The following is a 142,720-nucleotide window of genomic DNA, read 5'->3' as shown; positions in this document are numbered from 1 at the left end:
CCCGAGCCGGTCTCCATGAAGAACGTGCCAAAGGACTCCTTCTCGCTGGTTGCACCGGATTCATCCGTCCGCATACCGCTTGCGTCAAAGCCTGTGTAGCAACCATACCACAATTCCATGCAAATTAATAAATCTGCAAAGAGACTCTGCATGCAATATACATGTACGCGTATGCCCACACCGACTTGCACTTGGCTGGTAGCGCAGTGTCACTGAGTACTACATGTATCTTTGGTGAAGAGAATGAGATGGCAACTGTTGTGGCTACAACGTTCAATCAGGAACAATGTTGTCTGCTCGCATTCTACCACATTCTAATGAGTATGGGACTATCCCTATGTCCATGGCCAGCATAGGTGAAAAGCACAGGTAATACGTGTGAGTATGTGACTATCCCCATGTCCATGGCCGGCATAGGTGAAAAGCACAGGTAATACGTGTGAGTATGTGACTATCCCCATGTCCATGGCCGGCATAGGTGAAAAGCACAGGTAATACGTGTGAGTATGTGACTATCCCCATGTCCATGGCCGGCATAGGTGAAAAGCACAGGTAATACGTGTGAGTATGTGACTATCCCCATGTCCATGGCCGGCATAGGTGAAAGCACAGGTAATACGTGTGAGTATGTGACTATCCCCATGTCCATGGCCGGCATAGGTGAAAAGCACAGGTAATACGTGTGAGTATGTGACTATCCCCATGTCCATGGCCGGCATAGGTGAAAAGCACAGGTAATACGTGTGAGTATGTGACTATCCCCATGTCCATGGCCGGCATAGGTGAAAGCACAGGTAATACGTGTGAGTATGTAGTAGCCTGTGTCCAGCTACCGACACCGCTAAGCAACACTGCTACGTGCTGCACAAGAAGAATCCATGGGCGGGGTTCGAACACTGCATCCGGCCTGTCTTTCTGGGACAGTGCCCTACTGATATGACTGTAGTCTGGGTATCACACAAACACATGATCGTGGCCCGTTCTTGCTGTGTATACGCTATCTCTCACCATGCTCAAGGCAGTACAACTCCCAGCAGGCATTGCCGATTTGAACACCGGCTTGGCCAATGTGCAGTGATACTACTTCACGCTGCAAACACACGCACACAGTCACATATTTATATATACACACACGCGCACGCACACACGCACACACACACACACACAGCACCAGCACCAACATGCTAATCAAACCGTGGCAGTATCAACATCTCAACAGAGCCAATAAAGAGCCAATAAGCCGCCAGAAAACACCAGAAGCACATCATACTAGTCTTCTACTATTCGTCTGTCGTGAGTCGTCGGGTATTCGTGCACCATACCCAAGTAACAGTTAGTAGTTGCTAGTCTGAACGCACAAATTGCATGTCCCTATTCCATGCCAAACAAAACGAAATGTCGTAACCCCCCCCCCCACACACACACACGAGCGCGCACACACTCGCTGGCTGGATGCTGGGCCGATAATCCTCCAAGAACACATCCACATCGACATGTTCTAACCCCCCCCCCCCCCTCCATAAAGCTGGATGGAAGCCTGGCATAGTGTGTTCTGCCAAAACAGGAAAAGGAGACAATAATTGTGGCATTGTGCTGCCACAGTGACAGTGTTATACCCCTGGCTTGTCAGGGGAAGCTCCACTAGCTCCACTAGCACCACTAGCACCACTGGCTGCTACAGTTCAGATTCTGAAAAGACTCTGTACTGCTATGTTTTCACGAGGAATGACGAATGTGGGAGTGAATCAGAAAGGTGACTATAGAAATCATAACGGTAGCAGCTAGCCAGTTACTCATGCGCCTGTTGAGTGTTGTGTAGCAGTTTGGCAAGGTCGTGTCATGGCATGACTCACGCGAAACGTGGCAACCACCTAAGAAGTACAATCATTACTGAATTCATGATTGCAACGTAGATCTACTCTGCCATAGCACGCATAGGCCATACATCATGTATGTAGCGCGTCTAACTACCCTGTGCCGTCCGAATGGCAAGATCATCAACTAGAACGGGCGAAGAAGTTTCCTTGGCCCCAGCCTCCAAGGCACCTCATCCCTCCAGCTCTGACAACAGGCGCACAGCTATGTGTAAAGCGGACCTGATAACCGTTAGCGCGATTTCTTCGTCGACCCCTAGCACTGCGATTCACATATAGCAAGAACAAGATTCCTACTATTTGGTCTATTGGCAGTGTTGGCCCCGCTTGCTGCTGTGGGTCATATGCCGGGACAGGCATGCCTCCCCCAATCGCCACCACGCAACACTTGTAGAGCAACACACATGGATAAAACGTTGTTCGCCGGACTGCATGCAGGCGTGAGAAGCTTCTCTGGCCACAGCTGTGCACTCAGTGCATGCAGGCTCAGAGTTATGCAAGCATTTGTTGTCGTGCAGCGATCGATCACCAAGCAAATGACAACGAAAGCATGGAATGCATGCAGCGTCTGAAAAATACAGTTACTCGATAGAACGATGTTCCCTTCTTCGCCCACCACCCACGCTCCTTCCAACTCTGCCATTTCTGTCAGGGGGTTTTCACCACAAATACCGCCACTGCCAAACCGCGTGCTGGCGAGCGTAGCTTCTGTTACGCTACTGCATAGCAAGTCAGTGAAAGCCAGGGAAACATTACTTGGCAGACTTACCATGCTGGATGATTGGCTGAGTGTTGATGGCGAGAACACGAATACGATGATACTATAATTATCTGCACAACAGCAACAATGAGCGATGTTGACGAATCGGCAAAGATCGATCCAGAGCAGCACACGCACGCGTAGTGATGAGGGCTACGCAGATGTGCAACTGAAACACGTCTTGCCGCGCGATTTCGGTTTTGTCTGATGTGTTCGTTCCATGTAGCCATACTAGGTGATCGTCATTCTGATCATACAGCCTACACTACACTGTCTACAGCCTGCAGGTCTACGGTCGGATAAACCATGAAAACGCCGACGCTCCGACGGCGCGCGGTAGATCTACATCAGCAGCTACGTGCATGGTAGATCTACTGTCATAGTGTCACTGCCTCTGTAGCAGGACAGCTGCACTGCCCACACTTGTAAGTAATTAGTTGTAGGCATGGTACGTGCGGGTTATGAACTACTGTAATTTCACAAATTTTCGGTGTACTGTTATTTATTTTCAGTACTTTCGGTGCGTCTGTTTCATACCTAAAATTTCAATACACCGAACAAATACTAACACACATAATCAATAGGGAACTGCTTCTCTGTACCGAAAATTTCTGTTCACCTAACCTGGCCTGTTGCCCTCATACCGAAAATATTGAGCACCGAAAATTTCTGAAATTAGAGTAATCACTTACTTATGACGATATGTGCTGGACTGCTGCCGGTCCATGCATTACATGGGCGGTACATCTGGTATGATGGTAGATCTGGAGAGTGGTAGATAGTAGATCTACCATGCATGGTGCCTTGGTGGAGTGGTGGTCGGTCGAGTCCCAGCCAGGCCCAGGCTTTTTTTTTTACTCTTTCAGCTTTTGCTAGTTCAGCTGTTTTTGAGTGAATCAGGACTACAAAAGACAGGATCTGCTGTAGACGTCTACCTGTCCTTGTATCTTGGGCCTTGGGACTTCAAGTCACTTGGGGAGGGGGGAGTTAGGGTCTGGACTCTGGAGCCGCAGGTAAGAATGTCCGGTAGGCCTTTGCGGATAATGCCGGCAGAAAAATTGGCAGAATTCGGTACATTTTTGTACTTTTTCTGGTAAGTTTCATGCATGTTTGGTATGTGGATAAAGAAATGGAGCAGAATTCGAGGAATTGCCCGCCATAAGGTTTGTATGGTTGAAATAATGGTTCTGCCAATTTCATAGCTTTTCGAGCAGAATCTGCCACCTTTTCGAGCATTATCCGCCAATGCCTAGAATCTGCCACCTTTTCGAGCATTATCCGCCATGCGCCAATGCCTAAAATTGTCCGGGCATCCGTAAGTAAAAGTAAAACGAAAGCCAAGCCCGGCAAGCCAAGCCCGGCAAGCCAAGCCCGGCAAGCCAAGGTTGAGAATACATGCATGGTAGGTCTACAGACTCTACACACTGAAAACAGATTATGATTTTACCGACTCTCTGTCTCACTACACTGCCCTCACTGGCCTCATACATATATTTTCATGATATAATCCAAAACTGGTAAACCGGTATTAGATAAACCTAAGTTACCTTGTTGTAGTTCACGCAATTGTTAGATTGACAGCATGAAACAAGGTGGAGGACACTGTGTTCGAAAACAGTGACCTTACTACAACCTTCCGCGGTTGGCAGAGCCCTGGTCGGGTGCGATACCCATAATTATGGTTCAAATGGTCCACAGGGACCGGGGCTCTGCCAACCGCGGAAGGTTGTAGTAAGGTCACTGTTTTCGAACACAGTGTCCTCCACCTTGTTTCATGCTGTCAATCTAACAATAATTATGTATCTACATCATGTACATGTATAATATTAATATCGTGTTCCTGACTGCATGCAACCAGGCTCCATTACCAGTCCCGAGACTGGTTGGTAATAATGACTCAGGTAGAGTCCAGATCTTGCGACCCGATGGGGTCAAGCCCTGGTTCTGATACTCTGTAGTCTAGGGAATTAGAAGGGGGACGGGGGAGGAATTCTCGAAACCCGTTCGGTGTAATATCAATTTCGGTAGAGAAACCAGGCACCTAAATTTAGATTTTAAGATTGCACCTAAAATTAATTAAAACTAAACGTCGCTTGAGTACACGCTGTATGTGAATGGTAGCCTGGTCAGTGGTCACCTAATTCTATAATTCACCCGAAACCTGGCAAGTTCCCGACACCGAAAATTTACTACACCTAATGTTACAGTGTATACAGTAAGCATGCTCTTGAAGCCTGAACAACATGTGTTAGTACAGGAAAGAGTTCATAACCCCTGGGGGCTATGAACTCTTGGTACAGGTGTACATGTAGAGCTTAGAAAAGTTAGAGAGGCACACTGCCTTGAGTTTGCAGTGCAGCAGTTTGTGTCGTGGGATACATGTACTGAAGTATAATTATATTATAGGACTGACGACACACTTTCTCTCGCTAAACTCGACGCAAAACTGTTTTCCGATTGTTACACCAGACGGCTCATTCAACAACTCTGGGATACGAAGACTCCTGGGACAGAACACTATCAGAGCAACAAATGAGAAGATGGAGTGAACTTACAGCTAACCTACATGTATTACTGCTATCATTAAGTTCAACATACCGTAAAGTCTTGTATAAAAGCCGCGGCTTCTATGACATTCTTGGTGAAATTTTGCAGGCTTCTATACAAGACAGGTATTTCTATGTATGTCAACATTAAAACCAGGCTTATGTGTGATTTGATGGGCCCCAAATTGCGGCTTCTACTAGTATTCAAGTGCGGCTTTTATACAAGACTTTACGGTAATCTGTTTCTGTGATGCATCAACCACTACATAAGCGGTGATTAGAGAGATTCCGGAGTGCGATTTTTCGTGTCAAAATCCGTAGAGGCGCTACAGATTTTTTATACGTCGTTTTCAAGCAGTGAAATGTTCCGGAGTTGTGTTTGCCGTCATTGCCAAGGTTACGATCGCAAACATGTCATATTTCGGCGCGATGCCTTTTTATTTTGAAAATTTGCGCCTATCTAAACTAATTCGAGTAAAAACGATGGTGACAACAGACGACACAGTTTTGGAGAGACCACATGCAAGATGTGATGCCCTCAAATACAGTAGAGTCGTGCGCCCAAGAACGTTGTTTCCAAGGCAAGGGGTCAGCCTGCGTTCTTAGCAACAATCTGCACTGAATCATATGTACAGTAGTCGCGCGTCCAAGAACGTTGTTTGCAAGGGGTTAGCCTGGGATGTTCTTATTTTTTCAGCAATCGGGCTGCGTTCTTATAACACGTTCATAGAAACAATCCGTACTGGATCATATGTATCCCACAAGCTGCCAGAAAACCAACACCGCCGTTCTTAGCTTTAGGCTGTGGCGTTCCTAGTACTTCAGCGATCGACTCTACTGTAGATCACAAACAACCAGCTTCTCTCCTGTTTCCCGTGTAGTGAAATAATTCAAATTACTGGAAGAATCACAGATTCAGCAGATCTGATCAGATATGCAAATTACAGGAGTACTGTGGATCTTCCGCTCTTTGATTCCCGAGGTTTGAGCAGCCGCAAAGCCATTTTCCATGGGAATAGCCTAACTGACCCCACTACATGCACGTACAGACCATGGCCACACGAGTCTATTGCACTAATCTTCCACATAATGTCGATTCATACTTCATTTCGTGTGCGGGAAACGCATAGCGAAAAATTTGATCTGAGCTCAAATATTTCACGTGCGAGAAAGCCATCGCGTGACGGCTTCCCTGTACCCGAAATTAAGTATGAATCGGCCTTTAGGGTCTAGAATCATGGACTTCACCCAAAGTGGGGCTCTGCAACCCCGATTCCTCACTTCATGAAACAAGATTCCTACTATTTGGTCTATTGGCAGTGTTGGCCCCGCTTGCTGCTGTGGGTCATATGCCGGGTCTTCCAAATATTCCTAACCGATGAAGAAACGGTTATAGAGAACAGGAAACAAACAGCCAAGAAGAAATAATAGTTAATGCAAGAAAAACAATTTCCTGAACTGCTAAGGGAAGAGAAATTTTAAAGTGCTATCATGCGTTAATAAGTAAGGGTCTGATGTTCATGATGCGTGTAAGGCTGACATGATTTCCACTGTAGCTCTTGGAAGCACATTCCGAAAAGAAGATGACCACCAAGTTGTCAATTCAGCCACCCTGGACCAAAATACAAGAGGAAGAAATAGACGAAATAGTGAGCACAGGATCAGACTAGCAAAAAGCCAACATGCTGCATGCATATATAAGTTACATGCATCATTTAATGATAGTGATGTTGGGAAGTCGACTGACAACTAATCACTTGGCACATGGAACATGTGTTGACTAGCTGCTAATAAAAACCACCCATTTGCTCTTGCACACCGTGGACACCCGGTCATGTACGGAAAGAGAACATGGCAGGCAACACGAAAGGTGTGCAGGGTTGAGAATACAACACTTTACTTGCGGCCACTGAAATCCAGACAAGACGTACAATTGTCGTATCATAAAACACTTGCAAAGGCCATGTAGTATTGTTTCGGCACTGTCAATGAAAATCAATTCAGATTTTGCCAGCCACAATTGCAGTTCTGTGCGCATACACACAAGCCTGGCGCACCTAGCTCTCTTACCAGCATAAGACCAGAAACTCGCAGCGACTGATGACAAAAGGTAGCATGTCTGCGGACGCAATGTCACTGTGTGATGGCAGTGATTTCAACCCTGGACAAGAAGCATAACAGGTTCACAGTTAGTCCTACCAACACCAGCAAGAGGAACACACTACTTACTACAGACACGTGGCTCAGTAGGAACAATTGGAATAACTAAACTCTCATCAGAATATGATCAGAGAGGGCAAGTTAGGGTCATCAAGGCCAACTAGAAAGAAAAGCAGATGGCACACCGACAAAACCGTACCATGTGTCGTGCCAAGTTCATGTTGCAGCGCTGTACAATCTGCAGGGGTTCAGGACACCAACTGCCAGGCACAAGATGCTCCTTGCCAACCTTCATACTCCTTTGCCTGTCCATAGAAAAGACAAAGATCAAGAAAAGCTATCAGCATTGAGGATCATAAGTACAGGCCACAAAAATGCATATGCTGCAATCAGTACAAGGCTCAGTAGGAACAATTGGAATAACTAAACTCTCATCAGAAATCAGTGAGGGCAAGTATAGGTCATCAAAGCCATAGAGTAGGTTCAGTCAGACATACACAAAAAAATTACCTTCAATCTCCATAACTCGAAGGGCTGAACTCAGGTCTATTCTGGCGTAGCCATGCCGTGTTCATCGTCATCTAGGAAAGAGAAGACGGGATCAATCAGACAAATACATCGAGAAAGTCACACAATGACAATCCCCAGATCTACCAGAATACAGAGCAGAAACCTGGAATGGCAACATTTTCGTTGCAATTATAAAAGATGAAAGTTTCACGAGTTGGTTGAAGCACATTTCCTTTGCAACCAAGCACCAAATTTGATTGTAGGGAAGTCGACTGACAACTAATCATGCAGCACATGGAACATGTGTTGACTAGTTGCTAATAAAAACCACCCATTTGCTCTAGCACACCGTGGACACCCGGTCATGTACGGAAAGAGAACATGGCAGGCAACACGAAAGGTGTGCGAAAAGAGTTGGAAGTTTATGAGCTACACAAGCCATTCCCGACAAATACAACAAATACCGGTCTTTTACAGTACTATGTAGTAACATACTAGCGTTGCGCACAAAGGAAGGGAAACTTACCTTTTGATTCAGCTTGGACAGAAGTAATTTTCGAGAGACGCACGTGCCCGTCCCAAGTAATGATATTGATCTTCCGAAACGGGGAAGATGAACCTTGAAGTCGCCATAGTTGATTACCACGTACTATGAGTGGGGTTTCCCAAACGGAGAGATGATTCTTGGGAGATCCATGCGAAAGAGACAGCAGAAGAGAGAGCTACAGGAACTCCCAACTCGACCCAAGTAATCACAAGGAAATGGCTGAAGAAGAACTCACTCGCGCATGCTTTTGTTCCCGATTTTCTGTACAAAAAAATGAGAGTCACGTGTGGAAAACCACGTGATTGACCAACCCCCAAATCAAAATCAAAAAAACACAAGGAGACAGGTAGAGGCAAAACATTTTTGAAAAGGTTGAGGGCCTAGCTTGTTCAGTTGTTGTTTGTGCCTCGGCTCAAGCTGCAAGGGACGAACCAGTCATCAACTGTAGCTATGAACAAGCTCACTATATTGGTGTGTGTCTTTGCCTGCCAGGCTGTCTTTCTCTGCTTTGCGGATGCGAATGATCGCTCGTTCGTTGTGGATTATGAAAATAATAGGTTTCTAAAGGATGGACAGCCCTTTCGCTACATTTCAGGAAGCTTCCACTATGCTCGTGTACCGAGTGTGCTCTGGAAGGACAGAATGATGAAAATGAAAGCCATGGGTCTCAATGCACTGCAGACGTGAGTGACCAAGCTGAAATATATGACTGTGTCCAGTGTTCAATTAGAAAGGTAAAGGAGTCCTAGTATGATATCACTGGGGTTGTTGACAGGAGAACTACTTGTAGGCGCTGTATTCTCTGCTATAACACTTAGAAGGAGGACACACGTCGGGTTCTTCAACAGCAACATTCTGAAAGTTTTCCACGAGTGTGCTTTCACGCCTTCTCTTCACTTCAGTTTGAATACAGGCAAGAGCAAAGGAACAAGGACAAGACTCATGGAAAACTTTCAAAAAGTTGCTGTTGATTCCTGAAGTGTGCCCTCCTTCCAACTGTTATAGCATTTTTGTCTCTGAGGAAACCTTTTTAGCCGCCACCGCCACGAACCCCGACAGCACAATCACCACCAGCACCACCACCAGCACCAGTTTGCGTGCGACACCTGGTCGCTTGTATTTACCACCATTCCACCAGGTGTGTCTTTACCACCATACTGTTCAACCGTAAATACAGCTACAATCAGTGGAGTTTTCAAATCCAATCGACGGTGATCCATGACCATTACTTACTTGGCTGTCGACTTGCTCAGATTTTGAGTGGCCGAAGTAACTGTTATGAGTGTCTGATCGCAGTGACTAACGTTTTCTCAAGCGTTGAAACAATGCGTGTCACATGGTAGGGTGAGTTAGTACAAGTGTCATGCCAGACATACACAATACCGATCTCAAGGCTACAACACATACATTCGCATTGCCGTAGTAACCCCACCAGGTCATCAACCAATATAGTTGATCCAAGTATCCATTCAGCCGCACACGCTCACCTTGGTCATTCGACGAAGGTTGAGAGTAACTGTGATTTCAAGCTCGATTCAAGATTGAAGGTCGAAGGAAGGTTGGCACTTTTGATCAGAAGCAGCAGGAGTTATATGATAACAAAAATGATTGAGTTAGACAAAGGCGTAGCAAAGGCGGGAAAACCAACCAATCAGACCATAGATAGCTTGTTGCTATGCAGAATTGACCAATGGGAGAAGACAACGAGAAATGCGTATTATTTATGAATTAACTAAACAGCTAGCGTTTACGATAAGACAGTTAGCAGATACAACATCCCGCGGCCCATGCATTGATAAAAATGACAAGTAAATACAAAGGACAGCTGCCGTACAAACGCGCGCTCATGAGGGGAACACGTTCACCCAACATGTAAACTAGTACCGGCAGAGTAGTTAGTTCGTCGTACAACCCGGGGAAGTTCGTCGTACAGCCCGGGAGAACCCGTCAGCTGCCGAGGCCGATATGACACAAGTACATTGTAATCGCAATAAAGAGAACAAATTCTGCAGTCATCGCCACACTACAACGAAGTCATGAAAGTTTACCAGAATTAATTTTCTTGTCACATTCATCAGTGGAAAGTCGTGACTGAAGAGTTGTTGTAGTGTGGCGATGACTGCAGAATTTGTTCTCTTTATTGCTATTATAAAATTGTTGTCTCCACGTCGATTATTTACATTGTAATCCCCGACAATATAGCACTGAGTTGGCGATGAATTTCTTTCCAGCTATAATTCTAGTTCATACTTCAATGTGTTGCAATTATAGCAAGTCAGTATTGCGCGGTTACTAGTACTCTGCTGACATTGGTCTAGATCATGACTTTAATTATGACATAACTGTTCTCAGTTGGCAAGACTTTGTGAAAATGTAATGCTACTGCTTTGTGCGTGTGTGTGTGCCTGTGTATATGTGTCGGCGTGTCTGTGTATCTGTTCTTGTCGTTCACCATTGTAGTGTTATTCCCTGGAATTTCCACCAGCCGTACTGGTCGCATCAATCATCCCGTTTCACCGGTGATCAAGACCTGGGAAAGTTCATTGACACTGCTAACGAAGTTGGTCTTCTGGTTTTGCTCAGACCCGGTAAGTAATAGACAATACCTGCGTCAATATCTCCATCAGTATTTGTATCAGTATTTGTATCAGTATTTGCACCAGTATTTGCATCAATATCTACATCAATATCTGCATCGGTACCCGCATCAATACCTGCACCAGTATCCGTATCAATATCTGCATCAATACCTGCCTCAATACCTGCACCAATGTCTCCATAAATATCTGCATCAGTATCTGGCATCTGCATCAACGCACATTCCCATATTCATGTGTCCATTTCCATGCAATTTTCACATCACAGCTTTTCGCAAGGCTTGTGCAGGAGTATGAGAGGGGCAGGGCATTCCATACCCCTTCCCTTGAAAAATTGAAGTGCACCACTGAGGAAATTTAAAACTGTGTGTGTGCGTGTGTGTGCGCGTGTGTGTGTGTGTGTGTGTGAAAAAATGAAAAAGACCAAAAAGTAGGGATTCACTGGCCAGAAAAAGCCACTTCATAGCTGTGTGGTGTAGACCAGGCTGAATAGTGGCGGTCAATTCTTCAGCCTTGCAAGCTGTTGAATGGTGCAATCCCAGCACAAGCTGGTATGGCTTCTGCTGTAGCATCGCTGATGGGCGTCCAATGGTGTGTGTGTATGTGTGTGTGTCCTTTCATCTTCTATCTTGTGTTCTGTGTTTTGGCAGGTCCATACATTTGTGCTGAGTGGGAAAATGTAAGAATACCCTGCTCCCCTGTATTGCTGTATTTCTGCTATTCTGTATGATGGAGTGCAGAGAGTAACTGGACTAGGCAGTATACTGTATGATGGAGTGTAGCGTGTTTTTGGACTAGCCAGGAGGCTGTATGATGGAGTGTAGAGTGTAGATGAACTGGCCAGTACATGTAGCTAGATATGACTTTCTAATTCCTGGTAGTGGTATGTGTATGCGTATTGGTTGTACACGATGGTGCTTGCCACCCGTTGCACATCTCCTGACAATGTTGTACTCTACTACTATATAACTAGTAAGACTTATCAATACCTAAGAGATACTACAGCTATTTCAAATAGGTGGAATGGAGATGAGAGATGGGCAGCAGTTTGTTACATGTTGTGCATTTCCTGTAGCATAGAATGTTCTTCTTTTGTTTTGTTGCGTCTCCAGGGTGGTTTTCCTGCTTGGCTTACAGCCAATACATCCGTCAAAGTCCGCACTTCAGAACCAGGTGAGGGCACATGTACCTGCAGTGGGCTTTGCCACTTGTGTGTGTGCATGCATACCAGTGCAGTGTGTGTGCATGCATACCAGTGCAGTGTGTGTGCATGCATACCAGTGCAGTGTGTGTGCATGCATACCAGTGCAGTGTGTGTGCATGCATACCAGTGCAGTGTGTGTGCATGCATACCAGTGCAGTGTGTGTGCATGCATAGCAGTGCAGTGTGTGTGCATGCATAGCAGTGCAGTGTGTGTGCATGCATAGCAGTGCAGTGTGTGTGCATGCATAGCAGTGCAGTGTGTGTGCATGCATAGCAGTGCAGTGTGTGTGCATGCATAGCAGTGCAGTGTGTGTGCATGCATAGCAGTGCAGTGTGTGTGCATGCATAGCAGTGCAGTGTGTGTGCATGCATAGCAGTGCAGTGACTACAGTGACTACAGACTAGTACAGTGACAGGCAGTCCTGTACTGAAGTGAGGCACGTTGTCACCGGCATGCTACTCTAGTAAGCTACTCTTGTAACAGCCTGTGTGCTACTCTACTGGAGCTAATCAGAGAACAGCAAATGCCCCAGCACCGGCACCAGAAAACACTGAGATCCTATGCTCTTCCTGCATTTAATTATTGGTTTGTGCTTTCGATAAAGCACGGTTTCAGTAGCAGCAGTACCAGCACCGGCGGCAGCAGCATCAGAGACTGAGTGATGCCACGGGCCTCAACTCAATGCATGTATGTGTGTGTGTGTGTGTGTGTGTGTGTGTGTGTGTGTGTGAATGTGTGTACGTGTGTGTGCGTGCGTGTGTGTTTGATTGCTGCTGTTTTCTTGTTCTATGCACAGGCTATTTGTTTGAGGTGACCAGGTGGATGAATGTGTTGCTGCCTGTAATCAAGCCACGTCTCTATGCCAATGGTGGGCCAGTAATCATGGTTCAGGTGGGTAGTACTTGTACTATCGTATGAGTTTTGCGGTCCGATGATAGATTATTGTATTGAGTGTAAGAGTGCTTTGTGATGTACCGTTTCACTTGATCCCCTCCCCCCCCCCCCTTCCTCTCTCTTCTCTCTCTCTCTCTCTCTCTCTCTCTCTCTCTCTCTCTCTCTCTCTCTCTCTCTCTCTCTCTCTCTCTCTCTACCTCTGTTCATCTTGCTGCCCCTTGTTCGTGCCCCCCTCTTCAAAAGTGTTGTGCTGCCTCGCCTATCAGAACATGTGTATTGAGTTTAGAATATACACTGTACAGCCTATTATTAAATTTATTAGCAGGTTTTCAAGGTTTTCTCAAAATTTATATCTAGAAATTGCCTGCAAAATAGAACCACTCTTTCGTAGGACAGAATCTTTGTCAAAAACAGCCATATTGTCGCATTACATCCACATGTTGCATCCTCGCTCTCCTTTGATTTCACCCCAGGCGTATCGCTGATGGGTGTACCGGCATTGCGGGTGAAGTGTTGGTCAGAATTCAGTTGATTTATCGATGAAGCAACACTCTCTCCTCCTCTTCTCCTCCTCCATGCGCTCTCAGTCAACACATGGCTGCCCTCGGTAGCCATTACACACACACACCAATAATTCGAAACAACAAAGGAGTTACGGGTACAGTCAACTTCGCCAATAACGACTGCGGATATAACGACAATTCGCGAATAACGACAGAATTTCCATGCCCAGAGCAAAGTCCCATCTAACTGTAATGCACATAATGAGACTTAGGGTATAAGGACACTTCGTGAATAAGGACACCTTTCTGATGCCCCGCCGAGTGTCGTTATACGCAAAGTTGACTGTACTTCAAGTATCGATGATGTCCCTCTTATTCCTCTTGTGTCTGCAGGTTGAGAATGAGTATGGATCGTATGGTGCCTGTGATCATGACTATATTGACTACCTGTACAATCTCTATCGCAAACAACTCGGCGACGATGTGGTCATCTACTCCACGGATGGTCCGACTACTCGCATGATCACTTGCGGTAGTTCCAAAGACATATTCACCACGATTGACTTCGGCGCCGGTGGAAGTGAGTTGGACATGAGCTGCATGCTTGTAAATACTAGCAAGAGTAAATGCCTTTGCTGTTTGCGTTATGCATAGCTCACTGACTGGTCAGTTTGAGCACTCTGGCAAGGTATGTTTGGGCCTGGTTGAAATCTGGCTTTGGAAATTTTATTTTCATTGCTACCAGGTTCGGCCTCATTTCCTCTGTGCTGCGCTGATGAGTCCACAAAGGACAAAACAGTTCTGTCCGCAGATTGAGTAGCAAGAGTAAATAAAAATAAGCTCCTGAGAGTGTCCAACTCTAGATACCCTTCCATGGAGTCCGCCCGACTCTGCCGGTGGCGAACACTCACATGACGTGGTGCAGTGTTCACGTTGTACGTTCCCAGCCTGTTTTTAGCGAGCAGTGGAGTAATACAAATAGCTTGACATTAATTTTGTCGATAATGAAGTACATGTAGTACTGTATGGACAATGTCACCAAGAGTACATAACCCCCCCAGAGTGTGCAACTCGACTATGGGTGCTGTCCCGACAAAATTTCAAGTTGACGTCATTTTTATGATGCAATGCGCACTGTACACGGATTATCAGACGAATCCGGAACCTGTGGTTGACCAAAGACGATCTCATCCTGTACAAATTATTGCAAAGAAAAACGTGTGATGCGTTGACACCCGTACACCTGCTGTAAATCACTGGTGCAAGGAGCATTGCGTCATGAATAATGACGTCAACTTGAAATTCTGTCGGGATAGCAGGGTATGTGGGAGTTGCACACTCTGGGGGTGGGGTTATGTACTCTTGGGGGTATGTACTCTTGGGGGTTATGTACTCTTGGGGGTTATGTACTCTGGGGGGTTATGTACTCTTGATGTTACCAATCACAGTACAGTAAAACCTGTCAAGGTGACCACTCGGATAAGGCGACCACCTGTCCTAGAGGACCACTGCAACTAGGACCAAAAGGTGTCATTTCCAGTCAAGTGACCCTGGATAAGGAGACCACCTGTACACGGGGACCACATTTTGAAGGTCCCTGGAGCGGTCGGCTGAGACGAGTTTCACAGTTAACTGTTTGTTGTTTCCAGCTTCCTTTCTTTTGCTGATGCGGCATGGTTTCAAAATCTTCATGCTGCTGTTGCTGCTGCAGGTGATCCGATGAACACGTTCAAAGTGCTGCGTGCCTACCAGCCCACTGGTCCTCTTGTCAACTCTGAGTTCTACACCGGCTGGCTGGACCACTGGGGCTCAGGACATGCGCATGTCGGCACCGCTGCTATCGTCACAACGCTGAAAGCCTTGCTAGCTATCCCGGAGGTGTCTGTCAGCATGTACGTATGATTGCGGCTTGCACATGTACAGTACAGTACTATGTGTGCCAGTGAATTCTTTGCATCTCTTGTGGATATGTAGCGTATTTTCCGGAGTATAAGCCGCACCCCGGTTTTTTTTGTCAAGAAATAAATACAGTAAAACCTGTAACTAAGGACCACCCCTTGGTGCCCGGAAAAGTGGTCGTTAGTGGTAGGTGGTCTTTAGTTAGAGGTTTGCACTGCGCGACCATATATGGATCCCATTATAATGATATGTATGTCAAAATGCAGATAATACAATCCCCCACCACTTGCGCACTGACATTCTTCTTTCAGATCATACAACACTTGGAGAGAGAGAAAATCAAGTTTTTTATACACCGGAAGCGATACGAGCTTTTGACACGTATGTTGACTCACTGGGTTTCCAGAGCAGCGCTGGCGCCTGGCCAGGCAGTGGACTAGTCACTATCGACTCCATCCTCATCTGTGTGCGACTACACCATGTACACTGGCAACTGGTATCAGTGTGTAGATCTACAGTACAGTGGAAATTCAGTCGCTCCGACTTGGATGTAGTGTAGCGTAAACTCACTAAACTGTATTGGTGTGTACCAGTACGACCGTGATGCGGTGATGTTGCGAGTTTTCGCACCTTCACTGTAGACTAATCCGCCATCGTATCCTGGCCTGTGTTCCGTACAGGTGAGTACCGTAGCATGCTAGCTAGCCAGCACAGACTGTCAGTGTGACCTGGTCACGTGGTGACTGAGCTGTGTGATTGCACTTCGACAGAGAGCCGCTCGGTCTTTACTTTAGTTTCTCCTTCGAGTAGTAACATCGATCAAAGAGCGCTTTGGATGCGCTCTCCAAGACGTTTCCTATCATGTTTGTTCTTGACAGCACTTGAAATTATGACAGGTGTAGTGCAGTCCACACTGATTCCACAGTAAAAATGAGACTGCGCTCATTTGTCCAGCTGTAGTATCGAAACGACCATGGAAAATCATCAAATTTTCGAGAAGGAGCTTCAAGCAATGTTTGATTTGCTACATCGCGGTCGCTAGTTACGGGTCAAAATTCGACATTGGGACAAGAAAAGGCGGTCGCTGGTCGCGTTCAGCAGGTAGTCGCTAGTCACAGTGCATTTTGAATGTGAGACCGTCCGTGCCTGACAAAGTGGTCGGTAGTACCAGGCCGGTCGCTAGTCACGGTGGTCGTTAGTTACAGGTTTTACTGTACAGACATTTACCCTGTTGATCAGCGTTAATTTGACCGTCGTAGTGCACCGACTTTTTTTGGCTGAAGTCCTAGTATCTCTGTGTGTCTGCAGGTACATGGCTATTGGAGGGACAAACTTTGGCTTTTGGAATGGTAAGAACTTACAACATACAGCTACAGTGTTTGTAAGCTTAAGATGGGATGATACACACAGGGCCGGGATGCACTGTATGTTCCTAAGTTTGTGGGTGAGTTCTATCTGAACCACAATCACAGGGTTTGATTGTGCTCGCCGATGTGTGTGTGTATGTGTGTGTGTGTGTGTGTTTGTGTGTATGTGTGTGTGTGTGTGTGTGTGTGTGTGTGTGTGCGCGTGTGTGTTTGTACGTGTGTGCTTGTGCCACGTTGTATCTGAAAACAGGTGCCAACTCGCCGCCCTATGCCCCACAGCCGACCAGCTATGACTACGACGCACCCCTGACCGAGTCTGGTCGCTATCACCCTGACAAGTACATGGCCATTCGAAACACTATTGCTACGGTGAGATCACCATGCTGATTACTCCCTGATCACTGTATGCACGATTACTTAAACTAGAGCCATTTTTCGTGCATTTTTTCGCGTGTAGTTATCTGGTACCGTTTAAGTATGGATGGGTATAATTATGAATATGAATGGGGCATGTGTGTAGGAGGGCATGTCGGAGCACATCCCTGAGCAATCGAACCCCAGGCCGGAAGTAGATCTGTATGAGCTCAGCTGAATGTAATAGAACTTCTCTAATCCAGACTCCCCAGATCCAGGCACTCGTGTCTACTGGGCACCTTTCTGGCCCCTCTACAGTCACAAAAATAATTTAATTGGCCTTTTAACGAAAACGGCCGCAGCTACTATCGATTGACATACAAGTAGAAAGTGTGTACTTGTGAGCAATAAGTATGTATGTTCCTAGTTACCGGCAATGCTCGATTCCAACCTGCCCGGATAAGGAGAGCTCTACTGTACTATCCGTTCCAACTTCCTGTGCTGGTGCTAGTCTCTGTGCTGCTGCTGCTGCTGTTGCTGCCACTATACTGTCCTACTGTATGATGAACAAGCTGTTCAGGTCCACTGCATCCATTCTGCTGGGAGTTGGTAGTGGTTGTCCTAACAACTTTAAATCACGTAACATTTTGTGCTGACATACTAGTCTGATTGCTATGTTGTGTGTGTACACCACTGCTGCAGGCTATGAATGTGACACTGCCACCGGTTCCCGACTTGCAAGCGGCCATGGCATACGGCAGTGTTAAGTTCACCCAGGTAAGCTGCGTAATAGCCTGCATTGTACTCGCGCTTTACTCCGTACCAGTACACCATAGCATGCCATGCTGTGCTGAACTATGGGTGAGGACAGTACTCACACCATATCATGCCATGCTGGGCTGAACTATGCCATGCTGGGCTGAACTATGCCATGCTGGGCTGAACTATGGGTGAGGACAGTACTCACCCATAGCATGTCAGGTTGTGCTGAACTATGGGTGAGGACGACACTAGCAATACAGTCAACTTCGCTTATAACGACACTCGGCGGGGCATCAGAAAAGTGTCCTTATTCGCGAAGTGTCGTTATACCCGAAGTCTCATTACATGTATACAGGTAGAATGGACTTTGCTCTGGGCATGGAAATTCTGTCGTTATTCGCGAATTGTCGTTATATCCGCAGTCGTTATAAGCGAAGTTGACTGTAGTCTGCTGAAGATAGATCTTCTGTGTGTGTGATATGCGTCTGTGATGTGTTGTCCGTCTGATTGTGGTCCTGGGTCTTCTCCTGTGTTTTTGTTCCTCTGTTTCCAGCCGCACAGTTAGCCTAGGCCTTGTCAAGTGTCTGGCGTATCCTGAATCGGTTTTCCTTTGTGCTGTATGTGTGTGCAGCAATGTTCACTGGTCGATGCCTTGGCTAAGTCCGTGCAGGCGTACGAGTTTCATCAGCCGCAGCCATTCGGAGCTGCCCACCAGGTAATTGTGTGAGTGGTGTACGTGTTCTGATGCTTAACCCCGTCGCCTGGTTTAGCCGTACAGCTGACCAGTAGCAGCTCTGCTCTCCTACTAATCAGTCAGTCAGGGGCGGATCCGGGGGGGGGGGGGGGGGGTGGTCCTCGTAACCCCCTAATTTGTTATGCATGTACATGTATCAGCTATTCAGTTTTGGCTAAACCGGAAACCCCCTGTAGAGATCTCTGGATCCGCCCCTGGTCAGTGGTGGGTTTGCAACAGCACTGGATATCCCATCTTCCACCAAAGCTTGTTATGATTGATTGTTCTTGAACTCGGGTGTCTGTTTCTGTGCTTTCTATGCGGGCAGAGTTTTGGCTTTATGTTGTATGATAATACAATGAAGGTTACAAACACTTCAGCTTCGGCTCTAGAGATGACAGTGACGGGTATGATTCATGACCGCACCGTGCTGCTCATCAACAATGTAAGTGGTCAAGCACATTGTACGCTGTGGGCAGTGTGGGGTGCATTGCCTTGTGCTGCACTCCATTGCCTATGATTCTAGTCTCTGTGCTGCTACTGCTGCTGCTTATGCTGCTGCTGCTCGTGCTGCTGCTGCCGCCACCGCCACAGTACTGTCCTACTGTGTGATTGATCAACAGCTGTTCAGGTCCACTGCATTTGTTGTTGGAATGTTTGGTTTGGTTCTATTTCCTGGCATGTCCTTCCTTTTGGATACAGTCAACCTTGCATGTGAATACCGACCTCTGGTATAACACCAGACTACGAATAACGACACAATCCTCAGACCTAGTGATCATTTGACTGCATACTTACAACCTCACAGATAACGACACATTCTTATGCACGATCAAGATCAAGGGTTGTTATTCACAAGGCTGACTATGTTAGATCTTTATTCTCATGTGACATGTAACAGAGTGGTCACACCAACCTTCTCTCTTCTTGAACTTACCACACTACATGTACACTAATTCGGATACATGGTAAAATCCAGCGATCATAATGAAGGGAATCCCCTGCTGTATTTGACATATTTTTCAACTGGTATTCTTTGCAGATGGCCCAGTATGTGTTGAAACGACAGGATTCCGGCTCTCAGTCTCTTAAGATCGCTATGCCCAGCGGCTCAAGCTTCAAGCTGGGTTTGCTTGTCGAGAACCAGGGCCGCATCAACTATGGTGGTGGTATTGGTGACCAGAAGGTATGTTTGTCAATGTGTACATGGTGTGTGTGTGGGGGGGGGGGGGGTGTGCATGTTTTCTTGAATTTCTGCATGATCCTCCATTGCCTTGTCTATAGGTGCTTGTCTATTGTAGTGGAGGAATGTAACAATAACAGCTGCCAGTCCAGTGTACATTGTCCTCTGGGGAGGCTACTAATCTGCTCACATGTGTGGGTGGGTGTTCCTGTTGATCCACTCACTCTCAGGGATTCATTGGTACAGTGAGCTCACCGGTGGCAAGCGTTGGTGACGTTTGGACCCAGTACCCACTGAGCCTAGACGATACGATGACTTCAATCTATGATTTCCCCCGATCACCCATTGACAAAGGGTGAGTGTCTTCAGCTGTGTACACTGTCTTACTGTAGTGATGTCAGCGAATGCATCATGGTGATGTTGGTGACGGTGGTAGTGGTCGTAATGGAGGTGGTGGTGGTGATGATGGTGCTGGTGTTGGTGCTGGTGGTGTCAGTGGTGGTGGTGGTGGCGGTGTTCGTGGCGATGGCAATGGCGGTGTTCGCTGCTTGCTTGTAGCACTGGTGGTGGCAAGTTGCCAATAATTTTCTGTTCCTGCCGGTGGCTGTGGGGATTTCATCTTCTAAATTTCTCTGGCAGAGTAACAACCTGAAGTCCGCCCAGTGTAGAACTCTGGCCGGTACACTCCGCTGTTTCATGTGTGTCATCACTCCTGGTGTTCTGTGGCTGTGTGGCTATGATTCCTTGTTCTGTGTTGATGTTGAAGATCTGCCGTCCCCACACCTGCTTTCTACTACGGTACATTCAACGTGACCAAGATTGCTGACACTTTCCTGTACACGGACGTCTTAGGAAAGGTATGGTGAACTTCACACTCACAACAGGTACTACAGTACTGTGTCTCTTACAGGTACTCAGGCATGCGTCTTGCTGACTTCTAGTATTTGTTAGCACTTCAGGCCGCTTACCGGTTGTCTTCGTGTATTTTCTTTGACATTCGAGAGGTTCTGCTTCACGTCAACCGTAGAGAACACGTGTCTGGGTGTGAGTCTATGGCTTTGCTCATTTTGAGTCCAGTCTTCAACGCAGAGTCTTTTCTCTACGTTGTTGCAGACGCAAAGAAAATGCATACAGATCTGCTGTGTATCATTCTGATTAGGCATAAACTGCCAAATTTGGAATGGGAAAGTCCCACATTCCACGTGGTTTCTTTGCGTGAACGTAGAGTAGAACAGGTTTCCCATACGTTACGGGAACGCAAAGAGTGATCGAGGGATTCTTCGCATCGCGTTCCCCCAACGTCGAGCAAAACACCTGTATTGTGACTAATTAATCTCTGTAACTGTAGTGTTGAGAGGGACTTGAGGGAAGGACTATAAGGACTGTGGGTACCCCTGTGTTGCCACACCTGCCGACATGTCAGTAGCCTGCCGATTTTTGAGGCCTGTCACAACCTGCCGACAATTGACCGTCTCCTGCCGACAACAGCCGTGAAAGTGTCCAAATTTGACCTTTGTGCTTGGTTTAGAAGTCATGGTCCAGAATTTTGGCTTTTACTGCTCATTACGAGTGATTCCATAGCTCTCTCCTACAATGCAAACATCAGCTGTCTGGAGGAAATCGGCAAACTCAGCCTGAGTCGTGTGCACTGTAGAATCCCGCTGGTGGGTTTGTACAACGAAGCTTTGGCGATGTTCGAACTTGGCCTAGGCTTATGCGCGGGTGGATTTATCCGCTGGATTCTAGGGCATATTGGGGTTACTACAAGGGGGGGGCGGTCCGGGGGCGAAGCCCCCGGATGATGCATTTTATTTTTGTTCAGTCTACTGATATTTGGCTATAATGATGTGGCAACACTGGTACCCAGACTCAGATATGGAACAGGTTTTGTTCGTTATCGACAATCTGTTTTTACTTTGAAATTTATCCTTTGCGGCAAAGGTGTAACAGCATTAGAGGCTTGTACCGTAGAGTACCGCCAGAGCGCCCCACCATCTCGTCCTTTCGTGGCCGTCTTGTGTGGGTGGTTTCCTGTTTGTAAGTCATATGACACGAACCTTGTACACACATTGCACGTTGTGCAGGCAATCCGTACCCAGTTTACCTTCTATCGGATGCGAGCTCTACATAAAAACATGCCAAGCATGACCTTAGTACACGAAGGTTCTCACACCGTAAAAACTTAGTAGCATTCTGCCGTATGATTTTCTTCCCTTGCATGGCTGTAAAATCAAGGTGGGGCGCTCTGGCGGTACGTTACGGTACATGTAATTCGAATACGGTCTGATTCAAGGGTTCCCTTTATTCAAACGTTAAAATGATATTTCCTCTCTGCCCTATATGAGCATGTGTCTTCTGTGGTTGGCAAAACTAGAACATTTGTATACTCAGATGGCTGGGGGTTAGGGGACTGGAGTTATGGGGGATTTTCTGTAACGTTATCACCCTTGTCTGCCATGCTCGCTTGGTGATGCCTTATTGTGCTCTAACCTTGTACATTGTACCTCGTGTAGGGTCAGGTGTTCATCAACGATTTCAACCTGGGTCGCTACTGGCCATTAGTGGGCCCTCAGAAAGCTCTCTACGTGCCCGCCAACTTGCTGCTTGAAGGTCAGAATAAGATTGCTATCTTTGAATTGGTCCAAGGGGTGGACAGCTTGACCGAGGTCATGTTCAAAGATGTACCCGATGTCGGTGTGGCTAACACTGTCGAAGTCACAAGCTTTTCGAAGGCTTAGAAGTGTTGCGCTTGGAAATATTATGGGATTGAAGATTTTTATTCTATTTAATCCAATGCGCCTGCCTATGATGTCCAGTTTGTGAACGCCATCTTGTAATTGTGCCTGTTGAGCGATCACTGGAAATCAGCACATTATTGTCAGCTTGAACATTTCCACACTCCACACTTTACTGGTGTTCGCTTGCTTCTAGAACTAGTATCTGCGCTTCAGATCGGTGTGTCTACTTCAAGTAGACAAGAGATGTTCATAATGCGACAACATTTTTTTCTCATGCAAGCTGCCAAAGCCAGGGAATGAAAACAATGACCAATGGAGCTTCGACGCGTTTTTGATTCTGCTTGAACAATGATAATTTCTATAATTACTCTTTCTCTGATGCTTTCTATGCTACCCTGCTGGGTCTATGCTACCCTGCTGGCTGGGACAGTGGTACACTGGTTCTGATGTGTATTCTTTTGCACAGACGGCGCTTTGCTGATCTACACAATGGCATACAGAGGCATGTCGAGCTTTGGGTTTTGAGACCTTTTAGATTTTGAAAAGAAAATTTAGAAAATTATCTTCAATAGTAATTGTTTCTTTGTAGTTGAGGGCATGTGTATGTGAGGATCCCGATCCTGACTCGCTGTATCCGGGGCAGTACAATGCGGTTTCCACCACAGGTAGTCCATCATCATTCACTAAAAAATAAAAATGCATGCTCAGCCGCTAACGGCTTTCAGAGAATATCAGTCGACATGTCCAGACCAGAAACACACACAAAGTCGCATCCGGCTGAAACTCTCCCAGCACTTTCACGTGGCAGGTGCAGCATTTACTAGTATTCATGTGCTTTGTGTTGTGGGTCGTACTCCTGTGTGAGACGATTCACTGTGTGTGTGTGATAGTGACTGCCTCCCATTTGAACATCCGGGCTGTCATTTCCGGGCATTGACTTGTTTTGAAGTACAGTAGTTGGAATGCGGAATGCACTTTGCTCTCTTTGCAGTTCTTCACCCCCCACTTCAGGTGTGACAAATGTACAAATGTGTGAGGCTTGCAAGCAAATGAATACCGTGTATTGCACATGGATCTATCATACCGTGTATTGCACACGGATCCAAGTCATGCATGGCTGAATAGTGAATTCACCAATACACTGTACATGTACAGCCACTTATCTGCTGTCAGTTGGATGCAGATACGAATGTAGTCCGGTATCACTGCATGCAGTCAATGCTGCAGAGTTTCCTGTTCACTACTCAGTGACAGCCTGGTCAGAGATAAAACTGACAACTAACTAGTTACTAATAGTCTTAGCCATGAGTAAACTGGTAGTGTGTCTAGTGTGTACATCCATCATGATCTGTGTGCAAGTGGACACACTTACTATCACACTGCCAGTACTGCTGCTGGTTACTAGATCAATTCAACATGGTAACAGCAGCCACCCTTTGCATTTGTGTCAATTAATATTAACCGTGAATTAATTTTAAGTTTAGGCATTGCGTTACATACATGTACGAGGTCACATCCATGATAGCCATGGTAAGTTGTAACTAGCAGAGGCCTATGGTAGAAGTAACAGTTGAATTTTTTTTAATAATATTCCCTGCTACTTACCAAGGTACTCCGTATGCCGGTACATGTACTTTTGTTCAGTATGATATGGGGCGAGGGGCCGGAGGGGGTCTTTTAGTGAGTGAGTTTAGTAAGTGTGAACCTGTCAATATGTCACACGGATTGTCAGGCAACTGAAGACAGGTCTCATTACATATCCTGGCATCAACTGTGCACTGTGCAGTACTGACAGTAGACATGTTATTTGTAGACTAACTGTTAGTGCAGTACTACTGGTGATGAGCCACTCAGCCACTGGCACCCGTACCCCACGATGCGGCCTACTCCCGTCTTGTCTTGTACTTTGTAGGGTGCCTGTGATAGTAGTGTACCATCATTTCACTACACTCATTACACTACTCCCCGTATCCACAAACACGAAAATGGCAAGCAAACGGCCAAACAACAGGTTTACCCACAGAGCTTGGGGCTGAGAGAGCCGATTGAATGCTTGGGCAGTAGGGGGGAGGGGAGAGTCGGAAGGGGACCGGGGAAACATAATCACAGCCATTAAAAGGCATTAGCAATAGCTGTTGTCCGAGAGTGACTGGTACCTGTAACCTCTCAGGCAAGTAAGTTACTAAGTTACTTACAGTGTACTACTACTACTACTATTATTGACAGCTGCCAGAAATGGCCACGCCGCTCCCCAAAGGGAGTGTACTAGTACAGTCATGTACTTCAGGAATCACAGGAAACACAAATACGTATTATTATGCATTCGTGATTCCTCAGGCTCGGCAAAGCTCAGTTACTGGCCAAACCATATGCACGGTAGGACCATCATTATGGCATGTTGCTTGTTAGGGTGCCATGGTGCAGCACGTACATGATTGTAGTTCTGCTCTGCTTCTTGTTAATTCGTACGCTTTACCCATTCCTGTGTGGGACTGATGATTGTTATCGACAGTGATGACTCCAGAAGGAACTGGTACTGTAGAATGTAGCACTCAGGCAAGAGTGCCATCACGGCATCAGTCCTCCTGGGCACAACTCCCACCAATCACACATATGTACATGGAGAAGTTTTTGGTCTCTGCCTCTGGTTGTGTTGCACAACGCACTGACAAAGTGATGCCAAGATTGGCAAGACAGATGTAGAGATCAGTATCCAATGCTATGACCATGATGACTGTGGAGTCTATCATTACTACTAGACGATTAGTATCAACCGTGATAACTCCCTGGCCTGGCTGGGGCTTACGCTGGTGCAGCAGCTAGTGTTTGAGCAGTCCGAGTGTCCGGCATCCGGAGTCTCAGCACAGTATTGACGCAACCTTTCTAGTGATCATAATATGGCCCAGAATCTGCGAAAACCAGGCTTAGGGTGAAATTTCACAAAATGACTTTTTCCCATTTTCAGCTTCTACTGGGCATGGGAGGTCAGGAGACAAAATATTACAGGTGTGGGTCGACTCATAGTGGTATTAAAAGTATCTCAAACACACCAGGGTATTGTGTTAAAAAATCCAAAAAAAAACACAAAATTGTTATCATAGGAAAGAAATGAAGAGAGATCCACCAGAGTGAAGGAAGAGACATGGATGATTTTTGTTTAGGTGACATGACAAGGTAGGCATGTGGGGGGCAGGCTTGTTGTGGCCCCTTGGTGCTGCAGGCTGTAGTGGCCACGCACAGTTCTGCATGAATTTTGTTTGCTCCTCACTCAGCACATTCTGGGGCTGCATACATGTACTTGCATGCTCTGGCGCTACACACCACAAGGAAACCCGACTCCGGTTGAGATGGCACCTTTTGAAGGGTGAATCTAGTACAACTATTCAAAAACAAGCAAGAACACAGCCTTTCAAACTGTTCCACTGTTCGTAGTATGCGCATAGTGATAGTGTGCTGGCGTGCTGCAGTGTCTGCTTGGTGCTGACCAGCAAGTGAAATCTCGGCACGCCGTACAATCCCTTGCAGCTAGCTGTCCAGCGAGGAAAGTCTCGAGTGGAGGCCTCTCAATCTGCTCGCTCATTCGCCTGGCATTCAGTAGCACTTCATCGCCAAGGCCTTCAATTCAAAACAGTTTTCACACTGCGCTTCTAGCCTTTTTCCTCGTGAACTTGCTGCAAACGTATGAGCTCTGCTGCGCGTGTTCCCTTTGCGTGAGGCCCAGAAACAGCTAGTATCTCCATACTTCGATTGGCTGGGTCGATGCCGTCCAGGTTCTCCTCGCTATCGCCATCACGACTCTAACTGGAGACGATTTCTTCACCATTTTCCGCAAGCAGCAGCTAGCGCAGAAATTTCGCCATCCCTGAGTGAAGGAGATGGAATCCGTTCGATCAGCTCAAAAACTCTTCGTTGTGACTAGAGGAGTAGCAGGGAATATTCTACCGGAAGCCCTTTGACTTCCCTGACTGCTGAAACCCTTCCTGCCATGACTGCTACTTCTTCAAACAAGCGAGATTCTCTTTGGTTCCACTTCACTGCACTCGAGCGCCCACGCGACACAACCGTTTTACAAAACATCATTTTTCTCAAAAAAATGATTTTCACCCTAAGCCTGGTTTTCGCAGAAGTTGGGCCATATGGCTACCACTACCAGTGTAATATCATCAAGAGTACACTTGATATCATCAACACCACTCTGTCTCAGCCATGGTCCTCATTTCGCAACCAGGAGCCATAACTGGCATAAGTAATACTAATAGTTGCATAACCTGATAACACCTCTCCGCATTCTTACCGTGCCAGAATAATGGTCTAGAACAACATTACATACTACAAAATGCAGTGATCATGCATGGTGATTCACTGATTGTTGCCACCTCCAGTACAGGCACAATCACTTGCTGCAGCGTGACCAGGTGACTAGTATGCGCTATGGAAAGCTTTACTTGGCGTGACTTCTGCTGCACCTGAGTCACCCCGCCAGTAGCTTGACTGGATCCCCACTCACTGGAACTAACTACTTACTTGGGAGTGGAACCTGTACGAGGGGAGGGATAGCGTCATCCTCCAAACTAACCAAAGCTCCAATAATTATAATTATACCAAATAATTAATTGCAAAGTAGCGCTTCCCGGCCACCGTCCACCACGTAGCAATGCGCTATGTTAGACACATGAACGGGTCATGACACGCTGATTGTTACAAACTCGTTACAACACCGAGTAACCTTCTCTTCGAAGTGAGTTGCGCATACAAAAGTCGCTTCTTCTTCTCTCTGCCATGTCGTCCATCATTCTTGAAGCTCACGTACTACACACAAGTGCTGTCTCACTCAGCCGGCTTCCTCCGCTCAAAACAAAGGGCCAAGGCTGCTGCCCCTACGGACCCTAGCCTAGGGCCCCTGACTCTCCATAGTTTGTGAAATGCACGTGGGTACACATGTCACTGTGACTCAGTAAAACAGTCACCTCAACACCGGTCACCGCACCCCGCGCGCAGTGCCCGCACAGGGAAAGAAAAGAAGTGTGACTGTCTGTGAGCTGCGAGTACGACTCGAGCACTGCGAGATCGTCCTACATCGTGACGGTGCGCCGGTTCCTAGATCCTTTGACGTGACCTGGCACGCGGACTTCGCACAGAAGATTCACGCATCTTCGTGACGTGATCTGCTGAAACTGCATGATCCTCAGAGTCATACAGATCAGATCATCAGAGTACTAGTAACGACGTTACGTAACAGTCAGTAGTTGTGTGCTGTCACGCATATGTGTGTGTTTGTGTGTACGTGTGTGTGTGTGTGTGTGTGTGTGGTGTGTGTGCTGACTCTGCACTGCATGCATGCATGGCACTGCTGTCAGTTAGAGAGTTACGAAAATACGACCGGCTCGTGGAGTTAGAAATACGGCGGTTTTGCCCATGCACGACGAAAGGATCTTGAATCGCGATGTGAAAATGGCGCGGAATCCCGTGTTTGACGACGTCATCGATCATGGTCATGCATATCGCGCGCATATCGCGGCTCTGATCATCCAAATCATTTTGGCAATCAAAAGCGCATTGAACCGACCCACGTCCACGACGACACTTGAAAAGTGCAGGCCGAACTGTTCTTGAGCCAGACATAGATCTACGCTACATATGCTTTTGAAGATCTACACTGTTTGACTAGCCCTAGCGTAAGCACAGCCTGCCCCGCAGCCCAGGTAAAGACACTCTTTGAAATAAAAGATCCTTCCTTTCGCTTGACGGTTTACTTGGCTGAGGTCTTTCATTCCATGGTGAAGAGCTCATCGCAACTTTCTGTTAATGTTTCTTCAAGCTTCTTGCCGCCGCTTTCTATCCACGAGTGCATACGCCATGGCCGGACGATGCCCAGCTGCCAACCAGCTCCTCAACTACAGGGAGGAGCAGAAGGTAAGATCCCAGCAGGTTTTTTTGACTTGGTGCATTTCGCATTGCGATCATTTGAAAGGCGCCGTTCCTGGCATTTGTCTTTGACCCTGTGACCCGTGCCTGTGTACTATACTACTAGTATAGCGTGGGGCCTATTTGTTAGGGGTCGTCGCAAAAGTTTTCTGTCGTCCCTGAAACGAACATCGTTCATTTCGTACTCGGACCCCCTCCCCTCCCTCTGAAACGAACACAGCTTGCTATGCTGGACGACGAAAATCGCATGCATGTACTACATGTCATATCAAGAGTCCATAACCCCATGGACTCTTGGTCATATGTACAGTGTCGGTCGACTTGCGATTTTGGCTCGCACCCCCTCCCCCCCAAACGAATCATGTTCGTTTCAGGGACGACAAAAAACTTTTGCGACGACCCCTTAGTTCTGCTTTAGCAACATTTGAAGTGCTCGTGCCGGTTTCATCGTTCTTTTGCTTGCGGGGCAACATTTTTGTAGATGTGAAGGTGTGATTATGGACACGTGCTGAATAGTTTCCATTTTCTTTGTGCACTGTGTTATGATCGAGGCGATTGTAATTCGCGTGATGGCCTTCTTCCTGGGCCCGCTGTGGAACTGGTTTGATGTTCCGTTTCTCGTTCTCGATGTAGCGAAGTAGTGGCTCGTGAAGCTGGACAGTCATCGTTCAACTTCGTGTTGATGGCAGCTACGCCTGCCAGTGCAGTCAGTGCACATGCAGTGTACGATGAAAGAATCACATGCACCACGAGGGACAACGGCTAACGGGGACAACCTGACTTATCATTTCGTTCGACGGGCTGAAGAAATAACTGAACACTAATGTTTCGAGGATCCTGCCAAATGTAGCATAGTTAGCGACCGAACAATATTTTTCCAGCGGTCCTCGGTTATTGAGGGGTGGCTGTCTAACTTTCGATTGGTTTCCGCCGTGGTGAATAGGAGCGCTGTGAGTGTGAGCGATTGTCCTACAAATATTACAATGTAGCAGCCCGGAGTGTGGCTATGTAGTTCTTCCTTTCACAGGCGCTAGGCAAGCATAGGCCGGGGTTGCTCTGGGGATGGATTCTTGTCTCAAGTGGAGCGCCGCCATCTTGGCCCATCACCAAACTGTGCATGCTCACTATGCATGCACGGTACTGTACTGTGCTAGCGGGGCTGCGGTGCCATACCCCCATACTCACTCTAGAGTCTAGATCTACTTGCATAGTGGCAGTACTCCAAAGAGTAGGTCTGAGCGATTTCAAGTGGCAGCTCCTGTCGCATGGTGTGCAAAAAATCACCCTGGTCTGGCTCCCTGTGCTGATCCTCATTGTGTTCAGCGTACATAGGCTAGCATAGAGTCCCCACTATAGATGCTACAATAGTCTCAACTCTTTTCCTGGCAACCACTAGTCATGTGTCCAAGCCAGCTGAGTCATGATTAGTGACCGTGATTGGAAATGGTTTGAAAAACTCGTACCATAAAGGCACAACGCAATGCATTCCCTGAGAATCTCCACATCCCAGCACTATGCTACGAATGCCATGGCCATACTGCTAGCAGCCATGTTGTTAGCAAACCGATCACTGCCAGTGCTGGTGGCTTCTAACTGAGCCTCAGGCGAAATTGTATGACAGCAGACCTGTCAATTATGTCAATGCATCCTCCATCATACCATGGACCCATGATCCTAAGCTGAACACAACTGGCTACCAGAAAGAAATAAGCACGTACATGATGATGTAGTGATCATCACCTGTGCCACATCACCCACAGAAAATCATAATGGTTATGTACATCCATCCTGTACAAAAGTTGAAACTAGTCATTGGCATGTTTCTACTGGAATACCTGTTGCCAAGGTTGGTTGCAATGTTCTGTCACAGACTATGGTGTTGTATACTAGTTGGTAGTACATGTATCTCAGCCTGATTCTGGATAGGCCAGTGGCTGGGGCAACATCGTGTGTGTGTGTGTGCGTGCGTGCGTGTGTGTGTGTGTGTGTGTGTGTGTGTGTGTGTGTGACTCATGACACTGCCTGAGAGGTACATGATCTGCCATTACATGTGACTAGCGATCCATGCGACATATTCGGCAGTCTAGAACAGTTCCAATGATACTGTAGAGAATGGCCATAGCTCTGTCCTGGTTACTGTGTTCACTGTTATACATGTATGTACTAATGCGTATCATCTACGTATTGTCATGTGCTGCGCTATGTTTCCAGTTGTGCTAGCTGCAGCTGTGCATATTATGTATTGAGTTTGTGGCCACGTGCGAATACACAACCCTGTTGCCATTCTTACCCACACATGTACGGCACACTGGACTGCAGCCGGTATTCCAACACGTCTGCAGAGCAGTAAAGCTAATCGATGTGTGCACTCTGTGCGTGTTCTGTGTGCGTGTGTATACATGGTGTGTGTGCATGTGTGTGTGTTTGTGTGTGTATGTGTGCATGTGTGTGTGTTTGTGTGTGCATGGCGCATGTGTGTATCTTAGGAGAGCACAACGACCTCGACTAGCTGGGGCGCACCCGTTGACATTGCCACTGCCTCGCAGACCGTCGGCCCCCGTGGTCCCATGCTTCTGCAGGATGCCAACTTCATTGACAACCTTGCACACTTTGACCGCGAGCGTATCCCGGAGCGTGTGGTCCATGCCAAGGGCGCAGGTAAGTAGTTGCACAACACCACTCGACTGGTGTACCTTATAGATCAGCTACTCTGGCTCCTTGTTCTTGCTGTGCGGTGATGGCACTGGTGATAGATTTGAGCGATTGCATGTTATAGAATGGACTGGAGATTACGTAATGGCAAAGAGATTTATAAGACTTTAGTAGTCAATCACCTGTTACTAGTGGTAGGTAGTGCAGCACTGAACTGCACAATGCTGTGGTGAAAGTGAGGCAGCGTCTGTACCGTAAAGTACCGCCAGAGCGCCCCGTCTCGCGAGAGCGCCCCACCTTGATTTTACAGCCAGAGAAAGGAAAATCGTATGGCAGAGTGAAACAAAGTTTGTACGATGTGAGAATCTTAGTGTACTAAGGTCACGCTTGGCAGGTTTTGGTGTGGAGCTTGTGTCCGCTCGAAGGTACGGATTGAATGCATAACGTGCAATATGTGTACAAGGTTCGTGTCGTATGACCTACAGACAGCAGACCACCTCCACAATACGGCCACGAAAGGACGAGATGGTGGGGCGCTCTGGCGGTACTTTACGGTAATAGTCAACTATTGTGCACTGATGTTGCACTTTTTGTTCTGATTTTGTCTGTTCTTCTCAGGTGCGTTCGGTGAGCTTGTGATCACCGAGGACATCTCCAAGTACACCAAGGCCTTGGCACTGCAGAAGGGCACCTCCACCCCGGTGGCAGTCCGCTTTTCCACAGTCGGTGGCGAAGCTGGTAGTGCCGATACGGTGCGTGATCCGCGTGGCTTTGCCGTCAAGCACTACACCGACGATGGCGTCTGGGATCTGGTCGGAAACAACACACCAATCTTCTTCATCCGCGACCCAATCCTCTTCCCCAACTTCATCCACACGCAGAAGCGCAACCCACGCACTCACTTGAAGGACCCAGACATGTTCTGGGACTTTATCTCTCTGCGACCGGAGACGACTCATCAGGTGTCCTTCCTCTTCAGTGACCGTGGTATTCCTGATGGCTACCGCCACATGAACGGCTATGGCAGTCACACGTTCAAGCTGGTCAACAGCGAGGGCGTTGCACACTATTGCAAATTCCACTACAAGGTACGGCCTGGTGGGCTTCTTGTCTTGTTACAGTATTATGACTCTGCTGCTGCTGCTGTTCAAGATTATTTGTATCGAACGTTCCTACTGCATGGTTGGCAAATACGAAAAGTACCCCGGAAGACTCTTCCTCATGAGTTGCTTCAACGTGTGCTCCTGTGTTTGTTGGTTTCAGACGTCCGAGAGCAAGAATCTCCTCCCCAACAAGGCCGGCCCGATCTCAGGCGATGACCCAGACTATGCCATCCGTGACTTGTACAACGCCATTGAGCGCAAGGAATTCGTAAGTGCCTGGCTTCTTTGATGTGTCCCGGACAGTACACTGGCCAAGAAAATAAAGTGTTCACCGATTGCTGGTGCCACTGCTATTGAATTTCCTGTGATTAACGTGTTGAGATGTTCTTGCCGTGCATCTGTTCTTTCTCTGTGCAGCCAACGTGGAAGTTCCAGATCCAGGTCATGACTTTCGAGCAGGCCGAGACCTACAAATACAATCCGTTTGATCTGACCAAGGTACGTTCTATGTCCTGCTGTTGCAATGCCTTATCGGGTGATTGTAGAAACCGCAGCGCGTTTCCTGATGTTCCGGTTCCCGAGCAACGTGAATGCAATGGCATTGTGCGCAAATGATGTTGGCATGTATGTGTGCTCTCTCTACCTCTCGGTTTTGCATTGCTCGAACCGTTTGTACTAGTATCACTTTCTAAGCCACTACTGGTCTGTGTCGCTATTCTTGTGCTTGCTTCACCTGTGTCACCTGTGCAGGTTTGGTCTCACAAGGACTTCCCACTGATTGACGTCGGTACAATGACACTGAACCGCAACCCAGAGGACTATTTCTCAGAGGTGGAGCAGATCGCGTTCAGCCCCAGCCACATGGTTCCCGGCATTGAGCCGTCACCAGACAAGATGTTGCAGGTCAGTGAAGCTGCTCCTGTGCTCTTGTACTCGGGTCTGATTTAGCCGTGCTTACAGGCTTGCATAGGCATTAGCAGCTATTTGTTTGTAGGACATCCTGCTCATATTTAGTTGTGTTGTGAAACACGATTACCAGTACTAGTTTGTTGCATTGTATATTGTTTGAAAGTTGAAACGTTATCTGTTCTCGGTCATCTTCCATCTGAGAATTAACTGTACGTGTGTGAAGTAACTAGTTACTGTGAACCCCAGACACTGTGTTTACATGTAGTCGTACTGGCACATCAAACTCATTTCTTCCGCCACATAAATTACTTTTGATTGATTGTTTCGTGTGGGGTTTGTTTGTTGCATGGCGTTGCGTTGCAGGGTCGTCTCTTCTCCTACACCGACACCCACCGCCACCGCCTTGGTGCCAACTACCAGCACCTGCCCGTCAACGCTTCCAAGAAGACGCCGCAGGCCAACAGCCACCGTGACGGCCCCATGTGCATGTTCAACCAGGGTAAGGGAGTGACTACAGCTCTGTCCATGTGCGTGGAGGTGTGTGGTTGTTTTGGGAGAGCGCATGTTGGTATATGCAGGCGCGTAGCGCCGTATCGCAAAATTCGCTAACAAAGCAGCTAGAGTTTGCCGTGCCATGTCCGCAAAACGCCCAAAACAGGAAAAAGAGTACATGACTGTATCGCGCACAGTGTCCGCGTTCAACGTTCCTTCAATGCATGTGTCGATGCGTGGACTGGACTTGAACACGTACCGGGCAGGTCCTTCATACATGTTTGTACATGGTGCTAGTCAGTCTTGAACGTGATTGTACATTCAGCCATTGTCGGGTACCTTTGCAAACCGTAAAAGAGCAGCATGACCGGAGCGAGGGTAGCTGAGTGTGAAGCAGGAAGAGTACATGCAGTCAATACTGGTGTTTTACTGCTCCCTGGTGTGAAGTGACTACAGGACTGTGCTGTTTTTGTTCCAACTACATGTAGCTATTTCCTGCCATTCGAGGAAAAGAATGGCATTGTTTGCTAGTCCCAATGTCAGAGCCTCCAGCAAAACATTTGTAAGAAGCAGCCGATAGTACATGTAGTTCAAGATCAAAGGAAAATGATGTATAGTCTGCTGAATCAGACTCATTTCCGAGTGCAGTTTACCGCAAAAATTCGAAATACTTGTAGAAGGGGCTGGCTGAGCCAGTATCCTTGGCTGCAAAAATGAAAGTAGGGTGTCGTTTGTACACTTTGTCGCGCCACTATGACCTTCCAAAGGAGACTGAAAAGGGCTACACTACGCCCTTGTATGGGTGTGCAGAGAATACAATGGCGGGCATCGGACATTCTCTAGCCATTTTTGATTTGAACTTGAGATCTCCTGTAGACAGGGTTTCCACTTCCAAGAACGTTTCCTCCAGCTTTGCTTCGATTTGTCTAAAGCCCTTCGTTTTAGTCTCTGATCTAATTACGATATCCTCAGTGCCCGGTGTGTGTGTGTGTGCGCGCGCGCACGTGTGTGCCTGTGTGTGTGTGTTTCGTTATTCTTGCGTAGCTGGTGCACCCAACTACTTCCCCAACAGCTTCAAGGGTCCAGTAGATAGACCCGATGCGCGTCACTCCAAGATCAGCGTAAGTTGCAGACTGCTTTCTCCCTCCTGCTCTCGCTTGTGCCGCTGATATTATTGTGTACCGTGTTAGTTTCATGAATACCTATGCCACGTGTGGCTCACAGTTGTGTAGGTGCGTAGCCCGCATGGGGCACGTACACCCCCCTAAAAATTTCGACCTAGGTTCAGCATGCACATAGTGACCTTAAAATTAATGACATTCACCTACACATATGCTGCCGTGCACACCCCCCCCCCCCCCCCCCCAAAAAAAAGATGGAGCAGGTACGCCCCTGGTTGTGGATTGGCGTTGTGTTTTGTTTTGTTTTTTGTTGATGTGTTCTCTGTGTCTTGCTTGTCACACTATAGTACTCTGGTGATGTGGAGAAATACAACTCGGCTGATGAGGACAACTTCTCACAGGTATGGTAGTGCTCTGTACTTGCTTGTAGTTTTGAGTAGGGCTCAAACGATTAGTCCGATTAACCGGTTGCAGACCGGTTACGAAGAATTAGCGGTTAACCGATAAAGATAACGGTTACGCAGTAACTTTTCAGTCAATTTTTCAAGTATCAGGTCGTTGCAAAGTATGCACTTTCGCGGGCTGTCGCACGCGTACGCAATTTCTGGGCTGTCAACTCGGTCAAATCTGGTCTCTTGGTGTGAGAGTATGTATGAATGAGCATGCAAGAGAATGTACAAGTGTGCGTTGTACTGAATAGGGTACATTTTTTGAATGAGTATAGTCAAATATACGGTTAAAAAAGAGTCCGCAGGATTGCCGTGGCTTATAGGTTATAACCGGTTAACCGACCGTTAGCTTAGCAGTTAACCGTCAGGGGTAAAACCGTGACCGTTTGAGCCCTAGTTTTGAGATCTACCCGGAGATACAGTACTGCTGGTGTGTGTGTGTGGTGTGGTGTGGTACACGTGTGTCGTCAATACCTTTCTGCATCTTGTCACCCGCCCGACAGCAAGTGGGGTCATGTTTCAAGAGTTTAGAGACCTGTGTTGTTCTCTGGTGGCCTGCACCAATCGAGTCAAATCCCAAGATTTCTTCTAGATCTGTGTCCCTGCCCCTCCGACTATAGGGTGCCATTTGGTCTTGGTATCGGGGTACTAGTATCCAAAAGACAAGCGCATGATATGTGTTGACAAAGTGTCTCAGATCCTTGCTGCAAATGATATTTGTTGATGCACTTTGGATCAATATGACGTGACAGAAAAACTGTGTGTGTGTGTAGTGTACTGGTGTTCATGAGCCTGTGCAAGCACCCCGTACAATGTCGTGCCTCTTCTGTGCGTTGTGTTCTTATACAGGTTGGTGTATTCTACAGGGAGGTGCTGAACGCGGAGGAGAGGCAGCGTCTCGTTGAGAACATTGCCGGTCACCTCAAGGATGCCCTGCCCGAGATCCAGAAGCGCACTGTGGCCAACTTTTCCCAGGCTGATGCCGACTATGGTGCTGGCATCCAAAAGCTGCTTGACGGCTACAACAAGTAAACAACACCGCTATTGGATACGAAATAATGCACACAACATCGTTGCTACTTGTTGCTTCACCGCACAACATCACTGCTACTTGTTGCTTTACTACACAACTTTCTCCCTCTGCTGCTCCTGCTACTGCTGTTGCTTGTCTTCATCTGTGTTGGCTTCTTTAGGTTTTTTTAAATATAAATTTGAAGTGATGCCATTGTGCCATGCCGGTGAGACGATTTACTAGCTCTGCTACTGCTGTTGCTGCTACGTGCCCTCCCCTGTCTTCTTGGTGCCCAATACCTCCTGATGCTCTGCTGGTCTGCTCAGTGGTTTAGAAGATAGTGTGCGAATTGATTCGGGTAATGCTTCATCTATTTTGCGCATGGCGTTATTTGCTGATCGCTACCCCTGCATGGGTAGACCAGAGCCTATATCTTTCCTCTAAAAAAAATGAAATAGTGTGCAACTAGCTTATCGCTGCACCGACACAACTTAAAGTGACAAGACAATCTTGGAATACACAACGGACGAGATTCCAGCTACTCTCTGCGATTGTTTGAGCTTGGGGATTGAGGGGACTGGAACGATGAGAGTCGTACTCTGCAATGTCATGTACTATCGACAGTATCACAACCGCATGGGTTATACCTATTGTTGGAACTGCACAGCAATGTACTTCCACTGTTCGAAAGAGTGTAGAGTTACTTGATGGACCATTGGTGAAGAGTATGCACACGGTCTGAACTTTTTCTGTCTCTCGCCAGTTACATGTAGGTGAAGCTATGATCTCCAGGTCAAGTCAGAGTTATGATTGTTGGTTGACAGCATGTTACAAGGCGGAGGACCACTGTGTTCGGAAACAGTGACCTTTCTACAACCATCCACGGTTGATAGAGCCCCGGTCTTGCGACCATCTGAACCATAATTATGGGTGCTAGCCCTGGTTCTGACCCTCATTATACTACGGGAGTTGTTTGAACCAGGGCTAACACCCATACGGTTCAGATGGTCGCAAGACCGGGGCTCTACCAACGGTGGATGGTTGTAGAAAGGTCACTGTTTCCGAACACGGTGGTCCTCCGTGCACCTTGTAACATGCCGTCAACCAACAACATACACATACTTGTATAAAATGCTTGATCAGGGGATGATCATAAAGATGATGGTTCTCTGGCCCCTACATGTAAGCATGCATGTGTATAGCGTAGGACTCTTTCTGCAAGTGTAAGGCTATAGCTTGACACGTGCTGATGGGATGTTTGCCTCTGTGCTTGTATCTACATGTACATGTATAGGTCTTACACCTTGCTTGCGTGTGCTGAATATGTTAGTGTGAAAGCCTGTGAAAGTAGAGAAGATTGACAGGAAAGAAACGCCTATAATGAAAGACTCCACCGTGGAATATACATGTACTGTGTGATGTGCGAGTAGGATGGTTGCTAGCTGAGGGGTATTTCCCATGCATGGGCTCCCAGTGCAAGTTAGTTTAAATATGACAACACAGTGACCGAGTCCCAGTGACCACTGCATGGCGGTGACGCAGCAGGTTGAAGCCAGACTAATAGTAATACACTACAACCACAGTTTCTGTACATGTACGTGGATGGCCAGCTAGCTAGGATATACAGTAAAGTCTTGACTTGATTGGCAATTGAATGGCATGACAAGCAAGGCATCTGCATGATAGTTATGGACCTACGTTGTATGCCATATTGTGTGTAGAAACGGGTAAAACTCGAATAAAACTGGAAAGACACGCCAGTCGGCAGTGCTAAAGACATGTAAGACAAATGACTGGCTTAAGATACAAGCGTGGCAAAAGGCAATGCCCGTACAATTAGACATTGGGTTTGGTCAACATGATCAAAGGCGATGGATGAGAAAGCACGACAAAAACGGCATGATGTGTCTCTAACATGGCTTAGTGCACGTGGCTACGCTACATGCATGAGGCAAGTGCAGGGCGGCGTTAGTCTAGAATGATGCTTGGCTGGCGAGACAGTGATTACATGCTAGTGTTTTCCTGCTGCTGCTGTAACTTCTGTCTGAGAAGGAAGACACCAGTTTCAGCAGCAGACAGAGTGCCAGAGATGGAGATAACTCGATACTTGGAGTTACCGTTGACAGTTACATGGAGTGACGCTTGGCTATATCCTTCAATTTGATGCAATGCCGATGGTTGTTGGTTGAGCAGACTGTCAAGCAACATTGATGGCACAGGCAGTTCAATGGCCGCTGTGGCTGGTGGCACACCGGGCCAACTGCAGATGGGTTGCGAGACTTGACCGGCAAGGGATGGCGGCGTAATGGATGGCCGACTGTCGAACGTGGATGACGGGTTCATGTTGGAGAGGTTGGGAGACTGGCGCGACGTATGATGATGGTGTGAGCGTGACTCCATGTTGTTGCCATGGTTACTAGGTGGATTCTGTGACAGCCCCGCACCCTGGTACGGTGCTGACCCGGAGGAAGAACCACCGGCCGAACTGTTATTGTATGTGACAGTAGGAACTGAGCCAGACATCGGATCAGTCTCTATCATGTTTAGAAGCAGTGTAACTACCTGCTTCAGCCGTTCTAGATCACCATTCAACAAGACACGACGCTCAGCTAACTTGTGAATATCTTGATCTCTTTTGTCAGAGACCTTGAGACGGACGCCCGTTTCCTGTTGCAAGCTTTTGATGGTCTCCCCTCCCTTCCCTATGATGAGACCGGCTGTGTTATTGGGAACTACAATGTCCAGTTCGTTCAGTGTCTCACGCCAGTTTGCTGCATCTGCAGACATCTTATCAAGCAGCATGATCATGGCATCTTCCACCTCCATTCTACTGCCGCTCAACAGAGCAACTCGTTTGTCAGTGCCGGGAAACATTTCCCTGGCGGTGGACAGTTTGATGACAGCACCGGACTTTTCATGCACTTCGCGGATTGTTCTACCAGAAGAACCTATGATCGAACCTGCCTCATGATTGCTGACTAAGAACTTCAGGATAACTGTGGAGGACCGCTTTCCTGGACAAAACAAAACCACACCACAAAAGGAGGTAATGAGCCACGAACAACGGCACTCACTTCGGACTAGGAGCGGGCGAGATGATAGCAGATACGATGCAAAACCTAACACTACACCAAGCCTCAAGACATACCGGGAAACGTTGTTCGGAGACGCTTGGCGTCTGGTTCGTCGCCTGTCTCATCTCGACCACCAGAGGGTGGGGAGCCGGCGTCTAGTACGAAGTGGTCCTCCATTCTCAAACCAAGCAACTGCAATTACGGCGAAGACTAAAGTGAGGAAGAGAAGTGCCTGTACTCTGTATGTCCTTGATCTCGGTCTGTAAAAGGAGAGAAACCCCCCAGACTGCCAGAGCGAGAAGTCGTGTTGGACGCTTTTGACCACAAAAGTTGCAACACCGCCAAGACTGCAAGAGGCAAGACACAACAAACCACATAAGTCGTTGAAAAGTGTTTGTTGTGTTGCAGTGTTTGTTGCTTCTCACACATGCGAATGATGCGATGTCCTGACTGCATGTTTTTGATGTGTGATCTTGATCTGATGATGCACGATGATGAGATGAGACTGTTGTGTGTTTGAACTTGAAGTGCGTGCGCCGTGCGGCATGCGGTCTGCACACTATACACTGGGCATCTCCTTGGAAACAATGGCGTGGGTTTTCCATTTTTTTGTGGAGGAAACGCAAAAGCCAAAAAAATATTGTGATTATGGCCAGCCAGCGTGGTGTTTTGGTTTGAACAAGATCGCGTCCAGTTGTTGTGTAGCTAGCACGAGAAGTAACACGTCGTCAGTTGTTGCCAATCACTCAGTGTAGTCAGTTCTGCTTTCTTTTGTCTGTGGAGAATTTACTGAACATGTAGTAGTCCGCTGTGCTTTTGCTACTGTCAGAATGCCTCGCGTGAAAGTTGACAATCGAATTCGTGTGCAGATCGAGAATGGAGTTGCACAGCGCCATCGCTCGTTCTTTGTTGTGCTCGGAGAAAAGGGCAGAGATGCTGTAAGTAGGACGAATATCCTATGACAAACCGGATGTTGTGACCTATTCTGTGCCTATTTTGCTCGTAGTATTTGTTGGTATACATGTTTTTATTTATTTATTTACATGTAGGGCTATACATGTACATGTTTTTTTTTACATGTAGGGCTGTACCTATGAAGGTTCATACCCCATTTTGTGTCGATTGTTTATTTACGAATTCTCCAGAGGTAAATGAATACCTATCCTGGGAGTCTCAACTGATAGGTGATGAAAATAAATTTATGAAGGGAGTGGATAAAATCCAAATCTGGAAAAATCTGAGAAATGCAATCAAAAAAGAATGGTATAAGAGAGAGAGAGACAGTGACAGAGAGACAGACAGACAGAGACAGACAGACAGACAGACAGAGAGAGAGAGAGAGAGAGAGAGAGAGAGAGAGAGAGAGAGAGAGAGAGAGAGAGAGAGAGAGAGAGAGAGAGAGAGAGAGCGCAGATATGCTAATAGAACAAAGAAGATGGTGATGGTAAGACGTCAAGATGGCAGTGGTTTGCCACACGAGTAATCCTTACGCTGTTCATGGAAACAGTTTCAGAAGTAGCTGGGGTTGGGGCGAAGGCCGTACGAGGACACTTACTTGGGTAAAACTCAGCTCCGTCCAGGAGAGACTGCAATCCAGATGTGATTGGAGGGCTGCAGTGTGGGCCGCTCTAAATACACTAGGCGCTGAAGAGCAGAGAAGATTAGAATGGTCAGCGAAGAGAGTCATCTCGCTGGTACAAGCTACATTGACGAGGGAATTTATGCTCATGTGGAAGAGAAGCGGACCAAGATGTGACCCGTGCCCCTGGGGAACCCCGGCAGGTAATAGAGAAGGTGTTGAAACCGACTCCCCGATACGAACATTCAGGATGAAGCCCCGGACCCAGTCACAGGCAGACCAGCTGCACCCGCCAGAAAGCGAATGTAAGATGACTGCATGACTAGCTCGATTGAATCTCTTCGAGAAGTCAAAGTGCTTTGTAGTAGATGCATGAGCCTGCGGGCGAGTCTGTACGAACATTTAGCATACTCGATCACTTTGCAAAACAATCAGAGCTTTGGCCAGTAGATTTGCGTTGACCTGTGAATCCCAGGTGGAGACCCGCAGAAAGTGTTAGTGTACTGCCACCAGTACGGGGTATACTCCGGCATGGCGCTGGTCTGGCAGTGGCGAAACTTCCTAAGCTGGCGGTGGTGTTTCCAATGCAGTTGTTTAGCCGCTTGTAAATGCAATGCAGATGTGTGAACTTTTCCACTTTGCCCACACATACACATCACCCCACACCATATTACTGCTACTGAAGAAGCCACTTTTACGGGCAGAAAACAATTCCGATATGAGCACCATACTACTACTGCTACTACTGGCTGCTTTGAGCGCCTCACCTTGATTGACAGCGAGAGAAAGAAAAAAATTAATGATACTTTTTAGAACTCAGATGGCGAGCCAAGGAAAAAAATGTAACGTGGAACAATGTGGGCACAAGTTATGTGATCGAGTCCACCAACCAAACCAGTGCCTCAGTTTTGTGCTAGATTGTGCATGTCTGACTGTTCAAAATCTGGTTTAGTTGATGGACTCGATCACATAACTTGTGCCCACATTTTTCCAAGTGACAATACTTTTTAGAAGCTGTTTATATTTCCACCGAGAAGTCCTGTGCAAACAAAAGCAGGTGAAATTCGCACTTGGCTCTAGTGTTAGGTAGGTCGTCAGCATCTCGTTAGTTATGTTCATTGTTTGTCTATTGTTGTGGCGCTACATTGCATGCGCTTGTTGGGCTTCTTTACACTTGCACCTTTTTATCATTCCTTCAGTGTGTGTATGAGTTCACGCGTTTTATCGTTGTTGTTTCTGGTTACTAGTACCCTTTCTTCACGCTGTTCTTTCACCTCTCTGCTGTATTTTAAAAGTCCATCGTTCTTGTTCAGTTCCTTTTTGCCTGTATTCCCCCTCATGAGGAAGCATTGAAAGTTCTTTTCGAGACTTTTCCGAAAGTGTTGTTTGCGAGGAGCCTGAAAAGTCTGTTCATTCCTATGTATGATTGATTGCACTAGGTCCGTGCACACACAATGTAGCCTTGATGTGTGCCCCAGCGTAAAGATCCTCATCTCCATGTACTTGTAGAAATCCGGACCCAAAGCACTCAGCGTTGCAGACTCTACTCCCCCAGCATGTATTGTCTACGTGATTTCTCTATGTTTCGCACGAAGCAGAACCTCTCTGTTCTGCTCTGTTCTGCACTGATGAGTGATGGCCTGGCTGGTTTCTTGCTGCAGGTTGTTATTCTACATCACATGCTGTCTAAAGCCGCTGTCGCAGCAAGGCCATCAGTACTCTGGTGTTACAAGAAGGAGCTAGGGTTTAGCAGGTAAGGATGAACAGAGCGGGAACAGACTCAGCATTGCACATTGTTGTTGCTGGTGCTGGTGCTGGTGGTGCTGGTGCAGGTGCTGGTGCAGGTGTTAATGTTGTTGGTGGTGTTGGTGGTGTTGGTGCTGCTGGTGCTGCTGGTGCTGCTGGTGTTGGTGGTGTTGGTGCTGCTGGTGCTGGTGGTGTTGGTGTTGGTGCTGCTGGTGGTGGTGTTGGTGGTGTTGGTGTTGGTGGTGCTGCTGGTGGTGCTGCTGGTGGTGCTGCTGGTGCTGGTGTTGTTGGTGTTGGTGTTGTTGTTGTTGTTGTTGTTGTTGTTGTTGTTGTTGTTGTTGTTGTTGTTGTTGTTGTTGTTGTTGTTGTTGTTGTTGTTGTTGTTGTTGTTGTTGTTGTTGTTGTTCTGGAGATTGATTCCAGGTGTAGTAGTAAAATGTATTATTTGACTAGGGGAGTCCCAACAGACGATGCCTTATTACAGGGAACCCTAGATGGAGTTTGGTCAGATGAGCACAAATAGCGGGAGATTGTGCCTGACGACAGTCCGAAGGAAGAGCATTCCACCGATCTCTGCTGCGACAAAGGAACTGATGTGTGACTGCAGTAAATGCCAATAATATTTTCAATGTTGTCATTACCTTGCGCGCACTCCATCCACCCTCCCACTAGCTAATTTACACACGATCTTTTTCTTCTTACAGCCATCGCAAGAAGAGGATGAAGCAGCTTCAGAAGAAGATTCGGTCTGGCAATGTTGACATGAACAAGGATGACCCGTTTGAGCTATTCATTTCTGCCACCAACATCCGCTACTGTTACTACAATGAAACGCAGAAGATTCTTGGCAACACGTATGGAATGTGTGTTCTGCAGGCAAGTTGGATACAACAGTACATTATGTACATTCACTGGCTTTCTAGGCTTTCTGATACAGCTGTGCATGTGCTTCAAAGTAGAATCTGCTGCATGATAGTATTCGTGTACCGTATAGTACCGCCAGAGTGCCCCACCATCTCGTCCTTTCGTGGTCGTATTGTGGAGGTGATCTCCTGCCTATAGGTCATACGACACGAACCTTGTACACATATTACACATTCTGCAGTCAATCCGTACTCAATCTACCTTCAAGCAGACACGAGCTCCACACAAAAACAGGCCAAGTGTGACCTTAGCGTACTAAGGTTCTGACGCCGTACAAACTTCGTTGCACTCTGCCATACGATTTTTCTTTCCTTGGCTGTAAAATCAAGGTGGGGCGCTCTGGCGGTAATTTACGGTACATGTAGAATACTCTGCATTGTAGTATACATGTACAATGAAACCTGTCTAAGGCGACCACTCAAGGGACGAGAAAAAGTGGTCACCTTGGCCAGGTGGTCTTCTTATCCAGGTTCAGTGGGTCACGTGACTATATTCACACTATACATGATGTGACATATCATTTTGATCAGTGTATCACACTGGACACAGATCACGAGTCACGTGCCTGGGAGCCTCAGAACTGCCAAGTGTCGTGCATGCACCATGTACATCTACACTTCCTGCGCTGATGCGTAGATCTACCATGCATGGTGCACTGTGCAATGCGTGCATGTACATTGTACATGTAGCAATGTGCAACACGGTCGCGGTCGGGTGATCGTCGGTCGTGTTGAGCGAGTGGTCGCCTTATCCGAGCTGTTTTGAATGTGAATGCGTCCGTGACAAGGAAAAGTGGTCGCCACATCCGAGTGGTCGCCATTACAGGTTTTACTGTAAAAGCCATTATTCTAACGAGGCACATATATAACGATTTCCTATTAAAAATTGACCAGTTTATGTGTATCAAAGGCAACGATTCTCACTCATTCTCAAAGCTCGATAGCAACAATATGTATAGATTTCTGTCTAACGTTTTCTATTTTAGCGACAGATTTCTCCTCGTTAATTCGTTAGAATAAGCACTTCGTTATATATACCGTATGTCAGCGCCTTTAAGCCATGGCCTTATATCCGAAACACCGCTGCTTTTCTAGATATTTTAGATGCAAAATGACTCACCCAGTACGCCATGCCATAACAGTCAAAGTCCACACAGAAATTCCAATCTAAATCCACCTATTCACCCTTCCTGCTGGGCTGTAAGTTTGTTAACATGGTACTTATTCCTTCATTTTTACAAAACAAACTTCAGATGTCATTTCATTTATGAAGCCCATGGCTTTATAACTGAGACTGGCTTTATAATCGAATATAACTCCATGGCTTTAAAGGTGCGGACATACGGTATGGCTTTTACAGCACTGTACATTATACTGCCATTCCTGGTGACTGCATCCAGGAGATGCACGTACACGTGGCATGTGCACTTTGTTGCATCCTTGTCATGCCTGTGCTGGCACATGCTCAGCGATGGCTCAATTGTTGTCAGCACTGAATTCTATTGTCGCTGTGTGTGGTATGCAAACAAATCAATGTCTCTGCTCCCCCTCCTCACCTCCACCACCCAGCCCCAATCCCTCCTGCTCTCTAATGTTGTTTATACCAAATGTTCTCGTTCTAATCCTCCCAGGACTTTGAGGCGCTCACACCGAATCTGCTAGCGCGAACAATGGAGACTGTGGAGGGAGGTGGCATTGTGGTGTTGCTGCTGAGAACGCTGACATCGCTCAGGCAGCTCAAGACGATGGTGATGGACGTGCATTCGCGCTACAGAACATCCGCACATCAAGATGTCGTGGCGCGTTTCAACGAGAGGTGAGTGAGAGCCAAGCATTGCTGCTTGTCTGCACTTTGTTGGTTGACAGCATGTAACAAGGCGGAGACCACCGTGTTTGGAAACAGTGACCTTACTACAACCATCCACAGTGCAGTCACTGTTTCCAAACACGGTGGTCTCCCCCTTGTTAGTAATGTTACATGCTCTCAACCAACAGCATGTTTCAACCAAACAAGGTTTATCTAATACCTTGTCTGCACTTGTACTGTTTCTATCCAACATGGCTGCTTATCCCGTTGTGATGATGATTTCTGATCAAAGTCACAAGAAGGCGACGTTTAAACTAGGGGTCAAAGGGGTGTACCGGGTACCCGGGTACCCGACCGTTAATCTCAGGTACCGTTAGTAAAAGGGTACCCGTTTGGATTTTGATGAACCACTCAGTGTGGAGCAACACTGCTGGGATCGTGTATTCCAGGCGGAAGTCGATTATTTACAACTACACGCTGGATGTCTGCATTGTTGTTGCATTTTCGCACCTAGTAGATCTACTCCTGCGACTATCAGACACCAATCGATTTGCGAATCACAACGTGATATCAAAATGCAACCCGAGAACAGATGAATTATAATCTTGATTGATGTAAAAATTGTGCAAAAACCTAAACATGGCTGCTAAAGGGTACCCGTTAACCCGCCTGTTAAGAAAATTACCCGTTCGTTAGTTAAAGGTACACCCGTTTGACTCCTAGTTTAAACCAATGAAGTATTGTTGTTGGTTTGTCACAGTATGATTACGTGCACACTCTTTCTAGCGTTACTCTAAGCGTTCCTCAGAGCGTTACTCTATGCATCACTCTATGCGTTACTAAGATGGTTCCATTAGCTTTTTGTTTTAATTACACCAAACACCAATGCTCCATTGAATTTGTAATTTTGCACCTACTGTATTATGTGGGGCGAGAGCTGCACTTTGTAAAAGGAAAAAATCCAGCCCATATGACCCCTTGGGCCTATGCCTATGCCCTAACCAGTCGTTAAGATACGAGCACAGTCATGCTCATATTGCGGCCTCCAGGACCGAGGTGTTGCTTGTAGTGGGTATGCCCTTGACCATCACTGTTTCTGTCTTGAGTTATGTGGGGTGTTAGTGGCCTATGGCCCCACTCTATACAAACAGTTCGAATGATGGCTAGTCGCCTAGTCGCCTAGTTTGCGTACCCAATGTGGCTCTTGCACTAAAAGCACAGTATTGGAGTCTTCATGGTTCATTGCAAGCGCTCGTGTACGCTTATCTCTCTCTTCTTGTTTCTCTTCATGCTCTCGGTCACACAATGCCGTCCCTATGAACCAATGCGTTTCTGTTATTACTGTTTACTGAACTGTTATCTGTGCAACCTTCTTCTTCTTCTTGTGATGTATGTAGGTTCTTGTTGTCGCTGGCTGATTGTACATCATGCATGCTAATCAGTGACGAGTTAAAAGTGCTGCCACTTAGTTCACACTCAGCCAATGTCAAGCTCAAGCCCCTACCACCAAAGGTAAGGTGCACACCACTATCCCTGCCGCCGTCTGTTCTTGCCGGCGGTGCTCTGTGCTACTTGTGTGTGTGTGTGTGTGTGTGTGTGTGTGTGTGTGTGTGTGTGTGTGTGTGTGTGCGTGTGTGTGTGTGTATATGTGTGTGTGTGTGTGTGTGTGTGTGTGTGCACAAGTTGCTATGGCTTCTGCCGTAGCATTGCTATCATCGCCTCCGGTGATGGGCGTCAAAGGTCAAAGGTATGTGTGCATGTGTGGCCATCGGCTGATCTCGGCCAAGCGTGCGGCCGCTTATGTAGCTAGCATGTAACTTTGTTCATGATGAGGCCCTTAGCACAACATTTGCCACTGTGCCTCATCAAGAGAGACAGACTGACAGAGCGAGTGTGTGTGTATGTGTGTGTGTGTGTGTGTGTGTGTGTGTGTGTGTATGTGTGTGTGTGTGTGTGTGTGTGTGTGTGTGTGTGTGTGTGTGTGTGTGTGTGTGTGTGTGTGTGTGTGTGTGTGTCATATGTGCATTCACTACCTACTTGTGTAGGTACTTTATAGTCTTTATTTCATTTGCACTGTGTGTGTGTGTGTGTTAGGAAAGTGGCCCGACTGACAAGGATGTCAGCCTGTGCGAACTGAAGAAGGAGCTTGAGGATGAACAGCCGTACGGAGCAATCGTCAACTGTTGCAAAACGGTGGACCAGGTTCGTAGAGTTCTCCGGTTGCCAGTCGTGTATGCAGTAGCATTCCCCCAACTGCCCAATTGCACTCTACTGTGTACTGCTGCCCACAGTCTCTGTCTCCTAGTGTACCGCCAGATCTCACTCCAGAAGTCTGCTGTTAGTGATTCTTTTCTTGTATTTGAGTTATGGACGAAAGTTGGTTGCTTCCCACACTGGAGCTCGCCACTTCACCAAGTCGACACATGCACACACACACAAACACACAAACACACATACACATACACATACACACACACACACACACACACACATTAACTACAACACACAGCAGCTTGCGGTTAGGAGGGTGCTGGCCAGCGAAGTGAGAGGCTACAGAGAGAGCAGGATCTTGGCGGGGCCAAGAGGATAGTCACGTCCAAGGGACGAAGACCGAGAGCCCTGAGTAGCCGGAAATGAGCATGGCCAACACCCCTTTATTTACTTTATCAAAGTAAATGAGAGATGAGAAATGGGAGGTGGGTGGGTGAAACACAATGATCTGACAAGAGTGATCCGCTCACAGAACGAATCGAAATATAATACACACTACGAGCAAGGAAGAATGATTGTCGCAGAGAACGGATCGAAAATATATAGCAGAGCAAACTCTAGCAAGACATGCAACGATGCATGCCACCCACGTTAAGCTACGAGCAAGCGTCATCATAACGCAGCCACACGCCTTCCACATCGGAGGCGAGCGACACGCATGAACGCCAAACTTTAGTATGACACGTTGAGTGCCTACGACGCATGCCGCCTACGTTGAGCGTCGCGCATGAATGAATGTCGCGTTGAGTGTCACGTTGTATGACACATAGAATGCCACGATGCATAGAGTACCATGTGAGCACGTACAGCGCACGTTCATAGCAGCATAGTTTGAGTGGTAGCACGAAGCAGCCGCGTGCACCCATTAATCTGCATTATTACTATAATGCTACACACACACACACACACACACACACACACACACACACACACACACACACACACACACACACACACACACACACACACACACACACACACACACACACACACACACACACACACACACACACACACACACACACACACACACACACACACACACACACACACACACACACACACACACACACACACACACACACACACACACACACACACACACACACACACACACACACACACACACACACACACACACACACACACACACACACACACACACACACACACACACACACACACACACACACACACACACACACACACACACACACACACACACACACACACACACACACACACACACACACACACACACACACACACACACACACACACACACACACACACACACACACACACACACACACACACACACACACACACACACACACACACACACACACACACACACACACACACACACACACACACACACACACACACACACACACACACACACACACACACACACACACACACACACACACACACACACACACACACACACACACACACACACACACCATTGGACCATTGGACCATTGGACCATTGGACGCCCATTGGACGCCCATTGCCGGAGGCGATGGTAACGATGCTACAGCAGAAGCCACAGCAGCTTGTGCTGGGATTGCACCATTCAACAGCTTGCAAGGCTGAAGAATTGGCCGCCACTATTCAGCCTGCTCTACACCATACAGCTATGAAGTGGCTTTTTCTGGCCAGTGAATCCCTATTCCCCCCCCCCCCCCCACACACACACGCACACACATACGCACACACACACACATACAATGACTGACTTACTCGTTGCTGGTCATTGATAACACCTACTAAAGACACCACTTTGCGTTCTTGTCCTGAGAAGGAAGGCTTTATTTTATAATTGCTATAACCTAAGGAGGGAGTGTTTGGTGCAGTCTATTACCATAAGCATGTTTGCAAGATTGTTTGATGGTCATGTACTTACAAATGGTGTTTTGTGTTTTACCCGTGCTTGCCTTTGTGTGTTTACCCCAGGGGAAAGCACTGCTGACGTTTATACAGGCAATCTGCCAGAAGACCTTGCGTAGCATTGTGGCATTGACCGCAGCCAGAGGCCGAGGAAAGTCGGCTTGCCTCGGTCTTGCCATTGCTGCTGCAGTTGGTTTTGAGTAAGTGCGATCGAGTCCAGAAAGCTATGGCTGTGTGCCTGCTGTTGGTTGGCACTAACAATAATTCGATATGCTTGTTGATTTATGAGTGTGCTGTGCAGTGAAAGGCGACATGCAGTACTTGCACTATTATATACGCAGGTGCTTGTGGATATTGCGTTATCATTGCACAATCATTGCGTAGTGTTTTGATCGTCACACTGGCCTGTATGCTGTTTGCGTAGGTCAGTGGTGATGCTACTTGTGTGATTACCGTATTTCCACAAATAGTAGGCCGATCTACTATTTTTTCAACCTCGTCCGAACCCGGCCTTATAATCGAGGACGGTCTTGTATTCGAGGACGGTCTTTTATTCATTCAACCCAGTTTGATCCCGGTCTTCTATTTCTCGCCACACAGTTTTACCCCCGTTCTTCCATTTTCTTCTACACAATTTGAGCACGGTCTTCTATTTTTTCCCACAGTTTGAGCACGGTCTTCTATTTTGAACACAAGAACAAATACTCATTTAGTAGGCCCGGTCTTCTAATCGGAGACGGTCTTTTATTTTTTCAATCGCCCCCTGCCCCGGCCTTGTATACGAGAAAGGCGTTGTATACGAGGACGGCCTTTTATTTGCGGAAATACGGTATTATCCAGTGTTACGTGTGTGTCTGTGTCTGTGTGTGTGTGTCTGTGTGTGTGTGTGTGTGTGTGTGTGTTTGTGTGTGTTTGTGTGTGCGTGTGTGTGTGTGCGCGTGCGCGTGCGTGTGTGTGTTTGTGTGTGGTGGCTGCATGGTTTACACTGTTATCTACATGTTGTGTGTGTGTGTGTGTGTGTGTGTGTGTATGTGTGTGTGTGTGTGTGTGTGTGTGTGTGTGTGTCTTCTCCTTAGCTATTCCAACATCTTCGTAGTGTCGCCGAGTCCAGAGAACTTGAAGACACTGTTTGAGTTCATCTTCAAGGGTTTGGATGCTATGCACTTCCAGGTGAGTAGTAGCTTCTTTGTGACCCGAAGAACTGTGTGTGTGTGCATGCGTACGTGCGCGCGCGCGCGCGTGTGTGTGTGTGTGTGTGTGGCCAAATAGCCAGTCATGGCAGTGGAAGAAGGAAGGGAAGGAAGGTGCGCGTGCACGCGCGTACATATGTGTGTCAGTCGCAGGTGCTTCCTGATTTCTGTTGCGATCAACTCTGAGTTGCAGTGACATCTTTTCTCTTGTGTGTGTTTACGTGTGTGTTTGTGTGTGTGCACGCGTGCATGAGTGCATGAGTGTGGGGATGGGTGGACGGGTGTGCACCTGTGTACCTGTGTACATGTGTGTATGTGTGTGGTCTTGGTTTTGACCTGGTGATGATGCGTACTGTACTCAACAGGAACATGTAGACTATGAGATCATCCAGTCCACCAACCCGGAGTTCAACAAATGTGTGGTGCGCGTCAATATCTTCAAGGGACATCGTCAGACAATCTCGGTATGTTTTCACTTATCATTCAGATTCACATTTCAATGAGGGTCAACGCAGTGATGTCAAGAACTCCAAAGTCACTTTTCAATCTTTCATGGATGCAATTTGTACTTTCTTGTACTTAGTTAGGTATTAGACAAGTCTTCTGGCCGTGTTGGGGGGGGGGGGGGGGGGGGGCTGTTTGTATACCTCCAGTGCAACAAAACACACTACAAAATGTATGTGCAGTGCTGCTGCTCATGGCATTTTGGATGCCACGAATGATGCGCTGTGCAGCCCTACACTGTAAAACCTGTGACTAACGACCACCCCTTGGGGCCAGAGAAAGCGGTCTTTAGTGGCAGGTGGTCCTTAGTTAGAGGTTTGCACCGCACAACCATACATGAATTGAGACCGTCCGTGCCTGGCGAAGTGGTCTGTAGTACCAGGCTGGTCACTAGTCATCATGGTGGTCTGTAGTAGCAGGCTGGTCACTAGTCATCATGGTGGTCTTTAGTCACAGGTTTTACTGTACCTGCAAGCACTGGGTCGTGCGCTGGTGCAGGGTGCTGGTACTCCCAGGCATGCATGATTCATTGAGCATAGCTGTACATTGCATGTTCACACGAAGGAACACGTTATCTTATCTTTTCACTCCAAATACAATTACACCTGAAAGAGCAGCCTAGCTAGCTACACAACGCGAACCAAGGAACTACTAAAACCGAAAACATTCCATGTCGGTACACAACCGAAGACAAAAGGCAAAAAATGAAGTAATTTATGCCGCACTGTCAGCTGGCAAAACAGCAGAGGCGTAGCCACCGCACATGCGCTGTTGTACGGCACGAAAGCTAGCCATGATACTTTGCAATACAAATGTATGACCATGCACAGCAACAAGCAACAACACACAGCTAAGAAGTAGATGCATGTAATACATGAACGGCCAGTTGGAAATAGTTATGACGCCACTTTGTAGATCGCCCCCATGAATAGAAAACCACAAGAGAGACAGGGAAGACTACAGCCTACAGTGTAGCTCAGGCCTTGATACATGAATCACTATTGCAGTATTGGCACAAGACAGAGAAAGGACTGCTCCAGCTATCAATAATAAAAGGAACCATTACTTCTAGTCTTAGTGATGCCATGCCAGAGAAATATTACGTACTACCGTCTGAACATCCTCCCCCTCGCAATATGCACCCAGATGTTGCATGATGCCTATCCTTACAACTACCAGTACCAAGCTAAGAGAAAAGTGAACCGAAAGGGCAAGTTCAGTGGTAGGAAGCTACAAAAAAAACAAAAACAATGCATGAATCATTAATGGGGGTCGTCACTGAGCAGTACCTCCATTCTGGCATGTAGGGAGAGCCGTCTAACATTCCAGTGGACAGACTCGAGTGATGGATCTCTTCAGAGTCTTCCCGCCCACTTGCATGGCCACCACACGCACATGTCCGTCCGGACCAGGGAAAACTTCCGTGACTCTGCCGAGCGGCCAACGCCCACGCGGGGAGCTTGAATCCATCACCAGGACAACGTCGTCAACGGCCAGATCGCGTCGCTGGTGTCGCCACTTCATCCGCTGATTCAACCGTGGGACAAACTCTTTCAGCCAGCGATGCCAGAAATGGTCGATGAGCATTTGAACATATCTCCAACGTCTCTGCAGTTGACACCCCTTCTCGTCCGTTGTTGCAATAACCAGCTGGCCCTCGGCCATGCCATGAAGGAAATGGTTCGGAGTTAGCGGCCCTGGATCCTTCGGACTAGCCGATTGGTAGGTGATGGGCCTGGAGTTGACGAGGGACTCTGCTCCGCTGAGAGCGGTGACCAACTCCTCGTCCGTCACAGATGCGTCTCCAAGGATGGCGTGTAGAGCTCGTTTGGCGGCTCGAATCATTGCCTCGTGAACTCCCCCGAAATGAGGAGCTAATGGCGGGTTGAAACTCCATTTCACGCGTCTGCAGGCCATGGCTTTCCGGACGGTGGTATTGTTCAGTTGGCCAACAAGCTCACGTAGCTGGCGGTCGGCATTCACGAAGTTGCCTCCATTGTCCGACAGAACCTCCATTGGACAACCTCGTCGGTTGGCCATCCGGTTAAAGGCGTTCAGGAAAGAATTTGCATCCAATGCGTACGCCATCTCCAAATGGACCGCACGAGTCAGCAAACACGTGAAGAGGCACAGATAGCGTTTGTGGCGAGTCTTTCCTCTCCCCTGCACAGTTTCGAACGGCCCTCCGTAGTCAACGGCTACCCTGCTGAAGGCTCTCAGTGGCTCACACAATCGCTTTGCTGGCAACGGGGCCATGATTTGCTCTCCCGCACGGGCTTTTAGTCGTCGACACACCATGCAGTCTTTCTCCCAGTCACGGATCTCCTCCCGTGCTGCTTCGACAAGATAGTGATCAGAGAGAGCTGCCAACGTTTCATTCGTCCCGCCATGATGACGTTGCTCATGGCAATCTTTGACAATAAGCCGGGTGGTCGGATGTTTCCGGGGGAGAAGAATCGGGAAGCGCACATCAAACGGCAACCAGTCAGCCAGCTTGGTGCGACCATCGCAGCGCAATAGTCCGTCGTCGTCCAGTCGAGGCGATAACCTCGCCAAATGTGACTTCAGCGGAAGTGGTTGACCATTCTTCACTAGCTTCAGATCCTCCGCGAATGCCTCGTGCTGTGCCTCTTTGATGATGGAAAGGCTGGCAGCGTCCATCTCCTCGCCGGTTAGCTCTCCGCTCAACTCCTCACCTCCACGGCAGTTGGTGATGAAGCGAATTGCCCAAGCCCGTACTCTGACTACGCGCGTCCAGTCTGAGAAGCGCCGAGAGCACAAGCTGGGTACTTTCTCGGACATAAATGACATCACCTCGGGCTGTGCAGCCTTGCGAGCTTCCGCTCGAGCAGCTGGGTCTTGGCCACCCACGATCTTGGCTGGCCATTCAGATTCTTCTTTCTGCAGGAAGGCCGGTCCTTGCCACCACAGCTCAGTTGCAACCAGTTGCTCTACCCCAGCTCCCCGTGACGCCAAGTCAGCTGGGTTGTCGCTGGAGGGAACGTACCGCCATTGACTGGGCGACGTAACAGTCTGGATGTGGCTGATGCGATTCGCCACAAACGGTTTGAAACGTCGGCTGTAGCTGCGAATCCAGAGCAGCACAGTTGCACTGTCGCTCCAGAAAATCACCTCTGACATGGCAATGGTCATGATCTGACTGAACTTCCGGGCCAGCTGAAGGCCAAGCACAGCCGCCAGCAATTCCAGCCGGGGGATACTTTGTGTTTTTGTCGGCGCCACTCTGCTCTTGGCTCCAGCGAGACGAACGTTTCCCTCAGAGCCACGCTGCACGGTGGAGCTGTAGACCACGGCACCATACGCCACACTCGACGCATCACAGAAAACATGCAGCGTCACTCCACTGGCCACGTCCGGGATGAGACATCTTGGTACTCGAACTAAACTGAGCTTCGCCAGGTCATTGAACCACTGGCGAGCGCTGGTGTCGATGCCATCTGGAACCGGTTCATCCCAGTCAATACCAGCTACCCAACTCTCTTGCATGAGGATCTTGGCTTGGGTCACGAACGGTGCCAGAAACCCCAACGGGTCGAATACGGACGCGACTTTTGCTAGGAGGAATCGCTTGGTGATGCGTTGGTTGGTGAGGTCTGGCGGTTGAACACTGAAGAAGAAGCAGTCTGCCTGACCGTCCCATGACACTCCTAGCGTCTTCACGGATGGTAGCTCTCCTTGGGATAAGTCCAGCTGGGTAGCGCGAGCCTCGGCTGGAATTACCTTCAGGAGCTCGGGCGAGTTGGACACCCACTTGCGCGGCGTCATCTTGGCCTCACCCCACAGATCCATTAGCTCCCGATGAAGAATCTGACCTTGTTCGACATCTTTGGTGCTGTCCATCGTGTCATCCATGTAGGTGGACGCGAGGATAGCTTCTGCTGCCAGGGGATGCGACGCCAAATGTTCCCGGGCTGTCTGCTGAGCAACGTACTGGGCGATGAATGGTGCAGCATTGACGCCAAAGACCAGGCGGTTGAACTCAAAGTGCCGTAAAGGCTTGGCTGGATCCAGGTCCCGCCACACGAATCTGAGGTACTTCCTGTCCGCTGGCGCAACCGACACCTGCAAATACATTTCGGTCACGTCACAGCCCACTGCTATAGGCTTTTGCCGAAACCTGGTCAACACATCGAACAACTCACGTTGGAGCTTCGGACCAGGGTAGATGGCGTCGTTGAGGCTGAGGCCATGACAGGATGCTGCAGCGTCAAAGACGATCCGCACCTTGGTTGTCGTCTTCTGCGGTCGGACGATGGGAAAGTGGGATAAGTACCAGCATACCTCTTGACCTAGCTCTTCCTTCGCGAGCTCCCGGATATAGCCGTTCCTCTGGCAGGCCTGGAAGACTTGGCCATAAGCCTGGGCAACGAATGGGTCTTTCAGGAGCTTGCGCTCGGTGTGGCCTAGACGTTTCGTAGCCGCACCCAAGTTGTTGCATAATTCTCTCTTGCGATTGTTCCACGGCAGAGACACCTGGTACCGACCGTCCACCTTCTTCAGCGAGTGTTTGACGATGTCTAGGGCTGTCTCTTCCTCCAGCGAGCGCGGGCCGGGCTCACTGAAGCTCTCCTCCGTGCCGCAGCTGTCAATTTGCCAGAACTGCTGTAGCGCGGTCTCTAAGCCGGTTGGTGTTGCTCTCTCCTCACTCTGAAACGCTTGGCTGTGGAACGTCCTTTGACTCGAGTGGGTTCCCGTCACTCTGCCAACACAGGTCCAACCCAGTGGAGTATGACGCGCCACTGGTTGACCAGGCGGGCCGACCACTTCCTGCTGTGACACAAGCAGCTCAGCATAGTCGCTCCCAATCAGCAGATCGACCCTGGCGGGCTCCGCCAGTCTTGCGAACGGAATCTCTCTCAGATGAGGATACTTGACTGCTTCCTTGACCCACTCTACCGGACGAAGATTCCCGGTGACCGAATCAGCCGTCAGCGCCGTCATAGATTGCCGAACACTGCCATCCATGCTGCCAATGGTGAAGCTTACTGGTCTGGTTGTGAATGAGGTCTGCTTGCCATTCAAGGTGTGGACTGTGAATGTCCTCAGCTCCCCGCTGACGCCGAGCTGGTTGGCAATGCTGCCGTTGAGGTAGCTCGTCGTGCTACCGTCGTCCAGCAACGCATTCACTTGCACTGACTTGTGGCCGTTCTCCAAGACGACTGAGACCGTTCGCAGAGCTATCTTGCTCGGGCCTTGGACCATCATGGTGGAATCACTCTTCGTGGACTCCGTCTCCCCCTCGGTGAACGACTGTGGGGTGCGCTTCTCTTGGTCTTTACCGGCGTATGGCGGCGTTACTAAACAGTCGATGGCGGGAGGCAATAACTGGTCCCCTGTCTCCTGACCTGAACCATTGTCTCCATAGTTGCAGAATTGTTCGGCAGGACTGAGTTGGGACTTGTCCGCCGTCATTCCTCCAGCTGCCGTGTTCCCCGGTTTTTGCTTGTTTGACTGTGCGGCACCGGGGTTCCTGCTGTCCTCGTGTAGCAAGTCCCGGTGTAGCAAGTAGTGGTGATTGTTGTTGCAGCCGCTCACTGAGCAGGGTCTGGTTCGTGGACAGTGGTGACCTTGGTGATCGCCTCCAAGGCAGCGGTAGCACAGACCATGCTGTTTAGCCTGTCTCCAGCGATTGGCGACGGAAAGCTGCTGAAATGCTTTACACTGCCAGACACCGTGAGGTCCGCCACATTGCCGACATGAAGATCGTCCAGCCGCTGAGCCAGCAGGCCTTGACCACCCTGCATTCTGCGAAGCCTTTCCCCCGAAGTAGGATCGTTGAGGAGCATTCCGGGGTGCCGGAGGCTTGTCCTTCGCACCAACTCCATCTAGTGCTTCGGACGCTCCAACGGCAAACTCCGCTTCCAACGTCACCCACTCCAGTAGTGCTTGAATTCCTGGCTGGCAGGGCTTCTGATGACACCATCGATTGAATTGGGTTAACATCCCAGCCGGCAACTTGGCCAGGAGCTTCCGGTACAACAGCCCATCACCCAGCTCATTGCCTTTTCCGGAGTCGAGGAGGTTGACCACGAGTACGTCGAGGAGATCTGCGAACTTCTGGAGATCTCCTGCTCGGCCAGAACGAATGATTGGGCAGGCCTCGACTTGCTCGTACTGCAGCGACAGCTGTCGTTGGTCGCCTCCAAACTTGCGGTCTAACCGCCTCATTGCGGCCTCATACGCAGACGGGGTGTATCCCAAGCTCTCGATGGAAGCCAAGGCATCTCCACTCAAATACTGCCGGAGGTGCAGCAGTTTCAAGTCTGCCCTTGCAGACGAGCTACCAACACACGCCATGAAAGCAGCCTTCCATGAGGCATACGCCTGCTTATCGCCGCCGAAGACTGGGATCTGTATAGCCTTCAGTTGCTTGAAAATTTCATCTGATGGCTGCTTGACAGGTGGAGGCTGAGACACAGCACGCTGGTGGCTGGCGGACACACCTGCTCCTGGCAATGCTGAAAAGGCACCAATGCCCATGGCCTGATGACTTGAGGCTACCTGTGGTGGCCCACTGGCCTGGGTGTACAGATAGTTGGCGGACTGATATGGCAGAGATGATGTAGGGTGTAGTCCTGACACAGGAGCCTGAGTACTACTGCCCTGCTGGCCTGGACTCTTCGCGACTTGAAGTTGAGGTGCCTTGGTCTCACTCACTCTAGTATATGCACTGGACACACATACAGCACTCCGTGTTGGCACAGCAGGCTGTAGTACAGGCAAGGCAGGGCTTCTTTCACGCTCTGACCTCCTACTCCCAGCTTCCATTGGTGGCCTTGTTCTAGCCCCAAGCTCTGCCTCTCTGTTACTACTGCCGGAGACACTTGTGGTCACAACCACTTCATCACTCCTGAACCAGCGCCACGCCATCACCAGGCTCATCCCGATCCTGGGAGCCTTCACTTCTGCCCAGCGATATCACACTCAGTGGACTTCCTGGCTCTTCCACTGGTACCTGGGCATACTGATGATACGCTGGCCTGTCTGGGTGGCTGTTCCGTGCAGCCGTCCACGCTGGCTGGTGTTCTAGGAACTCCTGATACAGCCTTGTGACCTCCTTCATCTCTTTCTCCGCTTCCTGCATCTCATCGGTCACTTTAGCCACTGCGAGTGCATCGTTCATGCCGCCAGCCCACTCGAGTACGTCCATGAACACACCGTTCAGGGCATCCTCGATCATTTCTAATTCGCCAAACAACGACCTCGCAGCTTCCTCTTCAACTCCGTCACGCAAGGCCACGATCACGGCTCTGCGACACCTGGTGAACTTTCTCTTGCGATTCGCTTTTTCAGCTTTCATTTTCACGAACATCAGTTCATTCGATCGCTGGTCACTTTGACCATGTTCGTCCTCTTCGACTTCCTCGTCCTCCTCGATCACGTCGCCTGCCCTCTCTGCCATGGCACCTAAAAAGAGCTCAGTTCTCTGACTGCTAGCCCTGATTGTGCTCTCACTCTCAGGCTCCGGCGACGACATGATCTAAATTATTTAAATTTCCGAAACTGAACTGCTCACTCAGGCGATAACCATCCTCTGCTACCAGAATGTTCACACGAAGGAACACGTTATCTTATCTTTTCACTCCAAATACAATTACACCTGAAAGAGCAGCCTAGCTAGCTACACAACGCGAACCAAGGAACTACTAAAACCGAAAACATTCCATGTCGGTACACAACCGAAGACAAAAGGCAAAAAATGAAGTAATTTATGCCGCACTGTCAGCTGGCAAAACAGCAGAGGCGTAGCCACCGCACACGCGCTGTTGTACGGCACGAAAGCTAGCCATGATACTTTGCAATACAAATGTATGACCATGCACAGCAACAAGCAACAACACACAGCTAAGAAGTAGATGCATGTAATACATGAACGGCCAGTTGGAAATAGTTATGACGCCACTTTGTAGATCGCCCCCATGAATAGAAAACCACAAGAGAGACAGGGAAGACTACAGCCTACAGTGTAGCTCAGGCCTTGATACATGAATCACTATTGCAGTATTGGCACAAGACAGAGAAAGGACTGCTCCAGCTATCAATAATAAAAGGAACCATTACTTCTAGTCTTAGTGATGCCATGCCAGAGAAATATTACGTACTACCGTCTGAACATTGCATACCCGCGTGCTTTGGTTGCCATTCTACTAGAGAAACCATCTTTGCACCTCAGCATGTCTTAGCTGCAGTAGTTGTTATCGAATGATACTAGCCATTTCAAATTAAATTTATTGATTTGAAGATGGACACCGGCCATGAAAATACGTTGTGTTCTGCAAGGCATTGGTACAGGATCCAAGGTGGGGTGACACCTTTCTTGGTTGTATTGTAACTGTCTGTATTGTCTGTATTGTGTGTGTGTGTGTGTTTGTGTGTGTGCGTGTGCGTGTGTGTGTGTGTGTGTGTGCACGTGTATGCGCATGTGTAGTACATTCACCCATCAGATGCATCGCAGATCAACCAGGCCGAGCTAGTTGCAATTGATGAAGCCGCGGCTATTCCACTGCCACTGGTCAAGAAACTTCTTGGTCGACATCTTGTCTTCATGGCATCGACAATCAACGGGTATGTGATGTGTATGTGATGTGTGTGATGGAGATCTTTTGCTATCACTGACACTGTCTGCTGTACAACTGCATGAATATTGCTTGCAATACGCAGCTGTCTGATGGGTGTGTGTGTTTTAACACGAATCTCTGAGTAACGGCGGAAAAGGACTGGGTTGTGTCATTGCTGTGTGATTAGTGTATTACTGGCTCTGTCCACTGGACATAGAGCACTAGGGTATATGCAGCCTGAGGATCTTAGACAGCTGAATATTGCTTGCATGTGTACTTGAGAACAGTGTGTACGTTATTGGGTAGCTGTGGGTAGCTGGGAGGGCAGGTGATCTGTGTATATGTTGCTTTGTTGATGGGCGGGTGGATTGTGTAGTAACCCTTCATGACTATGGTGCATGTCTGAGGTCAGCAGGTTGTGGATTTACTGGTGTCAGGTTGGAGGGCGTCCAGCAAAATGTGAAGGGTTTTAGAATCACACTGCTGCGAGAATTATATTCCTGTGTGGCAGTGGCTGTGTGGATCTATGTCTGGTGGTGACCTTGCTTGTTCTCTCTCTCTCTCTCTCTCTCTCTCTCTCTCTCTCTCTCTCTCTCTCTCTCTCTCTCTCTCTCTCTCTCTCTCTCTCTCTCTCTCTCTCTCTCTCTTTCTCTCTCTTTCACACACATAAAAACACACACACTCACTGTAAACAGATACGAGGGAACTGGTCGCTCTCTTTCATTGAAGCTGATCAAGGAGCTGCGTGTGGCAGGTAGTCCAATGGGATTTTCCACGGCCTCCAGTAAGTTGATAATAATGCTTGCTACTCATTTTCAGGTTGTCCGATCATTCCTCGTCTAGTTGTTGGGTGTGACTTTGCTGAGATATTTAATAGCTTGTTTGCTGACATTTGTATCCGCTTGCCGTGTCTACAGGCCGTACGTTCCGGGAAATCACATTAGAGGAGCCGATCCGTTATGGCGAGAATGATCCCGTGGAGGATTGGCTCCATCGCCTGCTTTGCCTGAACGTGTCCAGCATACAGAGCGTGTCTAAGGCTGTATACCCACCGGAATGTGAGCTGTAAGTGCTGACAACTAGTACACTATACTGTTTGTATAGCTGCAGTATGCCGCTATAGTCTAGTGAGTGGCCATGAGCTGTGAATGCCTGCTGCATATGTATAGCTGCAGTATGCCGCTATAGTCTAGTGAGTGGCCATGAGCTGTGAATGCCTGCTGCATATATAGCTGTAGTATGCCGCTCCACTAGCAAACGCAAGTCGCATGTACGTGTACAGCTTGAGCGATAGCGATGTCAGAGTGCCGTGCCACGTGACCTCCACGCTTGTCGCTGGATTCCCTAGCAACCAGCTGAAATGATGGCACAAAAGGCCAGTACGGCAGAATGCCAGTCGCGGCTAGTGCGTGCAGTACTTGGCACGCGGGATTTTCAAATGTGTCCTGAAGACGTCAGTGACAAGCTTGGTCGTGACGCCACGAAAATAGAAGATGAACGTTCGTATCCGCGTTTGTGCGGGCACGCTGCGCCTACGGAGCTGGGAGTATGGCCGCCGACAAGTTAGCGTATGTTCAGTCGCCTTTTTCATCTCTTGCGCTGCCTGATACAGGTTTGATTTTAGTTCCATCGTGTTCCCCGTCGTCCAATTTAGTTTGCTGCCAAGTTTCACCGGCGTATCACGCCGCGCACCAGACTTGTAGTATTTTTCGCGACAGGTACTCCATTGCTGGATACAACGCCATCATGAGTGTTCGTCCAGCAAAGGGACCGGTGGTGAAGATGTCTTGTTGAGTCTTTGACTCAAGGAGGAGCAGCTATTGCAGGATAAGCCCCTGCCTAGCATGATCGGAAACGTTTCAAATGCATTGGTGTTAGAACTGATGAAGTTCAAAGCGGACCACCACCAGGATCATAATCTACTTGTCGAACTCTTGTCTTGGAGAATGGCCAAAATAATCACAACTCATACTTCGGCTACTCTTCAACAGTCTTCTTGAATTTCTCGAACAGTTTGCAGCAACAACAACAAAAAAACAGTACAGCTACGGTATGTACATTTTGTACAGTGCGCAAGATTATTCATGAGCCGCGATCCCTGTTGTCAAGACCGATTTTGTGCCGTGGTGAGATCTGGTTTGTGTACAGTGAGGCATGGTGCTTTTCGACAATGGCGGCGCTTACCCCGCGCACTCTAAACTGGAATAAGTCCACTATATTTGCTCCCTTTTGCTTCAAACTTTGCCAGTATACTCTACTTGTCTTCAGGAATCGGATGGTATTACAATATTTGCCCGATTCTCAAAACAGAAATTTACCCTGACATCGCTATGAGCGACCACCTCATGGCCTGGAGCTGTTTGGTCTCTAAGGATGGGGCGTCTTGTATTGCACTGGTGGCTTGGCTTGTGGGACGTCTTGGCTTGTGGGGCGTCTTGGCTTGTGGGGCATCTTGGCTTGTGGGATGCCTTGGCTTGTGCAATGTCTTTGCAAACTGACATCAGTGTGGGGTTTAGGTTTGTTGCTGCTTGTAGATTATGTTTGTGTGCTAGCATCTTGTCGAATTTGAGCTTGATGCATGTCATGTGTGTGATGATATGGGCGTGTGTGTTGATGTGCCTCTGAGTGTGTGTGTCTATGTATGTGTCTGTGTCTGTCTGTGTGCCTGTATCTGTGTCTGTGTGCCTTTGTGTGTCTATTCATCTGTTCATCTGTGTGTGTGTGTGTGTGTATGTTTGTATGGATAGGTACTATGTAAATCGTGACACTCTCATGTGCTATCATAAGGTGTCTGAAGCATTCCTGCAGCAGCTCATGTCTCTTTATGTGTCATCGCATTACAAGGTAAGACTGATGATCTTTCAAGAGTGTATGCCTGGCTGCCCAGCAGATTGGTTGCACAGCTACACACACGCCCGTTGTGTGGTGGTGACATTGTACATAGCTGACACAAGATACTCATCACTTGCACTGCACATGCCACATAACCTGCCACACATGCATTGTAACCTGCCACACATAGCACGTGTTGCTGACCGTTCTAGCACCTTACTAAGTCATCAGTTATGCTCCAGTTGTACTTGGTAGGTCCGGTGTATTGCGGACAATAAATCCACTGCTGTACATATGTACAACGGTTCTGACTATTGTGTGCATATGTGTTGATCTTGCTGCTGCTGTTGATGTCATCTTCATCGTTATCATTGCTGTCTTTTCGTTGTCTTCGTCGTTACTTTGCTGTTGTTGTTCCTGGCTCCTGGGATATATCTAGAACACGCCCAATGACCTACAGCTGTTGTCTGACGCACCAGCTCATCACCTCTTTGTTCTGCTGCCTCCTCACACTCCCGGTGTGCTTCCTGAGATTCTGGCTGTTGTACAGGTATGTTGAGTGATTACTGTTCCGGTGTGCTGTGAGCTCTGTGCCTACTGCATGGTCTGTGCCTACTGCACGGTCTGTGCATACTGCATGGTCTGTGCATACTGCATGGTCTGTGCATACTGCATGGTCTGTGTGTACTGCACGGTCTATGCGTACTGCATGGTCTGTGCATACTGCACGGTCTGTGCATACTGCACGGTCTGTGCATATCTTCAGCTGTAGCCATGTACTCCCAAGTAAAGTGCAAGGCAAATGCTACCACAAACCACGAAGGTGTATACTTTGTTGATATAGAGTGTTTTCATTTGTGTCCAGTCTGGGTGTGTGGTTAGTAGTAATAGTAGTAGCTTGTCTAGTAGCTTGTCTAGTAGCTTGTCTAGGTCAACATTCGGACAGGCTGCTGCTATCTATCACAATTTGTGTCATCTTGTGTCGTGCTGACTGTGTTACCACGGTAGTTGTGCACCTCAATCCGCTTGTGTGTGTGTGTGTGTGTGTGTGTGTGTGTGTGTGTGTGTTTGTGTGTGTGTGTGTGTACGTGTACATGTATGTGTGTTGTGTGTGTGTGTGTGTACGTGTCTGTGTACGTGTGTGCACGTGTCTGTGTACGTGTGTGCACGTGTCTGTGTACGTGTGTGCACGTGTACTCAGGTCTGTTTAGAAGGTCAGATTGCGAAGGAGTCGATTGCTGCTAGCTTAGCACGGGGACAGCGCTCGGCTGGCGACCTCATTCCTTGGACAGTGTCACAGCAGGTAAGAATGCTCTTGGCTTGTTACAGCTGATACTGCACCTTGTACTGCAGCTGATACTGCAGCTGGAATGCATCTTCTGTAATGTATCTTCTGCTCCTGATGTCAAACGTCACGTGTGTTTGTATTGACTGACCTGTTTACTGTGCAATTGTCCAAGTGTTGTGCTTGTGCAGTGGTGCGTGTGGGTTTGTGTTTCTAGTCCAACTCTTCTTTGTCCCGTAGACTCCAAACCACTTGCTCTGTTTTTTTTCTGTCATCGTTTTAATGCTCTTGTTCTCCCCCTCTTGTCACTATGATTTGTTTACCGTAGTTCAACGAATCCGACTTTGGAAGGCTGTCTGGTGCACGTGTTGTGCGCATTGCAACACATCCCGATCACCAAAAGGTATGCGAGTTGAACTGGCCAGTGCATGTATTGTATTGCTAAAGGGCGTCGATGTTATGACATGAATACACACATACACACACACACACACACACACACACACACACACACACACACACACTTGTACTTGCTCACTGCCAAAACTGGTCACGTGGGTCTCCCCGGGAGAGGGGAGAGAGACTCAAAAGGAATCTTGGAAAGATGGCTCAATTGGCTATTGAACCGCCCAACGGCCGACACCCCCTGAAATCCCCAAACTAGGGTGGACTTTAAATGATCCCACTTATGGGCTCACCACACCTCTGTAAGTGGGTGAGGACAAGGTGCAGAAAAAGGATTGACGGCATCAGGGTATCCGTCCTGGGATCCAACTGCAGTTACCCCTGCCCCCAGTGAAGGTAATACTTGCTACTAGTGTGGGTGGCTAAATCAGAGTGGATCTGATAATAAGCTTCACTAGCACCATTGATTACACAAGAGTTAATCTAGCCAGAAGCAGTCCATGGTTAACAGGTATGTATACTTCAAATACTCAATCTGCGGACAGCATGCTGTTTCGTTCTTTTTGAACTCATCAGCGCAGCACAGAGAAAATGAGGCCGAACCTGATAGCAATGAAAATAAAAATTTCCAATCAGGCCCGAACGTACCTTGCCAGAGTGCTCAAACTGACAAGTCAGTGAGCTCTGCATAACGCAAACAGCAAAGGCACTACCCCACGCAAGAGTGCTCAACTGCTACAAGAGCAGGAGCGAAATACTCAATCTGCGGACAGCATGCTGTTTCGTTCTTTTTGAACTCATCAGCGCAGTATATGAACCCTGAAACCAACAAAGGTGGTAGGTACAACAATACACCTTCAAGCAGCCCAGCCTGTTGGCAACAGACCCAACACAATCAGGCATAAGTGTACACACCAACCGAACTAGCTGGCTCTCACACACACACACACACACACACACACACACACACACACACACACACACACACACACACACACACACACACACACACACACACACACACACACACACACACACACACACACACACACACACACACACACACACACACACACACACACACACACACACACACACACACACACACACACACACACACACACACACACACACACACACACACACACACACACACACACACACACACACACACACACACACACACACACACACACACACACACACACACACACACACACACACACACACACACACACACACACACACACACACACACACACATACACACACACACATACTGTAGATGCACTGTGCAGGGTCGACTGGTGACCGATGTAATGTATGGTCATGTGCGTGATTTGTCTTCTAATGGTGTTGAGCAGAAAGGCTACGGTACTCGTGCACTGGAACAGTTGAAACAGTACTACAGTGGTGATATTGCGTGCATGGGTGAGCCATCCGATGCGCCTATGACAGCACCCACTGTCGATGACTCGGTGAGTTTGAATGCTGCTCATTTGCCCAATTCATTCTTTCTTGTTGTCCACATGTCATGCTTGATTTCTTGTTAGGGTGTTGGCATTTCTCTCCCTCTTTGTGTGTGTGTGTTTGTGTGTGTGTGTGTGTGTCTCTCTCTCTCTCTCTCTCTCTCTCTCTCTCTCTCTCTCTCTCTCTCTCTCTCTCTCTCTCTCTCTCTCTCTCTCTCTCTCTCTCCTCTCTCTCTCATCAGTACAGCACGCTATCGATCCCCCTTTGTATATGCTATGGCCAGCTCATGCATAGCTTCAGCAGAGCAGGCCTTGTCAGCAGAGCAGGCCTATGGTTGATGTGTCACCAGTCATTGATATGTTTGTGCCGCTGCTGCTGCTTCTGCCTCTGCTTAGAGCATTGATGATCAGGTAGAAGTGATGAAGCCGCGCAGTAACCTGCCTCCCTTGCTGTGGAAGCTGAGTGAGCGGCCGCCGGAGAAACTAGACTACATCGGCACGTCGTACGGCATGACGGGACAGCTGTATCGGTGAGTGTGTGTGTGTGGGGGGGGGCATGTGTGTGTGTGGGGAGGGGGGGGGGGGGGTCAATAGCCAAATGAGTCTCCAAGGTTCCTTTTGAGTCTCTCTCCTCTCTTCGGGCAGACTCGCGTGACCAGTCATGGCAGCGAGCAAGTACAGTGTGTGTGTGTGTGCGTGAGTGTAGGTGTAGGTGTCACCATCATCTTGCCGGCTCCGTGCAGTTGTCTTGCTGATGCAGAATACTTCATGCAGCACATTAATGTGCTTTGCAGTAGTGGTGGGGGTTATCATAGTGTCCTTGTCTTTGTGTTCCACAGCTTCTGGTGGAAGAATGGCTACTCTCCGGTGTATTTGCGCCAAACAGCGGTGAGTGAAGGCAATGCATAGTCATTCCCCCGTACTGAGCTATGCATAGTCATTCCGCTCTCTCTCTCTCTCTCTCTCTCTCTCTCTCTCTCTCTCTCTCTCTCTCTCTCTCTCTCTCTCTCTCTCTCTCTCTCTCTCTCTCTCTCTCTCTCTCTCTCTCTCTCTCTCTCTCTCTCCCCCCCCCCCACACACACACACCATACTGAGCTCTAGTTGTTGCACTTTCTGGGGTTACACGCCGTCCGTCATTTGTGACCTTGCACTTTTGGATTTCATTGAGGATTTCTATAGTTCTACCACCCTATTTGCTCCCCCCTCAAGCACAACGCGGAGCCAAGGAGTCACTGCCATGAAGATATGAGTTGATGCATCTTGCTTGTCATTATTCTTTGTTAGCACAGTGCATGATAGCGGCGGTGATGTGAGTGGTCTGTTTATTTGGTGCTTGCTGTTTGCTATGCGGTGCTTGCAGAATGACCTGACTGGAGAACACACGTGCATCATGTTAAACGTTTTGCACAAGGAGTTTTCTGGCAGCTGGCTAGAGAGTTTCAACGAAGGTACGGCGTAGGTCAAGTTGCTAACTTTGAGCGCTGTACAGTCTTGATTGATGTTGCGGCTGAAGCCCATACAGTACCGTCGGTCGCCGAAGAACTGAGGGTCAGCCTCCTAGCCTAAACCGTTCCTATTTTCATGCATTATAGTCTATGCACAGTTGAGTCACCGTGTATACATTGGTGTGTTGTCATTGGTGAAATCCTAGCCTGGTCGTTCCTCAGCCTGGTCCGTTCTTCGGTACCCGACAGTACTGTACTAGAACTCTGTATAGTCTTTAATACTCACCTTGTGCTCTACACTTTTTAGTCAGTTTTTACCTTCTCTTTTTTGCTTGGAGGCCGTTACGTTCGTGCTCCAAAATTCCTCCTCTGCACTACACTTGCTGAGCTTTCGGATGTCTATACAGTTTAGTGCGACTGCAGCAGTGTAGAGGCTTGATGCTTTTGTTTGTACTTCGAAGTAGAGTCAATGTGCGATTTGTAGTGTCTCTGGAGCAGAAAATACTCATGAAACAACCATGCATAATTTGACCAAACATGGGTTGAATACTTCAATTAATATAGACACCGACTCCAATAGAATATTCATTAGTTGAGGGAGTTGAACAAGGGTAAAACGTTTCCAATAGAAGGTCAGGGCTAGGACTCCAGAGGCTTTGAAATAGATTAGCCCGGAGTTCATAATAGAGAATGCATGCGGTATAGTCTGTTCTGCTGGGTGTGTGTGTGTAGATTTCCGGCACAGGTTTGTCTATCTGCTCGGTGGTCAGTTCTCCTCGTTCCCACCAGCCACTGCTCTCAGTATTATGGTGGATCGCAAGGATACGCATCCCGTCAAACGTATGTATAGATTATGTGTGTGCGTGCGCGTGTGCGTGCGTATGTGTGAACTGCTTGAGTCTGTGGTCATGAAGGCAGGGAGTGGGTAGGTGGGTGAGTGAGTGTGTGAGTGAGTAGGTATGTGAGTGAATGTGCCTTCCTGCTGGTGTCGTGCCATTCCTGTCTTTTATCCAGCATACACAGTATTCGGTACTCGGTATGCATATGCATGAGCGTATTATACTGTTCACTTTGTTGACTTGTGTATGCGTGGCGTCCACTTGTGGTGTCCACATGTGGTGTGTATGCGTGGCATGCATGCATGCTTGTGTGTGCTTATCTAGCACTAACTGTGGATGAGGTGTCGTTCTGGTTCACGCCGTACGACATTGACCGACTGGACAAGTACAGTAACAACCTGGTTGACTACCATCTCGTCGTTGACCTGGTTCCCAAAGGTAAGATCTCGGTGCCTTACGCCTTAATTACTGCACTGCACGCATGCTACTGCCGTGCCGGTATGCGTCTTGTTGTATTGCCTGAGATGTTATTCACTGTCTGACTGGGTGCTGCTGCTGATTTCTGCTGAAGCATTCACTGTACCCAACACGATGTGTTGTGTGGTGCACTGTTATCGATTTCTTGCTATTCTGACTAGTGTGTAAAGGTTTTCCGGCGATTCTTATCATACATTGATAGTAGGGGTTTTGCGATTACGTTGTTTACCTGAGATGTTTGTACGGAGGGACATCTCGAACACCAGTTGCTGTTCCATACAAAGCTTATGCGATGATAAAATATTATCTGCATAACGTCGATGGTGATCTTGTACCATCCATCCATCCATTCATGCATTCATCCATCGATCCATCCACCTGTTATGATCTCGAACTCGTCAGTCGTTGACCTGATTCTATTGCAAAGAAGACATAAACTTGTAATGTACGACAAAGAGGATAGCATGATAGAGAGCGCTGGATGGAGAGCTGCTGGACAGCTGGATAGTGTATCAATAAGAGCACTAGGGGAAGGCTAGACATCAATGGGTATTGTATGAAAAGCCAGTCAAGAGCACTAAAGAGTGCAGTCAACCACAACACAGTCAATTGTTTCAGACAATCATGACAGGCAAGATACAGATTGACAACATTGCCCACCCATGCCGATCGGTTCTCTTTGGCTGCTTGTTTGTCTCTATGTGTACGTCACTTATCGCTTGTTGTTATGGCCACCTGCACACCCGGCATTCCTCTGTGTACAGTGGCGCAGCTGTACTTCTTGCGACGCCTGGACATCAAGCTGTACGCAGCGCAGTCGGTAAGAACTGCGTGGGTAGGGGCTGATAACAGTACACTTGTGTTGCCCAGCATATCAGTTGAACAGAAGATAGCACAGGCACACATCCAGGCTGCTAAAACTTCTGTACTGGAGAAGCTGGGGGAATGGAGGCTGCGTATACGTTGTCTAGCCTAAAGCGATATGAAGATGTGCAATGATACATGTTTGAAGATGTGCATGATACATGTTTGAAGATGTGCATGATACATGTTTGAAGATGTGCATGATACATGTTTGAAGTGACAGCAACGAGTACATGTGCACCACTTTCAAAGTATGTGTCGCTCTTGACGGCACTAGTCTTTGTGTGCCTGTTTGTGTGTATGGTGTGTGTATGTCCATATTGCATGTATGTTCATCTTGCACATATGTTCATATTACATGTAGAGTAGAACCCGGGTTAAGGGTCACACCGGATTAGGGATCGGAGCCCGGGGGGGGGGGGGGGATCACTTGGCACGTACATTGTGCGGGTGATCCTTCGGAGCCCGGGGGGGGGGGGGGGGTCACTTGGCATGTACATTGTGCGGGTGATCCTTATACCGGGATTTAATTTCCGGCCCAAGGGGGGTTCCCCGTCGGTTTCCGAGGAAGCCATAACTTTTTTCGCTCCAAACTATTTTTCCGAGGTCCATCTACTCACAAGAAGTCGTTTTGCACACCTTTTTGCCCATCCCTGTACAACTGAGTCCAGCTATGTCCGCGCAGAGTTAGGTGGACCCTTAACCCGGGTTCTACTCTACGTCCATTTTTGAACATTATGTCCATATTGCACATATGTCGATCTCATTGTTGTGTTGTGTCAACAGGCCATATTACTCGGTCTCGGCTTGCAGTTCAAGACCGTGGAGAAGATCTCGGTAAGTGACTGCACTGGTTGTTACGCAATGCAAAGACAGCACTAGATGTAGAGGATTTTGCGGATAGGACTGCATCATACATGTGTTGTAAGGAGTAGCAAGCCAGTGCTTTGTCATACCACTCTATGCATCACATCTCTAAATGATGATGTCATCGCGTAACATCCATGTCACTCTGAGCAAATTAAGATGTAATCACGTAGTAAAATCTATGTCAATGTGAGCAGAACTGTGTGTGCTTGCTAGCTCTCTATCCCAATGCGAACGGCACCTTGTTGCGGTGGGCAACACCGGTCCAGCACAACTATTTGACGGTCGTCTTCAGAAGTGCATGTATAGTGAAATATGTCCAAGCTGACTGCCCAGTGTGCCCACAGGACCTCAACATGTGATTTCTGTTTTGTTGTTCGAATAGTCCTCAGCATAACATTGTGTGCTAGCGGTATGTACATGTAGGTGTGTCACACAGGCAGCCAAGTATTTCTTGACTATGTGTTTCTTGCTGTTGTTTCTTCTACTCGTGCAAGTACAGGAGGACATTGAGCTACCTGTTGGTCAGGTGTTGGGCCTGTTCAACCGCATTATTCGCAAAGTGGTCAAGGTAATAACGGCAGTGCTTTGTTCTGTGCAGTGTTGTAACTGGTATAATACAGTTGCACGGCATGGTGTATGCTTTACGAGGACAGCATGCCACAACGTGGGGGACGCACCGTATGGAACACGGTGTATGTGAACCGGGGCACAGCCCCCTACGGTTCACATGGTAGCAAGACCGAGACTCTACCAACTGGTTTATGGTTGCAGTCAGGAGCACTGTTTTCTATACAGCGTGTCCTCCACATTGTGACATGCTGTCACCGTAAAACTAGCTGCCCTACATGTACTACAGTGCTGCTTGAGGGAATCCGATCAAGCCAGTCAATGCAACACTGAGCGCTATGCAGCCCTTGACCCACCAACACTGAGCGCTATGCAGCCCTTGACCCAGCAACACTAGGATGTGTACTGGTGCAGGGCTCAGACTTGATTCACGCCATCGCATATCATTGCTATGCAGCACAGTTGTTACAAACTATGGCAGCGGGCTGCTGGATGGGTTTAAATCTGCTGCGAATATCAGTAGTCTGTGATTGCCTTCACCATTGCATTGGATAACAAGTCGTTTCTGCGGACATTCAGGCATATTGTGTGTGTGTGCAATTGAGTTGAGTGGTGTACATGTATGTAGCGATGTTGCTGCATTACTCAGTATGCCATGTTATGCATATGTTCATTCGGTGCTGCATTGTGCTACGGTGTACAGGTGCTGATAGAGATTAAGTCGGCGGCCATCGAGAAGACGCTACCACTGCCAGCACGTGTAGTGGCATTGGAGCCCACTGCTCAGACCATGGACGAGGCACTGGTATGTTCAGGGCGTAGGATCAGTTTGTGTGTACTGTAAAACCGGAAAATTTTCGGTGGAGATCAATGGTTTTTGAGGCCGTTTTTCGTTGAGAAGCCAATTTATTTATTTGTGACTCTAGATGGTCAAAGGCGTCCGGTAGCGGGACGTGCCCAGATTAGGGGAATTTCACTGTACCTTTCTTACTTGATCTATGTCATTAGCGGCGGGTATGCTCTGTCAAATTCCAGCACATTTCACAAATTGATAACCCTCAGGCAATGCAATGCATACCCTGCCTGTGGTGCCACTGTCACTATCGTCGCCGCTGCTGCAGTGGTTGTGTGTGTGTGTGCGTGGTTGTGTGTGCATGTGTCTGTCTGGCCGTTTTTCGTTGAAAAGCCAATTTATTTATTTGTGACTCTAGATGGTCAAAGGCGTCCGGTAGCGGGACGTGCCCAGATTAGGGGAATTTCACTGTACCTTTCTTACTTGATCTATGTCATTAGCGGCGGGTATGCTCTGTCAAATTCCAGCACATTTCACAAATTGATAACCCTCAGGCAATGCAATGCATACCCTGCCTGTGGTGCCGCTGTCACTATCGTCGCCGCTGCTGCAGTGGTTGTGTGTGTGTGTGCGTGGTTGTGTGTGCATGTGTCTGTCTGTCTGTCCGTCCGTCCATCTGTGTGTGTGTGGGGGGGGGGGGGTGCGTGTGTGGGTGTCCGTCCGTCCGTCCATCTGTGTGTGTGCATGTGTGTTCATGTGTGTTCATGTGTCTGTATGTCTGTGTGTGTGTGTGTGTGTGTGTGTGTGTGTGTGTGTGTGTGTGTGTGTGTGTGTGTGTGTGTGTGTGTGTGTGTGTGTGTGTGTGTGTGCATGTGTCTGTCTGTCTGTGTGTCCCATATGGTGCAGTGGTATGTGCAGTCGATTTCCAATCGAGAGGTTGCGGGTTCAATTCCCGACGATTATGGTCGCACACGTCTTTCTTCTCTTTCTCAGACTCTTCCTGGCTTTTCTTTCATTCTCCTGGGTGGTTACCAACAGCCAGTGTATGCCGGAGTATGTGGTGTGGTGTGTGTGTAGGAAAAAAATGGAAAAACGAAAAATAGGGATTCACTGACCAGAAAAAGTCACTTCAAACAGCTGTGTGGTGGATACCAGGCTAAAAATAGTGGCGGTCAATTCATCAGCCTTGCAAGCTGTTGAATGGTGTAATCCCAGCACAAGTTGCTATGTCTATCATAGCTGTTCGCTATCATCGCTTCCGCGATGGGCATGTCTGAGGTCTGAGGTGTGTGTGTGTGTGTGTGTGTGTGTGTGTGTGTGTGTGTGTGTGTGTGTGTGTGCATGTGTGTGTGTGCATGTGTCTGTCTGTCTCTCTGTTTGTCTGTGCATGGTGCGTGTGTGTGTTTGTGTGTGTATCATGTGTCTTTGTTGCTACTGTGCGTGATTCTCCTCCCTGTGCTGTGTGTGTACCTGCCTGTCCTGTAGACGGAGGCTGCAGAGGAAGTTTCGGAGGAGCAGAAGAAGGAACTGGAGAAGTTGAAGGCAATGGACTTGAGCCAGTAAGCCAGCGAAGTTCCTTTAATCAACCCTCGATTTCCTGTACAAAACTTCTCTTTATCCCAAAGTTTGAATTATCCAACAGCAGAAGTTACGCTCTGACAAAGGACTGTTCGAGAAAGACGAATTTTCAATAGTAGCCCCAATTCGATTTATAGTCCAAGGTTAGGCGAGACCAAGGAATCGAGATAACCCGACCCGTGCGCACCGAAATCGAGCCGATGTCGAGTTTTTGGGAACAGTGCGCGCACTGATCATGTGACTGGGTCTGCGACTCGTAGAGCTAGATCTTCTAGACTCAGTTCAGCTTTGCCACATTCCTGTTTTGAAAACCAGATGGATTCTACGGCATTACTTCATGGAAAACGAACTAATAACAAAGACGACTCATTCATCGTATCAAGAGTACATAACCCCCCCAGAGTGTGCAACTCCACTATGGGTGCTGTCCCGACAGAATTTCAAGTTGACGTCATTTTGATGATGCAATGCGCACTGTACACGGATTATCAGACGAACCCGGAACCTGTGGTTGACCGAAGCTGATCGATCCTGTACAAATTATTGCAAAGAAAAACGTGTGATGCGTTGACACCCGTACACATGTTGTAAATCACTGGTGCAAGGAGCATTGCGTCATAAATAATGACGTCAACTTGAAATTCTGTCGGGACAGCAGGGTATGTGGGAGTTGCACACTCTGGGGGGTTATGTACTCTTGATCGTATGAAAGGAAGTCTCCACCGAATTTTTTTCTTTGCAGCAAGATAATGACAATCGCTTTTGCAGAGCCTCTTGGTAAGACATAGGCAGTTTGTAGGCATTTTAGTCGTTCTCGTACGCTTTCGACCTTCATGCCAGTTTTCTACAACTATATTGACCTGAAAAAGACGAAAATAGTATGGATCCGCTGGGGTGGGCGTTTGCAGCGGACTTTACGGTACAGTACTATATTGTTGACATATCGTATTTCCCCCGAATGTAAATCACACATTTTTACACTAAACTTGCAGAGCAAAGAAGGGTGTGTGACTTACTAATGTCAATGTATTCATACAATTTGGTTCAGAACTGAAAATGGGCTGCGACTTATAATCGGGGAAATCCGGTATAGGATTGACCCACATACATGTAGATGTGAGTGGTATCCTAGGATTGACCAACCTCAAGCAAGGGGCAAGAAAGCTCTACTTCGAAGCAGGTCAAAGTACTTTTTGAAGTACTTACGGGTGTGTGGACAAAACAGTGTACTGCATGTGTGCGTATGGTATAATGTGTACTTTTTTAGATGAACTACGGTTTGTACGAATTGTGGCAGTGTCAGTTGTAGACTACTGCGTGCTTCTAGGTGCTGATGAGGGAAAGTGAAATTTTGTCAATATTTGTTTTGCCTGCAGAAAGGGCTGAGGGGTGGCTAGGTGGGTGATTGGTTAGGTGACGGGGCTGAAAAATACGAAACCTTTCGTATTGAAGTAAACAAAAGCAATCAGTACCCTCGGACTGCATGCGCCCGTGTGCATGTGTGTGTGTGTGTGTGTGTGTGTGTGTGTGTGTGTGTGTGTGTGTGTGTGTGTGTGTGTGTGTGTGTGCGCGCGCGCGCGCGTGTGTGTGTTTGCAGGTTTGCTATTGCCGGCTCTGATGAGGCATGGGATGAAGCTCTCAGCAGCAAGTCCAAATCTGGCAATGTCACAATCAAGAGGTGAGAACATGTGGTAGCTAGTTGTTACTTTGCAGTACTCTGCTCTCTGTCATTGCTGCTTGTGATGTCATGTACTTGTATTGAATGTGATACTAGCACTCAGCTTTGCTTCATATCTAAGGCTGCGTTTACACGACAACGCTGGGGGTGAAAACGCAACAAAATCCTTTCGGATGCATGGTTCATTTACACGGTACGCGGAGCAAAACGTAAAAGTTGTACACCAAAACGGAAGAAAACCAAAACGCTGGCCAAGGTGGAAGAATTTGAAAACGGAAATGTTCTGCCGGATAAATTTGAATGTGTAAACAGTCGAAGCGGTATGCTGGCCTCGTTTCCCGTCACGTTTGTTCCGTTTTCGGCCGTTTACACGGATCCGGCAATCCAAAAAAATTGTTTTTTACAATTTTCGTCGTGTGACGAGTGTTGTTTTGTGGCCTGTTTTCAACTATTCCTTGAGTGTGATTGGTGCTTCCACGACAACACGTGGCACATGACGAACTTTTGCGGATCCTTTGCTCCCGTGTAGACGCGCGAAAACGATACAAACGGAGACCACTTTGGATCAGCTTTGATCATGTAAACGCACGAAAACGAAAGAAGAAATGCGTGACTGAAAACGGAAAACTGGCCATGCATTGTCGTGTAAACGCAGCCTCAAATACCTAGCTTCCAACTGTCCATGCATGTATATCCGTGTGGCATCCAGCATCTAACTGTTATTTGTATCCAGGCGCCATGGGCTAGCTGCTTGTTAGTAGAATATGCCAATACAACAACGCTGTATTGTTATCCCGCTTCCATCTCCCCCCCCCCCCTCTCTCTCTCTCTCTCTCTCTCTCTCCCCTCCTCCCCTCTTTCTCTCGTCATTCTTACAATTACAGTGTGAAGAAGCGTAAAGCAGAGGACATTCCTGAAGAGCCTGATACGCAGAGAAGAAAGAAGAAGCAGCACCGTCGCTCCAGATAAATTAAGTTCTGTAATAGTATAGTTCACATAGCTGAGAGACCAATATCGATGGTCGAATTGTACATAAATCTCTAGAATACTTCGTTGCACATACAATACTTGGAGGTCCTGGAGGAACAGGTATTTTTCATAGCTGGTTTCTTTTCGCTTTCCATTGAAGTGACTTCTTTTCTTTTGCTGCTGTTCTAGCAGCAGTGCTCTAACCCTTCTGCGCCTTCTCGCCGTGCCCGGATGAACTGCTATTTGTTTTTTTTACTACAGTTCTACGTTTTGTGCCCGCTTTTTTTGCGATTTCACACCCATCGCGAAAGCCTGAGGGATTCCAGATCGCAAATGTTTCCCGGTTCACAGTATACAATCATGGAGAACTGATGCTCAAATTTATTATTATTATTATTATTATTGTTCTAGGTGTACATGTATGTGAGTAACCGTCTGTACTGGGGACAAATTTCAGGTTTGCACCATAGAATCATCAAAAATGAATGCCATCCTAGATCCTGCGACAGCCTGACAGCTACGGCTACAGTACAGGTACTGCTAGCATATTGTTAGATTGACAGCATGAAACAAGGTGGAGGACACCGTGTTCGTAAACAGTGACCTTACTACAACCTTCCGCGGTTGGCAGAGCCCCGGTCCCTGCGGACCATTTGAACCATTATTATGGGTGTTGAACCCGGTTCTGACCCTCATTATGCTAGAGGGTTGGAGACTACTCCTTACGTCCATGGACAGAAGTTGGAAGAAAAGAAGTTGAGGTTTATAAAGTAGCTACATGACTACCAGGACGACATCCAGGAGCAATCAAAGAATACACGACGGACGTAAGGAGTAGTCTCCAACCCCCTACAATTGTAGGTCTATTAAGTATTAGTATTACCAAGAGTCCATAAACAATGTTTATGCACTCTTGGTATTACTACTGACAGTGGACATGGTGTAGGTACGACGATTCTATTCACGATCACGTGATCGGCTGAGTATGAGATCGCGATATCGAGACAAAAAACAAAAACAAAAAAGCAGGTGCACGTGGTTTGAAAGATTTGAAAATTTCAATGTTCAAGAATCAAGGTGCAAAATGTGAAAGCACTTCATTCCTGGATCCTCCCCTGTCCCAGGCGCTAGGCTCTAACAAGGAAGCAGTTTGTTGATAAGCGCAGTACCAGTCCTGCTTTTTCGTTCTAGTGTTCTACTACTGCATCCATGAGCAGTTTGAATAGCTTTGTGAAAAAAATTAATCACTGCTGCGTAATTGTCTAGCACTCTGATGATCACACAACAATACTTCGAGGTAGGAGAGGTTATGTCAGTGAGACTGTTGTCTGTGCGGGATAAACGCACTTTATATCAAGTATCTGCTGGTGCACTGGGAATATACAAGTCTCTACACGGATCTGGGCTGTGAGATTTGTTTCTTGGCTCTGGGATTGGAGGAGTGGGACATGTCGCTCAACTGCCGCGTCTTTTTGGAGGTGAAACGGCTTATTCAAGCTGCTCAGCTCATTGTGGACGTGACGTCATGCACGTGTGATCGAGCTGGTCCCAGTGATGGCAGTGATCTGGAGCTGAGCGTGGAAGATGGGAGCATCACGCTAAGCCGTGCCTGCGGCTGTGTGCGGTGTATAGATCTGCAGTGTGACGTCATGGTGAATGGGTGCAGTGCCGTACGCTGGGTCGACGGCGATGGGTTGCATCTGAGGCTGCCGGTGACCAGGCTGCCTGTGAAGCTGGCGTATGATGATGTTCTGAGTGCGCGGGAAGGATGCGACATGGTGCTGGTGTGTGCACAATGTACATCGACTATTACACGACGGTAGGTAGCCATACTGACTTTTAGGTTATTCAGTTGAACTTTACACGTCCACAACATGCAGCAGGGAGTAGTATTGTACCGTTCCCCACAGTCCCCAGCCCACACTGTACGCTTATCATATGACCAGACTGATGAAGGTTTCTGGTGCTGGGAAGTTGCTTACGAGTACCGTATTATCTCCATCACTAGCGCAGTCTCTTGTAGAAGCCCAGCCTCTATTATAAGCGCACTCCAAGAGGGCTTCGAAGATGTACAAGCGCAGTCTCCAATATAAGCGCAGGGCTTATAATGGAGAACTGTATGGATCATGTCCATGCATGTTTGACGTCCACAGTATCACATACACACATGTTATGGCGCAAGTCTGTGATCCCTGAGATAAAAAAATATACAGACTCAGTGTACCAGGAAGTGCAAAACTGCATTCACGGTACCTGGTGGGAAATTGTGTGCTACTTGTACTTCAAAGTATACCGTATGTCAGCGCCTTTAAAGCCATGGCCTTATATTCGAAACACCGCTGCTTTCTTAGCTATTTAAGATGCGAAATGACTCGCCCACTACGCCATGCCATAAAAGTCAAAGTCCACATAGAAATTTCAATCTAAATCCATTTTTTCACCCTACTTGCTGGGTTGTAAGTTTGTTAGTATACAGTAGTACGTAATCCTTCATATTTACAAAACATGCTTCAAATGTTATTTCATTCAGGAAGCCCATGGTTTTATAACTGAGACTGGCTTTATAATCTAATATCTCCACGGCTTTAAAGGTGCAGACTTACGGTAAGAAAAAAATACTTGTACCAGATGGATGAAAAATTATAAGCCCAGTCTCTAGTAGCAGCCCAGTCTTCAATATAAGCCCAGGGTCAGGACTGGTTGAAAAGATATAAGCCCACGGTTTATAATGGAGATAGTACGGTATGTCAAACTCAATCCATAGCGGTTCATACATCGATCCAACTATCTCTTTTCTGACGTCCGATTCACACTCATGATAGCATGTTTTCCTCCTCTTGAATAATCCTGGAGGGATTTATCTAGGAGGGGTATTGCTGTTTTCAATTGCATCTAGGAAACGGGGGAGGGGTTAACAGTACAACAGAAGCTAGCAGTTTGCGCTGCTCCCTATCTGATAACTGTTAACTGGAAACCTTCTGCATCATTTTTGTAAGGAAAAGGACCAACGAACTACAAGTTGCACTATAATGTCCACTAACACCACTAGTTACGTGACTTGCTGGAGCTGATAGCGAGTTAGTTGCAGAACATCAGTACTGTCGGTCAGTGTCGTGCAATGTTATTGCATGAGCTGATTGTCAAGTAACTGGTGGTGTTAGTGGACAATAGCGTAACTTGTAGTTCTTTGGTCCTTTTCTTCACTATAAATGAATCATTGGCTCTCCATCCGAGTCTATCATTTTTGGTACTAATTATTTTTAGCTCACTACATGTATTTGCAAGTCCTGGCAGCTTTGCGACATGCAATGATTATGTGTGCGAATAGACTTGAACATTTCCAGGTTGATACAGTACCTTACAGCACAGCCTGTGCGGGTAGAAACAGTCAGACATGCTATTTACTGTTAGCAAGAGTGCATCACCAAGAGTGTGCAACTCGACGATCCCCCAGCTCACGGCGGAATTTTCATGACATCAGTCTTCCGCGGTTGTTTGGCTCACTGATACCATCACGCGTAGCCAGAGATCAAAGTACAAAGAATCTGTACGTTGCAGCTATGGTGGTCGAGGCAACACAACAGATGATAGATCTATGTATCCTGAACCTGATGAACTATCACTGTATCTACAAAACAAATACGGGAAAGCATACGCACTTGATCATACTTCTGCCAAAGATTGATGCAATAAAAACTTTCCGCCGTGGGCGAACCCATCACAGATTGAGATAGGAGTTGCACACTCTTGGTTATGTACTCTTGCTGTTCGGTTCTATTGAACCCATCACAGTAGAACCTCCTGTAGTGGGCACTCTCAACAAAGATTACGTCCACATTCTGTCCCTCATATCCTGACCCTTTGTTAACATATTCTCTCATTGTTTTTGTGTGTCATTTTAAATCTCGCTGTTTACAGTGATGGCTGCACGATCACCCGTGTTCTTCCCTTGCCCTCGTCCAACTGGTCTGCGGCCGCTGAGCAATGGTTCTGTCCGTGTAAGCCCAATCGCCCAGCCATGCACCATGGTAACTTTGTGCCACAGCGCGAGGGAGATTGCCTACAAGGAGATGACTGCTGGATCGTGCGTTTTCGTAGTGTTGAGCAAACCAAGATTGACCAAAGTGAAGTCGAAGATGGTGTTAGTTCAAAGGTGTGTTGTTTCGTCAGTGCTCTTTTGCACGTAGGGTTTGCTGAATTCTTTCTTGAAACGCAGCTGGGTTGTGTTGAGAAATACCTCAGCCACAAGTTAGTGTTGTTCTTATTAGAAATCTTGTAGATGACTTCTGTGCCTGCGAGTTGGAGTAGAGGAACAGTTATCAATGTTGCTTGGATGTCCTTGGTCACCACAACCATGGCACTGTTGCTAACTGCTACTGGTACTTGGTATGTTTGATAAGCATTGACAGTTGTACTAAGATGTTAGCAAGAAATTCATAATATTCTCCATGTCTACTGCTTGTGTCCTGCATGTAGATCTCATGTATAACGTGCAACAGTCATCTCGGTACTGCGTTGATCTCCAGTAAGAAAGGTATGGCATCATGTAGGGACAGTTTCAAAGTACCGTATTTGCTGGAGTATAACGAGCACACCCCCCCCCCTTTTTGAGTTAATTTTTGACCAGCATTTTGGCCACTCCATGTTTGTCTGGAGTATAATGTGCAGCCTGGATTTGAGAAAATTATTTGTTTTCCTGTCCTTGTGGAAGAAATCGTGTAAGGATTTCTCAGAAAATGCAGACTGGAAAAGTGGAAATGCAGAAATGCGAGGTAGAATCTAAATATATGGCCTACCGGCATGCAAAGGCGAAGTCACGCCTCTGCCCGCATCAGCACAGGCGGCGGCAATAAGCTGCAAAGGAGCTCCCGACCTTGCGGTGAATGTAAGAGGCCCTGCAGCCCCTAAACTAAAGCATGTGACTGCCCATCGCAGCAGGCAAAACGAAACCCGGGTGAAAGTCACAAGGCAGTCGTGAATCATTATTCACCATGCATCAGGTCATCATGGTCATACAACGTCCTTGCACTACCAAGCAGCAGCTGTGTATTGTAATACACGTAGGAAAATCAGGATCATTTTCTGCATGTAGAATGCCACAAATTGTTAGGTTTCACCGAAAATTGCCGCATTTCTGCCGCAATTTCTCTAACAGCTCACACCAGGCCGGGAACGCTACAGAGATGCGACCTGCAGGGGCTTGGCCACCTGGCTTCTACAAAGCATTGTAGCTGCACACTGCATTCACTACTGAGTACACAGGGTTACTGCAGCTTTCACTGCCCAAATCATGCATTGCTGGGAATATCACAGTGATTTTTGCCAGCAACACGGTGTTTCACAAAGCATGTGAAAAGCATGGATTTTCGCGCGGCCGTGGCATATCGCAATTTTCCACGCGGACAGATTATCAAGACGAAATTATACTATTTATAGTGCAACCATTGGTAAGAAAGAAAAGGGGGTTTGTCAACTGACAGCCGCTCTATTCAGTTGCTATTCACAACTTATTAACTGAGTAGAGCGGTTGTCAGTTGGCACCCCCCCCCCCCCGTTTCTTTCAAAATGCAGTTGCGTGATGTCCACAACTTTCTTAGCGAACCACTGATACGGTTTTCATATATGTGTATAATGCATGTGCTACCCATGGGACCCATCACCATTATCTTTCTTATCTTCTTCATCTTCGACATCATCAGTACCATCGCTGCTCTCAGAATCAAGATTTGTGTGCGTGCTTGCGTGTGTTTGCATGCAGGCTCTACGATCATGACTATTCAGTTATGATCTTTTTCTCTTTTTCTTTTAAAAGACTACGATGGCATTTGGCACGTGTAATGTATAATGTCCATATTTTGTGTTGCTATGTAGGCAATCCTGAAAGTGATACTGGCAACGCTGAGAGCGATGCTGGCGACTCTGCTGGTTGCGAGGACGAATCATGCGCATCATTTCTGCGAGGCCATGTGCTATGTCTTGCAGCCAAGCATGTGGACGAAGACAAGAAAATCACATGTGCTTGGTATGCTTCCTTCTTTCCATGTACATGTGTGCATGTACTTATGTACCTGTATGTATACATGCTGTATTTGAAAAGAAAATACAAATCCATCCTGTGGTGTGTCCTCACTGATTCGAAATCGCGGCAATAGTGCGTAATGATTGCTGCGTGAAAACGAATGCCTCAGTCTGATTCCTCTCAGTCAGTAGGGCATCCTGTGTGTCTGTGTGTGCGTGCGTGCGTGCGTGTGTGTGTGCATGCACATAATGCATATCTTGCTTGGTCTCCTGCCCGCCGCACTGTAATACAGGGTGTCTCAACCAGGGAGTAGTAAAATAATGGTATAATACTATTTTACTACTACCTGGTCTCAACTGCTGTGTTTCTGTGCAGTTTTCTAGAGGATTGTCTCAGTGAGCTGTTACTGGAGGCCAGTCAAGACAGTGGCTGCTCCAAGTTTCTGCTGCAGTCGTATTGCTCACAGTCACCGGCATCGCTGGAGGACAGGGACGCTACCGACAATGTTGCACGTGTAAGTGCAGGTCAAACCTCGCTCTAACGTAATCTCTGGGGGTGGCAAATATCATGTTATAGCGAGGTTATTAATGTTATAGTGAGTTGGGCACACAAGTATGCAATATGTATGTCAAAATGACACTCTTCACTTACTGATTAGGCCATCATTTTTTATATCTATGTTTCGCGTCAGTTCAACTTCCAGAATCATATGCGAGAGGTGGAAAAAATAAAAAGTTGCAAAATAATAAAAAAGGCTTGTCAGAGGTGTATGCACTGTACATAGCACAATAGCTCGTGCATGGTGTACATTCGTAAGAAAAATCGTACATCGAAGCACAACATCTGGGTTATCAGCATGAGTAAATATTCACTTTGGACAGAGGAGGCAACCGTTGGTGCCAATGCGTCACTGGATTATTGTATTCAGACTTCAGTAGCGGTGCAAAGAGCTCCGGAACGACGCATCCTCTCAGCTTGAGGCGATCAATGCGGTCTGGTGTAAGCTCATAGAATATTGCTCCCAGATGCCGAACAAACGATTTGCCAAAGCTGGCCTAGAGGCTAGAGGCCATTTCTGAATCCCAGCTTCGCCGTATGCAACCAGTCCACACTGTTGACTCGCACGATCATATACTCACTGTGCATGTTCGATTTTTTTATATTTTTTCCGAAAAAATCAAAACGTATGCGTGCGGACGACGCGAAACATAGCTATAAAAATGATGGCCTTACAACTGTCCTGCTTGCGATGCAGTCTGGTGAACTAGGAATGTGTTTTTATGTTTTATGTTTTAGTGTGTCTACTATGTGTGTTGTCTACTATGTGTGTTGTCTACTATGTGTGTTGACTGCGGGAGTAATAGTAAGACTCGTATAACTATGCGCAGCTGTGTACTGTGGAGTGGGAGAGCTTGTAGCCACGCCCAAATAAGTATTGCTCACTCAAATTTGAAAGTGTTCCGGTTCTCGGAACGACATTGCACTTGTTTAGTTGAAAGGTGACTTGAAATCAATGCAGTCTGTCCAACCTTGTCACCATTCCAAAGCAGTACACTCACCTATATACAATGTATAGAAAAGGCAATTGTATGCCATGTAAATATATACAAATGTGTTGGTCCAAAGCAGGACGGTTGGACAGCCTGTCGATGTCACCAAAAAACCATTAGTTGAGACAAGTGAGAGCAAAAAGAAAAAGGTACAAGTAACAAGAAAGGAGCCACTGGCTCACTGCGCACACGATGCGTGCAACCATGTCAGCATGACATACACATGAACAAATAACGACATAATAACGAGTACAGTCAACTTCGCTAATAACGACTGCGGATATAACGACAATTCGCGAATAACGACTTAATTGTCATGCCCAGAGCAAAGTCCCATCCAACTGTGACACATATAACGAGACTTCGGGTATAACGACACTTCGCGAATAAGGACACTTTTCTGATGCCCCGTCGAGTGTCGTTATAAGCGAAGTTGACTGTATAACTCGGATTGGTGATATTCACGACAATAACATCCGATCAACATTATGTACATAAACTACACAATGATGATTCTAACAACACAGTCAACTGTACTGAGTACTTGAAGAAAGAATGGATATGTATGCAGAATGCCAGCCAGTGTGTGCAGAGTGAATGGGAAAGTAGTTGGCCTTCAGCAAATAAAGCGTGCAGTGGCCTCGCTATCTTTGAACCGATGTTTAGAACAAGTGAAGAAAAGTTCAAGAATACAGTGGAAAGTGATGTGGACCGAATCGAATGGGTGAGGAAACGAAACTGTCTTGGCATGAAGTAGAAACGAACAGTGCCTATTCAACGGCCCGTTTGCAAACTTCAAAACAACCGTTGCAGTGCCCATGCTCCTCTTCAAGATTCTGGCATGCATGGTGGAACAGCTCTGAGCATTGCGGGCATGTATGAAGGCATCTGCCATCTGCCATCATCCTTGCCACGATCGAAGCACTCAGAAGACTTGGAAATATCCACAACTTCAGGAGACGACTTAGGTGATGGCACAGGGGATTGCACAGGAGATTGCTGCGATGTGCAGCTGGAGCTTCCCTTTGCCAGCTCGGTTGGGGTATTCTGTGGCAGTGCTGTGATGCCTGATGGTGCTCTCCTTTACCAGTGGTTCATGCACTCTCCAGAAGTCTGTTAGACTGGACTGGTGAACCCTGACATTCTCACTTGTGAGAAAGTTCTCCACGGACACCAGGTTGCGGAGGATGTGCCGCGGGACATTGGCAATGCTGGCTAAGTCGGACTGAATGGTCCTCACAGCAATGTGTGCATCACCTCAACTTGTCACAACAGCCGGGAAAGCACTATCATCTTCACTGTCACCACTGCCAGCTTCTTTTTCTGCAGCCATCTGCTCCACGAGCTCTCCTGTGGTGATCTCATGCGAGGTGATAGCTCCGTCGGCAACTGAAATAATTATAATCTACTGGAGCACACTCAGCCATGTTTACATCGAGGCAGTGGCCAGCTTCTTGCCAAAGCCCTTCAATGTCGTCTTCATTAGCAAGTACATGCACTGCCGCATCATGAGGTTCACCTGATGGAACAAACCCAGCATACCGGATGCAGTTTGCCACCACCTCTGAGCTGACAGCTTGCCATACTGCATGCTTGAGGAAGATAGCTTTTTTCAAATCAATGAAGGAAGTGTCATCCCCCACGTGCCAGCTTTCCGTTGTCAAAGGCATGGATGATATCCAACATAACTTGCTTGCGACAATTCGCTTTAAAACTGCGGATTATGCCTTGGTCCAGAGGCTGGCTTCGTGACGTAGAGTGTGGGGGGGGGGGGGGGGGAACTGGACCTCTACGAAACTACGGAACTGAATGCCACCAAAAATAGTATGCGCACACACTTATACATGAAGGATGCACACTGTAGATGTACAGTGGCTGGGAACGACATGATTGACTGGCGCAGCACGTGTGCAGCGAACCGTTGACCTACACTAGGCTACAGTGTACGCGTACAGTTCGAGATCAAATGGCACGCCAAAGACGGGCATGCATGTGTGTGGGTACGTGGTCTACGTCTGACTCTCTGAGATTGAGATATCACTTTTCAAAGAATACCAACCGTTTTTCAAGGCTTTTCAAGGCCTTTTTCAGAAATTCAAGGACTTTTCAAGGATCTTGAAGAATTTTTCAAAATTCAAGCGCTTTCAAGGATTTCAAGGCCTTGTGCGAACCATGTGTAACCTTATAGTGAGGTTTATGCTATGGCGGGGGTCGTTATAGCGAGGTCTGATCTGTACTCTGGAGTGACTCTTGCTTTCTATTAAACTGCCTTCTTTTCCAATGCTTCATGCCGACCGTTATGGCTGTGCTGTCCTGGAATTTGATTACCGGAGAGTGTCGGTATGCCTGGCTTGCGGTTGTTTGGCATGTGCGACGCAGGCTCACTCCAATTTGATGCGGATGAAAGCGAATTTGTTTATTGCTTACCAGCCAATCAACCAGTCAGTCATTGATCATGGCTGTTGTCTTGTCTTTGTGTGAACCTCTTGTAGCTGTGGCTAATGTCAACATGTGCGGATGTGCTGTCCGTTGACACTTGGACTGACTGCACGTCACCCTCACCTGCTGACAAGCAGCAGCAGCAGCAGCAGCAGCAGCAACAACAGTGTGCTTTGCGGTGTAGCCTACATCCAAGTAAGTGTAGTGGAGCCAGCAGTAGCAGCAGCAACAGCAGCAGTAGCAGCAGCAGCAGCAGCAGCAGTAGCAGCAGTAGCAGTAGGGAGACTTGTTACGAGCATGCTATGTATAACTTCAAATCTTGTGTTTACTTGTACATGAACTGTATGGTCCCAACTCTTGCCCCGGGCTCTAGACATTTCAAATTTTCAATCGAAAAAAGATTCACATGTGTTCTTACTTGTAGTGCCCAAGTGCTCAAATAAAAGGTGATACCGCCTTTATACCAAATCTCTCTGTGAATCGAAGAGTATGTGTGTGAAGACTTCAACACCACACCTGCCTTTCCCCTGTGAATACGATCTTTAAAAGTGCACGTTTCCTTCACCTTGGCCTAGATCCTGAAGTGCTTAGCCAGTTTGGAACGGGAGATTAGCTGAGATGAGTCAGTGTGAAAAGCAAGCGTCTGCCTGTGCTTGAGTGGTAGTGTAAAGTACAGGTCTGCTCTCGATATAACAACTCTCACTTGTACATAAACCTCGCTAGTAAGTAAAAAATCAAAACCCGTGCCGAAACAGCATCATACAAATTTTGTTCTACACAACATAATCCTACATAACATAAACCTCGACATAACACACGCTACGGCACGGTTCCCGACGTGCGCACTCTCGATACAACGTAAATTCACGTGCACGGTACGATCAGGCAGTAGCTGTAGCTAGGCAGTTTAGGCCAGTTTAGTCCTACATAACGTAAACCTCGGCATAACGCACCCTATGGTGCGGTCCCCGACGTGCGCACTCTCGATACAACGTAAATTCACGTGCGTGGTACAATCAAGCTGTAGCCGTAGTTAGCCAGTTTTGTCCTATTGAGTATTGTGCATATATTCTGCAGCATTGATGGTATCTGATGTCGATGGTGGTACAGTGTGTATATGTTTGCACGGTTAAACCCGCCTTGTAATACCCTTCATTTTGAGGTACATCTTGTATTTTACACATGGTTTTCTACATAACATAACTCTCGATATAACATAATTTTTGCGTGGTCCCAGAGATTACGTTATATGGAGAGTAGACCTGTACCAGGCCCCTGGATTGTATTCTGTGCCTTTTTTTAGACAACTGTCAGGCGCGTATGCAGGGGGGGGGGGGGGTCCCGTTGCCCGGACACCCCCCCCCCCCCCGAATATTCCAAACGAGCAACGATTTTGGGCATTGGTTGGTAGGGTGCGCGTTCGATCTGACAAGAATGCAAAACTTCAACAGATCGTAACTCAGTCAAATCTCGCTCCAATCCAAGAATCCAAATATTAATTCAGGTCGAATAGAAAACTCTCAGCTGTCGGTAGAAACAATTCGCGAAGCGCTGCGATCAATGGTTCTTGAGGTAAATCATTCGTAAGTTGAGCTGCGATCTCGGCAATTTCAAAAGCGCGCAGTGCGACTTGAGTATCGAGAATTTGAGACTTTTCGTCACGCTGACTTGCTCAAATTTGCACCGGTTTCACTTGTGATATTCTGAAGAGTACACAGCGAAAAAATCGAAACTCTGCGATCAGTGGAAAGGAAAATACAGTGAAACTTGTCTAAGATGACGGCTCAAGGGACTCCTTCCAAATGTGGTCTCTGTGTACAGTTAGTCTCCTTATCCAGGGTCTTTTGACTGGAAGTGACAATCCTTCGTCCTGGTGATAGTGGTCCTCTTGGACAGTTGGTCGCCGTATCAGAGTGGTCGCCGTATCAGAGTGGTCGCCTTGACAGGTTTTACTGTAGCTGGAGCAGGACGCGTTTGGGCAAATTTGCCAAGTTTGGGGCATTTTTCGCACTGTCGCTGCGCTCTGTATACAGTGTCCTGGCTATCATGGTTGACCTCATTCTCTTCCTCTCCCAGATACCTTTCCACTTCCAGGAAGCCCAAGATTTAATATCAAGATTGAGCACGGAGTAGAACTGAAATTATGATCCAAGGAACACGAAAAAATGCAGAATTTTGAAAATTTCCTTGGGCTTTGAAAGGGTTGAAACTCATTGTTGGTGATTCGGTTGGAAACCCCCCTAGAGTTGACCCTGCGTACGCGCCCGACTCTAACTTCTCCGTCTAACGATGCAGCGTGTTCTTTGAGTCTTCCTTCTCAACTCTCTTTGCCATGCCATTGTGTCTTGGTTCTTTGTTTTGTTTCTGAACCTCTAGAGCATGAACATTTCCAACAAGGATTGAAGGTCTTGTACAAGCCATGCACTAAAGACAAGTAAGAACACTTGGTCTGCATGCTCCTCAGACGTATGTGCCCTCTAGCCTCTCGTTTGTTTTGCTGACATAATGGAGCATCATATTATGATGGTGCATGGTGCATGGACGTCGGAGCTGGACCAGTAGCCTGGCCGATTTCTTTGCTCCTCACAGTCACCCGCCGTCAACTTTCCCAACATACCAACAAGCCGCTGACCGCACTCTACTCTACTGTTCTCAAGGTGTGACTTGCACGCGGGTTACGCTAGCGTTGCAAACTTCCCACGCACGCAGACCTGCTCCCTGTCTGCCGTAGTACTTGGCACTACACTTGCGCATGCAACAATGTCGAAAACCGAATACGAAGTAATCGTTTCCGAAGCGAATACTTTGAATTGTTCTCCGAACGAATAAGTCTAGAATACTCAATGAAACCGTTCACCGCTAGTTGTGCCCCTGGCCTGGTTTGACTCTGCATACTGTTCAGTGTGTTGGACTGCTGTTCAGTGTGGTGGACTGCTGTTCAGTGTGTTGGACTACTGTTCAGTGTGGTGGACTGCTGTTCAGTGTGTTGGACTGCTGTTCAGTGTGGTGGACTGCTGTTCAGTGTATTGGACTGCTGTTCAGTGTGTTGGACTGCTGTTCAGTGTGTTGGACTGCTGTTCAGTGTGATGGACTGCTGTTCAGTGTGGTGGACTGCTGTTCAGTGTGTTGGACTGCTGTTCAGTGTGGTGGACTGCTGTTCAGTGTGGTGAACTGCTGTTCAGTGTGGTGGACTGCTGTTCTGTGTGTTGGACTGCTGTTCAGTGTGGTGGACTGCTGTTCAGTGTGGTGGACTGCTGTTCAGTGTGGTGGACTGCTGGACATGTACTACATGCACTGCCGACAAACTAACTCACTGCACAGCCAGTTAGAAGTCATGATAACCTGCACCTCTCACTCGAAAGTAGATAACACGCTTTCCGCTGCATCCTGCTGCTGCCACTGCTGCTGTGTTTCTTTATCCTCTACAGCGGGGAGGAGGAGGCATTATGGTTAGCAGACGGTAGCAGTGGTACACAGTCGATGAGTCTCACACGCTACTTAGCAGATCGGCTACTTGCGCACCTGAATAGCAGCAATGCCGTGCTGCCGCCATCTCTCCGACACTTTGACGGATACAAGGTACTTGTGTGCACATGGGTCTACGGGTGTGTTGCTGTGTGGTGTTGCCTTGGTGATACGAGGAGTCATGGAGCCATGTTACCGGTGTGAATAATGTCGGCCGGAGAGCGCATGTGCTGGAGGTGGCACTAAGTCATTTGTGGTGCCGTATGACATGAGCTCCCTATGGTGGTGCTGTTGATGCAAGGTAACGACTAATGTGTGTGTGTGTGTGTATGTACCTACCACCTTTGTTGGTTTCAGGGTTCATATACTTTCTGTTTGAAGTATACATACCTGTTAACCATGGACTGCTTCTGGCTAGATTAACTCTTGTGTGATCAATGGTGCTAGTGAAGCTTATATCAGATCCACTCTGATTTAGCCACCCACACTAGTACCAAGTATTACCTTCACTGGGGGCAGGGGTACCTGCAGTTGGATCCCGGGACGGATACCCTGATGCCGTCAATCCTTTTTCTGCACCTTGTCCTCACCCACTTACTGAGGTGTGGTGAGCCCATAAGTGGGATCATTTCAAGTCCACCCTAGTTTGGGGATTTCAGGGGGTGTCGGCCGTTGGGTGGTTCAATGGCCAATTGAGTCATCTTTCCAAGATTCCTTTTGAGTCTCTCTCCCCTCTCCCGGGGAGACCCACGTGACCAGTTTTGGCAGTGAGCAAGTACAAGTACAGTATGTGTGTGTGTATGTGTGTGTGTGTGTGTGTGTGTATCTTTGTCAGGTTGGCTACCTGTTTAGACTGAGCAAGCAAGAGGACAGCAAGCAAGACGACAGCAAACAAGAGGACAGTAGTAGACCCACACTGACAAATAGCTAGTGCTACGGCAGTGCAGTTAGTGCAGTTAGTACAGTTAGTACTGGTTGCTATGGATATTGCAGACTGTAGCACTAGACTGCTCCAGGTAAGGAAACTTACTTGACCTTCCACGGTCCAGTCTTGATTTCTTTCTAACACATTCCAACACAGCACGGTGAAGTGGGGGTACTGTAAAGTGAGAAACTTTCGCTAGAGATTTAATTTCGCTATTTTCGCGACCATCACACATTCGCGAATATAAATCGCCGCAAACTGCTCTGTACATTGATTGTAGACAGTACAAGATCCGACTGAATATATGGAATCGCGAAAGTTTCTCATCGTGAACCCGCGTAATTCTTGAAAACGCGAAATTTGTGCGCCGCGAAAGTTTATCGCATTTCAGTGATCTTGATTTCTCTTGCCACACAGCACTGTGAAGTGGGGTATTCTTGATATCTCTTTCCACACAGCACTGTGAAGTGGGCTAATTAAACGCAGCACTGGGAAGCGGGGTATTCTTCGCTGTGTTCCAGGCTGCCATCTCTGATTTAGCGTGGACGAGTTTTTTTTAGCTCCCATGGTCTCCAATCCGAGAGGAGTACAGTGTGTGCTGAGCTGAACAATACAGACTCTCCATTGGCGAACAAACTATGTTTGCTTCAAACCCTAAATTGAGACCCTTGCTGAAAATGAGTGCGCTACAGCCATTGGCTTGGTGTGTATGACCCCGGGCACTTTTGCGTGGATGCTATGGCAAGGTTTTATCAGTTGGCAGTGGTTGAGGCAAGCTGGTCACCCAGCTTTTCCATAGTGCTTTCACGTGTCATGTGTGAAAATATACCTATCGTTTCTATCAAACGCTGGTGTTAGTAGTTGTAAGATGTGGTGTGTGTGTGTGTGTGTGTGTGTGTGTGCGTGCCTGTGTGTGTGTGTGTGTCCCACTTGGAGCGCTCCTTCTCCCCTCGGGGGGAGGGGGGGGGGACGTGACCCTAGTGGCAGTGGCTCTACAGTTCAGGACAGGACAGGTGTATGTTTGTTCTTTTCTTGCCTTGTCGTTTTCGTCGCCCGCACCTACCCTGTTTCTTACAGCGCCAGACAGCTTTGTCAGTTCGGTGGCTCTCCGTTCAACAGTCGAACCATCTTCTATATCTGCGTTCATGACACTCAGGGTGCAAGAGTCTGCGCCTTGGAATGGCGATGAGGACCAACACTGTGTGTGCGTGTGTGTATGTGTGTATGGCCAATTCATCCGCCTTGCAAGCTGTTGAATGGTGTAATCCCAGCACAAGTTGCTATGTCTAACATAGCTGTTCGCTATCATCGCTTCCGCGATGGGCATGTCTGAGTCTGAGTGTGTATGTATGTGTGTGTGCGTGTGTGTGCGTGTGTTTGACCGGTATATAGACCTCATGCGCGTGCAACATGTCTCTAAAAAGTGGACAGCTCTTGACTAGAAAGATCTTTGGAGCCACATTCTGTATCTCCATGCGTGTGATTGGCTAGTTGCTGCACATGTGTGTGCGCGTGCCTTCTTGCCAAAGTGTTTGGAAGTTGGACTAGTTGTGGCTCCACAATGCAGTGTGTTGGTGCTACAATAGCTTTCATGGCTGAGGTTGCTGGTATGTTCATTGGCTCTGGATTCCCGGTACTCAGCTACCAAGCCTGGTTGATAAAGCAACTCCGATTTCACTTCAAGGTACCAGTGCATCTCGTGTCTGCTTCTATCAAAGCAGCGTGATGTCTATACTGGTTACCCAGCAAGTGTAGGGTGTGCATAGGTAACTGTCTTGGTCGTACTATTCCGGTGTGCCCCATGTGGTGTAGACCAGGTGTGCATCGGGGGTCGTTGCTACATGTATACCGGTAAGAGAAACCCCGGTGCATTTGCGGATTTGCATGCTTCTCTTGTGACGTGAGTACATGATAGATCTACATGGTACGTGGTGTGTCTGCGTGTGTGTGTGTGTGTGTGTGTGTGTGTGTTTGGCACCGTCATCTTCATGCTGTCTGTTATAGTATACTGTATTACCCGGAGGATGCACGCGGTGTGCTGACGCTACAAGACGCACCCTCTCCCGGCATATATACCGACATGGCGAGTACCATCGTCATGTCGCGTGATGATTGCAAAAGCATGAAACTCTAAGTAGCGACACACAAGCCTTGATTTCCCTGGTTGTGCTGTAGTATACTGCAGTATGTAGCAGCAAGAGTAGATGAGCTATGCAGCAGCAAGAGTAGATAAGCTCCCAAGAGAGTGCAACTCTGCATATGGGATCTCCAGCGCGAAAACTCCCATTACGCGGTGTTCCGAATAGCATGCATGTACATGTACTTCAAGTAGTACAGAGTAACAGTTACTTATACAGTGGTGTCTTGATTTAAAATCTGGCACAGCACCATGTGTGCTAGGGGATTTCTGCTGGATTAGGGAGGGTGCTGGATTAACAAACCTGGCTTACTGTTGCAATGTGCATGAAGAGGACGTTTCGGCAAGAGTACATAACCCCCCAGAGTGTGCAACGCCTGATCCAGCTCTGCATAGGGTCTTGGTCGAGCGGAATCGGATCTTTGCGTCATAATACCGTACACATCTGAGGGGAACCCGGGGAGTCGCGGGTACTCTTGGATCAAAAACAATGGTGCCCTGCCTCGAGACCGGCCTTGCGCGGGTGTGAAGTGTACGCATAACATCAGAAGATCCGATTCCGCTCGACCAAGACCCTACACAGAGCTGGATCGGCGTTGCACACTCTGGGGGGTTATGTACTCTTGGTTTCGGTTACTGAAAGTTGTGCTGGCTTACAGAGGGTGCCGGTTTATAAAAGTGCCGGGTTATAGCGGGACGACTGTAATACGTTTGGTACTATGTGCAACGTGGACCAGTGTGCACGCAGTTTGGTTATTTTGTCATGATCGTGCAGAGAACTCGAATAAGCTGAGCGGGTTTCTGCCAGGGCGTGTTAGTGTTTACTGCTCCACTGTTCACTAAATACAGGCTGGGAACACACATGTATGATGTGATGCGAGTTTTCGCCGTTGGCCAACTCCATAACAAGGGCAACCAGAGTTGCACGCACTATTGGGACCAGGGAGCTTCTTTGCTCTAGTCTTTACCAAGAAACAAGAGGCAGAGAACCCAGTGGGTGCAGTTGTACAGTGAATTGAAAATATATCAAAAAGCCCATTGTAGGTAAACGATGCGGGCGATTTTGGTCGACTATGAAATTGTTTCTTTTATCACGGACCCATCTCAGATGGATTGACAATATTAAAAATGATCTAAAGCACGCCAATATTGATATTTCTGACTGTTTGAACTGGCTCTAGACAAGAAAAAATGGCTGATGCTTTTGGAAAAATGTGCTGCGCTTGCGTAGTTGTTCTTACTGCGATACGTTCTAACAATAATGAGATGCCTTTTGTCGGCTCTTCTGCCTGGATTTCGTTGACAGATGCGTTAAGCCCATGGATCCTTCCATGAGTGACATGCGAACTGTAACTATTATTATTATTATCACGAAGGGTTAGCGTAGAGATGAGACAAAGATCTACATGTAACACTGGTTGAAAACTAGAGATTGAGTAAGATGAAAATATTTGTAGATAAAAAAAAACAAGTGGGCAGATTCATTTAAAAGAAAAAGCAGAAAAATAGATCCAGAATACCTGTAAAACATATTTTGTCAAGCGCCAATGTCGCTGCCAGCACTTTTAGTATAACTGAATAGAAACAATAATGCAAAATGCAATGCAGGTGAGTACAGAGTGATCCAAGCAAAACATCAATGCGACGACCGCCATAACAAATACATTGTTGAAAGCAACATGGGACAGATAAATACTGATTTCCCTCCTCCCCATTATCAGCAGTTGCACTTCTCCAGGTACTGACAGTAGTAGCAGAGTGTACTCAATAGTAAGTTGAAGCCTGAAACTAGAGCTCAGAAACAAAACCAAACAAAAACTCATTCTTGTTCATAAGTTTTTTGTGTAGTATCATCATAGGCTGTATGTCCGCAGTGTTTTGGGTCCACTGTCTATAGAACATTGAGCAGCTCTGGCCATCAGGTTGTGTCACTTTCAAAAACAGTGTACGCAGCAGCAGCAGCAACAACTTACCTGAACCCCAACCTTGAAGCGGTGCACTTTCCTGAAAACCCTGCAGCACTGGTACCACTATGGTTCACACGCAGTCTGGAGTGAGGACGGCGTTCACTCAGCTTTCGCATTAAATCTGTCATTCCTAGCTTGGGTCCAGTGCACACGATGTGTACGAAATTAAGCGGTGATGGACTGGAGTCGAAGAAGCGAACTAGGACACGGTCTGGGATTGTCTCTTTCGTTCGAAGGACAAGAGTTTCGAGCTGCTCAAGTTGTTCCAAGGCTTCAAAGATCCCCTGCAGTCGAAGATGGGGATCATCCACGCTGAGCGTCTTCAGCCTTGGCAGCTTACTAATGGCATCACTAAGTCTGGGTATGTATGTGAAAGGTGAAGCCTTGATACTACTCAGTTGCAGGCACTCTAGCTGTGGACAATGCACTGCAAGTGTTTGCAGATCTTTACCCGAGCTCAGCGACATGCCCTGCAGTGAGAGCGACTTCAGACCGGACAGCTTCGCTAGGGTGGCCAATGATCCAAACTGCCCGGTATGCACAATCCCACGAACCGTTTGATGAGCGCGCTCCCATAGCAATCCATAGTCAAAGAGGCTTGGCATGCCAATCGCACCGCCAATAGCTAGACGGGACAAATTGGGACAGGCGACCACTAGCATCTCAGCACTATCTTCACTGCCATCTCTGGGATGATCCGAGTTACAGTCCATCCAGTGTGAGCGATACCGGTACGAAAACTCTCGGAGCGACGGGAAACACTCCGCCATCTCCACAAACGCATTGCACGGCGCAGGTGTTTTCCAGCGAGACGTGTCCAGGAGAGTGAACTTGTTCTCTAGACGCGAGAACGTCTCGAAGAACTCAACATCATAAAATGGAAACGCGTTCAATTTGCGCGTTTCGACTCCGACACTCAGCTGCGTGATCTGCATATTGTTGCTCAGGATTTCAAGTAATGTATCTGTTGCAATGTCGAAGTAATCTACAACTAAACACTGCAGATAGGAATAACTAGACGATGGCATATTCACTTCCATGGGCAGAGACGAACGAAAGCGATTGTATAGCTGCAGGCTTTGCAACCGTCCTGCTCTCTCTCCAATTCGCCGCAGTAGCTGTTGCATGTCATTATCGAAACCGTTGTAATTATTTGCCACAATCGTGAGTCGCAGTGATGTTCTGGCTCCTAGTAGTGCTAGAGTACTCATTGCCGCACCAGTGAATGGAAATGGGCTGTCTCGTTGCGCTTGGCACAGGCTCATAGCCAAGGTTATCCAAACATCTTGTAAGTGCTGAAGCTCAAGAAGTGCGCTCAGGATTGTGATGTCGTTTCCTGAGATACACATACTGCAGTTGAACACTGCAAGGTTAGGCATGAAGTTCAAACCCTGCACTAAAACACTTGTACTTGCTGCGCTTCTTGGTTTTATGGAGGACATGAAGTATTCTCCCATCAACTGCAACTCCTTAACATGCTGTCCGCATTTCCGAGCCATTCTGCCAAAAATCCTCCTCGAACTTACACTCATGAGATCGAACGAAGTGTTTTTGCAGGTGATATTCTTCCACTCAGTAGCGACCCTTGAGAATTGACGACTGACGGTTGCAAGGTGATGAGTGTGATACCACGCATTGGGTATTTTACTAAATATCAATGCCCATATTTCATCAGGGAGGTCAATGCAGTAGGACAGTGTTGGCGATGAAGCCGACAGTTGCAATTCGTCATCTCCATTGTCTGCTTGTGGACGTTCTCCATAACGACGTTTCTTCTTCCTGCCTGCACCACTTGACAAATCTTCACTGGAATCTTGGCTGTAAGTACTCGTCGCTACAGCACTACCTTGCTCTTGGGATTCCTGCGCGGTGTCCTCCTGATCCTGTAGGTTGAACTCCATGGAGGATAAGATAACCGACGTCTGGCAAGAAGTAGGTGATCAGTCGCGTGGTCTCATTTTCATGATTTTGTCTCCGTTTGTTTGAACCAGGGAGTCCCTGTTTGAACTAAAAATTGAAGTCATTTCGAGGAAGAGTTGCTGGTTGCGTCATGCATACTACTCACTGACGTCATGTGTTCGAAGACGATCGTCGATCGACGCGACGCTGATGAAGCTTCAAAAGTTCAAATCAGGGAGTACTACGTGTACTACTAGTACTAGTAAAAGTAGTACCGTACTGGCAATATATGTTGCCGCGTAACGCAGGGGGGTGCGGCGTAACGCGCGACCAGGCTAGTGCGACAAATTTTCGTTGAGTTCGTAACGCGCGTCCGGCGGGGTGCGGCGATCTTTTCATTGCATGCAGTAAGTAAGTTCAGGGCTCACAGCACAGCCGGCATGCCAAATCACGAAAAGCGTGGACTGCTCGCGTGAACCGCGCGCGCTGCGGCCTCGGCGGCTCAGTTCCCGTTCTCACGCGATCGGCGTCTTTTCGACTTTTCCTATTTCCTCTTGCACTTTCCCCTTGCGCTAGCGCTGGCGTTCGCATCGTCCGAGCCTTGGGACTCGGAGTTTTCGATGGCATCAAGGAACCGTACAGCTTATGGATTGTTGGAGCTCGACTATCCGAAATCCCGAAAGAGATCGTCAAACTCTGGTCGTTTCGGAACCCCTGCGAAGAAGGTCAAAACACCTAACACTAACAGTAGTACACGTACATGTAGTGAGGAGCCTCAGGCTCTCGATGTGCCGCAGCAGCTAAGTCCTCTGATACCGTGCGAAGAGGAAGTCATCCCTGTCGTGTCGGCGTCATGTCCTCAGTCAGATATACTTGCTGGAAGTATCTCCATTTCAGAGGATGCTCAGGTACCAACAAAATCTCAGCCAAACACCGTCCACGGCTGTTAGCTGCACTTGGATCGCGGCAACTTAGTTTTCTGCACGTGAACCATGAAAAATCAATGCATGCTCATGCATAACCAGTCAGCTGGCCTGCTCGCCCACGCATTTGACAGGTAACAATTCCATCAAATTTGAGATAATTATCGCTTCGTTCTAAGTCTCAAAACAGTTCTAAAGTCACCAAACCACGCTGGTAATCGATGGCTATTCAATGTTAACATCTTCAGGAAGACTTCAGCCGTTTCCCGAGAGTTTGGGCATCGTTGCCGTTATTTTTCACGGTTTTCTTCTTCCTCCTGTCTGGAGCTGCAATTGCATCCTGGAATTATTTGAAAGGTATTTCGTGCGGGCTGTGGGGGATTCCAACAGGCATAAACTGACATCGCTATAGGATAACTGGTAACTTTCACCCTTCAAGGAGGTAGAGCAATGAGAATTTTTTTGTGGCGGTCGTCCAATTTTTGTGGCGGTCGTGGCTGTATTTGTGCACTTCCAAGGCTTTCATTCTGCCTGATACTACTCTGTACTGTATGGGAATCGTTGTTTAGACACATGTAGCTGTCTTATTTGGTAGATCTGCTGTTTTCAATCACTTGGGACACTTTGTCTAGCCTATTTGTCTTTCGTTCGTGCCATCTATCAGTTTTGTGGGGTGCCTTGACCTGTATTTGTGAAGTTCTCGAGTAAAGACCCTAATTCTTGACTGGAGTCACGTCTTGAATTGAATTTGCTGCGTGAGCCCTCGTTCACGCAGTTGTACTTATCGTAATAGTCAATATCTGCTTGCTGGACGGACTAGCGGCTAGAATAGGGATGACCAAATGGTCCAAGTGTGTACTAGTACACGATTATTGTTTCCATCATCGTGAAATGCTCGTTGTGGAATTGCAGTCGTCTGCCTTTGGCACTGAGGACATGAGGAGAGTTGATTGTTACTTCTGCTCAGCAATGAAGCGATCATCAGCTCTCTTTGTTCTAATTATTGAGAGGACATACCGGCATCGCAATCAAGTAAAGATTAGGCAAACCTCGCCAACCTCCAAAGAGAGTCGAAGATATTTTCTCCAAATGCAAAGACGATCTTTGTGAGTTTGTGACTTGCATTTGCGTGCATACATGAGCAAGTCACGGACCACGGCACGTGCGCGGTTACCATGCCATCTCGAACCGACGCCATCTTTCTAAGTTGCCGCTTCTTGACAGCCGTGCGTCGCTAAAGTAAATAATTAATAGATTGTAAATAAAATGGAACAAACATATTTTGTCACTGTGCGTTTCCTTTTTTGCCCACATTCACTAGGAGGCAGCACAAAGTCAAACTGTAAGTGATGACGCTGGATGTGGAGAAAAACCCACAATGCAAAGTAATGCACTCAGTCCATCATCAGTCATGGCCGACACGAGGTCATCGGCAGATTTGCAGAACGAACTAGAGCAGCTTAAAGCAAGAAATAGTACCATGCAGAATCTGCTTTTATCGGCTGAGCAGAAATTAGAAAGGCAGAAGGAAAGAATCAAGAAACAAGCCAATGCTCTTCGCGGTGCCAGAAGTGCAGCAACGAAACACAAAAGGGAACGCCATGAAATAGAGAAGAGAATACCAGACACAAAACCAATTTGCATACGGTCGAGCTTGATGGACGGTACTACTACGAGCACACACACGCCAGACTTCATGGCACAGGCACGGTTTATGAAAATGGCATGCTTGCTAAGCAACCAGAAGATGGCACAAGCATTGTCACTGTCACATGTATTGCTAACAGGAAAAGAGCCAACGGCAAACTTGGGTACCTCAGTCTCTCCATCGACAATTGCTGATTGGAATGTCTTGCTAGCAGAAGTTGACAAAGCGCTGCTCCAAGAGAAACTGGCCTCTAATGTATACGACACGCACGTCTTTGCTGACGACAGCAACAAACGCGGTGAGGAGCGCCATATGGTTGGCATCCACACGTGGTGCGATAAATTGCAGAGCCCAATTGCTTATGTCCTGGCAAACACAATCGTAGCATCAGGGAGTGGCCAAGACCAGGCACAGGTCGACCACCACATTGTGCATGATGTTTACAAAGTTCAAGCGATTTCAGCGGTCATTGGGGACAATGCATCAACCCAATCAGGAGCAAAGAAAGGACAAGCTGTTGAGCTTGGCCGCATGTTCGGCAACACCACAGTGTTCGTGGGATGCTATCCCCACATACTGAACATTGCCTTGCGGAATGGCATGAGTGAAGGGCTGGGACAACGCGGAACCATGATGGAGTTCAACCTCTTCCAGCTTCACTACAAGGTCGGTTACATTCACCACCAGAAACCCACCTACTACAAGGCCCTGTACGTTAGTGAGCACATCCTGCCGAAGCCACCTCCACTGCCGCAAGAATTCGTAGAAACGAGGTGGAGCTACATCCACGCCAGCCTGAAATGGTGGGCGAAGTATGGCACGGCATGTGTGAAGCTGGGGAAGAAGATGCTGGAGAGGTTGCCGGTCAGTGAAACTCACTATTCCATATGGAGCAACATCGTCGAGATGGCAGCCAATGACCGGCTTGCGGCGCAACGGACGATGCTCCTGGAGTTGCTGGATCGCCTGATAATGCCCGGACTGGAGAAGTGTCAAATCGGTGATACCGAGTTGAACTTCAGCTCCGGGTATTTGGCAAGGATGTGGCCAAGGCAAGTCACTGCTGACATCAACATGGCACAGCTGATGCTGGAATACCCAGCCTTTGCACTGCCACTGACGGAGAATTCCAAGGCAGCGCTGAACGATGGTGACCAGGAAATATTCTCCTGCACACACAAGGCAATGTTCACGGCAGTGAAGGATGCGCTCGTGAAGCATGGCTGTCGGTGGCACCATTTCCCTCTCCTGTTCGCTTCTGGAGCAGACACAGAAACACGGCATCTGTTCTGGCGGGCGGTCTTACGTGTGCTCGGAAATCCAATTTCGAACATCCAGACCTTCACACACGGTGCAATGCCATCTGTAGCGGCATCCCAGACACCGCAGTATGCCACATCACTGTACAGTAATCTGGTTAACGCTGCACTGAAGCTGAAGTCCGTGGAGCATCTTGTTGCGGCCTGCTGCAAGGAGGGAATCTTGGACCGCCAGCAGTATCTTCTTGGCAGCACAAGCCAACGGTGGTTCCAGGAGTTTGAGCTGTTGGCGCTAGTTGCGGGAGAGGCAGCCGAAATGCAGTTGTGGATGCAGCGTTGGCCCATTCCCGATGCAATGGCAACTGAGATCCGAGCACTGGCGGACTGCAGCTCTGGTACTGTGCCTACAAGCACCTCCGAGCCTCACCTTTGGCAGTGGCACAAGCAGCATGTCTTCGCCATTCCGGTGAATAATGTCATCGCAGAACGCCAGTTCAATGTTGCGGATATCTACGTCCATCCGAACGAGTCCGAAGCGTCGAAGCAGGCCACACATCTGTTTGTAGAGAATGTGCTTCACTCCACAGCAGATCGACTCCAGCTCTACAAGAATCTCTCCGCAGGTGCTCGTACCACAACGCGAGTTACCAAAGCGTCCATGAAGCACGTCAGAAAGCAAATGCTGGAATACTCAAGCACCATCACGGCAGAGCGTCTTCAGCAAGCCAGAGAGACTTTGAGGAAGACAGTATCCAGCGACCACTCTGGTAGAGCTCTGACAGCACCTGAGACCTACAGGAACGCCCTGGAGCGCCACAAGCCTCGACAAGACCACGAGCAGAGAATGATCGCCCTGGAGAAGAAAGGCAAGTGCCACTCCGTCCGCCATGATCCTGGCCGAAAGAAATCTGCACAGGCCAACGCTGCTGAGAGGAGCTTCCCTGCCTTATCCGAGGAATGACTCCCCTGGCCTGCTGGAAGGTGAGTACAGCGAATCATTTTGTTGTTGTTCTTGTTGCTGCTGTTTTGGTCAAGACATAATTATATTTTTGAATTTTTGGTGCTGCTTTCGCACTTTTGGCGTTCTGCGCCCTGAGTGGCACTCACTCAAAAATGTCCACTACATCTCATTCTTGGCGGATTTTGATCATCTATGGCTTATTTTTTTCAGCGTGGAATTCTCCAGACATTACGGAGCATCAGCAAATCGAATATTCGAATGAAATTCGAGAATCGTCACGAAAAGCACTCAATCAGTCGAAACTACAGTCTGTTTCAAAAAGATTAGCAATCAAGTTTGGGTCTTAAAAAGTATGAAGATAAGGGAAATTTGGGGTGCGTTTGGTTGGTACGATCTAGAACAGGATCGAACAGCTGGTGCACATGGAGCAGCCTCATGCCAACCAAACGCTACTCCAGAAACAGAGCACATTTTTGTGGAAAAATGTGCCAAACTTGGTGCATTTGTAGTGACTTCGTACATGCATTTTTGTATACATAAATCATTTTTCGTAAAAATGGCCCCTGTATATATTTTCTCGTGAAAGAAATAAACTTTCTCTTTGGCCCCAACTTCGTTGTGGTCTGGTTGGCCATTGTAGCCGTCATGGTTGACGTAAAACACCATAATTGGTGACCCCTGACACTGCGCTGAGTCGGAGTTGCTGTATGGATGGCATGGAGCAGGCCATCGCGCCTTCGACCTCCGCGGCCCAGATTGAGCAGGCGCCCAAGCCCACGACCTCACCAGCCCACCATCCGCCGGTCCGCCGATCCACCGATCCGCCGATCAACCGCCACGATCTCCTAGCCCGCAGCCGCCTCTGACAAGATCAAGATCCGTCCTCCTCTGTCACGCGTACGTTTTCCCTTGTTCTTTTCTCTACTTTCTTTCTCTGGACTGCCTCTGACACGTTCTTCCACCTCTGTCACGCATGTTTCCTCTTTCCCTTTCCTGCATTTTCTACCTTGTTTCGGACCTTGTGTCCACGTGTCATACAACGGTATTCCACATGCAGCGCATATTTTTTCTCTTTGTACAGTCTTTCTCTTTGTACAGTGTATTTTTCTTTCCCGTCTTTCCGCTTTGTACGCTTCGCTCACTCTTTCCTTTCCTTTCCAAGATCTTTTTTTCCGTTTGGCGTTCTTCAGCAACTGCTCTCGGCTTCATCTCTGGTGGGGGTGTAATGTAGTGACTTCGTACATGCATTTTTGTATACATAAATCATTTTTCGTAAAAATGGCCCCTGTATATATTTTCTCGTGAAAGAAATAAACTTTCTCTTTGGCCCCAACTTCGTTGTGGTCTGGTTGGCCATTGTAGCCGTCATGGTTGACGTAAAACACCATACATTCTTCAAAATGTGTATGGGTCACCATGGTCACTTTGTACGGTACGACGAGTCCAACCCAAAAGCGTATGCACGTGATCATTTGGGACCAAAATCGATGTTCCCGCCAGGTTTCACTGTGAAAAAGTGAAACTGCTCGGTCTGCTCCGGCCTCGAGGCCGGAGCAAGCAGAACATGTTCTGGCCGACCCAGAACAGGTGCAGTCCCAACCAAACGCGCTGTTCTGGTGAATCCTGTTCTAGTTCGTACCAACCAAACGCGCCCTTGGACAACAAAGTACATAAAATGGCTTGTTTGGGCACGGCAAATTGTTCTGTGAAGGTTTCGGAACAATTGGACCTACCGTTAAGGAGTTAGAATTTCGGCCAGGTTTCTGGCCTTTTCCCATGGTTTATAATTTGCCCTGGAAGCCAGTATCGATTTGTTATCAAAACCCACGATTTATCCCTTCCTTTTTGGCCTTGTGGTTATGAATGCTGTCTGCTGACCATGAAGTTGTGAGTTCAAATCCCAACAAATCTTCAAGTCAAACATTTTTTCTTCATTTTTTCATTGTTTTGGTGATCACGCTGGTACAAGACAAAGAAGGTGGCTGCGCCAAACGACTTGTTGTTGGAGCTCGCGTTTCCTGCCGAACTGACTGGCACTTGCCTGGCTCACGCCATGTGAAGTTGTGAACACACCCAACACTGAAACCGTGTGTATGAACACGGAAGTCATTGCGCTGTAGCTACGTGTTATTGAATACCCCGGCACATCGATCGATCGATTTCTCTTTGAGAATTATTTTAGTATTTGAAGATCGCCAATTTATTTGAATTTAGGAGTCAACGCCGTCTTCTATCAGCTTTCACAGGCGTCTGCTTTTCTCAAAATGTCGTCAAAGTCACACGGATAGCTTTGCCACATCAAGGCCTTGGGAATGAGTCTGTGTCGATGCCGTTTTCGTCACATCGTGAGAGTAAATTGCATCCGCGGCAGCTCAAAGAATCTATTTGGTCACAAAACGAATTGGGACGCATCCCGCTCGTCAAAATTTACCACACTTTCGACATGTCCTCTCTGATCTGACTCCATATCGATACAATAATACGAGGAAGAACTCGTTTGTTGTAAACCAGACGAACGTGTACGAGTACCGACGAGTTGTCATTTTTCATGCTTTCGCGCGGAATATTTCTACGACTCTGAGTTCACAGTGAGTTTTTCCAGGCAGCGCTCGAGCGCTCATACGGTAAGACGGCAAACTCCCCGGGCGATCGCCAGGATTGCTAATCTTTTTGAAACTGACTATAGGGCTTTGTTCGACTGAAAAATGCCCGCAAACAGAAAATACTTTTCGAATACTTTTCGAATGCTCCGCGCGTGCTCTAGTACACGGCGCACTACGAGTACTCATTCTTGCGCATGTAGCTACTAGTACTAGTTCTTACTAAAGTACTAGTCCGGACTTCTTGTCAATCTTGACGCTTTCCTCTCTCTCGAACTGTGAAAAGTTTTATCAAGTGTGCATTTTGTTTCATTTCAAGTATCCTGGAAAAGCTTTGTCACCAACTACCAGCCCCGGTATGCCTCCTGCTCCCAGTACTGCAGTAGCCCTGCTGGCGTTGTCTCGGCATCTGCGTCTATGGTGAGTTCCCCGCAGGGAGAGGGCAACTCAAAGTGTGCCAAATATTTGAGGGTCGACCTTACCATGGATCTCATTCTGCTGAGGCAGTGTAGGGCCCACCCTCACCTATTCGTCCGCGGGTCTCCTGATATGCAAGGGATAGCGGAGGAGCTCGGCCGAGATCCGCCTTTTCAAGGGGTCTCCAAGAGAGATCCTATCGCCAATAGCCTGAATCGGATGAAGCATCCGCCGCTTCGCGTCATCCCCAAAGGCAATGAGAAACAACAGCAACTCCGTTCATTGCACATCTCAAAATCCCAGTCCTCAACTGCTCAAGCTAAAAAAAACTCGATTCGAAAATACTGGACTGCGCTAGCGCTACATGCTGAACCTCTTTTTCATTCGAATTTTCTCTCTGATTTTCTTTTTGCCATTCGAATAATCAAATCGAAAATTCGATTTGCTGATGCTCCGTATTTACCGATCACTTTTCCGATTGCTGAGCCGAAATCGAAGCCAAAACGACCAGACTTTGGCTAATCCGTGCCGGAAAACTGAAGGGAAATGGTGAAACGCTGCGGTAGATCACTGAGTTTGGGGGTTTTGAATCAGCACAGCGAATACCAGCTTCGTGGACATCAGGGCCGATGTAGTGGACTGGATCAAAGATTTGAGAATGGAGGAGAATAGAGGCCTGTGATTGGTCACTTGTCATCACGTGACAATCGCGCAAAGCCGTGCGCGACTCCACGCTTTTGGACTGTGAGCCCTGAAGTAAGGTTGCATTTCGGAGGCTCAGTCCATCCTCAAGCGTTCCATCGAGACTTACACTGATTTTTGCGATCTTTTTCTTGAGAACGATTCTCACCCTGAAATGACTTTCGGCGACTGACGTGAAAGAACACTCATGACACCCACCTCGTCGAATGGAGCATGCATTGTTTGTGGTGTATGGGCGCAGGAAGGTGGTATGTTCGCGAGGTGCATATCGAAAATGATCCGAAAGACTTTGTGATGGTGCCATTCGGCGGAGAACATTTGAATTTTTCGTACGATTCAGAGCAGTCGGCGAAAACGAGCCAGTAACCTGAAAGGAGGGCGTGAACAGGTGTAATTTTCGACAATGTGGTTGCCCTCGACCCTGCTCTCGGACATTCGAGTAATGGTTATGGCAAAATCGATGGTGCTCCAGGTTTTTCAGACGCATTTCTTGACCATACTCAATTCCGTAGATAAACCTGTGCACAGAAAGCACACAAGAGTTCAAACTAACTCCACTGTATTCAGTTCACGTGTTTTCCACAGATCCAAAACCCTCCTGGGACCAGGAAAGTGGACAATACGCTGGAGTATAGACGTGCACACTGCGAACACGCCCACGCGCCACTCCTGCACACCCGTGTCGGACATCACATACTGGACATGTCACGGTGCCGCAGACGTCATGGGCGTGCCCCACACGCTTGCGTTACACACGTTTAGATCCTACATGCACATGTGGAGCACAAACATGTCAAACATGCGTGCCGCGGATGCACACACATTGTTCGTACATGCCGGATACACTTCGCATACATTACATGTGTGTGCCACACCGTCGGAGGAATACAAACGAGCACGGATACGCACACATGAGAGTACCTCACCAACAAAGCCTAGCCAGGTTCGCACTCGGTTTCCCTATCAACAATAATTTCTGGCTAGAACAGTGCAGTAGCAATAGCCGAAACAGAGAGAACGCAACACGGGTGGCCGAGCAAGTGACATACAGCATAAACAAGACAAACGTACTTTGTACATTCACATACAGTCAACTTCTCTAATAACCACTGCGTATATAACGACAATTCGCGAGTACGACAGAATTTCCATGCCCAGAGCAAAGTGACACACAGCATAAACAAGACAAACGTACGTTGTACATCCACACACTTTTAAAAGTTTGTATACATGTATGTGATTGTATTGATATGCTTTGGTTTTCTTTCCTCAAAGGAGAAGTGACGCGTGCATGGTATATGCATAGACCGTTGAAGTTCGTGTGAATGCATCAGACGCACACATGTACAGGACACTTTGCATTTTTCAAACTGAAACCTTATAGTATACATAAGCATGCGTGCGCGTGTGTGTGTGTGTGTTTGTTTGTGTGCGGGGGTGTACGTGTGAAGAGCAAAAACCAGTACTGATAAATAATAATTGATAATGCAGGCCAAGCAGAGAGGAACGCAAAGCAGACAATCACCTCTACATTGTAATCTCCTACAAATAACACATACATGTACATGTAGCTTCATAAGCAGAAAACGAGATATTGTGAGCGCGACAGACTCACACACACACACACACACACACGCGCACACACAAATACCCCCCCCCCAAAGACTAGGGTCCGGCGGATTCTGCCGGCAGAAAATTGGCAGAATTCGGTACTTTTTCTGGTAAGTTTCATGCATGTTTGGTATGTGGATAAAGAAATGGAGCAGAATTCGAGGAATTGCCCGCCATAAGGTTTGTATGGTTCTGCCAATTTCACTGCTTTTCGAGCAGAATCCACCGGTCCCTACCACAGACACACACCACGAGACCATAAATCCGAAACGGCATGCATTTTGACACACACACACGCACACACAGTCACACACACACACACACACACAACACACACACACACCACGAGACCATACATCTGAAACGGCATGCGTTTCGACGGGCTTTAGAAGGGCACGAGTTAGGTGATCCACATCAAGGCAATACGCACCACCAGCCCAGCTACATGTACCGATATCTCATACTAGACAGCAACTGAACGCGGCACACATACTACACACAAGAGCGCGTACAGCGGCAACTTTCTCCTTATGCTTACGGTTGTCGAATACAGCATTGACGACACACCGAGACACACAGAGGAACACAAACTAGGGTCTACAATGTACACACATACAGTACATGTGCATGCACAATGTACATGTATACACAGCTATGCGTTTGCGTGTTTTCATGCTCCCTTCAAAGGTTTATGTATACGGCATGTATGATTTATGTTGCTTGAGTACGCCCACTTTGAAGGTCGAAGTTGGATCATACAGGGCGTGAACAGGTGAGATTTTTATGTCTAGCTGCTAATTACCCTTACCTTAGCCCACCAAGGAAATCGGAATAATCAAACTCGATGGTGCTCCAACTTCATTTCGACGTAGAAAATTCGCTGTTTGAACATCTCAATTTCAAAGGGTAACCACTGATTTCGATGTGAAAAACGTTTCCTGATCGCCATAAAAAAATTCCTGCCGACACACACCATAACAAGCTCCAAGTTCACAAACAGTGGCCACAAACGGTTGCTCGTCATGAAGGTGGTTCGACACTTTCGACCAAATTCGTTCACTTCCGTATTCAGTTGACAATTATTTTTTGCCGTCATCAAGACTTATTTGGGCCCAAAAGCGCAAAAATCAGTGTAAGTCTCGATTAGTGGCAGAGATATGTTTTTTGCACGCTTGAGGATGGACTGGCTCGGCCTTCGAATGTGACAGTGTGTTAGGCCCAAAATCGCTCCGTTTTCATATAATTCATAGCGCTTTAAAGACAAACACATAATTCAACCTCATTTCCCGCCAAAACCAACCCTTCCCAGAATCTCTTTGGCCTTTTTCTTCGCTCCGTTTTGTGAACGTTTCAATTATTTACTTCTCTCTGGCATTCTTGTCACAACCATGGCCTCGTAAGCAACGCCACATGCTCATATCGGAGCAGTGTGCATGCCTTGCTGAGCGGAAACTCAGTGGCATCGGGTGGCGACCCGGATTCCGATCGTGACTCGGAGCTGGACGGAAATCCAGTTTACTGAGTTGAACGATTTGCTCAACAGGAGCTTGAACGGCCGTCGCTGAGCGGAAACTCAGCACGGTTCGATTTGACGGACGGAAATCCGTCAGTAGAATTTGCCCGATCGTCAGCTACTAAAAGCTGCATTCGAGCCGCAGGCACTGGCGGCTGCCAGTAGATTATTATGTATTCCGATCACTCGGAGCTGGACGGAAATCCAGCTGCTGAGTTGGACGATGTGCTCAACAGGAGCTTGACCGGCCGTGGCTGAGCGGAAACTCAGCACGGTTCGATTTGACGGACGGAAATCTGTCAGTAGAATTAGCCGATCGTCAGCTTCTGAAGCTGTATTCGATCCGCAGGCACTGGCGGCTGCCAGTAGATTATTATGAATATGTATTCCGATCACTCGGAGCTGGACGGAAATCCAGCTGCTGAGTTGGGAACTGGAACGGCCGTGGCTGAGCGGAAACTCAGCGCGGTCCAATTTGACGGGCGGAAATCCGTCAGTAGAATATTGGATAGTGATACTGTACTAATATTCTTTATTTCCACGATGGCCATGCCTTGTACACAGAAAAGGAATTGGCCTATGAATGATTGATTCAGATCAGTCTGAAATAAAAATTAATAAATATAAATTAATTACAAAAAATGTGAAGAAATTGTGTAGAGAAAGAAAGGGATTCAAACAAGTTTTCGTACAACACTCATCAGGAATCATCGTTGTACTAAAGGACACTGAAACAAAAATTGAACTATTATACTAAGTTAGAGAAATAACACTAAGAGCAACAACAGTGAAATTTACAAGTGTGAATTTTAACAATCAAAGCGAGAAATGAACAAAGGAGAAAGGAAGGAAAGACAACGTGATAACACATAACAGCAGTACATTACACCTAGAACATTAACGGCCAAGCTTGGCCGCACTAAACACGACACGTTACTTGAACAATTTCAACCCAATTATACTATCTTTCTGTACACACAAATTAGGCTTGTACAGACGCTGATAGATAGCTTCCAACACTTTTAACTGTAGTCCATAACCATGACGACCACGGCACAATACAGTGAACGAAGAGTCAGAATAAGCACCGCAACAATCAGGACTAGCCAGCAGATGATTGTACACTGAAGACTTGCTACCACGAAACCTACGCACAACACTAACACTCTCACCGGCACTCTCACCATCACTCCCATCACTGCTCTCCGACTCACTGCTCCCTCCGCCGTCCGTTCCATCCTCCGCTTCCCCTGCACTCTCTCTGTCTCGTCCATCCCGCCTGACCGGGTCCATTGAACCCAACTCGGCCGTCCCCCTGCTATCACGTCCCTCCTTTCGCCCTCGTCCGCTGAGTGCGTAGCTTCTGTTGTAGTTGGCTGTTGATCGATTTTTTGATTTTTTGATTTCGTGGAAAAGCTCCGCAACAAGCCTGTACCACCCAACGCACACATGTGTTCGTTTGACGTCGTCAGTTTATTTACTAATGTGCCGATTGAAGAAACTGTTGACATCTGCATGGATGTTTTGTAACGTAATGATGACATTGACACTCCTTGGATATCTGAAAGTGCGTTTAGACGATTGTTGTTGCTGGTCACAACTGGAGTTGAGTTTTCGTTCAACAATGTCATGTACAAACAAGTCGATGGTGTCGCGATGGGTTCGCCCCTTGGTCCAGTATTGGCAAACGTGTTTGTCGGTTACTGTGAGTCGAAGATTGATGATTCATTGTGGCCTGACCTTTATGTACGTTTCGTGGACGACTCATTCACATATTTTAATAATGAGGAGCATAGTAACGAGTTTCTGGACGTGTTAAATGGTATTCACCCTGCCCTTCGTTTCACATGTGAGCATGAACAGTCCAACAAGTTGTCATTTCTCGATGTGCTGGTGGAAAAAACGAGTAGTGACGTTCTGACAACCGTTTATCGTAAGCCGACGTTTACTGGTCAGTACATTGTATATGACTCTTATTGTTCGTCTCAATATAAAGTAAACTTAGTGCGTAACCTTGTAGACCGTGCGAAGCGTATTTGTTCGTCCTGTAAGCTGCAGGAAGAGCTTGACTTTCTCCGGTCAGTTTTCGTTAAGAACGGTTACCCTGAGTTTTTGTTGCAGAAGTTGTTGAAAGTGGAACAAACTACTAAGGCTCCTTTGTTTGGTCCTGCTCGTTGTCCCGTCTATTTATGTTTGCCTTGGAAAGGACATGAGTCGACTAAAGTTTGTAGTGCAGTCAAGTCCGTTGTTCGTCGAACATACTATGCAGTACACTTTGTGCCAGTTTTTACGACGATGCGTGCGTTTACGGTGCGGAAGGATGTCCTACCAGCCCTTCACCTTAGTCATCTTATTTACAACTTTGAATGCCGACAATGCGCTAGTCGGTATGTTGGTAGGACTGTTCAGCACCTGAACGCACGCATCAAACAACACACACCACGTCACATACTTCCACCTTGCGCACAACAACAAAGACCGAAGCGAGGGCGACCTAGAAAACAACCATTAACCACACAGCCGTTGCCTACACAACCCGCGGATCCTGGCTCTCAGACTGTGCTTGCTCCGCCGTCGTTGGTGGCGGTGGTGGAGGAGAATGGGCGTGGTGGCTCATCGGGTCGGCTTGTGTCGCCGCCTTTGCTCCGGCCGTCGGTGGTTCCCTCGTCAGTGCCCCCGGCGGCTTTGGCTGAGGCGGTGCCGCTTGCGGTCCCGGTCCCACTGCCTCCTCCTGATCCTCCGCCATCGGTTCTTGCGGCGGTGGAGCTTGCCAGTGGCAGACCGCGAGCAACACTGACAGCTGCATTAACACTACAAATGCCGACTCAAAAAGACCCACCTTGCATATCAGTAACTCCCACACCAACACCAACAACGCAATCTACAGCAACCACAACTAATCCACCATCCAAGCCCATAATTGAAAGACCAAGACGATCAACAGCCAACTACAACAGAAGCTACGCACTCAGCGGACGAGGGCGAAAGGAGGGACGTGATAGCAGGGGGACGGCCGAGTTGGGTTCAATGGACCCGGTCAGGCGGGATGGACGAGACAGAGAGAGTGCAGGGGAAGCGGAGGATGGAACGGACGGCGGAGGGAGCAGTGAGTCGGAGAGCAGTGATGGGAGTGATGGTGAGAGTGCCGGTGAGAGTGTTAGTGTTGTGCGTAGGTTTCGTGGTAGCAAGTCTTCAGTGTACAATCATCTGCTGGCTAGTCCTGATTGTTGCGGTGCGTATTCTGACTCTTCGTTCACTGTATTGTGCCGTGGTCGTCATGGTTATGGACTACAGTTAAAAGTGTTGGAAGCTATCTATCAGCGTCTGTACAAGCCTAATTTGTGTGTACAGAAAGATAGTATAATTGGGTTGAAATTGTTCAAGTAACGTGTCGTGTTTAGTGCGGCCAAGCTTGGCCGTTAATGTTCTAGGTGTAATGTACTGCTGTTATGTGTTATCACGTTGTCTTTCCTTCCTTTCTCCTTTGTTCATTTCTCGCTTTGATTGTTAAAATTCACACTTGTAAATTTCACTGTTGTTGCTCTTAGTGTTATTTCTCTAACTTAGATTTTCTATAATAGTTCAATTTTTGTTTCAGTGTCCTTTAGTACAACGATGATTCCTGATGAGTGTTGTACGAAAACTTGTTTGAATCCCTTTCTTTCTCTACACAATTTCTTCACATTTTTTCATCGTTTTATTGCACATTGTCTCCACAGTTTTACAATACATGAATACAGTGTACACAAATGTCGATCCAGCTTGTATTACTGATTGCGGTTATCAAATTGTTGTCTCCTCGCCGTTTGTTCAAAAATTACAAAAAAAATTAAACATTTTTTATTTTATTTTAATCTACACTCAATCTCTGCGGACACTGGAACGGCATGCTGTTTCATCCTTCATATGACTGTGGACTGATATGATCATCAGCGCAGCATTGAGAAAATGAGGCCGAACCTGATACCAATGGAAAATAAATTTTCCAAAGCCTTATTATTATACTTTTAATCTACATGTCATGACATGTAGCAAGGGTCAGGGAGAAAGCCTGAACGACAGCTGCTGGAAGCTGTATTCGATCCAGAGACGCTGGCCGCGGCCAGTAGATTTAATTATGATCGTGTTCGATTGAGGCTCCTGTCATGATGCAGGATACTTATGTTGACAAAACAGTCCACGTACTTTGCCCGACCCATCCATAACCAGATAACTGCGTAAGGTGTAGCTGCTATGCAACAATAATGGCGGAGACTCCGCACACCATACTACAGACACGTTACTGATGCCAAGGGCTGATGATGTGGTTGGGTGCTGTGTATGCCAATGCGTCCTTATCCAAAATGAGGCGGAACTGGTTGATAGAAGCCAAGCACAAGCTCTTGGCTAAGAGCTGCCGGAGACTGGAAATCTCAGTGGCAAAATGTTTTCCGCCAAGACCATGAAAAAGGTTAAATCAGGCAATGCCCTGGTGGATGCATCGCACCTATTGCGAGCACAGCGTCGCCACTAATCCCGCTTTCAAACTATACGGCATTCCACAGTCCCCTCCGTTCTGCTGTAACACCTGCCCGTTTAGCGGCCGGTCGCCCCTTTTGGCGCAGGGGCCCCTTGCCATTCGGAAGCTACCGACCGGGGCCCCATACCAGACCAATCGGTCGTGGCATATGCGCATCCCCAGTGGTCATCAGCGCAGAAGTGGAAACACTCCCTGGTGTATCGGACAGCCTGGCGAGAAGGCTCTCAGGGGCAGTCCAGCTCTGGCGCGACATACGCACCAAGACCCCGCAGACTCCTTTGTCACCACGCCAAGCTGTGGAGTGCATTATTATTAGTATCGACATGTTCGCGGTGGATCGCTTATGTTATGTACAATACCCGTTCCCAGCTATTAACTGGGAAAAGAGATCTGCTGTGCCCCATGCCATGGGTACGGGTCTTACTTTATAGCCTAGGTGTGGTGAAGCTTGCTGTTGAGAGCTGCGAAGCCTCATTGGCAGGATGGTAGCATCCCGGATAGCAATTTGCCTACTTGTAGCGTTGCTTTGATTTCGGAATATCCAATTCCAGTTACACCGGGCTCTGGAGCGGCCTTGGACAAGAATATGTCTGACGCTCGAGCCTCAGGACGGCCTCCTTGCAGTGGTGGTCACACCAGTCGGCAGCACACAATGCCATGGCAGTAGTGCCAGCCCCGCCAGTTTTAATCATATCATCGGATGCATCCGACTACGGTCGGGGCGCAGTGTGCCAGAACCGGGCCACGGGAGGGCCATGGACACATCTGGACAACTTACTTCCGTATCAACTGGAAGGATCTTCAAGCTGTTTTCCTGGGCCTGCAGACGTTTGCTCTTGCCAGTCACTGATAACAGTATTGCTGGGCTAGAGATGGACAACACAACAGCAGTTGCATAATTATGTTGATCACCAAGGCGGGACATACGAGACTCATATTCTCATCAGCTATGCCAACTAGCCAAGGACATTTGGACCTGAGTCGAGCAGCGCCTGCTACACCGCAAAGCCCTCCATGTGCCGGTCGCCTGAACACTGAGGCCGGTTTTCTATCATGGAACATTGAAGAGAGCGGCGATTGGCAGCTCAATCCAATTCTACAGGGCTGGTTCAGCTGATCAGGGAGAGTGGCCATCCAATTGTCCGAGATCTGTTCGTGACGCGGCACAATTGCCAGCTGCCGGCGTACATCAGCTAGCCACGGCCAAGACCAAGTGGCAGAGTGGTCCGATGCCCTGACGGCACCGCCGGCCATGTGGCGGAACGGCTACCTGTTTCCACCATTTGTTTTGGTGGACGCGTGTCTACGTTGCATCCGAGAACATCGGATCCAGCGAGCAATTCTAGTAGCTCTAGTTTAGCTGGTACAAGGGTTCTATCCCTTCTTGCTGCAGATGTTGATCTAGTGCTCTTGGCAGCTGCCACAGCGCGACCCTATGCTCCTTGATCCATGGGAAGAATCTACATCCACTGAAGGGCCTCCGGCTAGCCATTTGGACCATCTCAGGCATACTACAGCTCAGCTGGGACTTTCAGCAGACGCCTCCACACGGAGACGCGACGGACCTACTGTCTCATACGAGTCAGCCTTCCGATTATAGAACAGCTGATTGGGTGCACGGTAGGAAGATCACATGGCTGCCTCACTAGCTAACTTCTTAGCTGATCAGGTTTCCGAAGGTAAGCAGTACCGCACTATCAACATGTGTCGGTCAGCTCTGCCGTCCCCCTTGCCTAACCCATCCGGTTTCCCCCTTAGCCAAGACTTGCATGTGTGTTGCGTCCTGCGTGGTATATATCACCAAAAGCGACCACCACAGCCATAGTGTGGTAACACATGGGACGTGAAGATGATGTAGGATAAGAGTAGTGCTCTGGCCTCTGGGTCTGAAAGCTCAACTTCGGGTGCCCCTTCTGTCCAGGAAGACTTAGTGTGTAATGCTAGTATTATTTAGAAAAAGCGATCCTGTCAGCTTTTCTATTATTGTGTTCACATGGCAGAAAAAACGACATCGCTATGCTACGTAAGTTTCTACGTAAGGTGCTCGGTATTTCACTTAGGCTACGTAAGTCTCTACGTAAGGTGCTCGGTATTAGATCTACCAACGCGTGGTAGCCGTGTGCTGTGTACGTGCACGGCAGACATTGTGTTCAGTGCATGCAGTCCGCGGATCCGTGTCCGGATGTGCATGCGCGAGGAACTTTACTTCCTTCTTTGGAACTGCTTCTTGCATGAACTGTTTCGGATATTTCGTCTCCTGGCCTGGCTTATTTCGTTTCGGCGCTGCTGAGACCTCCTTTCGCGGAATATTACTCAATGACAGGTGAGTTGACCAGTTGCCTTTGATTCTGCTTGTGTTGACTCTTTCATTCAGGAAAAGTGTGCTGATTTTGGGGCGGAATTTAGTAATGGAAAAGTTGACAGGATCTCTTTTCTAAATTTTGCTCTTCTGCTGCCGAGCTGCGAGCCCTCCTTTTACGGAATACTCGATGACAGGTGATCTCTAAGTATTAGTTGACCGGTTTCCTTCGATTCATGTGCTTATGTTCACCTTTCATTTACGGAAACGTGTGCTGATTTTATTCGGATTTAGATCCATTTTTATCTCTTTGCCCTTGTCTACAGTGTGCGAAGAACGCGAGTTCAACTTCTTGACGGTAAGGCTAATGTTAGATGTGTTGTCGAAATACTCATATTCATTGTACATTGGTACGTTACAAGTAAGGCACTGGTCAGTGGCATACTATCGTTGGCAGTTCCCAATCTGGAGGGAAAGGTTCAAGAACCAATTGACCGAGTTTGCGAAATAAATTCGCATATCAGGGGAAATCTCTATTGTGGAGAGGTTCAGTAACTTGTTTGTTTCATACGAAATAAGCCAATGGGTGCAGTCTTGTCTCGTGAAAATCTCGTACTTGTATGATTGGATTTGTTTACTCAAGTCTGGGCTGTTTGATTTGTGAGTACCGCCGAGATTGCACTGCCCCAAATAAAGTTTCGTGCCGCCAAAGCAAGAATTGCGATCTGCAATCTGTTTGTAGTACCTGTAAGAATGTGGAGTACATGTATCGTACTTTCTCTGCTGCTGTTTCAGTTGCCGTCATGTTGCTAAAGAAAGGTTCAGAGAGGTTCTGCAAAACGAAAATTCGAACGAGGTTTCGCGAATTTTTGCACGAACTTTGCGTTCTGCACATTTTCGTAGTTTGCACGAACTTTGCGTTCTGCACATTTTCGTAGTTTGCGCGGGCCAAGTGCACGTACGCCATGACCCGATCTCACGAAATTTCCTGCGACAGTTCATTTCGCGTTCCCTGCAAGTTTCGCACTTCATGATGTAGAGCGAAAGTTTGTACGCATTTCGTTTTGCAGAATCTCTCTAGTGACTCAATTGTTTCATACGAGACGAGTCAATGAGTCGGTGTGGCTTAGAATCTTTCGCTGTAGAAGAAATCTATTCGTATGTCTATTGGAGATATAATTGTATTCTCTGGTTATAAAATAGGTTAAGCTCACAGAATAAATACCATCGTTCCCTTGGTGTTCGTCCTAAAGAGGTTCTACTGGATATCATTCATACTCACCAAAAGATGTGTAAGATTTTATTATTGTGGAGTGCCTTGTTTATCTCTCAGTACCTCCAACCATAGCCTTGCTCCTTTTCTCCTCAGGATCAGTGTAGTTGTTGGAAAGAGGTTTTGGACTCAGCAATGTATTCGTTTACATTTTAATACATGTTTATTGTTCCTCCTTTGCTGTGTTGTTTTAGACAATCCTGGACTAACAGTTTGAAGTCATTGAACTACTTCCAAAAGTTGTATCGACAGGATTACGATTTCAGTTTCAATATGATGCTGGATGACCTTATCACGATAACCCATGACTATAAACCATTATAAACACAGAATCAACAAAAACATCTGCGACATGCACCTGGCGCATGGCTACATTTCTCAAATAAATCTGATTGAGGGTGGAGAAATCTGAAAGGCAAGACAATTTTATGACAGAGTCATGAAATTCTGCAACAGCAACATGCACAGAATGGCCCCCGTATAAAAAAAGTATCACCACCACTGCTCACATGTTTCCCCGCAGAAGAACATGCATTATGCTAGTGCCATTTTCTGCAAGAAAAGGCTTGCACATCAATGCATATAATTAATATCTGTCCCTCCAGGAACTTGCGATTCCGCGGCCGCGTTGTTTTCCGCGATTTGAACAAAAGTCCGTGATATCCGCGATATTTGAAAAATCATCCGCGTTATTGTAGAAAACTGTCCTTGATACTTGAAAAGCACCGCGATATTTCGAAAAGCAACCGCGATATTCGGGTCTTTCTTCGATGTTGTTTAGTTCTTCAAGCTCGTCAATAGTTTACTTGTGAGATCGACACCAGAATGGAGAAATGTCTGGGCAAATCAGCGGCTGACAAGTCACAAAATAAGGCTTGCGTCGAGTGTTGTCCGAGGATGGAGGAAAGCTGTCTTGCAAGCTCCTGTCAGGCAGTTGAACACAGTCAGCGCAGCACACGTTCTGTTTTGGCATGCATGATTTATGCTGTACAACTCGTACATCGTACACCACTACAGTACAAGTACAAAAATCGGCCGCAATTTTACCACAATAATCCCGCAATATTTGACAAAATCCGCAATATTCCCCGCAATTTGTGGCATTTTACCTCGCAACTTTTTCCGCGATATTTCCGAAATGTCTCCGCAAGTTTCTGGAGGGACAGAATTATGGTATTGATATGATGTGAAGGCCATCATTTACATATTGATATAGGGCATTCCATTGATTGGTACATGGTGACAGAAAAAACAAAAGAAATTATAGCAATAAAAACTGCTTTATGGCAGTTTTCTAAAAAAAAGTTATTGTGTTCTAGTCCATGGACCCCGTCTAAAAAGTAAGAAATTAACGAAATGTGATAGCTGAAAATTAAAATTTCACACAAAACCTCACAATAATCACACACAGAATGAAAAGCTACATGCAGAAGACCTTCTCCCCTCGTGATCCTCTTTCCTATGCATGCATGTTGCCAATTGTTGGTGCAGTACAAGTTTAGTGTTGAAAGCAGCATTTCAAGTGTTGTGATTATTGTGAGGTTTTGTGTGAAATTTTAATTTTCAGCTATCACATTTCGTTAATTTCTTACTTTTTAGACGGGGTCCATGGACTAGAACACAATAACTTTTTTTTAGAAAACTGCCATAAAGCAGTTTTTATTGCTATAATGCTACTTGCGTTTGCAAAGTCAGCTCGATCATTTGAGCTGACCTCATTGGATATCAACTAAATGCAGGTGCTACTTGATGTTTCAGCTTACCTCGCCGACAAAGGCTCAGAGGTCCGGAAGTCCAAACTCATTCTTCGTTCCCAAGCTACTACTAGTACTAGGTAGTCTGGCTAGCCTACAAATGTAGTTGATTATGCTCGAGAATTTAGAGCCCGCACAGCCAAATTTCGATTGAAACCAGAGCAATCAGCATTCTACCACTGGCTTGGCAATCCCAGCTCCTCACATACCAGTGGGCTCATCCACTCTGGCACAGTGGCTGAAGGGTAGATTGTCTCTGTTTGGGAATTGATCCAGCCTTCCAGGCTCATTACACCTACTCGCGGCGCCTCAGCTGCAGCCGCTTTCCAGGCTGTCATCTGTATGTCAGATGCCTAGCTGGCAGCCAATTGGAGCCAGCCTGATACATTTGTATCCCACTATAATGGTCACAAGCTGTGCTCAATAGCTCAGCCATTCATAATCATCCTTCCATTGTCCCTACTCAGCTGCTGCCTCTCCGGACTGAGGGTGCCTATGTTTCACCTACTGATAGTGCAATCCGTGGTAGTAACCCAACTGCAGTATTAGTATTTGTGGGAATATCCGAACATTGCATTCATGTACATTGTACAATGTATAATGTAGTCTGGATGAGTGGCACTGTCTGTGCATCACTTAGGGTGCCGTAAATTGTGTGGAGGTTTTCTCTTGTCAGGCTAGTTACCCTGAGGAGTGAGTGCTGTTGTCCATGTTTGCACTGGATGACGTTCAACGGTTGTAATGCTATAATATTGCTTTTCCAGCTCTATCACTGTGGAGAATACATGTTTGAGCAAGTATTGGGATTTGGTCTCAGCCTTGTCTTTGAAAATCACACTGTCACATTCGAAGGCCGAGCCTCCGAAATGCAATCGTAAATTCCGCTAGGACCCTAAAGGTCTGACGTGGAATTAAGGTTGCATAAGGAGGTGAGGCTGAGAATGTGACAGTGTCCCACCCTCCCAGTGCAGTGATACCCCAGAACACTGTCACAGTAATCCATTCAAGAAACGGCTCAGAAAGGCCACTGAGAGATTCTGGGAAGGGTTGGTTTTGGCGGGAAATGAGGTTGAATGTGTTTGTCTTTAAAGCGCTATGAATTATATGAAAACGGAGCGATTTTGGGCCTAACACACTGTCACATTCTCAGCCTCACCTCCTTATGCAACCTTAATTCCACGTCAGACCTTTAGGGTCCTAGCGGAATTTACGATTTGCACTGCAAAAAAAAGGCTGAAAACTGTGAAAGCATGTGTACCGCGTGGTGAAAAGTTCAAAACTGGACGCAGCAGGAAGTCCTGACACTCGAAGGCGCATCATTCAGTGGTTGGCGATCACAATGGTTTCTTCTTTCCCGAGGTCGTTTTGCCCTCTGATAGTTAAAATATACAGTCTTCTATTGATATCGTTGTCGCCCTTTGCCGTCGGGTTTGTATAGCAACTGAATTTCTGTGCCTTCAATGTGGATGAAAAGAAAAAATGATGCGGCAAAAGCAAAAAAATGATGCGGCAATAGCAAAAAAGTGATGCGGCAATAGCAAAAAAAGGACTGCGGCAATATAGAAACCTGTGTAACGGTTCCTGTGCGACTTTGCATGTAACGCCCTGCGTGCGGCAAACATGTGCCAATGTAACGCTTCATGGCCTCACTGCGCGCGCGGCAACATATATTGCCAGTACGGTAGTAGTAGTACAAATTTGAACAGCTTGTAGAACAACCCGGCCAGACCGTAGAGGAGTTCGTCCGTGCTCTGTACAAAGCTGCAGAGTATTGTGAGTTTGCTGGCACAAAGGATGAGCGTATCACACATTCAGAGACCGCTTCGTCGCCCACATGCTGGACAAGCGGGTGAGTCGGGAGCTGCAGATGAAAGACAAGAGCAAACTCTCGCCAAAGTTGTTGCGTTCGCACGGCACGCCGAAACTAGGGAGGTTTAGTCCCACGTAATCCGTGGGTACTTTACGTGGGTGTACCACGTGATACTCAGTGACCCACGTACAGACGTTTTCTGATTCACGACATGCCGTGTACAGGTGTATGGAGGCTCACCCACGTTCCGCCAGAACGTGGGTGAAAATTAGAATGGAGCGCATTGTGCAAGCTGTGAGGGTGCTCAGCTGAAGAAGTTTCCGAAGCACGAAATCAAAATATTCGATGAGCTTCTTAGGCCCGGGTAGCTTCGTCTTTGACCAGGTTTGGGCCTTTCGCTTTATGCTTTTGTTTGTTCCGTGTGACTAAACACAACATTGCAACGTGGGTGCCCTTCATCCACTTTACGTGGATCACCCACGTACGCGTTTCCGTTACGTGGGAACTAAACCTCCCTACTGTCCAGCAACAGGTTGCAGCCCAATCTCGCAGTGGCTTGGCCGCCGCCAGCTCGATTTCAGACGATGATGCCTCAGCTGTCCAGTCGCACCGTGGTGGTCGATCTATGCCGAAGAGCAGACCGCATGGTAGCGACAAATCTGCAGCAACGCCGCCTGCGACCGAATCGAAGTGCCCGAACTGTGGTGGAAGCCACCACTCGCAACGCGATCAGTGCCCAGCCAGAGGCCAGTGCTGCAAAGCCTGCGGCAAGCGCAACCACTTCGCGCGAGTTTGCCGATCGAAACCGTCCACCTCTGCCGTCACGAACGACTCTCCGGACTCTCTATTTGTTGGCCACACGACGTGCGCACAAAGTGTAAGTGATTCACCCTGGTTGGCAGATCTAGCTATCGGAAAGAGTGTAGTCCAGCTCAAGCTAGATACTGGAGCTGATGTCTCTCTACCATGTCCGTGCAATCATACTAGTCCTGCGGCCCAAATCTAAAAGACGTTGTTTTGCAAGTCCCGTTTCAGTCTCAAGCAGACAACCTGAGCTTTGCATGGGTGGAAAGACCATGTCCTAGGGATGTCGAAACGGCTTGTTGTCATGTCCAGAACTAGGGCATAAGCTGGGGAGAACCAATTTTAGGTTTCGTTACGGAAGTCGTTATTTTACGTTATTTTACGACTCCTTGATTGAAATTGGCAGCATGTGATACGATATTTTATTGAAAATTAGTACAGTCGATGTGAATTTGTTCTTGTGTTTGGATGATTTGTAGATCATGGTTGCCCTTTGCCGAGCGTTCATTTCCTATTGATGGTGATTAGAGATGGCACAGATTGATTTGTTGTAAAATTTGACCAAAATCACCCCCAAACATGGATCTTTCGTATGAGAGGATTTCCTTTATTGGGACACTATCTCGACAACACCAGCGGAAGAGAGCTAGCACGAGCGAAGTAAAGGACACCGGAAAACTGCAGAGTGATAGCAATCATAAGCTGATCTTAGCAAACGAGCGATATGGAAGATGTTGTAAATAATAGCGCAGTAGTGTATAAAAATGTCATTTGCTGCAGAGTTGAAAAATACAATTCAAATTCAAATCAATTCAAAAACTTCAATAGTGCGGTCCACTAGCCTTAGCTTTCAGACTACCGTAATGTCGCGTGCATTAGCCGGGGCTTATATGCCTATAAGCCGGTGATGGAGTCAGGCTTGTACACAAGACAGGCTTATACACGAGACAGGCTTATATGACAAGCACCACTCAATGACCAGGCTTGTATGCGCGAACTGCTGACTTTTGGACGTCAAAACCAACATTTTCCAACGGGATTTTTTTTCTTTCCGCATCTTCCCACGTTTTCCGCGTGTGCAAGTGTATGGTACCATGCAAACATGAACATGTAAAAGGCGCGCTCACCAGTCTTGCGTAGTAGCCCGGCTTACGCACGCGACACGTGGCGCGTCTCGTGTACTGGCCCGGCTTATGCATGCGACAGGCTTGTACGCGAAAAGCTGTTGCAGATTTCATGCTTCTACACGAGACAGGCTTATGCACAAATCCGGCTTATGCACGCGACATTACGGTAACTGTCCGATTCACAGTCGAACTTACAGTCCAATCCACTGTCGAAACTGCCTTCACCCTCATCATGGCATTGTGTGCATGCGCGCGCGCGCACACACACACACACGTACACAACACATGACATTGTGCGCGCGCTCACACACACACATACACAAACCCCACACGCACGCACACACACACCGCACAACACATGGCATTGTGTGTGCGCGTCCACGCGCGCACACACTCACACACCACATAGCACGCTAGAGATCAGCAAGAACCTGCTGCGACCGTGGTTGAGATGGCGCTGTAGAAGACACCGCAGCCGCTACTGGTTGCCTCGCACCCGAGGTTGTAGTCAAAGCCTTACTAGCTGACACATCTGTACTGGAGGCTGATGTAGTACCCAGAGATGAAACTGATCCACTGGTGTTCACCTGATGCGGCGGAGTAGCGGATCCTTTGAAGCCGAAATGAGTGGGCAACACGACATTGGTGGGGACAAGCCCAGCGGATATCGCAGCGGGCCTATCGTAACTCCTGGCAGTGAGCCTATCGTAATTCCTGGCAGTGGGCCCGTTGTAACTCCTGGCATTGGGCCCGTTCTCTTGCCGGACACTGGGGTGCGGAGTGGACGTGGATGCGGGCAGGAAATCTGCGGCGACCGGCTGGACTGGGATGGTTGGAGTTGGGCTAGGTGCGTTACTAGTATGACTGTTCGGCAATGACTGGGTATTACCGGCCATCGGACCGTTTGCAGACGACACAGACAAGTGGTTGCTCCGTGAAGAGTGCGCCTGTATACCCATGCCACTTACCATACATGTCAATTGCTGAAGGAAACACACAGTTCAAACACAAAACGCAAATGAAACACGCCAATGAAATTCGATCCTTAAACAAGTCAAGTTCGCATGTCCGCGTTATCACGGGCTATACAATTGTGTTTAGAAAACAACCAGTTTATAATCCTGTCTCTTCTTCCATAAAGTCAGCCTAGAATACTGACGTCAGCTTTGGACATTACTCTGACTCGGACCACAAGCCCTGACTTATTCTGACCTACATGTGTACCGTGTGAAGTAGCGCGAGAGCCAAGCTGGTCGTAATAATACGTGTAACAGCCACGAACGTAATTCAACCAAAGAAGACTACCACATTACATGAGCATGAACACTTGCATTCCATTTAATACATTCCTATGTTGTAGATGTCAGGCACTGTAGTGTTCACGTCTACATACACATTGTGGCATTCCTTGGCCACCCAGACATTCATGATAGTAGCGCATCGTGTTAGGTTATGCATGCAGCATGTGCCGTTTCCCGAGCGCGCGTGTGAAATGAACTTAGCGGCTTTTAGTTGCTGTGCATGAGTTGAGCCTGGACTCATGATCTGGTGTGTACATGCAATCATGTGATCTTGTAGTTGAGCGTATGTGTTATTTGGATTCCCTTGGTCATGACCAAACAATAAAACATGATCAAATTATTTCTACACATTCAACAATGCCAAGAACTCACCTGGTCCCCAAGTACCGGTAGCTCATTATCTTCTTTTTCAGCATGAAAGTTGGATACTAAGGCGGAGTGTGATGGTCGGCCAAGCTGGTGCCGTTTGCAGTTATTGTACTTATCCGTGAGAAGCTTCATGGGCAAGGCCCTTGCAGACTTCAACTCGGACTGTATACGGCACCAGGCTGTCAAATGTTTCGTAGGCCGACGGCTGGTCACTCCCTTTGCCACTTCGTTGCCGGTGCATAGTGGCCAGGTGGGTGAAGGCACTGTAGCATGCTCCGATGTTGATAGTGGATTTCCGCTGCAACGCAATCTGGGCCATTCTGGAGCGAAAGCCAAAATTCTTGCGTTGTTCTCCAACTCTGATAGATGCACATGTCATGAGGCACAAGTCTGCAGATGTGGATTCAATCATTGTACATCTCTCCTTGTTCTACGCTTTGCTGGTACATGGTGTCCCATCATCACATACATGTATCTCCTCCAATTCAGAATGGCTTGAAAAGTCATGGCCACGTCCAAGTGGCAGCCGACCCAGCAACGTTTTGTTAGTGTATGTACTGTAGCACTTGCGGTGGTACCATCCGCGGACGCTCTCCTCGGTGCAGTGGCTCTCGCACAAGAAGGTATAGCTCGTCCTGCCTGCATTTAGCAGCTTCAAACAAAGTTTCCCAACTCTGCAAAGTAAATCGGGTTTGCTTTTCCTGCGATGCATTGAACGCAATGGCACAAGCAAAATTCCCGCGATACAACGCCATTCCCAGGACGAGGCCTAAGAAGCTCCACGGCCTCTTCCTCCATCATGTCAAAAGGTGTCTACTATGCTGTGAGCGGTGGGCAGGAGGCACTCAAACAGCGCGAAACGCAACTACTATGCAACTACCAAACGAAAATGCAATTCTACATTTCAAAGAGTATCCTGTCGGTGTCGTCGTCATCTTCAAAAATTTGAAAAAGGCGCTCCTTTCCGTGAACTGTGCACCCCCAGATGGTGCGCAGTATCGCCGACGAGAGCGGAGAAATTGGCTTCTCCTGAGCTTCTGCCCTAACTCTGAAGATGACAACAAGCGGAATCCAGGTCAGGTATACATACTTTAGGCCATAGTGAAGAACCCAGGTTGTCTGCTTGAGACTAAAACGGAATTTTATTTTGAAGTTTGGGCTGCTGGACTATACAATACACTGCAGCCCAAGCCGTCCTTATCTGCTACTAGTGCCCAGCTGAGTAGAGAGGAGCGAATGACCAGACTATGCAGGTCCTGGGTGTATTTGAGGCTCACTGCTCCTTTCAATCCCAGTCCACTACCAGTACCATACCCATCTTTGTTCTAGATGGTGCCAGCACTAGCCTGCTCAGCCGATCTGCGTGCACAGCACTGGGTCTAGTCCAGCGTCTGGCTGAAGTGCAAGGTCCAGTCCCGCTCCTACAGTGTATGGTTGGTCCTGCTGCGCAGATTCACTTGACTTCCGAAGCCACACCGTATCACTGCCGCACAGCTCGCAGAGTTCCTCATCACCTGTATTCGAAAGTACGTGAAGAACTGCACCGCATGGAAGATGGCGACATCATTGCGCGTGTCGACGAACCCACAGACTGGTGTTCGCCTATGGTGCCCGTCCTCAAACCTAACGGCAAGGTACGCATCTGTGTCGACCTGAAGCGTCTTAATGCGTCTGTCAAGCGGGAGACATTTCAGCTGCCAACGTTAGAAGACGCCCTGTCTTCACTGGCCGGAGCGACTGTGTTCACGACATTGGACACTGCTAACAGATTCTGGCAAGTCCCACTCAGTCCCGACTCTGCCCGTTTGTTCACCTTCATCACGCCGTTCGGCAGGTTCTACTTCAAGCGACTACCATTCGGCATCACATCAGCACCTGAGATTTTCCAGAAGCGTCTCACCAACCTTCTGGACCAGCTCCCTGGCGTGTTCGTCTACATGGACGATATCATTGTCTCTGGCCGTACGCGAGAAGAACACGACCGTAACCTAGCTGCCGTACTAGACATCCTGCAGAAAGCCAACGTCACGCTGAACGTGACGAAATGTCACAAGCGTCAGGCCGAAGTGAAGTTCCTTGGTCACATCTTCTCCGCCAAAGGTCTCCACCCTGACCCAGCGAGAGTGTCCAGCGTCGCTAATCTGAAGCCGCCCAAGAACGTCACGGAACTGAAGCGCATTCTCGGCATGTTCGCGTTCATGTCACGCTTCATTCCCAATCTCTCGGAAGTCAGCGCTCCACTGCGTCTTCTACTGGGGCATGACACCGCATGGGAGTGGTCTGCTACACAACAACAGGCCCTGGACAAGCTCAAACAGCTTGCCACCAATGCGCCCTGCCTCACGTTCTTCGACCCAACCAAGCCCACGGTCATCAGCGCTGATGCCAGCAGTTACGGCTTGGGAGCTGTCCTATCGCAGGAGCATGACGACGGAATGCGCCCCATTGCATTTGCCTCGCGCAGCCTCACCACTACTGAGCAACAGTACGCGCAGATCGAGAAGGAGTGCTTGGCTGTTGTCTGGGCTTGTGAGCGATTCCACGGCTACATTTACGGCAACTCGTCCCTCACTGTCCAGACGGATCACAAACCAGTTGAAACCACTCATCCCGCTGATCAATACGCGTGATTTGAACCGTGTCCTGATGCGATGTCAACGCCTCCTGATGCGCCTGCTCACGTACAATCCAGCTGCCGTGTATGTCCCTGGCAAAGAGCTAGCTGTTGCCGATGCTCTGTCTCGCGCTCCGCTCGCCTGTGACGACACGCCTAGTCTCCAAGACGAGATCAGCAGCAACCTCACATCTTACATCGGTGAGATCGTGTCGGATGGTAAAGCCCACGGCATTGCTGACGCCACCACACAAGATGAGACACTCAAGCAAGTCCTCCACTTCGTCCAACACGGATGGCCGTGCAACCCACGTGATGTCGACGACACTGTGCGCCCATACTTCCATGAACGCCAGTTACTGTCCTGTGAGCAAGGTGTGCTGTACCATGGTTTCCGCATTGTCATGCCACCCTCTCTGCAGCCTGAGATGCTCGAGAAGCTCCACGAGGGACATCAAGGTGCAACGAAGTGCAAGTCTCGCACCCGCCATTCCATTTGGTGGCCAGGCTTGTCAAGGCAAATCGACACGATGGTCGCTACGTGTGAAGTGTGCACCAAACACCGCGTCCAGTCGACCGAACCACTGCAACCCGTCCAACGCCCAACACTGCCGTAGCACACGGTTGGTGCAGATCTGATGGAATTCAACGGCACGACTTACCTCGTCATCGTTGACTATCTCTCGCGTTACCTCGATGTCGTACCGCTGACTGCCACAACCTCGATTGCTGTCATCAAGCATCTGCACCGCATCTGTGCCGAGCATGGTTTCCCGTCCACCTTGGTTACAGACAACGGTCCTCAGTTTGCCAGCGAGTTCTGCACAGCAAACGACATCACCCATCGCACTTCCAGTCCACGGTATCCTCAGTCGAATGGCGAAGCGGAACGTGCAGTTCGCACCGCCAAGAATCTCCTGCGGAAGGCCGAAAGCCTGCAAGATGCACTCTTGGCTTACCGCACGACACCGCTGAGCAACGGCTATGTCCCATGTCAGCTATTGTATGGCCGCCAGCTCCGTACCGGTCTACCTGCAACGACTGAGCAGCTGGAACCGAAATGGCCAGATCTCCCTAGTATTCTGGAATCGGAAACTCAGTCCCAGGAGCAGCAGAAGTTCCACTACGACCAACGGCATGCAGCTAAGCCTCTCGTGACTCTATAGCTTCATGACCGTGTATTCATCGCCTATCTCGAACGGGGGGGGGGGGGGGGGGCAAGATAGTAGAGCAAGTGTCCAATCGTTCGTACCTCATTGAGTCTGGTCACTCTACTGTTCGCCGCAATCGTCGTCACTTGATCCGACTGCCACTTCCAGAAGCAGAGAAGCCGACCGTCGAGGTTGAGTACGGTGGCAAAGCAGCTGATCCAGTCCGTCGCTCTACTAGAGCTCCTCAGCCTGTCAACCGCCTCATTGAATCATGCTAATTCAGCAACGTGCCGAGACGTATCTGCCGTCGTCTCTGCACATCATTCTTTCACTGCAACTTGCTCTACAAACAATACCTACATTATCGAATAGTCTTTGGACTCCTCATCTTCTCTATTATCTCAGAGGGGAGATGTAGTGGATGCACATCCCACTGTTTGTCATTGTATCCTTTTATGTAACATGTATGCATTCATCCGGCCGCGCTGTACGACATGCCGTGTTGTACCGTATGCACTTTAGCTGTACATGTACCTGCCTGCCTGGCTTTTCCTTTGATCTCTCTGTCGTTCTCTGTATGTATTCCCACACATTTGTGATTTGTTGTAAACGAAGCTAGTTGCAAGATGTCTTTGGTGCGTTTGTAGAACCACTACAACAGATAGAAGTGCTCACATGTCCAGGCAAGTCTGAAATGACAAGGTCTAGAATGGCATCACCTCTAGTGGGATCCGTGATATGCTGCGTGAGGCAATAAGCAGATGCTAGATCCTCCAGTGCAAGACCAGCTAATGTTGTTTTACTACTTTTGAGCCAGGCGGAATTGTGGACATTAAAGTCCCCTGCAATGACTACATGGTCACTGTGACCGAGTTGCTGTGCTGCAGGTAATGAGCTGTCTAGGTAGTCGATGACGGAGCAATCTGATGGGCTACTTGAACCGGAGCGATGTTGTAATAAATTATAATATTATAATCATACTCGTCCAACCGATGTCACCCTCACCCTGCGAATATTCAGCTCATCTCTCCCGTAGCTCCACCTCTCCTTCCATCATGACCGAACATCAACTATAATTTATATCAATTTAGAGCAATATCCATAGCCTGCAGTCGTATCATGGCTGCTAGCCTAAAATCCAGACTACCAGAGGTCATGACTTCGTAACAAGTTACATGCATAATGTACAAATCACGTAATGTACTGTAGTACACGGACTCATCACGGAGCCGGTTTGCGGACTACCCGCCAGGGCCACCACTATCTCGTCCGCCCCGGGATACCTGAGTGATGAAGGCTGATTCACTCGCATCTTCTGCTACATGTCTGTGTTAGTGTGAGAAAGAACTTTGAAGAAGACGAGTTCGAGCATGCAATACTGTATTGCCATGATTTCTACCCTGCTTTTCATTGAAACACTATCTGCATGTCTTTGCATGACCATGATGACCTCCGATCCCTTTACCATGTAGACCACCAGCACTGATCAGGTGCATTGTACACATACTAGAACTGTGGTATAATCGTGTAGTTATGCTCCTACCTCCGAGAGGATGCCATTGCCAAATTATGCTCCAAATTTTCAACCACCAAATATTAATTATGCCAATAATCCGCCGGTGCCTAGTGGCATGTTGTACCTATGGCGGCTAAGTCCTTGGTTTAGCGAAATCCTCAGCCTCACGGTCGTATACCGGAAGGCTTTGCAACCTTCCTGCACCTCATGTATCGTTGCAGCAGATCCTGCAGAGCAGGACCAGGACTCGCAGGACTGTTCCACACCTTCTGATCATTATTTTGTCTGATTTGAAGTGTAAGCTTACTTGGTGCTAACGATACCAGTACAGAATGAGTTAGGCGATTTTCGCGCCGATCTTCACGAGTTTTGGTACAACTCTTACATGTATATCATGGTATACCGGCCGCTAAATCCGCCTAGTAGTAGTACAGTGTGAACCAGACTTCTCCAACGGTGGGCGCAAAATATTCAAGGTATATAGAGAGAAAATATTTCCAGGGCGCCAACAGCAGTCCGCTTCCTTGTCGACGCGTTCGCCACGGAGTTGAACGAACAGGAGGCCAACAACGAGCAGGGCAGTTTTCAGCAGTTTGCAGTGGAACGATTCACAGTGGAGCATGCAGTTTGCAGTGGAGCGGTCACTGGTTGCAGTATAGCGGCGAGTGTTTGCAACGAAGATTCCCGTGAACAGTTGACAAACGGTGCAGCAAGCAGGAAGCCTGAAGAAACGTCGTTACAGAGAACGTCCACCAGCAGCCAATGGAGCAAATGGCGGCACCCACGCCAACACTGCCCAGACTACCGACTGAAGTATGGGCATTGATATTCGGTAAATTGCCCGATGGATGGTATTACGTTCATCATCTAGCAACCGTGTGTAGGCAATTCGCAATGGTCGCCGATGGACATAAAGGTACGGTGTGCGAGAAAACTTACTTTGATTTCCGCGGACATGGTGGAGAGTCTGGCAGCGCAACCAGGCGATTTCTTTGTTTGGCTGAAAAATGTGGACAGTATGTGAAAGAGTTGGAATTGGTGGGAGAGTGTTTCATGCCGTCACCCACGCCAAGGACCTCAACAAGTACTGTAGTGCAAGTTTTAAATTTGATGCCACACCTTGCAGTGTTTGACTGCAGTATGTGTTTCTTAGGACGAGACATCACCATCCTGAATGCGCTAATTGAGTGCCAGAACTTACAGCATGTTCGGATTACCTTAGCGGTAGGACGTTCACAAACTGGTTCAGGACCTGACTGTTTTTCCTTTACTCCCACAGATGTGAACACAGTGGTATCATTAGCAGTCAAGTGTACACTTCAAATCAATTGTGTCGGATACTTTGACAAGCATGATGCTGGTGTTGGTATTCAGGAACTGCTCCAAAGAATACCAGGTAGTGCGGGAAAGTTGCAAAGCCTTGGGTTATACTTCTGTACTGAAAAGGATTTCGCTAAAGCATTTACTGACTGGCCATTGTGCAACATCCCACCTGCTTGCACACAGAGAGGCATTCCGTATAATGCAAGATGGCAGCCATCTAACTACAACATTCAAAATTTTAACCCATCGATTAAGTTCCCAGTCGCCTCTGGCGCCTATCCCTATCTGAAACGCTTAGTGCTGACTGGTGGTGGTTATCTCCATGTTGAATCAGAAAAGTTACTTGAAATCCTGGAAAACAATGCACAGATCACGCAGCTGAGTGTTGCTCTCCAACTAAAATACATACTGGTGCGGCGAGTCGAGTATGATACTGAGTTCTTTGAGAAGTTCTCATGCCTAAAGAACAAGTTCACTCACCTGGATACATGTCACTGGATAACAGCAGCACCGTGTGATGCGTTTGTTGAGATGGCCGGACATTTCCCGTTGCTCCGTGACTTTTCGTATCTATATCGCTCACATTGGATACCCTACTCGTACACTCTCAGGGAATATCCCAGAGATGGCACTAAAGATAGCGCTGAGATGCTAGTGGTTGACTGCCCCAATTTGTCCTGTCTAACTATTGGTGGTGCAATTGGTATACCAAGCCCGAACACAAGGCATGGTACATATTGGACCGAAAGGGAGAGGATTGTGCTTCGCGACAATTTCGGGTCATTGTCCACACTGGGAAAACTATCCAGGCTACACTCGCTGTCGTTGCAGGGAATGTCGTTGTGTTCAGAAACAGACCTTGAAATGCTGGCATCTCAGCTTCCACAACTAGAGTGTCTGCACTTGAGTGACATCCACTATGAGTCTTTCCAATACATTCCCAGACTTGGTGCCGCAATCAGGCAGCTGCGCAACTTGAAGACATTGACTGTACTGGATTCAAATGTTCAGATAGATGACTTGTTTCAAAGTATGGGAGAACTAACTCAGCTAGACAATTTCAGCCTACACACCGACACGCACATTGCAGATCATACTCTCATTGCCTTCTTGGACTTGAGCCTATCACCGCTTACTTTTGTACACATTGTGCACGGTGGGCCGAATTTAAAAGTTGAAGAGCTGAAACAGCAGCTGAGACGCCCTCGCCCTTATTCTAATCTCAATGTTCTGAGATCTAAGTGATCACTCAAAACAGTGATCCTTTCTTAAAGCATCGCCGTGGATACTGACCGCTGTTGCTCTTCTCTGTACCTCTTTCTAGTAGTTTCTACTCAGTCCTTTGTTAAAACTGAACAAGACAACACTTACCACAGCACACTGTGGTGGAAGAGTTACGGAAATGTGACTCCTTTTTATTTCTGCATACTCTGGTTTTCTGGTTTTCGTCTAGTGCCTACTGATGACGTCATGTGTCATACACAGTCTAGTGTATGTGTGAGTATGGTGTGATGCGTGATGTACATGTATATTGCATGTGGGGCTTGCAAGAATTCGCGGCATTGTTGGATGGCGAGGATTAGAATCTGCTTCCGTCACTGTGTGACTGATTGCCAAGTGAGTGTTGCGCATGCGTTGGATACGTGCAGCATGCGTGGTGTACGTCGAGTCTGGGAGTGAGGCTCTGAGAGTGAGAGTCTGAGAGTGATTCGTCCACAGTGTCGTTGTCTTGGTTTTCGTCAGGTGTGTTGTACGTACTCGTGTCTCATTGGTTGTTCCGATTCGTCCGTGCCTTAGATCTGGCTATTATTGTTCATTGTTTGTTAGTTCGTGGCCTTTCCTCTCTTTGCTCCCTCCACTATCATGTGCTGCATCTCTTCATTTCACCAGTCTTGCAACTTCCACTGAAAGAAACCTGAAAAGCCAAATGAGCGATAAAGAGCGTGGTTTTGTTGTGACAAGGGGCCAGGCCAGGGGGGTTGAGGTAACACGAGCAAGGACGGTGCCTAACACCCGACGGGCAGACCTGGGCAGCAGCGGCCATTGTTCCTGCCGGGGCCAGCTGGACAAGCTCATGCATATGGCCACGTTGAAACGGTATCTATTGATATCGTGCACTGGATTGTAGACAGTTTTACACTTAGAAAGAGGATAATCATACATGTACGTCAGCTTCTTGAACAGCAGCAATTTGAAAGTTATCCTGTGACGACACTAAGTGCTGTATAGTCTTGAAGCCTGCTCAGTTCGGGTGGAATACAGGCAAGAGCTAAGGAACTGTGCTGGCCAAGAACCTGACATGTGTCCTCTTTTCTTTTTTTGTAGCCGCTTCAAAATTCTTATGTCAGAGCAGTGAAAGGTCGTGCAGCCGACATTATGGTGACGTAATGTGTCCTTGTAGTTCTGTCCATGCTATGTGTTTACTGAAGTAGTATTACTCTGCACGACCAGGCACTGCTCTGACATAAGAATGTGGAAGTAGCTACATTTTTTTTAGTTGTCTGAAAACTGGGCATGCTTCCAGTTTGTGTCGGTGCTTTGAAACTCTCGTTGCTTCAGGTGAAAAGAGATTCTCGCAAACCAATGCGCAGTTGCAACCAGCGGCGTACAAGAATAAAAAGAAACAGAAATAGTAGTAGTAGTAGTATTGACATATCCGCGGCAAGCCGCTTATGTACAACGGCATGGGAGAGGATAACAAAAACAGAAATAAGGGCGCTTCAACGTTAACTGGATTCGATCACTGAACACTAGACAAGATTGTTTGCAAAAGAAAGGTAGAAGAACTAGTCAGCCTCAAATGCAACCTCAAGGACACAAAACAATTAAGGAAAAAATGAAAAATGGTGAGCTGAAGGTGACTGTCGCCGACATCACTGAGCAGTGCAAATGCCTTTAAGATGGTATGGGCAGATAAAAACAACAAAACGGAGAAGTTCTACACAGAACTGAAGGAGGTGTTTTTAAAAGCAGGAATGGCAAACCTACAAGTGAACCTGAAGGAGAGGAGGATGTGGGTGATACTATTTTGGCTCTGGCCCAAGATTTCTGAGCTACGGCGGTACATACCTGCACAGGAAAACCAGCAGAAGCATAACGGAGAGCCTCGTCACATCGTGGAAAACGGCAACAGCAGCGCAACATGAAGAAAATGAATAGAAAATGTGAAGCTGCATTCAAGTATGTTGGGCCTCACGGATGTAAAAAGCGGCCGTCGTGACTCGTGAGACGTACACGATAATTTGCTCTCGTTTAGCTGCCAAATTACCTCGTATGCATACTGGTAGCCTGTGTAATCGCTGTAGCTTTTTCTCTGCTCTTTCTCGTTGCAAGGATGTTAAGCTTGTACAATTTCTTTCATTTACTCCCACCCACTCTCACCTCTCTCTCCGGGTATACACGGATATCATTGCTTTTTTCTTCTATCTTTCACGCTACTGTAGTAATGTACTGCGTCCGGACTTCGCGAAAGCTTAGATAAAATATTGATAACTAAATCTGTAATTTGCACAAATATTCCTGCATATTTCACTCCTTAGGGCTATATTGACTGCTTTTATTTGACTGCTTAGGGGTTGCGCAGTTGAACGGTGCCTAGTGCAGCATTTTCACTGCATGAGTAGGTGGTGGTGCAACGATTGTGCAATCATAAAACCGGGATTCATGAGGTTATCGTTCTGGAATTTGAAATACGGACTGTTTGTCGTGATAAATCTAATATTGACTTCGTACTTGGTCAATAGGAAATAAAAGACCTCGTAAAAGACCTCGGCTTCGCCTCGGTCTTTTACTCGGCTTTTATTTCCTATATTGACCTCGTACTCAGTCAATATTAGATACGTAACTTGCACTGCTTCCAGGAATCACGTGACAATACTGGTGATGCTATGTTTTACCTCCATTACTAGCTGTCTGTGCTATTGTGCAGCTAATCGTATTCAGACAAAGTAATTTCATGCTACAATGCTTCATTTGTGCTCTGTGGTAAGCTCACGATTATTCAATGCTGGTATTTAGTGATGGCCTCGTCCAAAAGCCCTGCCGAAGCAATTCACTGCTAGGCACCGGCGGATTGTGCCGGCATAATTACCGGCCGATGTGCATACAAGCCTGGCAAATATAAGTGGTGCATACAAGCATTGTTTGCATACAAGCCTGGTTTGCATTGAAGCCTGATGCAGAAAGCGGCTTATGTGGTTATAAGCCCGACTTTTATCCGCGACTTTACGGTATTGGCATAATTTGGTGGTTGAAAATTTGGAGCTTAATTTGGCATCCTCTAGGAGGTAGGAGCATGACTACACGATTATACCACAGTTCTAGTATGTAGGCTATACGATGTGTACAATGCACCTGATCAGTGCTGGTGGTAAAGGGTTCGGAGGTCATGCAGATAGTGTTTTCAATGAAAAACAGGGTAGAAATCATGGCAATACAGTATTGTATGCTCAAACTCGTCTTCTTCAAAGTTCTTTCTCACACTGACACAGTACATGTAGCAGAAGATGCGAGTGAATAAGCCTTCATCAGGTATCCCAGGGCGGACGAGATAGTGGCGGGTAGTCCGCAAAACGCCGTGTACATGTCATGTATAATAAGTACATTACATTTGTAAATAATCGACGTGGAGACAACAATTTTATAATAGCAATAAAGAGAACAAATTCTGCAGTCATCGCCACACTACAACGAAGTCATGAAAGTTTACCAGAATTAATTTTCTTGTCACATTCATCAGTGGAAAGTCGTGACTGAAGAGTAACCATGCTGAACAATGATTAAATATACATTCAATGATGTGTTACGAGAACAAAATACAGTGCCAAAATAGAATGAGGGAAGGTGAGGCAATAGAGGTGAAGTGAGACCTAAGTGCAACGGCGGGTGAGAAACTAATTTATTATAACGCTAAAAGTGTGTAGTGAGACAAACAATCATGCAGTGCACCTACGAAAACAATTTTAACGCAACTACATGTTTCTTCTGCTTACAAAGATCAGGCTTATGCAAACGAATACAAACAGCCTCAAGTACTTTCAACTGACTAGCATACCGTGCACGACAAAGAACAGAAAAACTAAAATCATCATACACCTGCAGACACTTAGGGTGAGACAACAAGTGAAGAAAAACGGCAAACTTCTTACGATCACAATCACCATCTGATTCCTCGTCTCCAACAACCGTAACCTCGTCCTCCGTCTCATCTCCCAACTCGTCCTCAGTGTCATCCTCCGTGTCATTCTCCTCATCAACACCGATCGGTCCCAGGCTCGCTTCATGTTGTTTAACCTCCGCTCGTTGACTCCTCCTTTGATCTTGATGGTAAATTGTTACCATTGTTGTTGTTGTTGTTGTTCCTGTTGTTAAATCTTGTGTTATGTATATTTAATCATTGTTCAGCATGGTTACTCTTCAGTCACGACTTTCCACTGATGAATGTGACAAGAAAATTAATGTTCATCACTGTTCATCCTGTACTGAATCATACTGTACTGAATTTTACGGGCCAAAAAAATCCAATCTGAAGAGCAATGTCAATAAAGCCGCTCATAACGCTAAAAATCAAATCAATTCAGGAAAATTCAATTCAATTCAAAGTCGTGACACATCCGGTAAAAAACCAGCAAGAAATAATATCTCGGTGCAAAAGAAGAAAAGGAAATAAAAAGCCGCTTCATTTTAAAGGACCAAATGAAGAAAAGCAAAGAAATACCCACATCAGCGCTAAATTGCACCTTAAATAATTATAAACAAAAACATGACGCGTCCATTAGCATTGAGGACACTGCCATTAGCGAGGTTATACACACCACTGTTACAGCCGTCCCTCAGCCATGGCTAGTGGGCGCAATGCATTTACCGGTCGATGGTATGCAGAGCGAGCCCCTCTGATGCACATAACTGCAGCTCGGAGGAGTGCAAACGACAGACGGTATCTGACATAGGCCATAACCTCGCCGTAGGGCTTGCCATCATGCTGTGCCAGCATAGCGCATAATCGCTGCAAAAACCGCAAGCATTCTGGGGATGCACTGCCAGCCGTGGTGAAGACAAGCGGGGTAAAGTTACCACGGTCAACATTGACAATCCTTTCGCTGTTCTGCAGCTTCTTCTGCCTCTCGTGCTGGAGAAGGAGGTCAGCGATGGGCTTCTTTGCGTACGAGGCGGCGTCAGGATGAAAGACTCGAATGTCAAGGAAAGTGTTCTGTGCCCTTGTCCAAAATCCACGTATGCGGACGTCAGATCGGGCATCATTTGCCGTGTTGGTGCTGGCAGCTCTGAAGACTTCGCCCTCCAGCGGCGCGAGCAATGGCTCCACAGAAACGTCAGGGCACACCTCCGTGACTAAGTCCGCTATCATGTCTCGTGCCTCGTTATGTCTAATGGTAGGGAAGCCCCCGGTTGGGCAGCACATCGCATGAGCCGCGGTGAAATCCTGGCCACACACGCATTTCTCCGGGACATCCCTCAGAGGCCATCCGTACCTCAGCGCAATGGCATCGCGGAAGTCGCACTTGGACAGACTGAAGCCGTGCTCACGCAGCGGAAGGGTGTGGAGCCAGCTCGACACGCCCTTGGCCGAAAGGTGTTCCAACCGGCGGGCGGCAAGCGGAGTAAGTGTTTCCTTGGCGCTCATATACCGCTGTTCGTCATGTTTTAGCCGTTCCGCCAGAGCTGCTGACTTGGCTCGCTGGGCTGAATGAATTGCATGCTCTATCGATATCGAGGGCCTGGACCGGTCATTCTGGTCGAGTATCTCCAGCGTTTGATCTGATGTGATTTTCCTCGACGTCTCCAGAGCCCCATTAGCCATTTGAGACAGGGGTGGCACGGAAAAGCCACCCAGGCGTGTGGGAAGCTGAAGAACAGCCCATTCGTTGTCCGAAAATGCCTCCCTGCCAGTTACCGCAGGTATCAATACCGTGCGCATCATGTCATCCATCTGAGAGAGGCAATCGGCTGGAAAAGGTACTGTTCTGAGGAGGTAGGTCCACCGGCCGCGAAGACCATGTGTCAGGGCAGCATAGGCTGCATGCGGCTCCGTGCGCGCAACATCCGATAGTGCCTTTAGTTCCGCAATCCACTCGCCTACTCGCCGCCGCACATGCTCGGCAACAGCATCAGACTCGCCAATGTAGGAGCCTAGGTATTTCGTGGCGCCGGTCACGATACGTATGCCAGTACCAGCAAACATATTGTAGGCTTCCTCCTCCTGCTCGGGCTTCACGAGAAGAAGCGTTTTCTCCGGGTTGGTGTTGTATCCGTACAGCTTGCCTTGTTCCTCAACGCTGTCCCACCATCCACGGAGACGAGTCAACTGCCCACCCGCACCAGGATCATCTGCATACCACGTTTGCCGTACGGAAGGATGCACAACCTGCAGTGCCTGGACTAGAGGGAGCGTCGCTAAAGCGTAGAAGACCATGGACAACGGGTCATCTTGCGTAGTGCCCTCGTCGGACGAAATCTCACCACCACCTGCAACAAAGAGTCGAGCCGGGGTGTTATACGAATTTTTCAGTATTGTCGCAATAGGTGGACACAGGTATTGTACATTGTGCAAAGCTGCTTGTCTGTTCAAGCAGTTGAAGGCATTACGTGCGTCTACCAAAAGAACAGCCTCGCAAGACTCATCATCATAAAGGCGTTGCATGGCATGAACAGCAACTTCGATGCCCGCAGGAAGACCCGAGCATTTCTGTATGAAACCGCACGCTCCTTGAACATCTTGGTTAACAACTTTCAATATCGCTCTGGTAATGATGCGGCGCAGGACTTCCCCAACACCGATTGGGCGCACACCAGGTTTCTTGTCCAGAGCCACAAGTCGGCACGCGAAAAAGGGTACCAGGCCAGAGGGTGCAACGTTGGAACTCGCAAGGAGGTGCGCGAGTCCAGACAATGCATTGCACATATTTGTCGATGCGCCTTTAACTGAAGAGCACATCCTTCGCCAACAAGCCGAATCAAGACCAGACGGTCCAGCCGAGCCCTCGCAATGCAGCGCCGTGTCTCGCAATAGTGAGGACGTGAGCGAGTCGAATCGGATTGGGTGGACGTTCTCCCGGGCACCCTGCAAGAGCACCTCCGGGGAGGCAGCCTGCGCTGCAGGGTGCTTCTCCCGCAACAGCTGGCGCACGGTTGCCCGAGAGCCATCAGAAGACGTCACCACGTCCTCAAGCTTCAATGCGCCGGCTGTGGATTCGGGCTGCAGACCTTTCAACGCCTCATTCACCCTGCCAGCAGTCATACAGTCGGCGAAACGTCGAGCCGCATCGTCCTGTCCGCGCTTCCTGTCGCCCGAGGCCCGACCCTCTGTGCTGCGCTGAAGAGAGCGACCTTCCTCCAGTAAAGACTGAATGTCGTTATTTTTCCAAAGCCGCATCCGCCTCTGTAGATGACCGCTGTTTTCCTTGTCTGTACATTTAGCTCCCGTCCGCTGCAGCGTGAGAACCGGCAGGATGGAAAAGTAGAATAGCGCATCGGTGTCGTCTCCGCCAGACTGAACATACTTGTTGATGTAGGAAGAGAGCTCATTAACAAGCTCCTTCCCAACAGAACCACATGGTATCTTGAAGAATGACTTCCTCCAGTGAACCACCTCGTCGTATATCTCCTGGGCCAGCGGAGTACTGGGTTCCATCAGGCCGGCTGTTGGGATGCCAGGCGCCTGTGCCGAAGACACTGGGCGTCCCCCACCAAGAGACCCGTCCCGTTGAGAAGGGCCCGAGCCCTCGACCCCCAGCAACGCGATGGGAGGTGCCGTGGCCAACAATGGTGGAATGTCTTGGCTTGATGATGCTGGTCCGTCGCCACTCACCATCTCCATGTCAATCAGGCTCACTGACGATGCCTCAGCTAACACAGGCACAGCACGAGTCGAGGACGATAATCTCGCAGGAGGTCCCGGGTCAGGCGCTGAGTGGTCGTCATCACTGCGGGGATGTGTGCGGGGATATGTCCGTCTGGTCCAAGAGGGAGGCTGACTGTGCCCATTAGCTGTGGGGTCAACGCCGCGATTGGCACTCGGTACACTTGATGCAGCGACCACTGGGACGTGCAGAGCACATCCAGAGGGTTGCGAAACGACACTGGTAGGATGACCTGCACGAGGTGCTGTGGGCAAAAGAGATGGTACATCCTCACCTGCTGACGACGACGTCGGCGCTGCTGCTGATGACAAGTGCCTGGCGCGAGGTCTTAGTGTCTCGGAATTATCACTTGTTGGGTATGTTCTCCTCAACCAGGCTGGAGGCTGATTATGCCAATCAACGCTCTGGTCAGCACCCACAGTCACACCCGATCGAGCCACATCCTGCCCGACGACCTGTGACACGGGAGCCACACCCTGCACCGCGATATGCGACCCCACGGTCATAGCCGTGATTTGCTCGCTATTCCGACAGGTTGGTGGTTCGTTGCGGCCGGGATAACAATCCACACACGGCTTTCCGGAGCTCTTGCACGAGCATCTTGCACATTTGCCTGTTATCTGACACTGGCAGCAGGGCATTGTCACCAATGGAGTTGTCACAGGGAATCGCGAGGTCAGCAGGACATGAAGACGCGAAGACCGACAGCAACGTTGAGACGGGCAGGCCTGTAGCCAGCAAAACAGGTGAGAACAGCCTCGCACCCTAAGGTGGGGTTTCCCGCATGGAGCGCACAGCGCCCTGCTACTGCGTAGGGTCTCGCCAGTGAGGATGCGTTCCAAGCCTCACACGTTCCAAACCTCCGCCATTGATCAAACCGAAGGATAAAACTGTAGAATAGTCAGGCCCAACAATCAGGCAGCCAGGGAAAGCAGTCAGCAACAGAGCAAGCCTCCTCCTCAGCCCAGAGCAGCAGAAATCCAAACCAGCCACCTCGAGCGCAATCACTGTACTAAAATTAATTCTGGTAAACTTTCATGACTTCGTTGTAGTGTGGCGATGACTGCAGAATTTGTTCTCTTTATTGCTATTATTACATTTGTACATTATGCATATTACGAAATCATGACCTCTGGATTTTAGCAGCCATGATATGACTGCAGGCTATGGATATTGCTCTTAATTGATGTATAGTTGATGTTTGGTCATGATGGAAGGAGAAGTGGAGCTACGGGAGAGATGAGCTGATTATTCGCAGGGTGAGGGTGACATCGGTTAGCCGAGTATGATGATTATGAAGACAGTTGAACATGATAATTTTCAAAGGTACATGTGTCATGCCGGACATACACAATACCGATCTCAAGGCTACAACATATACATTCGCATTGCCGTAGTAACCCCACCAGGTCATCAACCAATATAGTTGATCCAAGTATCCATTCAGCCACACACGCTCACCTTAGTCATTCGAAGAAGGTTGAGAGTAACTGTGATTTCAAGCTCGATTCAAGATTGAAGGTCGAAGGAAGGTTGGCACTTTTGATCAGAAGCAGCAGGAGTTAAATGATAACAAAAAGGATCGAGTTAGACAAAGGCGTAGCAAAGGCGGGAAAAACCAACCAATCAGACCATAGAGTTGTTTGTTGTTGTTGTGTTTATTTTAATTCGCAAACCAAACGGGCAGATCTGCCCAATGAAAAGGTGGCGAATGCAGATAGAAAGCAGTAATAAATGAAATTGGGGACTGATGTAATTAGGATAGAGGTGGAGAAAAACTAAGCCAGCTGATCATCAAACAGGACGTTTGGTACTCTAGGTACTAAGGGTGTGCGGGATCATGCTGGCGCGGAACTGGCGGAGCGTGGAGATGGCACGTATGTCGCTGGGTAAGGTGTTCCACAGCTGGGCGCCCCGGAACGCGAGGCAACCCTTGCCGAACCTGGTGGAAACTGGCGGTTGGCGCAGACCCATGGTGGAGTGCAACCTAGTTGGGCCAGCTGACGAAGGAACTAGGAGGGCTTGCAGATCAGAACTTGCGTGCTCATTCCGAGACCTCCAGACCAGAACGATGAACTTCTGCCTGAATATCTCGGATACTCTGTAGGTGTGCAATTGCAGCAGGAGGGTACGCGCGGAGGTGTGATGCGAGAGTCCGAAAACCGCCCTTGCCGCCCGATTCTGCATGACTTGTAGCCGATCCAATTGGTTGGCAGTAAGAAGCGGGGAAAACGCATTGGATCCGTACATCAGGTCAGACATGATGTAGAGAACTCGGCTCTGATGAGTCAAGCAGCGACGCAACCTCTATAGTGCTCCGATCCTCTGGGCCAGTCGAGCGGTGCAGCGATCAACATGGGGCGTCCATGACAGATCCGAGTCGAGGAGCACTCCAAGATACCTGGCCGCAGTAACGACAGGAATCGGCGTTTCATGACAGTTTACATTGGAAAGGCTTCCTGTCTGAAGCCTTTCCATACTGGTACTCGATGTTCCAGTTTTGTGACACGAGAATGGCACGAGAATTAGTGTACCGCTGAGTGTACCGCTATACACGTGGTCGACACTTAGTCGACACGTTGTTGATACTTTTTTGACACGTGACCCCGTCAACGGTCTGCTTTCTGCCAATGCCACTCGGTAAACGCCGATGTCGCGTACGACAAAGACGACTATCCCGTACGCGAAATAGTTGAGAATTGCATGACGTGGACCTGACGGCAAGGACAACTGCGAGGAGGCCCCTTTCGGTACCCCTGACGGGAAGGAGAACTGCAGAAGTCGACGAAGTCGAACGAGGAGGTCCCTTTTCCGTACCCCATACTGCAAAGTGCCATTGATGGATACCTTTTGCACCTGGAACGACCCCTTAAACGCTGTCGCGGCGACTATCCCGTACGCGAAATACATGTAGTTGAGAACTGCTGACGTGGACCTTTTGCACCTGGAACGGCCCCATAAACGCTGTCGTGTCGGCGGAGTGAATGTGCAGGGTACTAGGGTGAAAAGAATTGCTGCAAAGACGTCCCCTTTACTAGGCTCTAGGCCTTTGCCTTTGGAGACATCGTCGGCGAACTGAATGCGCAGGGCGAAAAGAACTGCTGCAAAGACGTCCGCTCTAGGCCTTTGGAGACATCGTGGGAACTCCTTCCGGTACTATACAAACTGCTGACGTGGCCGTGGACATGTACATGGAGAGTCATGGTGGGACTTCATGTACATGGATACATGGTGGGAATTCCTTCCGGCACCGCCGTACCGCAAAGCCAACGGTGGGGAAGGAGAAGTGCAGACGTGCAGGAAGACGAACGAGGAGGAACCAGGACGAGCGAGCAATGGCAGGACTGGCTGGACCGTAAGTAATAGCTGAATTGTGCATGACAACTTGACATCCATGCGGCACTCGCCACTTGCCACTGCATATTTCTTGTCCACTAACAATGTCTCTCTTCTGCCCCCTGTGTGTCCACGGCCCTGTTGCTGAATTGGCCCGATGAATCGAATGTCTTCCGCAGCTGGAACGGCCCCGTGAACGCTGTCGCGTCGGCGACTGAATGCGCAGGAGGGAAAATATTGCTGCGATCCGAAGACGTCTCCTCTAGACGACGGTAAGGCACCCCATTGATATGTTGCCAGTGTGTGCCAGGGTATCGCGCGATGGTGAATGAGGAATGATGAAGGGTACGGTGGGACTGTAGACCTGTTACCTTCTACTAACACGTTATCAGGTGGAGAGTGTCTTGTACTCACGTTATCAGGTCGAGAGCGTATTGTAGTCACTCTCTCTATTCCTGTACTTCATTACGTTTAAGGTGTACGTATAACTTCTCAAAAAAATTTTAAAATGGTCTACAGTCGCTAGTCGTGTCGGAAGGGTACGGTGGGACTGTAGACATGTTACCTTCTAACACGTTATCAGGTGGAGAGTGTCTTGTACTCACGTTATCACTATATCAGGTCGAGAGCGTATTGTAGTCACTCTCTCTATTCCTGTACTTCATTACGTTTCAGGT

General features: G+C 47.9%; 8 protein-coding genes and 3 long non-coding RNA genes across 12 annotated transcripts in view; 7 read left to right on the top strand and 4 right to left on the bottom strand.

The window, feature by feature from the left end:
* LOC135813800 (tubulin alpha-1A chain-like) overlaps positions 1-2,817 on the bottom strand; it is an 8,142-nt gene extending 5,325 nt beyond the window's left edge. The window contains exons 1-3 of the mRNA XM_065326809.1: positions 2,644-2,817; positions 1,009-1,090; positions 1-91 (exon numbers count right to left, since the gene is read on the bottom strand). The exon at positions 1-91 is cut by the window's left edge and continues 50 nt beyond it. Coding sequence (XP_065182881.1) covers positions 1-91; positions 1,009-1,090; positions 2,644-2,646 — 176 coding nt within the window. The 5' untranslated portion in view covers positions 2,647-2,817. The remainder of the gene's footprint in view (positions 92-1,008; positions 1,091-2,643) is intronic.
* A 3,722-nt stretch (positions 2,818-6,539) lies between these two features.
* LOC135813793 (uncharacterized) lies at positions 6,540-8,612 on the bottom strand. Its single transcript, XR_010553131.1, has 5 exons — positions 8,377-8,612; positions 7,851-7,921; positions 7,540-7,645; positions 7,251-7,341; positions 6,540-6,792 (listed from the first exon to the last, which is right to left on the bottom strand). It is a non-coding gene; the product is annotated as an uncharacterized LOC135813793 (long non-coding RNA).
* Positions 8,613-8,751: 139 nt separating this feature from the next.
* LOC135813792 (beta-galactosidase-like) lies at positions 8,752-23,207 on the top strand. Its single transcript, XM_065326797.1, has 16 exons — positions 8,752-9,080; positions 10,858-10,985; positions 11,645-11,673; positions 12,107-12,167; positions 12,996-13,090; positions 13,990-14,176; positions 15,308-15,488; positions 16,804-16,844; positions 17,113-17,231; positions 17,919-17,993; positions 18,610-18,693; positions 19,040-19,156; positions 19,754-19,897; positions 20,125-20,249; positions 20,661-20,751; positions 22,408-23,207. Exons 1-16 carry the CDS (start codon positions 8,848-8,850, stop codon positions 22,630-22,632), a joined length of 1,935 nt encoding a protein of 644 aa, XP_065182869.1. The 5' UTR covers positions 8,752-8,847; the 3' UTR covers positions 22,633-23,207.
* A 5,108-nt stretch (positions 23,208-28,315) lies between these two features.
* On the top strand, positions 28,316-36,836 carry LOC135813799 (catalase-like). Of its 2 annotated transcripts, XM_065326808.1 has the most exons (11): positions 28,316-28,334; positions 28,451-28,545; positions 31,044-31,215; positions 31,828-32,297; positions 32,473-32,580; positions 32,730-32,810; positions 33,063-33,215; positions 33,585-33,720; positions 34,758-34,834; positions 35,182-35,235; positions 36,133-36,836. In XM_065326808.1, exons 2-11 carry the CDS (start codon positions 28,489-28,491, stop codon positions 36,313-36,315), a joined length of 1,491 nt encoding a protein of 496 aa, XP_065182880.1. In that variant the 5' UTR covers positions 28,316-28,334; positions 28,451-28,488; the 3' UTR covers positions 36,316-36,836. The 2 variants fall into 2 exon arrangements, with proteins under 2 accessions (XP_065182880.1, XP_065182879.1); XM_065326807.1 differs by lacking the exon at positions 28,316-28,334 and having other exon boundaries at positions 28,369-28,545.
* An 832-nt stretch (positions 36,837-37,668) lies between these two features.
* On the bottom strand, positions 37,669-39,746 carry LOC135813791 (uncharacterized). The gene is made up of 2 exons (XM_065326796.1): positions 39,444-39,746; positions 37,669-39,309 (listed from the first exon to the last, which is right to left on the bottom strand). The coding sequence occupies exons 1-2, from the start codon at positions 39,544-39,546 to the stop codon at positions 38,300-38,302; spliced, it is 1,113 nt and encodes a 370-aa protein (XP_065182868.1). The 5' UTR covers positions 39,547-39,746; the 3' UTR covers positions 37,669-38,299.
* A 263-nt stretch (positions 39,747-40,009) lies between these two features.
* On the top strand, positions 40,010-76,456 carry LOC135813798 (RNA cytidine acetyltransferase-like). Its single transcript, XM_065326806.1, has 29 exons — positions 40,010-40,307; positions 42,610-42,701; positions 43,399-43,570; positions 45,249-45,433; positions 46,822-46,936; positions 47,519-47,626; positions 49,659-49,792; positions 50,669-50,762; positions 51,148-51,246; positions 59,736-59,872; positions 60,561-60,649; positions 60,783-60,930; positions 62,613-62,709; positions 63,137-63,247; positions 63,899-64,000; positions 64,311-64,385; positions 65,752-65,865; positions 66,253-66,386; positions 66,696-66,744; positions 67,217-67,304; positions 68,034-68,141; positions 68,465-68,578; positions 69,382-69,437; positions 70,268-70,318; positions 70,851-70,919; positions 71,622-71,723; positions 73,197-73,270; positions 74,887-74,967; positions 75,852-76,456. Exons 1-29 carry the CDS (start codon positions 40,200-40,202, stop codon positions 75,934-75,936), a joined length of 2,991 nt encoding a protein of 996 aa, XP_065182878.1. The 5' UTR covers positions 40,010-40,199; the 3' UTR covers positions 75,937-76,456.
* A 529-nt stretch (positions 76,457-76,985) lies between these two features.
* On the top strand, positions 76,986-92,011 carry LOC135813790 (E3 ubiquitin-protein ligase E3D-like). Its single transcript, XM_065326794.1, has 10 exons — positions 76,986-77,755; positions 79,855-80,089; positions 80,413-80,470; positions 81,808-81,958; positions 82,331-82,469; positions 85,998-86,139; positions 88,321-88,378; positions 89,373-89,523; positions 90,245-90,425; positions 91,412-92,011. The coding sequence occupies exons 1-9, from the start codon at positions 77,385-77,387 to the stop codon at positions 90,338-90,340; spliced, it is 1,401 nt and encodes a 466-aa protein (XP_065182866.1). The 5' UTR covers positions 76,986-77,384; the 3' UTR covers positions 90,341-90,425; positions 91,412-92,011.
* A 29,080-nt stretch (positions 92,012-121,091) lies between these two features.
* LOC135813789 (uncharacterized) lies at positions 121,092-124,038 on the bottom strand. The gene is made up of 2 exons (XR_010553130.1): positions 123,231-124,038; positions 121,092-122,540 (listed from the first exon to the last, which is right to left on the bottom strand). It is a non-coding gene; the product is annotated as an uncharacterized LOC135813789 (long non-coding RNA).
* A 1,835-nt stretch (positions 124,039-125,873) lies between these two features.
* On the top strand, positions 125,874-126,458 carry LOC135813338 (uncharacterized protein K02A2.6-like). Its single transcript, XM_065326438.1, has one exon. The coding sequence runs from the start codon at positions 125,874-125,876 to the stop codon at positions 126,456-126,458; it is 585 nt and encodes a 194-aa protein (XP_065182510.1).
* A 21-nt stretch (positions 126,459-126,479) lies between these two features.
* On the top strand, positions 126,480-127,007 carry LOC135813337 (uncharacterized protein K02A2.6-like). The gene has a single exon (XM_065326437.1). The coding sequence runs from the start codon at positions 126,480-126,482 to the stop codon at positions 127,005-127,007; it is 528 nt and encodes a 175-aa protein (XP_065182509.1).
* A 1,926-nt stretch (positions 127,008-128,933) lies between these two features.
* On the top strand, positions 128,934-131,770 carry LOC135813788 (uncharacterized). Its single transcript, XR_010553129.1, has 2 exons — positions 128,934-129,424; positions 131,285-131,770. It is a non-coding gene; the product is annotated as an uncharacterized LOC135813788 (long non-coding RNA).
* Positions 131,771-142,720: the final 10,950 nt, after the last annotated feature.

This window comes from Sycon ciliatum, chromosome 4, assembly GCF_964019385.1.
Source record: "Sycon ciliatum chromosome 4, ocSycCili1.1, whole genome shotgun sequence".
In the NCBI taxonomy this organism is placed as follows: domain Eukaryota; kingdom Metazoa; phylum Porifera; class Calcarea; order Leucosolenida; family Sycettidae; genus Sycon; species Sycon ciliatum.
Note: the sequence above shows the minus strand (reverse complement) of the source record. Positions and strands in the feature narration are given on the sequence as shown.

Excerpts from the sequence above, each read along its gene's own strand:
- LOC135813799 (XM_065326807.1), top strand. The coding sequence starts at position 28,438 with ATGTTTCTTCAAGCTTCTTGCCGCCGCTTTCTATCCACGAGTGCATAC. Across the intron at positions 33,216-33,584 it reads CACCAGACAAGATGTTGCAG|GGTCGTCTCTTCTCCTACAC; the intron begins GTCAGTGAAGCT and ends GTTGCGTTGCAG. Across the intron at positions 33,721-34,757 it reads CATGTGCATGTTCAACCAGG|CTGGTGCACCCAACTACTTC; the intron begins GTAAGGGAGTGA and ends ATTCTTGCGTAG.
- LOC135813792 (XM_065326797.1), top strand. The coding sequence starts at position 8,848 with ATGAACAAGCTCACTATATTGGTGTGTGTCTTTGCCTGCCAGGCTGTC. Across the intron at positions 17,232-17,918 it reads TTCGAAACACTATTGCTACG|GCTATGAATGTGACACTGCC; the intron begins GTGAGATCACCA and ends CCACTGCTGCAG. Across the intron at positions 20,250-20,660 it reads CGATCACCCATTGACAAAGG|ATCTGCCGTCCCCACACCTG; the intron begins GTGAGTGTCTTC and ends TTGATGTTGAAG.
- LOC135813791 (XM_065326796.1), bottom strand. The coding sequence starts at position 39,546 with ATGGAGGACCACTTCGTACTAGACGCCGGCTCCCCACCCTCTGGTGGT. Across the intron at positions 39,310-39,443 it reads TCTCCGAACAACGTTTCCCG|GAAAGCGGTCCTCCACAGTT; the intron begins GTATGTCTTGAG and ends TGTTTTGTCCAG.
- LOC135813790 (XM_065326794.1), top strand. The coding sequence starts at position 77,385 with ATGTCGCTCAACTGCCGCGTCTTTTTGGAGGTGAAACGGCTTATTCAA. Across the intron at positions 77,756-79,854 it reads ACATCGACTATTACACGACG|TGATGGCTGCACGATCACCC; the intron begins GTAGGTAGCCAT and ends CGCTGTTTACAG. Across the intron at positions 80,471-81,807 it reads GTTGATCTCCAGTAAGAAAG|GCAATCCTGAAAGTGATACT; the intron begins GTATGGCATCAT and ends GTTGCTATGTAG.
- LOC135813338 (XM_065326438.1), top strand. The coding sequence starts at position 125,874 with ATGCGATGTCAACGCCTCCTGATGCGCCTGCTCACGTACAATCCAGCT.
- LOC135813798 (XM_065326806.1), top strand. The coding sequence starts at position 40,200 with ATGCCTCGCGTGAAAGTTGACAATCGAATTCGTGTGCAGATCGAGAAT. Across the intron at positions 45,434-46,821 it reads GTGGCGCGTTTCAACGAGAG|GTTCTTGTTGTCGCTGGCTG; the intron begins GTGAGTGAGAGC and ends TGATGTATGTAG. Across the intron at positions 68,142-68,464 it reads GGATACGCATCCCGTCAAAC|CACTAACTGTGGATGAGGTG; the intron begins GTATGTATAGAT and ends GTGCTTATCTAG.
- LOC135813337 (XM_065326437.1), top strand. The coding sequence starts at position 126,480 with ATGGAATTCAACGGCACGACTTACCTCGTCATCGTTGACTATCTCTCG.